The sequence below is a fragment of the Glycine max genome, chromosome 15 (assembly GCF_000004515.6).
Source record: "Glycine max cultivar Williams 82 chromosome 15, Glycine_max_v4.0, whole genome shotgun sequence".
In the NCBI taxonomy this organism is placed as follows: domain Eukaryota; kingdom Viridiplantae; phylum Streptophyta; class Magnoliopsida; order Fabales; family Fabaceae; genus Glycine; species Glycine max.
The window spans coordinates 2,916,896-3,057,795 of record NC_038251.2 but is presented as its reverse complement, the minus strand read 5'-3'; the positions used below and the strand labels follow the sequence as shown (position 1 = coordinate 3,057,795).

The following is a 140,900-nucleotide window of genomic DNA, read 5'->3' as shown; positions in this document are numbered from 1 at the left end:
GGACGAACCTAACCCACCGCCACGTTGACTCTGACCCCTTTCCCTTACCGGATTTTTCAGAAGCCCGTTTCATTTACGGTTACCCACTGGCATAGCAGAAACTAATGGCAACAATGACGGGTAGGGGTAATGGTTTCGGATTGAATCCAATTATAATTGAATCTATATCGAATTGATTTTTTCTGGTTCTAGTTCAAGAAAAAAGGTATATTATTTTATAAAATCAATTCGATTAATTAAATTGATTTTCACTTAAATATATATTTTTTAATTTGAAAAAAAAAATTTGAAAATCAGTTTAAAATTGATTCAATTCTTAAAATCAGTTTAAGACTGATTAAAAATTAATTTAATTTAGAACCAAATTTTTAAAATTAGGTTGATTTTGAATTAGTTTTCAATCGGTTTAATTATTTGAATATAAATTCGAACAAACTAAAACAATTTAAAACTATTTTATTTTGATTTTTTTAGTGAATTAATTTTTGCACACCCCTAATGTGAGATCTCTCTTTATAAAAATGAATTTTGAGGTGTCTGCATTTTTTCAATGACTGTGGGTGAAACTCGGTACTGGAATCGTTGGATTAGGGGTCCTAATTTTGGGGTGGCCCATGGCAGCGGAGCAGTTTTATAACTACAAGCTGTTCGAGGGAGAGGATGCTAAAAGGACGAGCTATGAGCATATAGTGGCTAAAATTGAATTGTTCATGAACGTGACTGAGAAAGGAATCATGATGAGAAAGAAAGTTGGTAATATCAGATATATGATAAGGGGATGCTGCAAAAGATGAAGATGGATTTAAGGATTTAAGGGGTTTCTCTTAGGACCATGGATGAGTTCTTGTTTGTGATGGAGAAAAGAAACCATTTAAAGAGTATTGATTTGGAGTGAGGTGTGTTTGTATAGATTTGTTGAACATTTTAGGAGTTATACCAAAATTAAGGATCTATCGCTACCATCTTACTCGTCCGAGCTAATCACCAAGTCGAATCATCGGCTCTTGTACCAATTGTTGGGAAATTGGATGGGAGTAAATACCGGAGAAATTTACACCAATAAGTCATGAGCAACTACATAAGGAAACTTGACACTACATTTTAACCAAAAATCTTAAGACTCAGGTTTATGGATTTTCTCCTTCTATTTCCAGTAACAAGCACCTCTGACTGAGAAGAAGTATCTTGCACCTTCCTTCTCATCTCTTCATTAAGAGCACTAGTCTTTGTCATTTGTAAAGGAACAATACCATTGGGGGCAACACTAATCATGGAAACCCAAAATGTCTCCCACGAATCAGGTAGAGTTATTAATAGGAACAATCCCAACACATCATCATCAAGATTGATACTTGCGACTGACAATTGATCACAGTGTCCTTGAAATTCACTCAAGTGCTTAGTAAATAGAGTTCCATCCTTGTATTTTAATTCAACAAAGTTCTTCAACATGTGCAATTTGTCACTCCCTGATTTAGAAGCATACAAGGACTTAAGAGTTTGCCACATACTTTCTGCATGTGTCTCATGAGAAATAAATCATTCGTATCAGTTATTATAACATTACTATAATTATCGCTTTGCATCACCAACCATATGCTGCTATGATGCAAAATGACTCCCAGGTTTCAAATTATTATTGCAATTAATTGGGACTCTTAATTTTTTAGAGGTCTCAACATGTTGCAATTTAAAAACCTTTATAAAGTGAGCATGCAAAGCTAAACCCCCAACATTTTTTAGAGGTTAAGTGTGTTTCCTTTCCCAAACATCTCAGATTGCCCATTAACTATTCTGAGAACACAAATTCAATCGAAGTACACCAGATTTCAACTAAACATACAAGAGTTGACCCAAAGAACAGAGAAGTTGAAGTAAATAAATACTGATATGTCAAACTATAATATGCAAGGATTCCGCTAGATAAAATATGGCCTTTGGCTTGCAAATGCTTATACAAAGACGTGTTGCTTCTAGCGTTTAAATACACCACTCATTGGCAGTCAATTTTCTTTTAACAATACTGCAATAGGTGATCAATTGTCGACTTAATTTGGTTTCATAACTTCCTCTTGGGTGCCATCACGCGGAAAATAGTTTGATAAAATATGTAAAAGCAATTAGGAGATCAGCCATCATACACAATGGAATGCACAATCTAAAGACAAAGAGGAGAAACTGAGACTTCGGTGTCACATTTGTGTGCAGAACTGTGCCAGCCTTTCCCAATATTTATTTTTGAACTGTGACACACGAACTATTCTACAGTAACGTCCACCCTGCCTCCACCTGTCTTTGTTATTTACTTTTTCTTTTATTAAAATTTTTAAATAATAAAATAATATTTTTTATTTCATGTCACGGGTGGCGGGGACAGGAACTATTTGGTGGTTTGTCTAATATTTTTGTTTATTTTTAATTTTGCTGTGGAGTACTTGGGCTGATGGGCAAGTTTATTCTAGGGCTCAAGGGTCGTTTTCTATAACTTTGTGGTGAACGCCTTGGGCTTGAAACTAGCCCATTACTGTACATTTACTGCAAACTTTTCTTTGTTTCTTGTCTTGGCCTCTAACAACTCGTTGTTTTAATCAACCACACCTCCAAGTATTGATGCATGATCTCCCTATACCATATATAGGAGGTTTACGGAATTTACACTTTACAAACTTTTGGATTTTTTTTTAATCAACAGGGGCTAAAGGCCCCTGTATTTTTGGAATATTTAGACTTCATGGGAGTATAAGTTTTATTAAAAAAATGTTAAATACTTTTAGATATGACAACTAGCCAATAGAAAAATCTTTTGTACAGGAACACTTTTTTAATCCGTTAAGAGATATTTTTTTACAAGTAAAATTCCCGTTTACAAAAGTTTGTTACAAGTGATCACTGTTAACATTGCATAATAAGCTGCTACATAATTAAGGGAATGAATTAGTTATTTTCAAATAAGTTGTTCAGTTAATTTAAATTGTCTGTCACATTTTGGGTGTAAAACAAAGTAATGAAGTTAATTGAGGGAATGAATGAATTATTTTCAAATAGATAACCAAGGAAAAAAGTATTTAGAATTAGGTTGTGAACTTTTTTTTTTTTCTTTAAAAGTTACTCTCTAGTTAAAGTTAAAATAAAGAGTGTTAAAATTAAGGTAAGTTAAATTTGTTTGATATTTGCTGATTTTTTTTTTTACCTTAGCTACTTTTAGCTAAAGTTGTTTGTTAAATATTTTTACTAAAATTTTGGTTTTATTTAAAATTATATTTTTTAATATATTTACAATGATATAAAGATTGATAAAACCAGTTTAAGATATAAAAATCATGATAATTTTGGGAAATTAATAGAAAATAAACACTTACTAAAGTAAGATAAATAGAAAATTACTTTTTTATCAAAATAATATATTCACTATTTTTTAATTACTAGAGTAGTATATATATATATATATATATATATTAAAAGTCAACTTTTTGAAAGTCGACTTTGATTTTGTGAATGTGGTTTTAACAATTAAACATTACTGCCAAGTATTTTTTAATTATTGTGAATGTGGAGTATATCATACCATACAGATATTTTTATAAAAAATTAATGTCTCTTATCGTGATTCTAATGTATCCTTATGATCGCATTTTAGATCAGAGAAAAATTAAACATACAAAGTTTCTCTTTGGAACAAGAATATGGTGCTGGGGCGCATGGGTTTGCGCACTCAAGTGGTAAAAACGAGGCACACCACAGAGACAGAGGGCTAGAGGGAATGTTTTGCTTTTCTTGGGAAATTCAATGATTTGTGACCCTTAAACAAAGTCAATGGGATCCGATCCCACGAGAAATAGAAACACCAAATCTAGACCCGGCCTCGGACACTGTCACTCTCCACGTTCCTCCAAATCAATTTTAGAATCCCTAATAATACCATCCATCACTGCAGATTGCTATATTCTACTTTTTCTTCGTTTCCTTATCATTCAAATTAATTAAAATATCTATGGCATCTCTATTCCTCGTAGTACAATTTAATTATAACATAGCAAAAGAAAATTCTTAAATATAACGAGCATGAATTGAAATTCAATTAATGCTAGATAGATGGAGAACCTTTAAATAAATGCACTATCAGAGAGAGTTATAATATCTATCGAGAGTTACAAGTACATGACAGCACCAACACCTAAAATTAGCAAGGCAAAGAATAATATTGATGAGGAGGGCTCTAAGAGACCTAACTCACCCCTTGTACCACGTTTATGATGAGTCAGTCACTGTTTGACTCTCTTATTCTTGAGGCCACCGCCAAGAACATCAACAGCATGCGGCATAGGGAACAAAGATTCCAAATCTTTGGACAGATCAAGCACAATTCTTGGTCGACACTCTTTTCTTTTCGTGTCTGGCTTTGATTTTGTCTTCTTGGGTGCACCTGGGCACTCTAGGATCACCGGGATTTTGTGGTCCGAAGATGTTGGAGTCTTCAACCCGTCGTCATCGTTCTCTGATCCCACACGCGAATACGGAATCTCTAGTTTCAAGTTTATAGGAGGACACACCGGTTTTGCTGTAACGATCATGTTGTTGCGTCGTTGCTTTTGCTCTTCTTGGTGATGATCGTCTTTATTATCTCCTTCTTCTTGGTCACGCTGTTGCACCGATAGTTGTTTGAGTCTAATAATCTGGTGATCTTCTTGGATCAAACTTTGGCAGCCTTCCTTGTGTACCAATAAACCCACTTCATGATGATCCGTGTTGTTTATCACTCCTTTCAGATCTTTGTCAGAGAGAAAGACTTTGGAATTCGAAGATACCCCCATGAAGCAAAACGAAGAAGAACCGGATTCAGAGAACATCAAGAACAAAGAATGTTCAAGATAATTAACGTAATAAGGGTGGATATAGGTTTAGATGGAGCGGTGGTTAGAGAGAAGATAAAAAAGATGCATATATGGTGGATGAAATTGGGTGTACCTATTATCAACATAAAGTAATGAAACTTTTTTTGAAAGGACTTTTCTTCTTTAATTTTCTCTCAAGCTAGCTTGTTTGGATTGTAGCAGTGAGAGAGAGAAGAGAAGGAAGGATGTTGAGACTGTAGCGGAGGATCCAATGCAAACAACAAATGCCACTCACAATTCTCTTTCTCTCTCAATATATAACCTGCAGGATGGGCAAAGTGTAGTGGGGGGACTTTTACTCTGCTAGTCAGCGCGTATAAATATAACCATAAATGACCGTTGAATAAGTCTAAATTTTTATAGGTCACTGGTATTATTTTTATATCTTTTTTTATTATTTACATAATAAATATTTTTTTAATTTCTTAACTAATGTCTTAAAGGATACTGATTAATTACATTTATTTTTATAATATTTTTTTCTTGTCAAGTTATAATAATAAACAAAATATTTCATAAAAATATAAATAATAAAATTACAATATACTTACATATTCTAATATCTAGTTATAAGTTACTACATATATGATATAGTGGCATGTGTTTAGATAATATGCCTAAGATCATATTTTATATATTATCATCATTATTATAAACTAAAAATATGATAATTAAGAATTTATATATCATAAGATTATAATATATTAGAATTGATTAGTGACACGTGTTTAAATAATATGTATAACATCATATTTTTTTATATTGTCATTCTTATAAATTAAAAATATGATAAGTTTATTAATTTTTATAATTATTTTAAAATTTTATTTAGAGTAAATTTTAATTAAGTTGATCATGTGAAAAATTGTAGATGATGTAAGAAAATTTAAACTCGAATTTTGTTATATTTAAGAAAATCTAAAAGTCACATTTTATGTGTTTTTTCTTTTCCATTTCCTCTTTAATCAATCAAAAGTATCATTATCTGTGTTTTTTCCCCTTTATTTTACTTGCACCCTAGCTACAACCGCAAGTTTTGTTGCACATTCAAATCAATTTCTCAGGGCCAACAACCTTGTGCCAGGTACTTGAGGGTATGTATTCCTTAATTTCTATTTGTAATAACTAACTAACCTCTATATTTTGACTCATGTAATTGGTAATAAAGGTTGGTGTAAATGTTAATTATACGACTCATATTTCGCAAGTTAGGATGTGAGTTCAAATTTAACTATGAATGTGAAAATTTTATCACTATGTTCTACAAACAATCAGTCCCACTTATACAGTTGTAATTTCACTTTAAATACTCGTCCAAAAGTGAATTTACTAGATTCCCAACAATATGACACAGATTCCAAGTGAGAGTTATAGACCATGCATACAACATGCATCCACAAGATAGGAAAGATTCTGGTAAATATTTACCTCTATCTGAGTAATGAGCTGCCTAGCGGTATACTGTGCAACTACAGTTTTGAGAGTTTCATGTATTATAGAATGTAGAACCCAATCAAAACATATTTCTCACCCAGGGTTCGATAAATTGTTCTTAATTGGTCAGGAACACGGCAGCTAAGGAGTGTAAGTCCAATTTTCACTTACACCAAACATAAATCCATACTAAATGGAAATTGTAGTGCAAATTGTATGTTGTGTCAAAAAAAAAAATATATGGAGATAAAAGAAAAGAAAGAACTATCCATACACCAATAAAGCAAGCATTAACTATCTTTACATAATACTGATAAATTGGTATTAAGTGTTCTATCATAAATCTATAATATCATGGTCATAGATTGTAATTGTTCAAATACAATGGAACTAAGAAAAGTGCAAAACATGGAAGAGGAAAATGATTGAAATATATGAACAACCTCAAAGTTGATCAAGACTTTGAAACACAACTTAAGAAAATGAGGAAATGGTAAGGTATCCGATGAGAGTAATGACTAACACAACACATAGCTCTTATTTAAAGCTAACACTCAATAGCTTATATTGGAATGAGTAATGATTTACATATAATCAGGCCATAGAACTATGCTTATACTAGAATAGAGCACCAATACAACAGCTGCAATGGATTAAAAGAAAATGTGTCGAACATTGAAGAATTGGGATGGAAAACAGGATTTCTAGCTAGGTTCTGTTTACTCTCAGGCAAGCTAACACTACATCAAGAATTGGGTGCCATTGTAGTGGCTCTAAGTCATTCAACTCTATTGCTGAAAAAAAAAAAAAAAAACTCATTGAACTCTTTGACAGGTATCGTGGGTCCTCATGATCAAATTTTTTTTGTTCAAATGTACAACTTTCCCTCAAAATTCAACAATAAAAAAAATTCCCTAAATTTGTAGTATGTCCAAAACATCTGAGAAACTTGTTAAAAAACACGACATTCACACAATTCAGTCAAAAAATCACAAAATCAAATTCAAGCTGAAAAGAGGGAACCCATCCAGAGTTGACATTGAGGAACGAGTCCTTAGAGGACAAACGCAGTTCCTTTAATTTCTAAAGTTTTTTAAAATTTAATTCCTTTATTGATCCTTCTAACAAGTTAGATGAAAGGTCTAATGTCACTAAATATGAGAGAATTACAAGAGTTACTTGCATATCACCAGTCACAAAATTAGCTCCAAGAAGCAGAAAATTAAGAAGAAACCTTCGTTATATGCTTATTGCGATTTTTATTGCCCACCACACTAACCTTTCCAACACATAATCTTGCATGTTACACACCTATATAAGTAATCACATTAATAATTTCTGTGCAAATTATTGCAAGGATTTTTTTTAGTATATTCTTATCTTACATAAACCATCATACGATATTTTTTTGTTATCCAACAATGTATCAAACTGTCTATCAATACAAAATGAATGGCGAATTCTTAGGTGTAGATTAATTTAATATACTAATTAATATATAATATATATCATATATCATACCCTGCAAGCTACGAGTTAAGGCTATAGCACATTCGATGTTGGTATCATAGTATGTATTATTTCTTCAATGCAATGTCTACTGCATTCCTTCATGCTTTCATTGTCTTGAAAAGTGAAACATGACAATACGCGCAGGTCTTATATATCCTAGTATTGTGTTGTTAGACACTTTGGGACAAAGACATTCTACTTCTGCATAGTGAGACACTTAGACACACTATAACAGGACACTTTACATTTGCATATTGTTCATGCAACTAATTTGACTAATTTCTCATTGTCTTTTCTACATTGGCTAATAGATGCAGAAGTTCTATCAATTGAGGAAGAGTCAGCGGAGGTTAGCGGTAGTGGTGTTAGGACACCAAATTCCTCTCTATGAAGGAGTGTTATTTCTTGGAAATAGTAAAGAGCATCTGGACAACGTTGCATTGCCACTGAACCTGACATTTGTGGTGAGATCAAGATTTTCATCTTGGGAAGATTAGTCAAGTATAAATTCTATGGAAACATCAAATGTTTTGTCACTTTGCATGGCAACAAACTAGGAAAACATCTTAATTTTAGCATTTTCACTTGTGAAGGTAGCTGGTACATTTTTGGCTCTATTTTTTTAAATTTTTGTTGCCCATCATCTAGCAGAAAGAACTAGAAAACCATTTGTCTCCAAAATTACCCAACCACATTTTAATGTAACATGTGTTCATTTTGATTCCTTTTCTCCTGTTGGTCCTGCTTATACGCAATTCTAGCTGCTATGACCATGTACTGCCAAGTTTATCCAGCCTAGTATCTCTTACACTTCTCTTTAAATCTAAGCCCATAAAAATAAGGGTGACCATATAGGATATATCTTACATGGTTTGTCTTTTAAAATACGAAAACAACAAAATACAACTGATATTCAGTTCTACAGAACAACAACACCAACTGATATTCAATTCTACAGAACAGCAACAAAATAAAAGAATCCCGATGTTGAAATTAACACTAACAAAATAAAGTAGGGTTCTTACTTATATGTCGATGGCTGTACAGGATGGCGGCACGGCGTGGGAGATACCTTCGACAGCCAGTGAGTGAGTGAGGGAGATAGGCCAGAAGCTTAGTGAGGGAGGGAGGGCAGAGGGTCAGTGAGTGACGGGGGATTGAATGTGTATATTATTTTTTGTGAATAGACGGATTGCAAATCATGATGATTTTACAAAAAAAGTCGTGAAATGTTGCGTTTAACAACAGTTATATAAATAACTATCGTTGAACATAGCATTCCATGACCGTTATATAAATAACCTCATTGAAAGCAATATTTTACAATATTTTTTGTAAAATTATCATGATTTAATTTTTTTTATTTATAAAATTGTTACCGCTTGATATTTTAAGACAATTGTATGGAATCGTTGTCATTTTAGCGTCACAGAATAGATTTTTTTTTAGTAGTGTTCACTACAAAAAGCCATACGCTGTTAACATGCATGCTACTAATTAAATTAGTATTCTCGCGATACATTTGACTTTAATGTTTAACGAGGATATTAATGTGATCTCATAATTCTTGTTTGTTTGTCACTTTATTTTTAATTGCAGGTAATTAATATCTTGGGTTCATCTTACACCGCAAGAAAAAATGGAAAATTTTTCCATAACTTCCACAAAAGGTTCCTAGCTAAGTGAATTGGGAGTGACTTTTGGCGTCGCGTAAATTGGGGTGGGCAGCGCAGCAGACATTCTGTTTGTTGCTGGATGCAAGGGCAGCAGAAAATTTTCCTCACCATTAATTGATCGAGTAATATATATAGTTGGTGTCGAAAGGCTTTGAAAAGAAAACCATATATCCCCCCAACAATATAATTGCATATGTTCACATAGATCTGATTGTGTTTTCAACTTAAGTGCAACTTAAATAATAGCTTTGGTTCTCTTTAATACATATAGCAATCATATATAGGCTAATAGATATATATTATATGAGTCCTACGCCCATATTTTTTTCTGTCAGAGCTTATCGATCAGTCATCTAAATTCCAAAGAAAGGCAAAGCCGTATCATCATATAAAAAACTAATAAATTATTACAATGATTTTTTTTTCTTTTCAGAAATTATATTTGGATAATTTATTTGTATAAACTTTTGTAGAATAAACAAAAATATAAGATAAGATATTTAATATGATAAAGAAATATATAAAGGAAGAAAAAACAATACTATATGTATAATATAAATTTTCTTTTTATCTATAATTTAGTGGGCAGTTTTATAAGTATAGGCTGTATATATTATAGCTATGAGATAGGGGTTAGTTCTTGCTTCAGTTTGGGGCTTCTTCCTAGGGGCTAGATATTATTTCTGTTTGTCGCTTTATATATTCCTTTCTGGGGCACACAAATAAGTATAGCAATGAGATTATTAATGATTGGGCTAATAGGTTCGTGATGTATGAAAAATACTTCTTATAATTATAACGAGATTTAAATATATTAAATACTTCTTATAATATCATTAAAAATATTTAAATTCTCCAACCCTAAATCCACCCTAACTTATTAATCCCTAACTAATAAGTTATATCTTAAATACTTTAGAATGAGCCACTAATTTCATCCTTAAAATACTACTTTCTCTCATAAATAGTTCCTCACTTTCTCAAGCAAAAAAAATATACTGATAATTCACTAAATATTAGAAGTTATAGTAAATAATATCTCAAGTATTGAAAAATCTTTTAAATTAGTTCTAAATGTTAATAAATTATATCAACTTAGAGATTAAACTGACAAATATTCAATACTTTAGAGATCATTTATATAATTTTATTATTTTAAGAACTACTTAAGAAAGAAAGTAATACTTGAGAAATCAAATTGATGGTTTATTTAATATTATAAGTAGAATTTGTATGAGGCCTACAATTCATTTTTACTAGGATCAATCAACATCTCTTTAGCTGATAAAAAAAAATCAATATCTCTTTAGCTGATAAAAAAATAAAAATCAATATCTCTTTAGATATACAACATATTTAGAAACTCAGACTGATCTTTGATGCGATTTTTCACATCATGGCTCAAGCTACAAATAATTGCTTCCACCTTTTTTCTTCATCTCTTTCCTGTCAGGCATGATAAACTGCATCCTCGAATCGTTTCGAAACACATATATAAATTAGTTAATAAAATATTGGATTATATATAGTAAAAAAAGAAGTTATAATTTACATATAAAAAGAAGAAGTTATAACCCAAAAAATGAACTAACAGGTGCAGTTAAGTCTTGAATTCCAAAGTATCAATTCCAGATCAAAATAACTGAATCTTTTCTTTTCCAAGAAAAAAGTTATTATTAGACTTAGCTTTCTTTTATATATTATTGGTTTATTGTTATTAAGCATATATCTCTTTTAGCCTGTTGTGAAATGCAATTAGATCATTATCCTTAAGATTTGCTTTATGATCGTTATAGGACTGCTGTTGTAAGATTTATTTAGATATGTATGATGATTTTTTTTTAAACTTATTAAGTTAAAACTATTTTAACTAATGATACTAAAAAAATTATGAGAGGGCAATACAATTTATCCGTATATTGAAAAAGTTATTACTATATATTTTCAGTTCAAAATATAAAGGGTTGAAGGATGCATCATGCATGGAATTACTGAAAGAGACAGTACTTCATTTCGATCAGAAGGCTAGCAATTAATGATCGATCTCAAGCATGGAATTCAGCTAAATTAAGTAAAAAATTATTTTAAGGATAGTGTTTGCACTGTACCTTTATTAATTATTATAGAGGCATCATATCTTATCATTTGGTGAAAAATATTGACCAAACTAGAGGGTAGCCCGTCAATTATAGTGAAATCCAAGAGCATGCTTTGATTGTATCGTAGTTTAGCAGCAGGTGAAAATATTAATTTCACAAATGAAATGGGTCCTACTGCCGGCCATTTCTCACGTTGCTGATAATTGGGTAGGCAAAGGCAATAGACTAGACGTGTTCGGTTTGGACTTAGGATTCCCAAACTTCACCACCAACCATACGGGAGAAGGTATGAGATTAAGTGAGTTTCGTTCTTTGGGGGGATACTACGTATGAATGTGAAAGAGATAAAGGGAGAACAAGATTTATACAAGAGTTTCTTCCTATATTAATTGCCACCATGTTGTATAATTTGTATTTTATGGAAATGCAAAGACGGTTGTGTTAGTGTAGATGAAAAATAAGGATAGAAAATAGACTAGTCACGATATTTACTTATTATTTACCATATATGTTGTACCCAAGAGAGAGAAAAAGATACTATATCCATCTCGGTAAAAGAAATTGACAAATGGAATATGCAGAAAAGAGGGAGGACCCAATTGGGATTTGCCTGAATTTCACCACACATATATAGCTTCGAATATGATAAAAGTGACGTATCTTGAGGACCACACATTGCATTGGCTACTTTCTCAGTTTCTACATACTCTATTTTGTTTGCTCCAACTGAACTTGCACCGTATACTCTATGATTTATATTTGTCCGTGCAAATGCAACAACTGCGTCCGTTTTTCAATTGTCATCAAGCTTAGACTCTTCAATGTCAAGCCAACCTGATTATGTTCTTTTTCTTCGTATTCCTTGCTTTCCCACCATTTCCATTTTTCTTAAGTAATTTCTTAGATACTTCAGATGTTTGGTGTTTCACAAAACCTCCAATGCTAGCTATCTGTCCGTAGTTGAGGAAATAATAATGAGAGATGAGAGCTAACATGTGATGGTGTTCGAAAAGTAACTTCAAGGAATGCATCTATATATTTAGTTAATATTAATTCACGCCCCGTACGATTTTTAGGTCTGTCAATGAATTTGGGAAAATTATTGATCAAAAACATGCTCCAGATAATCTATGAGTACTATTGTACTACAATTACCAAAGCATACAAATTAAGAAATAGAAAGGCATAATATTGTGGGGTACGAACAGGGGAGAAGAGGGCCAAGAATAAAAAGTAAAGGGAGCATAACACACACTCTCATGGGGCATAATTGCACCTCATGCTCATGCTTAATGATTTTGCTTCCCATCTCAATCATGTCCCCATCCCTAACAATCGTGAACCATCTCTCCTTCCAATTTTCAACCTCTCTCTTTCCTTGATTTCCTCTTCCATTTAACTGATTTTAGTTTGTTAGCAAAATTATTATAAAAATAATTAATTTTTTGGATAATTGTAGTAAGCTTTTAACTAATGAGTCTATTGGGGGTTCAGTTGTTCATCATGTTGGATCCTATTGCATGACACGTCTCTAGAGCATCGGATTCTTCGCTCTTGTCGTATATAGTTTATGAAATTATTGTCACTAAATAAATTTAAACTTAATATATTTTTAGATTTAAAATATGTTTTTTTTATTATTTATTTTAATTTCTATTTAAATTTTATATATTTAAAAACAGAAATTAAATATAAACTAGAACTAAAAGAAATCATATGTTCATTATTTAAACATCAAGGGATCTGATTCAATTGATTGAATGAAATGTATAAATTATTATAAATTTTGTGAATCTTTAATTTTTATTGATAAAAAGTGTTCAACATTTAAATTGTATGAGACTTTATTTTAAAACTTATAACTTACTTTTGTTGTGTGAATTACAAGGAAGTTGTTAGTGGGATTTTGATAAGGTCTTCATCGGAGTGAGTGGTGACAGTCACAATGGTTCAAATCTTCCATTAAAACATTGACAATAAAGTAAGTTTGGGAGAGAAAGGAAGAATAAGAAGTTATCTATGTACTTGCCAATTGAAATTCCTTTATATATAGGAATTTCTTGGCGAGAAAAGTTATTGAGACTACTTGAGTGTCGCATGAGATGCCATATATGACTAAGTGTGTTTGGGTGTTGAATTACTCAAACCTATGATGTGTGTGCCTATTTTATTGTGGTTGGGTTAATATCAGGTTTTGTTGTTAGGTGGTAGGTAGATGCTTCCTTTGCTTCATTACTCAAAGTATGAAGTACTCAATGACAATTGATGACAATTAAATTTGCTTGAGTGATTTAGGGTCGAGATAACCCTGAAATAATTGTCCCCAAGTCAAGATTGATTGAAAAAAATAATGTTGACTTAAAAGTCTAAGAAGTTGAAGTGACCTTTAGAATAATTTTTAAAAATGTAACTTTGAGAATTAAACATTATCACATTTGTTATAAGTTTTAAAAATTATTTTCCGGTAAAGTTAATTTTTGTAACATTATGTTGATTTTCATTCTTATGGAGAGTGGTGGAAATGTTGCATTCTTAGGGAAATTGGAAAGTTATTCTAACTAAATTATAACCTTTTTTTTATTCTTACTTCTTTATCATTTAAATTATGAAAAAATATTAAAACCTAACTAAACCCACTAATTTATTCAAAAACAATTACAACATCCATTAAAATACCATTCCTAAAAACATAATATTGTATATTAAAAAAATTGTTTAATTTAAAAGGATAAAAAAACTGAGCCACATAGGGCATGCAATGCAAGTGATCCCAAGTTTTTGTTTTGGCCGAAATAAATGAGCGATTGAGGCATAGTAAGAGCAGCAGGAGGTGCAGTGCATGTCGTTTTGCATGGCCTCATGATTTGTGGACGAATTTCCTTTGTCGTTTAATGGCAACATTATCGTTTTTTCCCCCATATTTTCTTCACGACTAAACAACAAAACATGTACGAATGGCTTGTCCTTCGTTTGTCCGTAACAGAATTGGATGATTCAATGCTATTGTTATGTACGCATTGCAGACAACGTGCAATTTGGCTAGCCATCCAAATACCCAATATCCAATGCCATTTTATTTTTTTCTCTAAACCAAGGACAGCACCTAACACATTCTCTCTTCCATGATTCATCAGATTTCGGCCTATACCCGTACCCCCTTTTTTTTTTTTGCCAAAGGCACCCCACATGTGGATCCAGTGGGTCGAATCTAGGCCCAAATTGAGAAAGCAGTAGTGGTAAATAGTAACCCTAAAAATGGGCCAAGCTAATAAAAGAAATGTATCAGCGGAGCCACAGATCGAAAGGACACGCGTGACGAACAACATGAATGTCGTTCATAGAACCGGACGTTGTTGAGTTGAGGTAATGTCGTGTGGACGTGAACGAACACTTTCATTTAAAAATCCAAACACCATTGAATGTTCAGGTTTGATTTCGCCGTCCCCTTCCGTCTATCATTTTTTTCTTTACCTTCAGGTTAGTTAATTCCTAACTTCATCTTGTCTCATTTGTTAGAGTTTTAGACAATATATATTAATTTTGCAAATGTGTTGTGATGCTAGCTAGGCTTTATCGAATTTATCATGAGATTGTTGTTTTGTTCAAGATAACTGAATCTATTTGATTACATGTTTGAGTTGTATCCATAGTTCCAGGCTATGATCTGTTTGTGGTCGATATATTTTGAAAATTAAAATTGTTTCATCTTTACACACCTCTCACTGTTCTGAGATGAAATAGATGCTTTGTGCAGTTTTTTTTGAAAGATAATGGCAGACACCGAGGACATTCAACCACTCGTCTGCGATAATGGGACAGGAATGGTTAAGGTAAAAAAAATAAAATACGAGGATGATTTTATTATTTCCAAATTTTGCTTGTAGAAGTGATTTGGATAGTATGTTCTTTTTTGCTTGGCGTACTTTGACACATGCATGTGAAGGGTACCTTTTGATTTGACCTAATTTACTCTGGATTGAAATTTGCAATTTGCAATGTGTAGGCTGGTTTTGCTGGAGATGATGCTCCAAGGGCAGTGTTTCCTAGCATTGTTGGTCGGCCACGTCACACCGGTGTGATGGTTGGGATGGGGCAAAAGGATGCATATGTTGGGGATGAGGCTCAGTCCAAGCGTGGTATACTAACTCTTAAATATCCCATTGAGCATGGTATTGTGAGTAACTGGGATGACATGGAGAAGATCTGGCATCACACTTTCTACAATGAACTCCGTGTGGCACCAGAGGAGCATCCCGTTCTCCTCACTGAAGCACCTCTCAACCCAAAGGCTAATCGTGAGAAAATGACCCAAATTATGTTTGAGACCTTCAACACACCTGCTATGTATGTTGCCATCCAGGCTGTTCTATCACTCTATGCTAGTGGCCGTACTACTGGTTAGTCTTTCTTGTACTGGCTATGATAAACAAGCAATGCTCTGCAAGGTTTAATTTTCCATCGGGAATATGACCAGATATTGAATGTAGAAAAATAAAAGGGTCTATTAAGGACATGTTTGATTCTCTTCTCACTTTTTGGTTTTAAAAAATGTTTTCTACAACAATTTCATTCTATTCAACAATCAATTTCTCACCCCAAAAAAACAAGTGTTTTAAAGACCATAAAACAGAAATAGCTAGAAGATGTTTTTATTTTGTTCAACCTCTCCCTCAATTGCACATTCTGCTCTATGCCTTGCACACCCCTCCACCAGTTTTCTAAGCAACCTAGTTTAGTTGGATTTTGAAAACTAAATACAGTTTTTGAAACTCAATTCCAAAAACTTTGGTTTTCTCCCTACCAATTTATATCTTTTTAATCTGACTTGAAGTAATTGAGCTAGCCTGGTTGAGGTTGTCTAGCTTGGCTGGTTGCCCTTATGCTTGTTACATTAATTTATGTAGGTATTGTTCTGGACTCTGGAGATGGTGTCAGCCACACTGTTCCCATTTATGAAGGGTATGCCCTCCCTCATGCCATCCTCCGTCTTGACTTAGCAGGGCGTGACCTCACTGATGCCCTGATGAAAATCCTTACTGAGCGTGGTTATTCCTTCACTACCACAGCCGAGAGAGAAATTGTAAGGGATATGAAGGAAAAGCTGGCCTATATTGCCCTTGATTATGAGCAAGAACTTGAAACTTCAAAAACTAGTTCTTCTGTTGAGAAGAGTTATGAGCTACCTGATGGACAGGTCATCACCATTGGTGCTGAGCGTTTCCGTTGTCCCGAAGTCCTCTTCCAGCCATCCATGATTGGCATGGAAGCTGTTGGCATTCATGAGACCACATACAATTCAATTATGAAGTGTGATGTTGATATCAGGAAGGACTTGTATGGAAACATAGTTCTCAGTGGTGGTTCTACTATGTTCCCAGGTATTGCTGATAGAATGAGCAAGGAAATCACTGCTTTGGCCCCAAGCAGCATGAAGATCAAGGTGGTTGCTCCACCTGAGAGAAAGTACAGTGTCTGGATTGGTGGCTCTATCTTGGCTTCTCTCAGCACTTTCCAACAGGTAAACATTCTGTGGTGATTCAGTGATTTTAATGACCAAAGTAATTTGTGTTTGTGTTGTCAAAATGATAAATCCAAAATGGTGATGCCTCATGCACTTTAGTATGTCTCTGATTGTCTTTATTTTAGTTCTAGTTCTGATATCTAAATCTCTCAATTTGATAATAGCTGGTTGCTTGAATTTTGTCTCCTTCTCACATTAGTTGAAGTTATAGGACAATTGGGATTTGTGTAACTTCTATGAATATCCAGCAGCATCCTCATGCAAATTTGGGCAAACACCCTAGAATGTTGTTTTGATATGGTTAATTTAGTAGGGATATTGATGATAAGGATCTTATTTTTGGAAATGCAGATGTGGATTGCGAAGGCAGAGTATGATGAGTCTGGTCCTTCAATTGTACACAGGAAATGCTTTTAAATGCAGCAGAATGGCTTGGTGTAGGTACAGCGTCCTCGTTTTGCAATACAGTAGCACCTTGCACCGATTGAAGATTTTTCTTAAAAAATGTTTGTGTTATTAGAACAGTGAACTGAGATAAAGTGGAGTTTGATGGCAGAATTAATTCTTTCATTTGTTTTGTTTTACCATTGTAATTGTTCAGCAGTTGATTTTTAATGATAAATGAAAACCGTTTCAGCTTATTACTTGTTGCTTCCTCATAATTACCACATTCTTCTAATTAAACCAGAGTCACATCCTATAATTTCATATTCAAGTTAATTTGGATTTGAGCGTTCCCAATAAAAGGTCTCATTTTGAAATCTTAGTCACCTTTTTTTGGACTTCTTAGTATCACATCATTCCCAAAATTTTTTACATTTTTTACTTCAATTATTTTGAGATCTTAAATTATTTTTTTAGGTCCTACAAGAATTGGATGTAAATCAATTTTATAGAGAGAGAATAAAAAATTATTTTTATTGAAATAGATGTAATTTTAAAGTTCTTTTACAAGAATTACATCTCAACATCATTTTCCGATAATAAATTTCAGGAAGATCAAATCTTGAAGATAAAATTTGATTCCTTATTATTGGAGATGTCAAACTAGAGGTTGGACTGGGTTATAGGTCATTGATTAAGCCTCTTGTCCAATAGGCTGCTGAGTTGTTTGAAAATACGCAATTGTTGGGCATATTGACAATATACCTGTAAATGTGGTTATCAGGAATAATGCCAGTGATTTATTTTCACTAGAAGAAAACTGAGTTGGGAAAGACATAACGTGGAAACAATTATGTGTTGAATAAGTTGAATGTCTTACACAGCAAAGACCAAATATAATTTAAAAAGGAATGAAGTCTCGTAAGTCATGAACACCAACCTTTGATTTAGCCTGTCTGTGACGAAACGAGGCCAAGTTCGTCGTTGCTTTACCTAGGGCACTTTGTCAGTCAAAAGGTAAGAGCCCTAGCTTCAATTCCGTATTTCTGTTTTCTTCTTCCAAAAATAATTTGCGTGTCCAATATCTAAATTTTACAAAAATAAAATAAAATAAAACTCAATGAATATATCTTCAGAAGTATTAAAAAAAGAACATGCATCTTTTGGTATATAAGTTTTTAATATTTTTTATCTTACGTACTAAGTGCCTAATTAAGATGATAAAAGTAGAAAAAATTACTAAAAAAAATATTTATCATATAAAAAGATAAAAAATGGTTGAGCTTTGAATTTTGATTTTTAAAAGTATCTAAAAATGATTAAGAGGGCGTCTTTTCCTTAACACTTGGTATATTTGAACACTGTCTTAATCAGGTATAATTTTAGAAACAAAATTATAAATTTATAAATGTTTTAAAATATACATAAAAGATTGCATATTCAACCTATAACTATAAGAGAAAAAATTGAACATATAAAAATAATTGACATGTGATACACGACTTTCACTTTTTGCTCTTAACTATCATTTTCATCTTTTAAGGAACTTTGCATTCAAGTTGTCTTTTGGATTTCTAATTCTAGGTTTGGTTGTGCAACTTTAAGAAAGCAAACAAAAGGGGAGTTTGGTGATTTAATTAGTTAGGAAGTATTTAGATTAGAGTTTGTAAAATTAATTTTAAGTGAATTCAGCTGTATCAAATTAATCTGTAATTAGAAGCATTTAAGTAAATTAATCTATATTTAAAATTATTTACCTGAAAAATAATTTTAATATAATAAATATTGTTAAATAATATCAATTAGATTTGTATTCAAATGTGTAACGAATATGTAAGAAAAAATTAAAGTAATAATATAACTTAAATTATAAAATGAATTGCCGATCATATATACTTAATTTTTCTTTATTGGAAAAAATAATAAAATAATATTTTTAATTTAACAATTGAGTATGATTTTAATACAAACTTAAATTTATTTTAAAATTATCAAATATATCAACACAAATTTTAATATACATGACCATATTTAACATATATGTTTTGGATCATCATAATATTAATGTGATCCAGAGTATTTAATATTTATTAGTTTTACTAGAGATTAATCTCTATCAGATATAATTTGTGCATAATTTATTATTAATATATAAATATTTTATTTAAGAAGATCGAATTCAAAGATTAGTTGATTCGACTAGTTATTTGTATAAAAGTTATTTCTCTCACCTAATGAACGGTTAAAGTTGGGATTTTCTCTGGGTTAGGTTAAAAAATCATATTATTTGTTCTCCTTCAAAATATTATTTATCCGAAACGATATTAGCTTTTAATATAAAATATTAATATTAATGCGTTTTATTATTCAGTATTCATCAAAAGAGGAAAAGTGAGGGGGGAATCATGATGTGTAAGTGTATAACCCAGATTTTGTTTTATATCATACAAATTCCAATATTTTTTTTAATCTTTACACACAACTAGCTAATCATCAAATATCATCTAGAGTAAAATTTGTTAAAAATAAAAAATTAAAGATAAAAAATATAATTAAGTCTATTTGTTAACATAATTTTTATTTAACAACAATTAATATAAATATTATAAATTTATATTGGCAATTTGATACCTTATACAAATAGGTTATTTTATTAGTATAAAAAGTGAAAAAGTTAATTGAAATATATCGATGATATAAAGTTTTATATTATCATTAATGATAAAATGGTAATATTGTTAATTTTTTAATAATTATATTTTAGAATAATAAATATCAAAACAATAATATTAACGTAATATATCATATAATTAATATAGATTGGTTCTATTTACATGAATAATTTAATTTTCATTACATAAAATATATACCATCGAAAATAATTTTAACAGTTTAGATTTTTTTAATAATAAAATGTCATTTTTAGTGATATTTTGAAGGACGCTGGTGTGACAAGCACGTTAGAGCTTTTGAATTGGTTGGTTTAGTAGAAAAAAATGGTAGTTGTAAAAAACTAGAGTTTTTCAAGTATAAAACAGTTTTATATTATTATATAATTACAGATCATTATTCATATGATTTTTATACAAATTAATAAATTTGTTATATATAATGAATTATCATTAATGGACGAAAAAATTTCATGCCATAAAATGTATCAGTCTTTTCTCATAAAACTAAACATATAGAACTTCATAATTGTAACAAAGTCCTTCAAAACTGGGTTTCATAAATAATTAAAAAAATCCGCTAAGAACGGGATAATAACTAACATATGCTGTTAAGGTGTTGAATTGAGTTGATCTCGCGGACAGGTAATTCTTTTGAGTGATTGACATTTAAAAATACTAATAGGAGTTTCTTTTAAAATGATTTATGAGTAGTCTATTTTAATTATTCATTGATCAAAATTAATAATTTGACTAATAAATTTAAAGAAAACATAATATTAATCCATCAATAATTAAAATAAATTCAATAAATTATTTTAAAAGAGATTCATATCAATTTATTTATAAAAATAATAAAAAATATCCATGACTCTGTTGTTTTCCACCATTACTTTACTCTTACTACATTAATGCATAAACGAAAAACAAACAAAACATGAGACAAAAGAAACATTCCTATTTTCTGGTAAGTAGACCCATGGCTTTATTTATTTATTATTGTGAACGTTACCCCAATCAGAAATTAAAAAAAAATAAAAATGAAAAGGTTGTGTTGTGTTGGATTTGTGTTTTGAGTTTTCACTGCAGTGGAAAACGAATCAAGCGTTGAATTGGTTTGAATTTGCATCCCAATCCAACCAACGTCGCAATTTCATTCTTTTCATCCAATAATTCAATTCACCAATGGAGCTTTTGAAGCCTTTGCACCCTCACCATGCACCCATTTTGCGAATTCCCTTTCACGCTGTTCCCTCCTCCTCTTCTTCTTCTTCTCAATCTAAGGTTCCCCTTCCTATGATTTCTAAGGTTCATGTAGCTGTTGGGAAATCGCTCGACAAAGCTGTCCCCTTGCTTCGATGGACTTTAAATCACTTCCGGAACGCGGAAATCGTCATTGTTCATGCTTATCAACCTTCTCTCACCATCCCCACTCTATGTAAGCTCATTTCATTCAATTTTGATTCTGAATTTTCATGATCTCCACTTTTTCCCCCCTTTTGCGCTAATTGATTGGATGTATTTGAATTTTGTGCGTTGAACAGTGGGGAAATTGCCAGCATCACAGGCTAGTCCTGCAGTGGTGTCTGCTTTTCGAAAAGCGGAAAGAGAACAAACCGTGAAGCTCTTAGACAAGTATTTGAGCATTTGCCGCGCTGCTAGGGTAAGCATTTTCTTTCCCATGTAAATAACTGAATTTATTTATGATAAAGTTGTAACTTGTATGCTGCTTTTGGTTAGAAAAAAGCCGTTATTAATTGTGTTTTTAGTTTAAATTTTCTTCCCAGGTTAGGGCAAGCGTTATTGTAACTGAAGCTGACCAAGTCCAAAAGGGAATTGTTGATTTGGTTATTAAGCATAATATTGAGAAGCTTGTCATTGGAGCAATACCAGAAAAGTAAATACTGCATTCATTGTCTACTTAACCAGTGTTCTTTTTTAGAATTTCCTTACATTATTCTTTATTCATGGGGATTGTTTCTTCTGTATAAAACTGCCTTGTCAGTCTTGCCTGTAGATTGGATAGAGTTAATTTTATTGGTTTGACTCTCATGTATTTCATATCCCTACCGATTGGAGAATGACTCAACTGGTTCTATTTTCCTTTGATAACTTGAAGGCTACAACCTGCTTCAGTAGTTTCTGTTTTTGTCCCTTTCCTTTCACAGAAGGGATTAATAAATTTTCGACTTACAAAACCATCGTGGAAAATTGCAGTTGCATGAAAGTGAAAAGGAATTCCGGTAAAGCAAATTACACTGCCAAAAATGCTCCTCCATTCTGTGAAGTATGGTTTATCTATAAAGGTAAACACATTTGGACAAGAGAGGCTTCTGAAACACCATGCTATTCATCCTCATGTACTCAACCCGAGATTGCCACCAGAGAAAGCTTGAGATGTAGATCTTTTCAATATGGTAATGAATTATTTGACTCAGAATATCTTCAACCAAATTCAGCAAGAACTACTACTGGTTCTGGAAGTAGAAGTTGGGTTCAGGGGGAAATCATTGAAACTGAAGCCATTTTTTCATCCAGTTGCAGCAGTCATTGTTCCCCCCAAAATTCTTCTCGGGCATATTTAGATACATATTTAGAGGCCATGGAAGAAAGAATTAACAAACAACTTATTGAAACCAAGAGAGAAGCTGAGGCTGTGACAGACGAAGCCTTCGCAGAGCTATTAAAGTGTGAGAAGTTAGAAGTTGAAGCCATGGAGGCTATAAGGAAGGTAAACAAAATCTAGTGATTATAAATCATTTATGACTTCTGAAGCTGATAAGCTTTTGGCCTTTGCCCTTATTGCTCTTGCTAGTCGTGACATGAGGACTTAAATATTTTTCTTATGTATTTAAAAAAATTTGACAAAGCATTACAAAACAAAATCCCTCTGGAAAAATACTGGGATTCTGTGCACATTTTTTAGAGACTAAACATTTTCAGGCCAGAATTGTAGAAGAAGCAACATTTTGAACATTTGCATAAGTTGACAGTAATTGTTGAAAACATTGTTTGGAAATTTCTATGACATCATATTATATGATTTTGCTGTATCCTCAGTCTATCTCCAAATCAGCGAGCAATGATGGATATTGAGTCTATAGTTTAGTTGATTTCTTAATTTCATGGCATCTCTCCCAACTTAAGTTAAATTATATCTCAGGTCAATTTGTTTGAATCTGCCCATGTGCGTGAAGTAAAGCTCAGAAAAGAGGCTGAGGATGCACTGACAGATACAGTACAAGAACAACAAAAGCTCTTGAATGCGAGTGAAGAAATTGCTGGCGAGCTACAAATGACCATGAGAAATATTGCCCTGCTAGATAGTCGTGCTCAGGAAGCACACCGTAGGTGCGATGAAGCTGCAGATGAACTATCACTAATTCAAGAATCCATCTCAACCCTGTGGCAAGAAAGGCAGCAAATCAGGAGACAGAAAATGGAAGCCTTACGTTGGCTTGAGCGTTGGAGAAGTCGTGGGAAAGTTGGAGCAGCTCATTGCAATGGGGTCATTGGGTTTGCTGAAGAATTACCTGAGTTAGCAGAATTTTCATTATCAGATCTTCAAAATGCCACATGTAATTTTTCCAATAGCTTTATAATTGAGCAAGGTGGATACGTTTGTATATACAAGGGAGAAATGTTGGGTAGGACTGTTGCTATAAAAAAGTTCCATCAACATAACATGCAAGGACCATTGGAGTTTCGTCAAGAGGTCAGTTCTTCCCATAATGGTCTTTCTGCCTTTTGAAATTGTTATCTTAAAATATAGGGATGGCTTGAGAGGATTGGAGGTAGAAACCTGATTTTTGAGGCATTTATATTTTAATATATTATGTGTTTTCACCATGTTAATAATGGAGATGTGTTCTATTTTCCTCAATTGTTTTTTTTTTTTTGTGTGTTTGTTAGATTCCACTAATGTTATCCTTTTGTGATCAGGTTCAAGTTCTTGGTAGTCTCCAGCACCCTCATTTAATCACTTTGCTTGGTGTTTGCCCTGAAGCCTGGTCAATTGTATATGAGTACCTCCCCAATGGAACTCTTCAAGACTACCTATTCCGAAAAAGCAACAATTCCCCTTTGACATGGAATACCCGAGCACGAATGATTGCTGAAATCGCTAGTGCACTCTGCTTCCTGCATTCTTTTAGACCTGAATCTATTATCCATGGTGATCTGAAGCCAGAAACTGTACTACTTGATTCTTCACTTGGTTGCAAGATGTGTGGATTTGGGTTCTGCAGGCTGGTGAGTGAGGAGTCTCTCCTCCGTCCTAGTTTCCGCTTGAGCACTGAACCAAAGGGTGCTTTCACATATACAGATCCAGAGTTTCAGAGAACTGGAATACTAACAACCAAGTCTGACATCTACTCCTTCGGGCTCATTATTTTACAACTCCTCACTGGTAGGACTCCAGTGGGATTAGCAGTTTTAGTACGCAATGCAATTTCATGTGGAAAGTTGTCTTCAATTCTTGATTCTTCAGCCGGAGAATGGCCCTCAGCTGTGGCAATGCGATTGGTTGAACTGGGATTGCAATGCTGTCAACAATACCGAAGAGACAGACCAGAGTTAACACCTACACTTGTGAGAGAATTGGAGCAGTTGCATGCTTCAGAAGAGCGACCTGTACCATCTTTTTTCTCATGTCAAATCCTTCTGGTAACCAATTCTTTTTTATAAATAAACAAGTATGTACATAACTTGGTTCAGTAGGTAGGCCCTGGCAGAGTCAAGGAATCACCAAATACAAGTCAGGACCGAAGACCCAAAAATTGCTTTTTGACCCGTTTTTTCTTCTTGCAAGATAGTTATGCATTCTATTTTTTGCTCATGTTTATTTTGGATTCCTTCTTCAGGAAATAATGCATGATCCTCAAGTTGCGGCAGACGGATTTACCTATGAAGGAGATGCCATACGTGAATGGTTGGAAAATGGGCATGATACTTCTCCCATGACTAATTTGAAATTGAGTCACCTGTTTCTTACTCCCAATCACGCACTTCGACTTGCCATCCAAGACTGGCTTTGCAAACCTTGAAGCTTCTTTTATTTATTTGGTTTGGACTGAAGTGCTCTTTTTTATCCTCATTAGGCCAGTTTCGTTTTAGTCCCATTCTTTACTTTTCTTTTCTTGCGTGTGTGGTTGTAACTTGTAAAATTATTTTGTATCCCACAAAACATTGTCAATTTGATTTGATCCCATCTTACTCCATTCGAGTTGACAGGAAAAAAAATATTGTATTTTGGCCACAATTTCCAGCCAAGAGAAAAAGGAGAGCGGAAAGTAATAGACGGTCATCGTCTGTGCACCCGTCATGATTTGACTTCAATATGTTATGGGATTAAACTGATTCTTGTCTCATATTTGAGGGGGCAAAAGAAACAATTTAGCCTTTTTATTTATGTAAATATTCTATTTTCACATTGCGTTTCTTTAGAGTTCTTCAGCTTCACCATTAAGCGATAAATGATATAAGACTGGTGTTTTGCTGTTGCGCTTTACTGAATCGCTTTAGATGCTATAAAAATTGACTGCTTGTATATTCAGAATTTCCACTGGAATTGCGTCCTATAAAAATCACGTCACCAAGCCCATATGATGCAGAAATTACTTCTTGTTGCTTCTAGTAGATATGATGTGCGTTGTGGAATTAGTTCCAAACACTCGCTAAGATAATTGTAGACTTGCTTGCTTCTAATCTCGTAATATATATTAGAAATCTGAGCAAATTGTTTGGATTTATGTTCTATAAACTACTTAAATCTATAGCTCATAATAATAAATACGCTGTCATTGCCCAAAATATGCCATGGTTAGCTAGGTCAAGTAAAACTTAAAAAGAGATAGGATATGATCTTTACATCGGCTGCAGAGGGTAGAACATGAGCTTTATATAGATTCATGCATTCCAATATATACTTAGTTCTAGTTCCACAATTACAAACAATTTGTTCTCTGAGGGAAAATTGTAGGAGGAAATAAAGGTAACCTGCATACATATATACATGTGACATAAAACCTTGATTAGAAAAAATTTCTGCACAAGAAGTGCAACACACCTTGTTGCCTTCATTTTAATGCGTAACATACTTCATGTCGAGAAAGTAGGGAAGAAGTGGCATGCATTTCTGTGGAGTTAAAGGGGTGATCATCTTGGGCTATGAACATCCCAAGTCTAGAATGATCCTCTTGGCTACCATCCAAAAGTGGATTGGACTCCCCTTTCAAGTTCCATAGATGGAATTCCTCCTTGCTAGGTGTCATGTTTTCTCCAGAGCTTGTTTCAGATTTCTGGTGCATTTGAATGTTTCCCTGATCATCCAGGTAGCTTTCAGTTTCTACACTATCATCTAAGGACTTTAAAATTCTACCTTGAGAGCTAGGACTAGCAGATTTAACTGCTGCTGTGTCCAGACAAAGATTTGAGCCAAAGGATTGGTTTTCCTGGTTTTCATTGTCGTTGAAGTCAGCGGTACGTCTGTCAAATGTGGTTGGCGATGATTTTTCCTGCAGAACGCCTTGTGCTTGAGTTGAACGTGGACTGAAACTTCCAAAACCTTGAATTCCTCTGGACAACCTCCGAGCACGGTTTCTTTCTTCCTTAAGGAGAGTTCCTTCTTCCAGCAGTTTCAGTATCTGTTCTGATTTCTTTCTAACAGCTAGACCCCAATTGAACCTGCATGCATATACTCACAAAGGCCTCATCAATCACTATCTAGAATGAGTTTAATTTATTGTCTATTGTTTATGTAAAATTTTTGACAGCATTAGCTAATTACAAATCACTCTATATGTAACTCTTAAGATAATTATTATGAAAATCTTTCCATGCACCAGTTGCAAGAGGAAAAACAATAAGGAAAAAGGAAAAGAGAAAACATACCCACTGTCATCAATATGCTGAAAGCATTTCATCTGGCCAATTACATCTTTGTCACTTTGAAATTCCTCTGCAACACTTTCTGGTCCATGAGTCAACAGGTGCTCCAGCACAATCAGAGAATTGTAAGAGGCCCTCCAATTCTTGTTGTCAAATTTAAGCAGTCTGTTTTGGAATCATTCCATTCATTCATCTTTGATCAGATGATTAACATACAGGTGGCAAGCATCAATAACAATAACATTAACAGCAAAAGTCTTTTGCTACCAAGCGAGGTGGGCTATAAAGGTGACATGCATGCATTCTAAAGAAGGAAAAGGAGCCAGAAAAACCTTTTGTGTAGAATCTCTACAATTCTCAGATAATCATCTAGCTCAAAAGCAGCCCTTGAAATTGATCTAAGTGTTGGGGAATCTGGGGCCCATGAATTTCCTTTTGTAGCTTCTTCTGTCATTCTGCAAATAGTAAAGGCCAAAATAACCATATATTACAAACAGTAGAGGTAGTTTGGCTGAGAAACGCATTAAAGCGTACTTAAGATGTGAAATCTTGTCAGGGAATCTAACTCAGTTAGTTGAACATGTGTTTGAGTTATATTATAAATCCTCTACACTGTCTTCATTTCTCACGGACAAAAAAAAAGGGTGTGAAATCTTATGCGGTTATCATTAAAAAAATAAAAAAAGAACCTTACAGCTCTCCGGGGGTAACATCGGTGAGAGCCAATCTAGCAGTCTTGAATTTTTCCTTGAGGAAGAAAGAAGCTTGCTTTTTAAACTCATGGAACAAAGGTGTGCCCATTTTGTTGCTGTTGTTTTTGTTCAACATGAGTGACATATCTAAACTGAATCAGTTTCTTGGAATTGCCTTGTGTTGGAAGGAATAAGCAAAGATTGACAGTCCATGTCAGGAGAAGAATTCAATGGAAAGTGAATTGTGAATTTAAAATGCGAGCCGTATATGAGTTTGTTGTGGAGAGTTGAAATTTGCAGAAGACTTTTCAGAAACTATTTATGCATTACACAGGTTAAAGTACTAGTTATTAATTTGAAGTTAACTTTATTATTTTTATTTTGTTGTTTCTTACGTAAAAAATAGAAATGAATGAATAATTTAAATAATGATATAAGATTATTTTTAGATTGAAATAGATGATCAGTTAAGAAAATTAAGCATAGCTAAAGATTAAAAGAAGTTTTAAATTATTGAAAGAAATATTTTGAACTGGCTATAAAAAGATGCAAGTAAATTCCCTGTCAATAAGATAAGAAAGAACATTGAAAATATCTTAGAGAGTAAAAATTTCATTCTCAAAATAGAGATTTTTAAAATGTGTATTGTATAATAAAAGAGATTTGTCTGACTAATATTTTAAATACACTTATTAAAGAATTAAAAATAAAAAGGTTTTATTAAAAGTCATGCAGAAAATATAACAATAAAAATGCATTAATGATATTTTTAATTAAATAAAATATATATTTTTAAGTCTTTAATTAGTGTCCTAAGACACTTGTTAGCGGTGGCCGAATTTGCCTAATAAAATCATGGTTTTGAGAAGTCAACATCTTGCCACTTGGTGCAACCTGTGTTTAAGTTTGAACGTTGAATTTTGAAATCGTTTATTGCTAATCCAGATTTATCCTTAAAGATCAAGACCCAGAGACAGACAGAGTTGCATAATTTATATTAAGAAAGCCACACAGCCATCAGGGGCGCACGCAAGCAGAAATTTCAGAATCCGCCTTAGTGGACCATGTGTTATTTGTTCATTCATGAATAAAGGATGGAAGAAATAAGCAGGAAAAAAATAAAAGAAGAAAGAAAAACTGATAACTATAATAAAAAAATAAAAATAGAAACAATAAAAGAGATTTAAAAAGTTTTTTTTTTGGAAGAAAACTGAATATATATTTCGTATTTTCTTTTCCAAAAGTCACGGAACCATTGAAAGCATGCTTAGTGATTTTATTTATTTTTATAAATATGATATTGATACAAAGTTATTGTTATAAAAAACAACGACAAATCCTCACCGGGAACATATAGTGTTAGTTAGCATATATACCGTGGGTGAGTGTGAATTTTTTTCTCAACACGATTTATTTTATATTTAATGTTATATTTAATGGTCAATCGAAATTTAAATCTTATCACTTAATTAAAAAATATAAATTGTTATCACATATGTTAATCAATATTGGTTGCTTAGTAATTTTATATGTGTTTAGTATTTATTCTTTTAGGTACGTTATTATTTAAATGATTATAAGTAATTTTGTATAATTTCCTTTTTCTATATAGTAATTTCATAATCATTATTGAGATCTAGATATTAATATGAAATTCAAAGAAAAAAATAATTAGTTTATAATGAATTTCACACTTCAAAACTTCTTATTTTTACTTTTTTGTTTGGGTATAAAATATTTATTAATTTTGTTAATCATTGATCTCTATCAAATTATCTAATTGATCATTTTTAATGACTATAAATATTATTTATTTCATTCACAAGACTTGAATATAAATATTATTTGAAGGGATAGAGCTTGAAATAATAACTTGCGGATACAATTCTCATTTTCATTAAGGCCACATGTTAGCAGTATTGCTTAAATGGATTTTTATGCAAAACATTATTTGATTCATGTGCAAAGCCACGTTGCTCCAAAGGGGGGTCATGGCCCCTCTCCTTGCCCCCAAAAAATCTTTTAATTCTCTTTATTTTCTGTGTGATTTTTTTATATAAAATAAAAATATCAAAATTTCTGATAAAGGATGAAAAATTGAAAAATCCAACCCAAGGGAGAGGACCATCTTTAAAATCATTCATGTTAGGCATCCCTTTTCTTTTGAGTCCAGGAATTGCATAGAAAGAGGCAACAACTAAAAGACCGAGGCTCATTATCAGCTTGGAATTCAAAATTGATTTCAAAGCCGAAAATGGTTTGAACTTTAAGTGTTCAGACTATGTATTATTAGTCTACACGGAGCAATTTAATTTTGACCGTTGGTTATACCCCTACCAGTAAGTTTTGGAAAATAAATATAGCATACCAGAAGGTCATTTATGCAAGAGAGGTGATACACCTAACAATTCTTATTACTGCTAATCTGTACAATTTCTTTTTTGTGTATTTCTCTTTTCAACATCATTTATTACCCTTCAATTTTCACAATTTTTCTCTTTTAGTTGTGCAAATTATTATACAACTAACATTTTCCTTTATGTGATTTCTACCTGGACAAGTCATTGTCACAGAATTTCATTGGGTCGGTCCATTTAGGAGCATATGAACTTCATCTTCGGGAGCAGAGACATAATTATGCAAGACAGCTTAATACTTGAATTCTTCTCTATTTTGGGCCTTGTGAAGCTGTCCTTTTGGACAACATGAATGTAATCTTTTGTGTGAGCCAAATTACCAATTCCCATTTCTTAAAGGCTCAGTTTGCTCCCACTGATTATTATATTAATTTGGATGTTCATGTTTGCTGACTTATATCTGCATCGTTTTCATTATTCTCTTTTACACAACAAAAAATATGTATAGTCTTCGTTCACCATTTCCCCGGTACTATAGAGAGGATTGTGACACGATGAATTGAATTCGTGACAATATTTTGGGGTCAATATTATGTACTTATGCAGCTTCGTTGAACAAGTCGCACACAATTGACTGTTTGGTGATAAAGTTGCTTTAACAAGACACGTACTGATGAATTCGCTTATAATTCTATTTGCAACTTGTAATCTGATAGCCTTTTTATTTTTCATTTTTTATAAAATTGGAGACGAGACATAAATTAAAGGGTATAGAGAGATTTTTTTAAATAAAAAATCTGAGACTAAGGAAGCTGGTACTGATTCGGCTTACATCATGCACACTAGATATTCCTTTATCCAACCAATTTTTTTAAATGCTTATTCTCCAATCTTGAGTTGGTTGATTAAAACACGCAACCACTCATAAAAAAAGTCTCCTTTATAAATTAGCTTGCTGACTGAGCTTAGCTTTTTAATAACTAAAAATATCTAAAACTATGAATATATCTGTTAATGTACTAACAAATCGTTGTTCTAAAACTTATCCCATAAGTAAGTAAGGTCTCGATATTAAATTTTCTGAATGAAAAGAAAAAAATTATTTATGCATTTCTTAATACTTTTTTTAAAAAGCAGTATTTAATAGTTAATGTAGTATTTATATAAGGGTTTTGTAAACATACATCAACTTTTTAGTTGAAGTATGTTAGCAAGTTATATTAAAAAGTTGAAGTATATTAGCAAGTTATATTATTAATGTAATTTAAGATAATATCTAATTATTATTTTCATTGAATATACAACAAGGTAAAATGTATTTATATAATGGAATATATGACAAGGTAAAATGTTAGAATATTTTTATTGATCGGTCATGTTATATAGGCCTGAGCCATACATTCAATTAGTTTGATTTGAATTATATCGAGGATGTCTATATCTATATAGGTAGATATTCTATAAAAAAAATGGACTAATTAAACCTATCTCTATTGGATAGAAGCCCAAAATAGTGATTTTAATAGGATCATAAATAATGAGAGACATGTAAAATAAGAGGTCCGCCTATGCCTCTTAAATAGAATGGAACAACACATGGATTATTTATGTCAATATATGTATGTTAAATCATACAAATGATATTGAAAATTTAAAAAGGATTGGTCTTTTATGCCGCTTTAAGAAAGGATGACTAATATGCCAACATTGGAAAAATAACTTCTACCTATAATTTAATTCATTTTTTCACTTAATTCTTATACATAGAAAATTAGACTCAATTTTTTTTACTGTTATTTAAAATTATCATCTTTTTTATTAACTATTAGTAATATAGTATTTTATAAATTATATTCAAAAGAAGTTGTTTTATTGCACTCATATAACTATTTGATTAAATTCTTCAATTTGAATGTGAAAAATAAAATAAAAAAAATTCAATAGATATATATCTCTTATTGACGATCCTTTACTTCAATAACTTCTAGGGTTCCTCGAACAATATGTGATCTCACACCGGGTAAATCTTTATTCCTCCCTATCTTACTAAGACTACAAAATGTTATTGTAAATTATGGTCAATACTGAGTAGATAAACAGTAATTTATCCATTGAGCAAATATAGGTTCAATCAAGATTTGTTTCTCCGGAGTACCAAAAGCAAGCATGACATCATCATGGACATAAAGTCAAAGTATGGAACCCCAGAAAGAGGCTAGCCCAACTTAAGTGGGATATGATAGCTTCTTTATGGGACATAAAGGGGGAGACAAGTGTCTATATCGTAAAATTGATTTTTGACAGAATGAAAAAACATATATGATAGAATCGTAATCATAGAATATAACCCTAATCGAAATAAATACATTTGTCTCATATACTATGGGAATGGTGAGAAAAAATATATACTCAGTGATCCAATTAGAATACTTTTTTACATGATAGACCTCAAGAGAAAATTAAAGAATAACAACAATTCGTATAATTTTTTTTACCTTATGTTATATTTAATAAATAAAGTATATAATTGATTTTAGTAATATTATTGAGTAGAATAATTTTCTTTGAGTAATATAAAATATTATATTTATCAAACATAATAAACAAAATGTAAAATATTAAATGTATGACTTTTCATTCGAATCTGTATATAAAGAAAAAAAAAATATCATTAAGTTAAAAGTAATTATTATAAAACTTAATACATAAAATTTTAGAAATACATTAAATATACATAAAAAATTTATTATTATCTATAAAAATTCATAACATAAAATATTACTTATTGAATTTATTAGATATAATATAATTAATTATTATGTATTTATAAAATGTAATAAATATAATATATTTTAAAAAATCAATTACTAAAAAATTAATACCTGTGTGTGTATGACTTTTCATTCGAATCTGTATATAAAGAAAAAAAAATATCATTAAGTTAAAAGTAATTATTATAAAACTTAATACATAAAATTTTAGAAATATATTAAATATACATAACAAATTTATTATTATCTATAAAAATTCATAACATAAAATATTACTTATTGAATTTATTAGATATAATATAATTAATTATTATGTATTTATAAAATGTAATGTGTGCGTGTGCGTGTGAATAATGAATACAAATTGTGCTTAAAAGTCTTTGAAAGATCATTCAAAGTTATCAACACTATTAATTATAAGTAACATAAAATGTTTGACTAATTAATCTAACAAATGGTTTATATTTTTTTTTATCAGTAACAAATGATTAACATAAGTTTGGATATATAGAAAAATACTAACATTTTAAGAAAAAGAAAACATTTTAATGTTGACAAAATTAATCAAACTAATATGTTGAATACAATGAGTGTGATTTACATGTTTACTTTGCTTTGAGAAATAATGTTTGTGCACTAAAAAAACTAGATTGAAAGGTATATATAATAGAAAAAGTAGATGAAATAATATGGTGTGCAAATATATATATATATATATACTTTAGACCTAATAAGTTGTTTTGTTTGGTCACGGGCAGAGCAAGAGCGAGCGAAGACCAGGTTTGCGCGGGTTTGGCGTCGTGAAGCAGTTGGTCTTCTTATATCATATCTCCAAATTAAAGGAAACACACAAACAGAACATAATAACAACCTTTTTCATTCTCACTTTCCTTCCACCTCGTATCGTATTATTATCCTCCTCAGTTCCGCAGCCATAATAATAACATACTCATATAGGTTGACTTTGTACTTTAGTTGTCGCAAAAAGGTTGTTCTTGTTCCCTCTTTTATATCTCTTGCCAGCTTTTTCTGATCAAACTCCCTCACAGCTTCTGTTTTTCATCCGTTAGAGGTGAGACTTTCACTATACGTTGAATCATGAAAGAGAGTTTATTATTTGTTTTAATTTACTCTATTTCTCACGTTACAAGTTTCGTATCTCTATTTTTTTTCTAGATATTGATCAGATGCATGTTTCTGTTAAATATTTTAATTGTTATGAAATCATATGGATATCAGTTTCGGTTTTATTTTATTTGATTGAATTTGATGAACCTGCAGGTTGCAGCCTCTGTGTACGTAAATTCATGTAGTAGACAATTTGAATATTTTGACTGATTTCACGTTTATTTTGTTCATAATTTTCATGTTTTCTCCTTTGTTTGGCATGTGTAATTTTTTCCTAGTGGTATTCATACATATGAATTTGGGGATAATTATCAATATGTATGTGCCAATAGCTAGCTGCAAAAGGATTCTGTTCGTGTGAATATTTGCTAATGAGTTTTGATGATCAAATTATCTTTTATGCTTAAAACTTTATATATGTTGAGTAAGATTTTCAGTTTCTTACTCTCCGTTTCTTTGTTGTATTGTTGCAATACAGTTTTGAAAACATCCCTGCGGCTATTTCTTGTTCATATTCATTCAGGCAAAGATTTGAGAACAAGGTTAGAGAACCTCTTCTCTTAAGCTGTGGTTATTAAGAAAAGTAGAAAAGAATCCAAAACCTAGACTGAGATTCGTGTTCAATGATGCTCTATTTTCTGTAATATAAACTTTTTTTTATTCTTTATATTTTTAATCAAGGTTCCGCAGGACAGGGCCTAGTAGGAGAGATTGATTAACACTCGAGTGGATTCAAAAACTAGAGAACAAGATTACCCGTATTAGTAGTAATGGGAAAGGACTTGGTTTCTTCTGACCAGACTACTGTTCAAATTCAGGACAATAATCCAGGATGCATGTGGGGAATGCTTCAAATTCTTGATTACCATCGTTGGCGCGTAAAAAAGGTGTTCCCTCACAAAAGGAGAAGACATGCCACATGTAAGCAATTTGACAACAAATCATGTTTCTCTCTCTCCATTATTGCTTAAGTTTTGGTTTTTCTATTTATAAATGAAACATTGCATTTGGCTTTATAATATATGGAACAGACTGCTGTTGTATATTTTTTGCCTTATAAGGAATCATTAAAAGGTGTACATAATATAACACATAAGGGAATGTTACATATTACTTCCTTTGTAATTTTAAATTTTTTCAATTAATTATTCTAAACATTTTTCCTTGGTGTCACTGAACTCTTAAAAAGTTAAGGTTCAAGTTCGAAATACTATACCTATAGCTAAAATTCTAGTTAATAAGCCTAAAACAGTAAAAGTTAAGCAAAGTTAACGGAACTTGAAATTTTTACTTGACCCAAACTATAGTAAGTATACTGATAGCAAAAAAAAGAAGCTTAGGAGTAACCTGAGACAGAGTGAAAGGGTTATTTAGTCTATGTAACTAGAGGAGAATTAATTAGAATTTGATACACAAAGTCAAGTAGAAACAAAATCAGATAGACTACTTAAACTGGGACACAAAGGACCTTCTGTGTACATCTGCTACTGCAATAATATGTGATTCTTCTTATTCTTTGAAAGTTTTAAAACTACTATGTCATCAAGTATATATCATTCACTCTGTCTAATTGTTAGTCCGGGTACGTTGAATGAAGGAAACAACTGATGGTAATCTTGTTTAAGAAAGCACTAGAAATTCTGGCTTTGTAGATCACTTGACAGTTTTCTCTCTTGAATGAATCATCATGAAATATTTTGCTTCTGTCAAAGACTTCACATGCTTAGCAAGCTCTTTAACCTTCATGCAGATAAGAGAAAACCCATTTTGTATAACCAACATGAAGATCAACAACATGGAGTTACAGAAGCAGAACCCCTCCTTGTAAGTTTAAAACTTCATGATCTTATTTTTTAAGGTCATGGCCACAAACAATTATAGATTGATCTCCTATTTAACATGGATATATGTGAATATAATATTGTAATTTTCTCTAATATTAATATTAGGTCGGGCAACCTAGCAAAAAATTGCATGCTGCAGGCAAAAGTTCTCCCAAAAATCGCAAAAAGGAACCACGCACTGAGAAAGAGTTTAACAACGAAAACTCCAAAGGCAACAGTAGCATGGACTACTCAAAGAAAAACCAAGCCAGTAGAGAGTATGCACTTCATCTGGAGAAAGATGGCAAGACAACAGAAGCTGCCCTTAACCATAAGCCTATGGAAACAAACAAGCATAATAGAGACATTTCCAATAAATTTGAGAAACATACTGATGTTTTTGAGTTGCTTAGAGTAGAGAAAGATTTATTACTCAAATTTCTACGAGACATAGACTTTGGTGGAAAAAAAGTCCAACAAGCTTCCCACATCAATGCAAGATTGAAAAAATCTGGGTCATTTCCTTTGGCCTCAACTTCACAGATGAGAAACATAAGCTCTAGGTCCTTAAAACACAAGCAAAACGAAATTTGGGCCTTTCCAAAGGGAGAAAAACTGCATGCTGGTACTCAAGAATCAAACATGTTGGTGTCCAGTTCTGTGAAAGATACTTCTTATGAGAAGTCAATGCCTTTAGCGAGTGATCTTGGTGTGGATAGTGCCATGAAACAAAAAGCAATCATTTCTTCAGGGCCTTCTCAGGGATCAAATCACAAAGGGTGGAATCAAGTGGTTCTTCATCAATTCAAAGTTATAAAACAGAAGATAAAATATGTTCTTGTGGAATTCAGAAAAAGCGGTTACCAAACTACTTCTGCTGAAGCCATCCATCGCAGAGCTTCACCTGAATATAGCATCATAAAAAATGAGGAAGAGATCTCACAAAGCTTAGAAGATGGTGTGGTTCAACAATTCAAAAGGAGTAAAAGCTCAAATGAAACTAGAGCTTCTGATTATGATTCCAACAAGCATGATGCTCGCCTCATGCGAAGAACATCCTCTCTGAATGAATCATTGGATAGATATACTCAGTTGTTTGAGAAAAGCTTCAGCAAAGACACTAAGTGGCAAAGCTCAAAGTCTAAAAGCTTAAAATTGACAAACGAGGATAAGAACCACAAGAATGGGCACGCTCCTAGGTTTTCAAGAAGCAACTTGTCTATGCCTAATCTCGAGACTTTAGGCTTCATTCTACAAGATGCACTTTTTGATACAAATGATATAGGGACTACAGTGGAAGCTTATAATCGTGTTCATAGAAAATCAGTGAGTCTTCCTTTGAAGATAGACAAGTCACTTGATCATTTTAAAGAGGCTGAGATTGTGGAAACAGTAGAAGGGAGTAACAGAGATGTTAATCCCAGTCTTTTATCAGATATGATTATGGAGAAAATTGAAGAAATTGATGAAGAAGTTACCTGTGACCAGAAGGAGGAAATGCATGAGCCAGCAGTGGGAGATGGAAGTTTTCCCCAGGAAAAAGAGGAAATGAATAATATGACTACCAATCTTAGCAAGGAGGTGATGGCAACTCTTGGAACTAGCTTTGAGGACAATAAAACTGGAAATGCAGAAGGTAACAAATTCATGTTAATGTACATGGGACTAAGTATTTCTTTGAGATGTCATGATATCATGAAAATAATTTTTTATTCAAAGTAAAAAAAAGAGGAAAAAAATCACTGGATGAAATATTGGAGTCAATTTTCCCCCTCTTAATATTTGTGCTATGACTACAACAGAGATAATTGACTAATTGCTTATTGTTTTGGCCATTATCATTTCAGGCACAGAATTGAATTCACTAGGCTCTACATTGGACGAATTGGAGACTGATTTATCATATAAAGGAAATGTATATCATTCTTTGCCAGACTCTTCATCCGACAGAAATGCTAGTGTGACAGCCGAAGACACAGACAACACTTCCAATTTCAAATATGTGAAAAATGTTCTTGAATTTTCGGGCTTCTTGGGAAATGAGCACACTCAGAAGCGATACACAGTAGACCAGCCACTGAAGCCCTCCATATTCCAAGATTTGGATGCGACTTTGTGCCATGAAATTGAACCCTCTGAAGAGACAATCAGCCACCAGCTTCTTTTTAACTTAGTTAATGAGGTGCTGCTTGAAATATATGGAAGGTCTCCAACTTACTTCCCAAGACCATTCTCATTCAACCCCCGCTTCCATCCAATGCCTAAAGGGAACTATCTTCTGGATGAAGTATGGAATAGTGTTAATTCATACCTGACCTTGAGACCTGAGTTAGATCAGACACTAGAAGATGTCATCGGTCGAGATTTGGCAAAAGGAAAAGGCTGGATGATACTTCAAGAGGAAGAGGAGTATGTAGCACTTGAACTAGAGGAGATGATCATGGATGATTTGTTAGATGAATTCATCTTCTCATGAAGTTTGCTTGGACTACATTGAGGGCTACTTGATTAGTTATGCCATGGTTTTGTTCTGGAAATTCTCCTAGCTGATCTAGGAGTTTTCACAAGAGGAGACAACAAGCTTGGCTCCTAATTTCTTCAGACATAGAAGATGAAGATGTCAAAAGGGATGTACCACAAGCCTATCACTGCTACAGCACGTTAGCAAGGGCATGCTGTCGAATATTGATTCCAGTGTGTTTCAGCTCCATGTCGATTTTTTCATGCTTAATAAGATTCATACGTTTATTAACTTACCTTATAAATGGGATTGTCTAATATGTCAATTGTCATGTAAAGTAGTTGCTCATGGAGTTTTGGTGCACAGCGTGATTGATTTTCCATGTAAATATAACATATATGAGTGAAGATGTTTTTGCTTACACCTTTGAGGTTTCATTTCCTACTGGATTACTGGTAGAGACAGTAATTGACGAAAAATTAATCTTAAATTCAAACCCAATGAAAACAGTTAAAAAAAAACGAAAATAAAAACTGAAAATGCAAATCAAACACATCTTAATATTTTTACGAGTCAACCCTGATCCGATATATGAATATTCATATAAATGTCATTTTTATAAAATAAAAAAAATAGTACTTTAAGTACAAATCAATCATCAATTTTTTTGTTGCCTAACAAAATGTCCATAAAATATGTTCATATATTTTTAATGGAATAATTAGATTGATGTCCCAGGAAATTAGTCATATTTAAACAATGTCATCTTTTTTATTTTAATTTTATACTTCATCAAATTAAGATGAGAATGAGAATTATAATTATTATTAGAAAAGGCCTAGTTGACTGTCAATTAAGAATTTAACGTGTTAATTTAGTCTTTTTAAAGACATTAAATGACACGATTAATGTAACAATATGTATATTAATTGATGATTTATAATTTTAAGAACTATTTTGTGATTTTTTTTAATTTTGGGGATCAATTTCATGGAGCATATATTTTCAAAAACTAAATTTATTGATCATTTGTAATTTTAAGCACCATTTTTAAATTTTGTTAATTTCAGAAACTAATTTCATTTATCATTATAATTTTAAAGACTAAATTAGTTATTTATTCATTTTTAAATTATATGTATATAATTTACAAAATATCATAATATTTTCCAGAATAATGAAGCCCAAGATTAATTTAAGTGAATAATGAAATATTTTAATTTAAAATTAAATAAGTTTATCGTATGAGATTGTTCTCGTTTAATAAAAAAATATCGGATCCTAAGATTATATAATCATTTAAACTTCCCTCCTTGTTGTTCCTTGATAACCTCGTCAACATGCAATATACCCTTGCCTTTGTAAGCTTCAGGCGGCTTACAAGTTCGAACAGTAGCACCTAACGGCTAACTGGTGCACTCTCGTGTGATTATTTTTGGGGTTAGGAAAAGCGCAAGCATGCGAAGTGTGATAGGCATTTTCGCACAACAGAGGTTGGTTCAGTTAATACATCGAACACCTTGTGGCATTGTTTGTTTGAAGCTGTTTTGCACCCAAGCAACACAAAACCACGATTCCCTGTCTCGGAGAATCGAGAAGCTCCCCAAAGGAGAATCCGTTGGCTCCGCTTTCCGCAGTTGGATGAGAGATGGCCTCCCCGTTCATGGCGGTGACATCTTTCACGCCATTAACCGTCTCAGGAAGCTCAACATGAACAAACGCGCCCTTCAGGTCAGTCATTTATATAATGAATGTGAATGTGAATATTTATGCTAAGACCATCTTAGATTTATTGAAAATGATGTAGAGTGAAAAGGGTATTATTGGTTGTTGAATGTTGATAGAGAAAAATGAAAATTTTATCGTTTTGTATTGATTGATAGGTGATGGAATGGGTGATCAGGGAGAGGCCCTACAGGCCTAGGGAACTGGATTACTCTTATCTTGTAGAATTTACAACTAAGCTGCATGGGATTTCACATGGTGAGAAGCTTTTCTCCCGAATTCCCGTTGAGTTTCAGAGTGAGTTGCTCTACAACAACCTAGTGATTGCATGCTTGGATAAGGGTGTCATAAAGCTTTCACTTGAGTACATGAAGAAAATGAGGGAATTGGGGTTTCCCATCTCACACTTGGTTTTCAACCGCCTCATTATTCTGCATTCCTCGCCAGGTCGCAGGAAGATGATACCCAAGTTGCTCACCCAGATGAAGGCTGATAAAGTCACCCCACATGTGTCCACCTACAATATTTTGATGAAAATAGAGGCTAATGAACATAATCTTGAGAATTTGGTGAAGGTCTTCGGTCGTATGAAAGTTGCACAGGTTGAACCGAACGAAATATCTTACTGCATTTTGGCTATTGCTCATGCGGTGGCCAGGTTATATACTGCAACTGAAGCATATGTTGAAGCTGTGGAGAAGTCTATTACAGGGAACAACTGGTCAACATTGGATGTCCTGCTTATGTTGTATGGGTATCTTGGGAACCAAAAGGAGCTGGAAAGAGTTTGGGCCACAATTCAAGAACTCCCCTCCATTAGATCTAAAAGTTACATGTTAGCCATTGAAGCGTTTGGTAGAATTGGACAGCTAAACCGAGCTGAAGAAATTTGGTTAGAAATGAAATCAACAAAAGGATTGAAATCTGTAGAGCAATTCAATTCAATGATGTCTGTATATTGCAAACATGGATTCATTGACAGAGCAGCTAAACTGTACAAAAACATGAAGGCAAGTGGGTGTAAACCAAATGCCATAACTTATCATCAGCTTGCTCTGGGCTGCTTGAAATCTGGTATGGCAGAGCAAGCTTTAAAGACATTAGACTTGGGCTTGCGTTTGACTATTAGCAAGAGGGTTAGAAATTCAACCCCATGGTTGGAGACCACTCTTTCAATTGTTGAGATTTTTGCTGAAAAAGGTGACGTGGGAAATGTCGAGAGATTGTTTGAAGAATTTCATAAAGCTAAGTATTGTAGATATACTTTTGTATATAATACCTTGATTAAGGCTTATGTAAAAGCTAAGATTTATAATCCAAATCTTTTGAAAAGGATGATTCTTGGGGGAGCTAGACCAGATGCTGAAACCTACAGTCTTTTAAAAATTGCAGAACAATTTCAGACCTGATTTTGGTTGATAATTTTCAACATGTGTATCTTGTTGTCTTTCTATTTACTAAATATGTATTGGTTGCGGGACAAGAGTCAATAAGATGCAACAGGTATTAAAGAACATGTATCATCTGAATCTCCGCTGCTTGGCAAAATGTTCTTGGCTTAGAGTAGTAGGGATATACTTATCTGAGAAGGTCAGTAATTAGTTTTTCTCAAATCTTATAGCACATCATGGCTCTTATTATGATAATTCATTCAACTCTATTTCTATCATGGCAAAGTTCTTATTTAGAAAATGTGCCATATATCCCCATGAAATTATGATATCCAATTCGGAAAACTATATTGAATAAGTGAACATAAAGAAAGTGATGGCGTTATTTAACTACACAGTCCATGGACAAGAATTTTAGATCAGCTGTGGGGACATTTTCTATCATGTTGAATTAGGAAGTCATCCTATGCTGGATAAATGAAATGAAAATAGAAGCTATAGAATTCTCCACAATCTTTGTCAAAGGGACTACTGATATAATTAGTACCTTGAATTTTGTTGTGCCCATTTAGCTGCTCCTGCAACTTGAAATCGAAACTGAATACCAAGTGTCATGGGTTCTAGGCAATGCTTCAACTGTATGGCAAAGGATTTCCATAATTTAAGTTGTTTCTTATTTCCAGAACAGAACCAAAATGCGGAGAAATAAGTGCAAATGAGAGTGAGAAAATAGATGCGCTGATTTTATTTATCCATTGACTGTTTTTTTGGGCCTTGGCCTTTTTCCTGTGTTTTTTTTTTTTTTTAATTTCTATGAGAAGTGAGAATGTTTTTGTTATTTAACATACCAGTTTTTGTATTTATTTTTGTAATTTATCAATTTGGTTCCGCAAATGGAAGCAGACATGAGAAGAATAGCTGATTTGCAAAGCATGCAGACATGTCCATCTAAAAATATGCATAAACTTTTAGAGGACTGGCAATGCAGTAAACGCCTGCAAGTGCTGTAGGCTGTAGCAGTATTTGCAATGGAGATGCAGATACCAAGAGAGACGATTTTTTATGATGCATTGAAAGTTGAAACCAGTTAAGGCCACAGCAAACCAATTAACAGAGTAACACAACAACCGCTATCATAAGGACCCATTCACGAGGCTTGCAAGTGCTCTTAAGATGTCCATCCATTTGTTTCTACCTTATAGACTAACCATGAGTTCCTCCGTGACAGATTGTTAAGGAATTTTTTAACATTCCAATCATATCAAGAAAAATATTGTTCCAAAGGCAGCAACATAAAGTACCCGTAAAGAAGGGTCATGTTCAAAGGATGCAATCAGCTAGGACTGCTTGAATAAAGTTCCGGGAAATTTCTCATTTCTTCCCTTAGATGTCCATGTGAAAAACCAGACTATATAATGTTTATTTTGTATTGATATGAAAAAAGCGGAATGAGTGGTAAAAAGTGTGTTATATAGTTAAATCGTTTACCCTTTCCCTAGAATGAACAATTATATTTTGATTTAAAAGAAGAAAAGACAATTTTATTTGTCACTTAACGTGTAGATCAGTTGATGCAGCGTCATTATCAATTTAAATTAACTAAAAGTGTTGAGTATAAATCTTTAGAAATGTAACTGTGTTAAAAACTAAAAGGGAGTGGTTTGTTACTTATAGGAATTTTATTTGACTTAGTTTTAATTGAATGTTCAATATGATGTCTAGATATGAGTGGTCTTGGACAAAAGAAAAAAGAAAAAACTATTTTATAAATCTTTTACCTATCATGTTTTTCGTGTTTATGGTGGAGGCGAAAAAAAATTGTTAACACTGTTCTTTCGAACCAAACATTCGTTGAATGCTTAAAAACTTTGTAGCATTCAGTTCCATTACATGCGTGGTGCAGGCTTAAATATTTGTGAAATTAACAAATGCCTTTGTTAATTAATGCCTAATGGAACAGTAAAATGCTTTATCCAATTTGAAGTACAAACGGTTATTTGGCTTGTCTCAAACACGTGACATAATCTAAGAAAAGTGTTAATGAGTTGATACAAAAAATGAAGGATTCAGAATTAACTTTTATCTCTCCATAGACACAGGTTCGATTCTTTTTTACGTCATTAAAATCCTACTAGGTTGATAGCCCTTCTCAGAGAGATTCTCTAATGCTCAAAGGCTAATTAAGTAGTTGCGAAAGTAACATTAGCCACACACAAAAAAATTCTAAGTAAAGCCTATTCAAGCCTATTTATGTCTATTCTTTTCAGTTTTAAACTTTTTTCAAAAAATCTCTCAACTTTCCTTCTTCCACGACTTTATTTTAGGAGTTTTTATGAAACTTAGTTAGACTCAAACATAACACTTACTGAGGTGAGTCCAGTGTGTTTTATGTTTTAATGCATGCTATAAATCATATTTTATAGAGGCTGAATACAATTAAATCCCCTTAGCTGCATGAATTTTTTTAGTGATGATCTTAAAAGGATAGTTTGGAAATTGTAATAGGCGCGGAAAAAAAATTATAAACTTAAAAATCTTGCTTCAATTAGTTCTGTATGTTTCAAAGGAACCACAAAATGATAGATTGATGTGCCATGTGTTCAACAGTGGAGACTGGAGAGCTTCCTACCTTTCAAGTTTCAACAGATGTCCACTTAATTTCATGATCTATAACTGTAATTGAATTAAGTAACATGAACTTAATTAACCTGTGAGCAAAAAAGGATTAAATTTGAAAACATGTCCATCCAGAACCTTCATCATTCCAAAACCCAAAGACTAAATCGAACTGAACATGCATTAACAAAATTGCAAGGCAAAGCTACTAACATGCAGAAACCGATTGGCCAATACAATTTATCAAATCATAGGTTTTATAGAAAGTTAAATAAATAGAATATCTTAGAAGTAACTGCACCAATATCAAGACGGAACCGGTACAGATGATGACAAAAGAGACTGAGTGTGCAATCCCTTTCCAAAACATGCAAGAAAACCAGCAAGACATCCACTTTCATTCATTCAGGTAAGGTAATTTATAAACTCTGCAGCAGTAGCAATTGCTGCCCCAGTAATGGCATCTATCGCAATCTTGTCTTTCTTGTTGTTGCTGGCTGCAGATACCAGGGCCCCAGTTACTGCACCCCCAATCATGGCATTCTTCTGCAGTACATCCAATCCAAGTTCAAGAAAACAAAAAAAAAGGTTGAGTAAGAATTCAAGTAAAAATAAAATTACAATTGCAAAATAAAAAGCATGGTGCACATCTAAATCCAACAATTTTCACAAATTCATTTTTTAAAAATTATTATATCAAATTATAGTTCCCAAAACTTGACTCTGATTGTCTTTGAATAAACTTCTCAATAAACACTCACAGAAGAACAAAATAAGAGGGTAAAATAAATTAAATTTCTCCCGAGTTCAAGTTAACTTATGTACGAGGTAAAATCAGCTTGTGTATGAGCTAAGCTAAAAAACTAAATGAAATAAATTTTATAAATAACTTGTGATAAGCTAATTTTAACTTACCAAACTTAATTCATTTCACATTCTTATTTTCTTCTCACTGTCTATTGAGAAGTTTATCCAAATTCTAATCGAAGTGAAATGGGTAACAACATGATGCTTGTTAACAACAGCTTAATTTTAAATTTTCAGACACTCAAGCTATACCGAAGTGGGTATTTTTCTAAATTCTAATCCAGTTCACTATTAGACTCACTCAAAGCCAAACATGATGCTTGTTAACAACAAGCTTGAATTTTGTTTATCAGATTTACATGGCATCATGTTGAAGGCAAGTCCAGAGAGAAAAAGTAAGTGTAATTTCCAGCATGGGATCTAAAATGAATCTTAATAAGTCTATTTAAATTGTGAAATTAGATTACTGTATAAAATGCTGGTAGTTGGGCAAACGGTAAGTGTAAGTCCAACCACCCTCTGGAGAGAATTACCCAGTCTCTGGTGCCACGGATCCTCTCTACCCCATATTCCATTCCAACATAAACGCCAGCTATAGTTCCTATAAGCATAAGAAAAGTACATCAAATGGAGCTACATCATTTTCTAAATGAATGAGGCACATCATGCAACACAGTCTTACCCCAATATACACCTTCTTTACACATCTTCTTCAACTGCAACAACACAAAACATACCTCGTGAGCAAGGAACAAAGAATAGCATACACCACGAAATGTCCATTGAATAGGATTCCGAGGTGTCCTTTGGGGGGTCACCCCAGTCATCATCATTTTCCGCTAGGACTAATCCTCTCATCACTATACTTTAAAAGAAGATGCATAATATTGACAGCACTATTGAAAGGTTATGGAGAAGAGAATGTAATTAATCGTTATGTTAAAAAGTGACAACAATATACTAATCTACACAGTGAAATTGAAGTAGTTGTCTACACCTGAAAACATCAATACCACGAATTACAACGTTATATCGCGAACTTACAGTTTTCTCGAAATCACGACTTGAGATATTCCCTGGAACAGACATGTTGAATTAGTCTGACAAAGGCCTTCACAGATGAAAATAAATCAAAACAACAAGGAACATTGAACCGATGCCACCACAGAAGCAAAGTAAAATACGGTACTACAATACAACCTATTTTATGCTTGCACGTTGGTGTATAACCCGAATTTAAACAAGGAAAATAAAAATTTAAAAAAAAAAAAAACGTTATAAAAATCAAAGCTTACCTCTTTAGGCTCCGTAAAAAAAGGAAAATAGCATAAAGAGATAATGGGGTAGAGAATTTTTGAAATGCTTAGTTACCCTTTTGGATAATATGATAAGTATCTTCAGCAGCTGATCGCGTGGCTGCGACCTGAAATTGGAAGTGAAAAAAATAAATAAATAGGGCAATTAATTAAGGAAAGAGAAAGAGAAGAGAAAATAACTTACAGCTCCGATCTTAAGGAAACCATCAACAGTGAGATTGAGAAATGGATTACCCATGTCAATAGCAACGTCGAGCCTTGGAGACTCTGAAAGCCTCACCCAAGGCATCTTTCACGCTCACTCTTCCTTCCTTCCTTAGTTTTCTTCAGTTATCATTTAAATTCACACACATAGGAAAAGGCACAGATAGGGTGGGGATCCATGTGCCAATTCATTGGCTAATACTCACTACTCAGATATCCTTCCGTATTAATTCTTTATATTTTTTTTTCATCACAGCTCGTCTTCAAGATGAGACACTAGGATGAAGTTACCTCTTATTGCAAAAATTGTTTCATATGCAATGTTTAGATGCAAAACTTTTAATTAAATGCAATCAGAAATTTACTATTTATTGTAACAAAATGAGATTTACTATTTAATCATTATTTTTTTAAAGTGTTAATAAATTAATTAATTTAATTCAACAAAAACAAATAAAAATCATACAAACTAAATATCAAAAGATTCAGAAAAACAACTTTTTATTATTGGGTAAATTTAAATTTTAATTCATAGCATACCATGTGAGTTTTAAAGGTAAAGTCTCACGTTTAAAAAATACTAACTTTTTTGTTATTGGATAAAAACAAACTAAATTAATATATTATTAGAAAATTGAGGAAAATAAAATATTAAGGAGATCTTTATCAATGAATTAAAAGTACACCACATCAACAAACTCAACGCCACTTTCAATCCAAAATCTTACTTTTATGGATTTTTCTAACTTTTGCTTAAGTTGTCTATTTTTATTCAATGTGGGCTATACATTTACACTCGAACTCCAACCGTATATTTTGTACATGTATAGATACTCGTTATACTTAGAAAATAACTAATTTCTCATACATTGATGTCAAAGTTCAATCCTTTGAATTACACATAGTTTAATTTAAAAGGATGAAACAAAAGTAAAAGTTGTTATAGACTTACCACTGAAAAGTGATGAATGTGGTTGGGTAAGGATGTTTGGTGTATTATTTTGATCTAAAAATTAGATGAAATAGAGTAAAAATCACGAACCAAGAGACTACATCATACCAAAATTCTATATTTACCAAAATTGACCATCTCTTTATGACCCTCATGTGCTTTGTTTTTTTTATTCCCACATTGAGTAGGTGTTTGTGCATGCTTATGTGGGTACCTTGTACCTTGTAAAGATTTGTTGTTTAGTGATCAGTTGTGCAAAAATCATAATCGGTTATGCTTAAATGGATAGTTGATTATGCTAGCATGCATAATCGATTTTGTTAAATAAAAGTTGTCTTATCTTTTTAAGGAAACATGCACTTTTAATGGGAAAAAATGAACATTGGTTGAATTATCATTTTTTACATTTTTCTTTTATTAGTGACCCATATCTTTAATTTAAACTTTTCATCTGTCTTACACTCTTTTTCAGCTCAATAAAAAAAAAACTTAACTTTTTGTCTTCTTTTCACTTTCATTCATCATTTTTCATCATCACACTTTCATTTGTTTTCGTCATTCTCCACCAAACATCAGCTTAATGCTATTTGCTTAAAAATCATTTGAAACTTCAAAACTCAATATCTTATAGTATTTATATTGATTTTTATTTGAAAAATTACACAAACATCATCTATTGTTTAACTATTACAATAATCTCTCTTATGGGAGAATGTTAGTGTAATACATAAATGGGTGTTGGTATAATGTTCTTAAATAATATAAAAGTAATTATTTTTATTTATACATGAATCTATAGTAATTATAAAAAGGCACAAAATATGCACTTATATTAATAATAATATGTTTAAACTTAATATTTTATTTTGCATGCTTATCTGCCATAAAAAAAAAAATATCTAATTTTTCTCTCAACCTCTTCTTCCCATGATAAACACCATAAATCAAACACCAATCAAATTAAAATTATGTGTAAAATTCTAAAGTGTTTATTAAAATTAAATTCTAAATCTAACTTTTTCCAAGTTGAAAATAAAATTGGTTACTAGATTAAAGGACTCAGATAATTGTTTTGGAAACATAATCTAGTTATTAAAATTCTTATTTGTTGAATTAAAGTCTTGATTTTTTGTAACCAACAAAAGTCTCCAATTTTAAAATCAAATTCTACGATCAACACCCACAGAATCGTAAGTATTAGATAGAAAAAAGTTGGAAAAGAAAATTAGAAGAAGTAGAAGCTTGTTGAAGCTTTGAAGGAGTTTCCTAAAAAGTGTGGCAGTAAACGAAGCAATAGACACCCACAGAGTTGTGACAAAAACGGAGGTCCAACAATCTGTGGTTGAAGAGGTTCCTTTCCAGTTTCCACCCAACTCGAACAGGTAAGACTTTAATTTAAAAGAGTGATAGTAAGTCATAATTTTTTTGGTTGTTAAACTCTAAAGAATAAAGTAAATCAATGACAACACATGACACATGTTACTACGTGAGTTTTATGGGGCAGTGTAAACTCATTGAAGGTGGTGAGTAGGTGGATGGAATAAGTAGCCGTGGGAAACTCAGAATAGGAACATTGGGACATTTTTTAATTAATTAATTAATTAATAATAAAATTAAAATCCTAAAACCACCGATCAGAAGAATGAAAACCATGTCCTGATTCTTGAGAAAGCACATTATGTCTTTTTTTTTATTGTTATAAGGTCTAAAATATTTAGTTTTTTATGAGATCAAATTTAAACAAAAATTATTTTTTTATATATAAAGTCTTAAAATTATATCACGGCGAGAAAAATATAACCCACTATTAATTGTTAATTTTGTTCATAAGGATAATTTTTTAAAAATATTAATTTAAGATAAATTTAATATTTCAACTAAATAAATTAAATTTCTTAATTTTGGTGAATTAGTTATTGAATTTTATAATAAATACCGAATTGAGTATTATATACTCTTTCCATTGTCAAATATAAACAAATTTTTTTTATATATTTTTAAAAATTAATTGAACATCATTTAATTTAACTAATTTATTTATTTATTTTTAAAAATTATTCTTTATTAAAACTTAATATTAAAAATATAAAAGAATCATTTGAAAACACAATCTCAAATGAAAAATACTTAGGTGATAATGTTGCTAAGATCAAAGTAGTTAATAATATAAAAGGGTCATGGAAACACAATCTCAACAAATACGTAATCTTTTTCTTATCGAAATCGGAAAAAGTATCCACTAAACATGACAAATTTATATATTTGACATTTACTATTAATTTACTGATTGAACCAATAACTGGTTAAAAATATTGCATAAATATTAATGGCATTTTCTTTTTTGATATATTTTTAATACTATGTATGGCTAAAACTTATTAAAAAGTGTTAATTTTGACAAATCTTACTTCTAAATAATAAGAAGAAAAAGTCATTAATTATTTTTTAAAAAATGTCAGAAAAATATCACTAGCATTCTCACAGGAAGAAAAAGTCATTAATTATTTTTTTAAAAATGTCAGAAAAATATCACTAGCATTCTCACAGCGGCATTTACCAAACATATACATCACGTTGGTAGATACCCCCGGCTATGTCTTGGCCAAAATAAAACATGTCTCCGAATTTGGGTGATCGACATCATTTACTCTACGAACCATTTGTCATTGAAGTTAACGTCACTCTCTTACCAATTGAATTTTATGAGAGCCACACACACATAAAAAGTAGTACTAGTAGTTACAAAGTTATTCTAGTTACATAGGCAGTCATATATTTAAATATACAATATGTCTATTATTATTTACGGTTGACTTGTGAAGATTTTATTTTTTGAAAGCTCAGGTTTTTTACATTAATGCCTTTTTTCCTTTTCTCTAAAACTCGTTTTAGTTAGATAGTTCATTTGAAATAAAGATATTCGAAATAGACGTAACCATCATGTCAAAAAAGAATCTAAAAAATATAAATCTTTTTTCATATTTTTTATAATCCATTTTAGAAATCTTTTTATTTTGACGGGTGCATAAAATTGGTATTTCATTTATTCACTAAGTCGACTTAGTAATAGTAATTTAGATCATTTGTACAAGATATCAAGTTCAAATCCAATTCTTGTTATTATTATACATAAATAAAAATCTGGTATTTTATTTAGAATCATCATGTATTTTCCCATAATCATTAACATGCTCCAACCAAATAATGTATATTAAATCCCTTTTTTGACCGGAGGGATTCAATTCCTACACTTGTGTTTATAAAAGAATATTTATTGAGAGAAATGAAAGATACCCTTAAATTAATTTCATTATTATTCTGAAAAATTAGTTTCTAGTTCTCTACTAGGAAATACTCAAAATTGAAAAAGAAAAAAAACAAAGAGAAAAGCATATCCCAATCACTTTACCTGCAGATATTGATTTATATTAGAGTAAGTTAAGATTTTTTTATATCATTATTTAACAATTTTTCATTAAATATTTATTTTTAAACCCACTATTATTTTAAAAATTCCTACAAAAAATTGTATTTATAAAATTTTATTTTAATTAACCTTTCAAAAAAATTATATTGATTTAAAATCATTTAATATTTTATTAAAATTTAACATACATGAAGATTTATACTAATATTGTAGTATATATTTAATATATAAAGATAATAATTATTTAATTACATTTTTATTCTTCTTCAAATTTTATAATATCCAAAACACATAATTAGTAGTTATAATTTAGTAATTAAAAGCTATAAAAACTGGCATTTTATATGAAAATAATCAAATGATGTTTATTTATTTTATTATGTACTAAACTAAAGTAGCCTTTAAAAATAAAAAAGAAAGGCAAAGGAAACGCCCTAAAGCATATTCGGTTTATGCGCATTATTATAAAGAGTGATAAGGTTGTTTGGACGGTCACTCGCAGTTGTATTGTTGAACAAGGGTTTCTCTGTCTGCTTCTTCACTTTCTCTCGTTTCAATCGAAACCAAAACAAAATCATGGGCAGAAAATTCTTCGTTGGTGGCAACTGGAAATGCGTATGTTTCAATCACTATCTTCTCCACTTACCTTTCTTTTTTTGTTTCTGTGAATTTGTTTTAATCTCGATGAATGAAATCTCGGTAGTTCTACTCTACATGATCAACTTCGAAAATTGTTCTAATTAACAAGGATTGGCTCTGAAACTATCGAAAGATTGTAGAATCCTTATAACTATCAGATCGAAAGAGTTTAATGTCTGTTTGCGAATTATTTGATGCATGATACTTTTTTTTTTCTCCCGATCTAGCACGTGCATAGCAGTAGTGTCACTCTTCGGACTAAGATCCTTATACTCGTTAGGGATTTGTACGAAGGAAACACGCACTTTGAATATTTTGTGATGATCTTGAAAGTGTTTGTGTTTGTGTGAATGCTTTATATGTAATATGATGATGGCATTTCCTTTTGTTTTTCGTGGATCTGGTTTGGCCATATCGTGGAAACAACTAATTGTTAAATCAACTCGTGTTCTGAAATCCCTAAGTGATTCGTCAGCGTAAAGTGATGCTTTGATTTGATTTTGTTGCAGAATGGGACCACTGAGGAGGTAAAGAAGATTGTTACTACTTTGAATGAGGCTAAAGTCCCTGGAGAAGATGTCGTAGGTGAGACTTAGCTAGCTTCTGATGGGATTGTCTTTTTTTGTGGAAAACATTTTGTACTTATCACACACTCTTGCGATGGTCTATCTGGCTAAGTAAATTGCACTGTTAATATGGATCACTTTTTGGCTTGAGAGTTATAACCACAAAACTACTGAGTACTTAAAAGGTTCTAATTCTCTTTTTTCAAATTCAGAACCACTTTTTTTTTTTTTAATGTAGCAAGGATATGAGACGTAAATTCTTTAGATACCATAGATGGTGTTTCATATGCTTGTACTGTGTACAATTTGCATTTTGCATTTGGACTTAAAAATCTCACTTGTATCATAACCTTTTTTCTAAATATCAATTTTCTGGCTCCCTTTGAACCTATTGCAATTTCTTTACTGGTATCATATATCCATTGTCGGTATTCCTCTTCAAATATTTCTTTTGCAAATAAGTTTATCAAATTATTTTTGTTGTCTCTTGGCGTTGGCAATGACGATGTTTTGAAGCGTGCTAATAAATGTGTTTCACTTTTACAGAAGTTGTTGTGAGCCCTCCTTTTGTGTTCCTTCCTGTTGTAAAAAGTTTGCTGCGCCCTGATTTCCATGTTTCGGCACAAAACTGTTGGGTTCGCAAAGGTGGTGCTTATACCGGTGAGGTTAGGTATGTTGCCTATTTTTTTCTTAAATATTTTTCATTTGTTCATGTGCTCTGCATTTAATTTATTTTGGCCAATGGCTTAGTTATCTTCATGTGACTATGTAATAGAACTGTCTAGCCCCTCCTCCCCTCCCCCGTCTGTGTTGGTGTGATTTATAAAAAGTGAGGCACACATTCTCAAAGCTTTTACCCATCTTTTAATAGCTGTACATTTTGTCTTTTGCATTAACAGTGCTGAAATGCTTGTTAATTTGGGAATTCCTTGGGTTATTATTGGTCACTCTGAACGGAGGCAGCTTTTAAATGAATCAAATGAGGTACAAAGTGTTCAATTGCCCTTGCTTTATATTCTTTTGTTATAAATTCTACTTTGTGAAGTTGCTTATAATGGCAAAAATCATATCATTTACTAAATGTTTTACTTCCTAGTTTGTGGGAGATAAAGTTGCCTATGCACTTCAACAAGGTCTAAAAGTTATTGCATGCATTGGGGAGACTCTCGAACAGCGTGAAGCTGGTACAACAACGGCTGTTGTTTCTGAGCAAACAAAAGCAATTGCAGGTACCTTTTTTCTCCGTATATACAGGTTTAATTTTCTGCGTATTCATTAAGTCGTGTTTTTATCTCAGATTTGGAGGTCTTTGCTGTTCTTGTTTAAAAAAAAAAAATTCCTAATTGCTTTAACAGATTATCATTATCTCATCACTTGCTATTTTGTTAGCAATCTATATTTTCGCTGACCTTAATTGTATTTGCAGCTAAAATATCAAATTGGGACAATGTCGTTTTGGCCTACGAGCCAGTTTGGGCCATTGGAACAGGAAAGGTTGCTACTCCTGCTCAGGCTCAAGAGGTATGCTTGCCTATATTTTGTTAACAGTACAATTGTTTTGGTGAAAACTTGCTTGCCACTATGCTGTTTTTTTTTTGTGTGTGAATTTTATTGTTCTCACATATTCTAGATTGTGTAACTTTATCTGATATCTTTTTGTTCTTTGCTCTTTTGCCCATTTAGACATTTGATACCTCTCATAATAGTGACTTGTAGATTATGTTCTATTGACAATGTTTGTGGGGTGTTTGGCCTAGGTCCATGCTGATTTGAGGAAATGGGTTCATGACAATGTGAGTGCTGAAGTTGCTGCATCTGTAAGAATTATCTATGGAGGTAATCTTGCATCCAATTTACCCTGTATCATTGTATAATGTATCATATGTAGTTTACTTGAGTTGTATGTCAATGAATAAACATGGTAAGTTTCTTATCCAATGAAGCATTCATTAACTGCAGGTTCTGTAAATGGAGGAAACTGCAAAGAATTGGCCGCACAGCCCGATGTTGATGGATTTTTGGTTGGTGGTGCCTCCCTGAAGGTGATTTTTCCCCCCATTATTTTGGCTGTGGTTGGTTTCTTGCTTTGCATTTAAGCAACTGACTTTTTGTACTTGTCTGTAATTAGCCGGAGTTCGTGGACATCATAAATGCTGCCACTGTGAAGAAGAATTGAAATTCGTAGTTAGGAACTGATATAATGCTGCCTTTCAAGCTGCTTCGGAAATTGCTGTTTTTGAGTTTTGGATCTGTGCTTTGTGGCCAATGTTTTGAACTCTGTTTAGTACTGAATAAACACGCTTTCCTTTGAGATCTCATCCATAGGCGATCAATTGGATTTTGATTAAATTTCTGAATGCAAAAATAGTGTAACTACCATAACATTTGGTGGGTAAATAATGTTGAACGCCTAGTTGACTGTACTTAATCGTCACGTTCTTTACTACTGTTTATGCACGTATCACTTAGATCATGTTTAATTTTTGTTGGGATGCATTTTGTACAGTAAAGGTAAAGGATCTAACCCTAGATAGAGATGTGCCAATCACGAGAACTTCAACTTTTGTATCTACAAGCAGTTAAGTTAAATAAATATTTACAGTTTATAGGGTGGCTAGTTTAGGCAAAACCCTGAAATGCACTTGTAACAGTGCTGAAGGCAATGTTTATTCGTAGATATAAATAACATGCAATTGTATTATATTCTCTTAATTTACGTAGTTTAATTATTTATTTGGTCCTATATTTTCAAAAACTTGGTTTTTTATATTTAAAATTTTCTCATTTTAGTCTCTGCACATCATTTTATTCTTAAAATCTCAAGCACACTAACTAGGATTTTATTCTTTTTTTTAAAAAAAAAACATTAGGATTTTATTCTTAACTATGCAAAATGTTTTGTTTAGACTTTGCAGAGGCCATTCATTTTTAGACTTTTTAGGTAATTGTGATTTTTTAATTCTGATTATACGGGGATAATATGCTAAGGTTTGTTTTTCTCTTCTTTATATGGAGTTGTGTGGCTTTAGGGAACTTTTAATATTTTTTGTTAATATAGGTTATTCTTTACCTTATTTATAGTGAGGATAAGATTATTACTATCATTAGTCCTGTATCATTTAGATTCGTTTCAATATTTTTTTAATGTAAAAATAATAATTGTTTTATAACTAAACATGCACTTGTAAAATTTTGGTAAAAAAATGTACTTATAAAATTTAAAATAATTAAGAGGATTGTTAAAAAGAACGATTACAAAGATGTAGAATTTTCTTTCTTTTTGTTTTATAATCTCCTTTGCAATTGATTTCCAAATAACGTATACTACTGGTGTTTGTCTAGAAAAATTTAAGTGAGTAATTCAATTGATGTGAGACTTTATATCTCTTCACTTATGTTTTATTTTAGATAATAAAAATATTTGAAATTCTAATAATTTGTTGAAGTATTTTAATTACCTAAAATTATAGAATTTCAAATTTCATCTAAAAAAGTAGAAAATTGTTTTTTTTTTTTTTCATATGCTCCTCCCTCTCGCTTATCTCTTGTTTTTCTCTCAATCTTTTCTCCCTCCTCTTTTTTCTTGTTCTTTCCTCTTTCTATATCTATCTTTTTTGTCTCCCATCTCTTTTTCTCTCTATAGTCTCTAGATTTGTATCCCAATGTCATTTTTATCCTTAATATTAAGGAAATTTCAAATAAATCCTTAATTTTTTTAAAAAAGTTTCATTTTAAGTCCCTGTAAATGATCCATTTTTCTCATTTTGGTCCATAAGCTTATATTGTTATTATTATTACTTAAGTTTCTGCGCCAGGGATCAAAATAAGAAGAAGAAAAAATATTTTCACATACTTATTTTAGTTTTTCATAGTTTTAGAGACTAAAGTAATGAGGTACAAATTTAATGACTAAATTGATCATTTACTAAAAAAAATTGCTCTATCCAAATTATAAATTTAAAATTTAAGAGATTTGAATTGTTTTATCCAAATAAAAAATTTAGAAAATATAAGAAATTTAGTTAAAAGATGTTTGAATTCTAGGTATTTTAAGATTGTGAGGATAAAGTTTTTGAAAGAAGAGATATTATCAAACAAAGCTTCTGATTTTTTTTTAGGTTGAACTTTATTTAATGTTTAACTGTTAAGTTTAAAAACATATTTTAATGTTTAGAAGTTTTTCAGTTAAAAAAAAATATAAAAAGTATAACTTAAAAGCATAAATTATTTTTTAAAACCATGTACTTCCTCCGTTATTGTTTATTTGTTTCTTAAATTTTTTACGAAAAAATTAAGAAACACAATAAATTTTCTTGAACTTAATAAAAATTTGTAAAGTTTCATATTTTATCCTTTTTCACTTCTACACATTAAATGCTCATGGATAAATTAAGTAAAGATTGGGTAAAAAAAGGGGGTATAAATGACAAAAAAAATGAATATTATCATGAACTTTGAAAATGATAACTAAATAAAAATGTTTTTTCTTCGAAAAAACTTAAAAAATTTAAAAGGAACGGAAGGAGTATTTTTTTTCTTAACAACAAATACCATATGAAGAAAATGAGCAAATTGCTAAAGCGTCTGTACGCACTCCTCCAACACAATGCATATGAAAATTCTTTCGTGTAAGTGCATGTAAGACATTTAAGTTTCAGTGGAAAGAGCTAAAAGTATTTTTATTTTTAATAAAAAAATATCTTCTTCCCCATTTTGTGCATTAAAATTTCGAAGTATATACATTTAAATTCACAAAAATACTATTGAAACAGCTTTATTTTAGTCTCAAGCAATTAATGCTTTGCCAAGGACAGGATGACTTTCTTTTGTTCATTCACAAGTTTTGAGCCCCATGGCCATAGATCATCACTGTTCTTAAAAGCAAAGACTAACTAGATCAGTCAATGGAAAGAAAGAAAGAAAAGGTAAAATGGATTAATTAAAGGTTAGCAACATTCATATATACTTTTTTAGCAACATTCTTAAAGCTTGGCTACCCGCACATGAAGTCTTCAAATTGTAGTCGAGTTGGTTGAGTCATCTACTTATTGCACGGTTCACAATTTCCCATTTTTCAACATATTGTCTCTGCTCAATGCACATTATTTGATGTTGGTTTGGTTCCACTCATCAATTCGAGGTCACTTTACATGTGACCAAAAGTCCATCTCTTCACATTTCACAACCCAAAAGCACACATATCGCACGGTCTAACATTCTAATAATGTTATATAAATAGTCATTTGTATATTGTATATTAAATTGGACCTTCATATCAAATTAAATAAGTACGTTTTCTCTTTAATTAATCATTCACTCAAAAAAGTTTCGTTTACCTTTTTTTTAATTAATGCTTATATTTCATTAGTCAACATTATATTTAATAAAAATATTTATAAATTACTAATGAAATAATTTTTTGTTAATTAAATCAAAACTTTAGAATCGAAGGTTTCAAATTTATATTATTCATTAATTTACTACTAATCATCCATTAATCAAGTTAAACTTTTTTTTATTTAAGTATATGTAAACGCATTCCTCTATTATATGAGATAATTCATAATTATATATAATTAATTTTATCTTTAGAATTACAATAAAAATTTAATCGATAAATAAATAAATTTTGACTAGATAACATAATTGGATGAAAATTCCATTTGTTTTTGTTAACAAATGGTGACTTTTATACCTTAATTTTTATAATTATTCTACATTTTTTTTTTCTTTCAACTTGTATGACTCCGTGCTGTAAGAAAATGACAAGCAAGGAAAGAAAAGTTTGGTCACGCTCGCGCATCGCAGTGGCATTGCAGAGTGCAGACCCATTCAACTTCTCACGTCAAAGTGCACTTTGTTTTGCTTTGTACTTTGCAGTTCCATACTTCCGTGTCACCGGATTGTTTGATTTTCATAAATAGAACAATATTTATATATTTATATACAATAGTGAATTTAATTAAAATATATTATTTGTATAATTTGTTATACTATTATCCAATAATAAATTATCATGTATAATAAATAATTAATTTTCATAATAATTATTTTAAAAGCCACATCTAAAATAATTTTTATTCATTACTAATAAAAAATGATCAAATATAAAATTAATGGTTTAATTTCCTTTTTAAAAATATTTTTTTATTTTATAATTTTATTAGTATAATTAAATAATTAATACTTGGGGTTTGATTAGAATATATTGACACTTGTCTTTGTATTTGAATCTTTATAATTTTTTATGTAAAAAGTTAAAAATATTTACTTTATCTTTATTTGATGTTTATTTACTTTTTCAGGAAAGTGAGAAAATATGATTCTGATGTTTGATATGCAATTAATATGCTTTTCTATGATTCTCATCTTGTAGTTTAAAATTGATTTAATACTTTTGATGAAAACATTTGTTTTCATTAAAGAAAAAGGTAAGTAGAAATGTAATGTATTCAATTTTGAATAACATAGGAATAATTTGTAAGTGGTTGTTTCACATTCTAATATTTTAACGTATAAAACTTTATTATTATACAATAATTTATTACATTTTTAATATAAAACAAGTCTTTAAATAGGTTACGGGTCAAACCAAGTTTATATAAAAGATAAACCCAAACCTAAATAACAAGCTCAAATGGAATTCGACCATGCCTAAGCCTAACCCGGTCCATTTCTAACCTTACTTAGAGCTAAAAGTAATATACCCACATCTACCAATAATATATTAAAATTAGACTTGAGTCATTTTACTTTTCTATCATATTATCTTTTGTATTTGAGTTTAATTTTTATCTATTGCTAGTGTAAAAAAATTATGTTATTAGTTAATTAAAAATCACAAAAAAACTAACAACATGATTTTTAAAATAATTATTATAAAAGTTTATAGTTTTATCACATAAAAAGGTTTAAGATTAGATGGAATAGGGTATAAATTATTAACTTTTTTTTCTACCACTTTTCATCTAATTATAAATTATTTTATATCTATTTTTTTTTACCATTTTTTTGTCAATTTCTCTCTCTCTCATCTGCATAGTTATTGGCCAATGGCCATTATTTTTCTACGGTCAGGAAGTTTTGTTGTGAAAACCAAATGAGCCCATTTCGACCACAGATTTTTACGGAAAATACTTGAAGAAAAAAAAAATCTCCTTGAAGTTGACTTGACTGAAACACAAAGGGCAACAATCTAATTCTACAAACTTGTAGCTGCATTTGTCCATTCGTTGTGTTGCACACCCAAAGCGTGGCCATTCCTTTGCATTTGTCCATTCGTTGTGTTGCACACGATGTGTGGCCATTCCTTCCTCAATCCCACACACACTCTTGGCACACAATATGGGCCCCTGTTTTCCTCTGCACATCTCAATTCCTTATTGTGATTTTTTTTTCATCTGATAGATATCACAATGGTAACACGTGAATGTTTAAATAAGATAAGGATACAAGGATACCCTTTTATTATTATATCTTCCTCTCACATATTATAATTATACAATTAACATGAAATATTAGGTCAATCAGAAAGAATTAATTTTCCACCAAAGTATAGTAAACCAAACAAGAAAACAAAATAGCATATAGCTGTTTTCCCATACGAATGTAAGAGAAAATCAAAAGAAACAAGAAGCATAATAGGCTGCACAAAGTGAAAAACAACATCTCCAAATATGGTAAGTTAGTAAAAAGCTCATTTGAGAAAAACAAAATAAAATGAAAATGAGGGAATAGTTCAATATATATCCAAACTGAATTGGCTAGGCCAAGTCGCAGGTTCTCAAATCTAATCTAGTTGAAAAATCCTGAACATAGAAATGAAACCTTATATTCCGCTTCCAGTGAAACATCGGGTTTTGTCGTGTTGTGTTTTCCTCTATGAAACATTTGCCTCAGTATTTAAGCTGAGTTCTTGTACATGCGCGTGAATGTTGGTAATTAAGTAATAATACATAATAAAAATTAGACAGCTACTTGTATCTGAATTTGCCCCATGTATTCTATCTTAGGTTTGGAAACGGAAAAGGTGGATCTGGCCACATCAAATTTTGTTTCCACCAAAAGCTTACAATTAAAATACTCGCAGCGCTTCTGTTATTGATTGTCGTCCTATGTAATCTGTAATTAAACATGAAGCATTCAACAATATGACTTTTTTTTTATTACTAAAATGTAGCTATGGTTCATGCATATGGTTTCATTTGAAATGTCCACGAAACATTTGCTATTTCTAATATTATGAGTAGATGGCTAAAAATAAAACTTGGAAATGACGAGACAATGTAAAATTAAACATGACACGAGAGGACCCATTTCAGAGAGGGTTACATCCAATTCAAACGCCGAGCATTTTCATCCAACTTGCAATCTCGTTGGGTCCTCTTCATGAATGTTCACGTGATCATGCTTACCCTGTTATCAAACGTAGCAATAGCATGTCCATCCTCTGCGGTTATTAATTAAGTTACGAAACATCTACCTTATTTTTCGGTGTTTTTGCAAGATAAAATAAAAGAGAGATAGACACACAAAAAAAAAAAAACATACATAACGAGTAACATGATAAAAAAATAGTGTAAATATTAGACAAAAATGAAAATAAATATATCAATTAATGGCATGAACAGCTTGAATTTTACACTTTAAAGTTGCAAAATTTAAATTTATTTATATTTTTCCATAAATAATTTTTGTACAACAATTGCTAACCCTAGAAATACTAAAAGAATAAATATAATATATGGATTGACAATGAAATTTTTTATGTTTGTCCATGGCTCGATGTGAATCGTAGAGAAATTTATATAGTGATTAAAAGCTAAAGAAGAATGGTTTGGCATATTAAATAATGGTAGTATTACTCAACAAAATGAAAATCAAGTTTAGTCAAGAGCCATTAATCCTTTGATTACAACATGGTAGGGAATCTATGCTTATTATATTAAGGAGTTTGATGAAACAAACAATCTGAGTTTGGTCTCATTTTTAGCCTGAGGAAGTTAGGATTTGGGAAGAAGAAAATATTGGCCTCTTATTGTTCCCTCGTGCAAGTATCGTACGGTCAACAGTTGAAGTCAATATGGGAAGCATATAGATGGCCGAAACAAGACAAGGAATAAGGTATGGGCCTATAAATAAATAAATAAATAAATAAAAAGGAAAAGGACAGGGAAGACTAGAAGAGGTCACTAACAGACAGGATGCACAATGACATGGAAAATTGGAAGCCAAGGCTAAGAGACCGTGTACCTAATTTTGTTGTTGTTACTTTTTAGTTTGTTTTTCATGACTAAAAAAAGGAATATTCATTAAAAAGAGCAAATTTTCCTAATTGAAAAGAAAAAAAGGAGAAAATATTAAATTGTCAAAAAAGAAAAAATGCAAAGCATTTTGAAAGAAAAAAAAAGTAAAAATGCTAAACCGTCAAGAAAAGGGGGGAAGTTTTAAAGGAAAAATACTCTTAAAAAGAATAATTATTTAATTTTATTTTTAAAATGACTTACTGTTTTGAAAAGAAAATTGCAATAGGATGGATGGGGGACCCCCGCGTCCTTCAAGAGTCTATTTTCTTTTGTGAAATTTGAATCATTATTATTATTTTTTTTGTAAAAATAAACTATGTATTATTAGTGTAAAAATCAATCATAAATTATACCAATAATAGTTGGTTAAGTAATTGAGACTTAGACTCTTTAAAGACTTGGTCAGGATTTTGAATCTTCACTAATATGTATGAAAAAAATTATTGATGGGAGAGGATAATATAGCTATGAGTGCCATCAAATTCTCCAAAAGAGTTTAAAATAAACAAAAATGAGATAAGAAGTAAAGTAGATAAATAGTTATAATATTTTTTAAGTTTTGGATTTGGATGTAGAGTATAATATAGTTTGATGAATTGATCCAGGGTTGTGACAGGACAGGGATGAGTGGTGGAAGTAAAGATTGGAGAAGATAAAACAGGAATAGTTACTTAGGAAGACAAGAGCCTAAAGATAGAGATGTCACTGCTTCATTCGCCACCTTCTTTTCGTTTCTTTTCCTTTATTTATTAATTATTAGTTTACTAGCAAGTAGTAATCTAGTACCATCCATTCTTTTACCCAATACCAAAACAAAACTAAACAGGGTATGGCCTCTGTTCCTCTCTTCTCTCAATAACCAATATAAAAAGTAAAAACACGCACAACCTTCTTTTCTCTCTGTTTTTTGGAGTCAGCTTCACTGCACAGGTTCTTAGCCTTTTCCTTCATCAACCTTCTCTCTTTTCAATCTCAATTCCTTCCTTCCTTCCTTCTTGTTCTTCTTCTTTTTTCCTATTATTCAATTCAACTTTCATGCTTTCTGCAGGATTTATGTGATCGCAACATGGGAGTTTGTTTGAGCGCCCAAATTAAAGCTGAAAGCCCATATAACACTGGTATCTATCTATCCATCTATCTTCCTCTTCAATGCCCCGTTTTCCATTTCACCTAAGTTTCGGTCTTTGTGCTTCCATGCTGATTACTTTTAGTTTTGATTATTCTCACTTTCCTTTTGTTTTGGCCGAGTTGAGTCCTTTCCCCCACCCCTTTATTTAAATGGAAGAAAAATTTATTGGCTAAATTGGAGTTAAGCTTCGTTTCCCTCCTCTTTCAATTGTTTAATTACACTCTGTTTTGTTGCGTATGTTTGCTTGTTTAGTGCACAAATGAATATGAGATGAATTTGGATAACTCTGGTTTCTCAATTTCAATATTTCTTTATCTGAATTAATAATTTTTGTTTTCATCTCCTAGTAGTCTTTAAAGCTTAACCTTAACACTTTGAATGTATCAATGTGATCCATTGCATTGAAGATGCACTTAAGATAGCTCAGTGGATGTTACATTTGATTTGGTATTGATGAAAGTTTAACTGTAATAGATGTGGTTTGGTTTTGCAGGGTTCAATTCAAAGTATGTGAGTACGGATGGAAATGATTTCGGCAGCACAAACGATAAGGTTTCAGCAAACTCAATTCCTCAAACTCCTCGGAGTGAGGGTGAGATCTTGCGGTCATCCAATTTGAAGAGCTTTCCCTTGTCAGAACTTAAGACGGCCACTAGAAATTTCCGTCCAGATAGCGTGTTAGGAGAAGGTGGTTTTGGATCAGTTTTTAAGGGGTGGATCGATGAGAATTCATTGACTGCTACCAAACCTGGCACTGGCATTGTTATTGCTGTTAAAAGACTTAATCAAGATGGCATCCAGGGTCACAGGGAGTGGTTGGTAAGTTTAATCTAATCCTTTCTTCACACTTGATACTAATTAACAAGCAAATGCTTCCTGTGTTACACCATAGTAAGCGCAATTCATGGTTAATGATTCAAGAAACAACCTAGTCTCAAGTTGCCTAATGTGGTCCATGTTCTTCTATGCTACACTTGCATCAATACATTTTAAACCTGTTACATTTTTTATACAGTATTACTTATGGTTGGAACTTGGAAATAGGAAGAGTTTATTTTCAGAGGTTTAGATGTGCTTGCCTAACTGTGTTTCTGTTTTAACTTTTAGGCTGAAGTCAACTATCTTGGACAGCTTTCTCATCCTCATCTAGTGAGATTGATTGGGTTTTGCCTTGAAGATGAACATCGCCTTCTCGTCTACGAATTTATGCCACGTGGAAGCTTGGAAAACCATTTGTTCAGGAGTGAGTTTTCTTCCTCTCCCATCTTCTCACAGTTTTAACTTGGGAAGTCTGTATAACACTGGCAATATGTATTGTTGTAACAGGAGGCTCATATTTTCAACCACTTTCTTGGAGCTTACGTTTGAAGGTAGCTCTTGATGCTGCCAAAGGGCTTGCATTTCTCCACAGTGCAGAAGCAAAAGTGATATATAGAGATTTTAAGACTTCAAATATCTTGCTGGATTCAGTATGTGAACTTTTAATCTTTTAATCTTATAATGAAAGAAAAAAGATCTGATGAATGTAGAAACCATTTGGATAGCAGATCTGAAATGTGTTGACTTGATCACAGAAATATAATGCAAAACTTTCTGATTTTGGGCTGGCAAAGGATGGACCAACAGGTGACAAAAGTCATGTCTCCACCAGGGTAATGGGAACCTACGGATACGCAGCACCTGAATATCTAGCCACAGGTAATGTTGGGTTCATATTTCAGAACCATTTTCCTTTTCTGAGTTTGTTAGTTATTCTAGATTCAGCCTTTGGGATAATGGCTAAAAAAACATTGTTAGTGTAGGTCATCTTACTGCTAAGAGCGATGTCTATAGTTTTGGGGTTGTCCTGCTGGAAATGTTGTCTGGCAAGAGGGCTGTTGACAAGAATAGACCATCTGGACAACACAATTTGGTGGAATGGGCTAAACCTTACCTGGCAAACAAGCGTAAGATATTTCGTGTGTTGGACACCCGGCTCGAAGGACAATATTCAACAGATGATGCCTGTAAGCTAGCCACCCTTGCCTTGCGGTGCCTATCAATAGAATCCAAGTTCAGGCCAAACATGGATGAAGTGGTTACAACATTGGAGCAGCTGCAAGTTCCTAATGTAAATGGAGGCCATCAAAATGGGTCTCGTGTTCGTAGAAGAAGTGCTGATGTGAATAGAGGCTATCAAAATCCTTCTGTTAATGGATCTCGAGTTCGTAGAAGAAGTGCCGATGATATTAGCCCTATGGAGACTCCCACAGCTTATCCCCGGCCTTCTGCATCCCCTCTCTATACTTGATATTGCAAACTTATCATCATGCATCTGTTGCTGGTGATCTCATCCACCAACTCAGTCACCTCAGTAGCTATTAGCCTATTGCACTCTAGTATTGTACATATCTTATTTCACATAATGTATTCAGTATTGCTAGTCCACCAATTAATATTTTCGGAGTTCTGTTTTAAGTGTTTGTAACTACTAAACTAGATGCGAAGGCAGGTACATTATATTTGTATGATAGCTCTGATTAGCTCATTTTTGTTCTTGTTGTCTATATTAGGGTGCTGTGGTTCCCTAGTCTATTTTGTAACACCTAGTTGCCTTATGTGACTTCTACATCAAACATACCAAATAGTAGTACATTTTAAAGGCTTGTGCTGTATTCTATTTTTTTCCATTCTTTCATGCTTCATTTCTTGTGAACACGGACTCAATTCTTGCCATATGTAATTTCAATTTGAAGAGATGGGTCAGCAATGAATATTGAAGCAGTTTGGTTAGAATTAGAAACAATAACTTGTAGCCTGTGGGTAATTATGAAAGAATCACTTGCCAAAGAAGAGAACAAAGAAATAAATATACGCGTTTCCATTTGAAAAAGCATAATCATGGAAACAACTTTTTCTTGAATGTAGTTTAGTCCATGTCATGTTACTTGTGTTTCAGTATAGTAAGGGACGGCATGATCCTGACTTCTCAATCCTCGTCCTGAAATCGAGAATCCTGGCCCACTTAAGAAGATAACGTTGTAGAATGTTTGAATTTTGAGGAATGCTCCGCATGTTTCTGTGTTATTTATTAATGTAGATCTTGAAATTATTGCCAAGCCGTACACAGCCCCCTTTTTTTTCTTGTTTCCACTTGATAACGAAAATGCCAAACTTGGAACTGATTCATTCTGTCTTGATGGGGAATTATGGGAAGCAATCTTGACTTGCTTCCATTCCACAGCGAAGCCACTATGTCTAGAAAAGTTGCTGTGACTACTTACTTAAGAATGGCTCATTCTCCATTTCTAATTAAATCAGTTTTGAAGGTGTCCAATTTGGACTCGTTATCTGCCTTTCTAGGTATCATCCTTTTAAGAATGGCTCATTTATATGTTTGGGCTTTTATTACGAGTAATGTGTAATTTCATTTCCATAATAAATTTTTGTTTCCATTTAGTGCCTTGATTTATTAAATTGTTACAAAGTTTTATCATTAATTAATTTCCTTTTACGTAAAGTTCTTAAATCTTTATTTCCTTCCCAACTAATAGAGGGTTTAGGATAAATATAGGATATGAAGTTATTGAAAATGTTTAGAAGTCAAACCAATTGATGAAATTTATAGAATTTTTTTGTATGGTGTGAGATTAGGATTTTAAAGAACATTTTTTTGTTGTTGGAATTTTATGATTTTAGATTAAATATAATGTTTAATTGTTTACATTGATCGGTTTAGTTCATAAATATTTTGATTAAAAAAATGTCAGAGTTTTAAGCCAAAAAAAAACTACCAGAATGGCTTAAGTGTGACAATTAAAAGTTAGACTTAATTTAAATAAAAATTATTATAAAAACTAAAATTATATATTATTAATAATAAAGGAGCTAATTAACCCTATAAATGGCTGATACATCAAGGAAAAATGAAGCCCAGCTTCCCTCGGTTCATACAGTATTTGGGCTTGAACCTTGATATTAATCTTCATTTCTTTAAATAATATTTTTCCTCAATTCTTTAAATAGTGTTTTTAATAATTATTTTAAAGGCCTTGTCAAAAAAAAAAATCTTTTAAAGGCATTTATCTTATGACTTACGAGTGAAGGACTCTTTTATTTTTTGGTGGGTACGAGTAAATGACTCTTCGTATGAAAAGGAGGAATATTTTGCATACTTATCACTTGTGTATGCACCAAATAGAGTTGTCGGCTTTGACCTATTATGATAAACAATTTAAGAGTGCTAATTATTGGGTTAAGACGACTTGCATTTATTTTTCGTTCGGTTTTACGAAAATTCAGTAATTAGGCATGTAGTGTTAGTTGTCACTCAAAATTCGAATAGTAAATAATTTAATTTAACATGAGCATGAGAAAAAGAAAGTCTCCTTTCTCTATCCTTATAAGATGTTTTTGTTTGACAAAACAAGATATAGAAAAACACCACTAAGTGTCTGAGTCTTAGAGAAAGAGGACTGGGAAGAGATAAGTGAACAAGAAAAGAAAAGAAAAAGGGTAAATTATTTAATAGTAATTTTTTATCAAAAATTATTAATGATTAGTTTGTTAATTTTTTATTAACAGAAGAAATTTGGAATTGCAATCTTTATATTCTTTTCTTTTTTTTAACCACCTCACTAACTTTATATCTTCATAGTCAAATAAAAAATGATAGTATATTAAACGCATTTTACAATACTAGTGAGTAAAATATGAATTACTACTAAGTATCAATTATTAGGACATATAATTAAAAAGTAAAATATTGTTATAATAGAATATTATCTCTAAAAGTGACTAAAACAATTCTAATTTTATATTTGTAGAAATCAATTTTAACTAAGCGAAAAGAAAATCATTAACATGTTCAGAGGGGATTAGTGTAGAAAGTTGATATGAAGAGCATGATATTCAAGTGAGGCAAGGTCTACTATGCGCAAGCAATATTTTTATATACCGGTACACAAAGTAGAAATAATCATAGATGTACTATTTAATAAAATGAACGGTGAACAATAAAAATTATCGAAAATTAGCATGTAATTTCTGAGGTTTTGTTTGAGGTGAGTGTAAGTTTCTAATGTTTGGTTTTCAAATTTAATTTAAAAGCAATTCAGACTTACTTACATGGAAAAGGGTTCAAATAATTTTTATATTAATTTTAAAATTATTTGAACTCACTTCTAAAAATAAATAAGACTTCAATATCAATTTGATTCATGAAAATATTTTATTTTTGGTTTTAATCCTTTGAATGAATTATTTTTTATTTATTTTAATTCCTATAAAAAAATTGATTCAGTGACTATATAAATTGGTGGGAGTCTCATAGACTCCAGACTCTAAGAGTATATTATCACATTTTATTTGTTAACAACATTATTAATACGAAGAATTTATCAATTTTGTGATTAATATTTTATTATATGACTGTAAAGTCTTTCTTTATAATTATAGTCTTTTAATTATATAAAAAGATTAAACTTGAGACTTTTTTACTCGAACCACTGGAGAAAAGTATTATTTTATTAGTTTATTAAAGTTGCAGTGGAATTATAAACAGGGGAGAGGAAGGTAGAATAATTGGTACAACAACACAGGCGGAGACATTATCTAATATCAATATCAATGCATATACGGCTCACTCGTTACGTCTAATCAGAAGGTATGATTCTCTTCACTTTAGTTGTTTTGTACTCGGCCGTTGCAAATCTCTCCCATTCCCCAAAAGCTCGAATAAGTCTCCAGTGAGTGTGCCATCAAAGATCAAACCCAGAAAAAAAAAAATGCCTTGGCTTTATTATTATTGTTATTATATAACGTAATAAAAATCTGGGACCACTAAATATCAGTCAGCAGTGAGCACAGTAATGGATTTTGGTTGACCATATATATGATACGTGGTGTAATGAGTCCATATGCTCCCTTGTCCTTCTCCACGAACCTTAGCTAGCTCTATGACCATCCATGCTACAATAGACTCCTCCATAGCCTTTATAGACCCAAAATGATGGTCCCTCCTACAAAGATAATACTATATAAGTTAGTACAAAAGTACACTTGTGTTGCTGCCTTGAAATCGACACCAAACAGCTTATCTAAGACATTGCATCATCTAATTCAGCTTTTTACAACAGATAGACTGATTCACTATATCATCAATTAAACCCAACGCATAATTCCACCAAAACACCTCTTTGTTCACTTATTTACACTCCTACCATTAGTTCATTCCCAACTTATCATTGTGACTATCTAGTTGGCCTTGATCCGCGCGCAATGGCCACATAACCGAACGTACTAGTTTGTTTTGTTCCCCTACATTAATGAGCACATTAGGGTTTTAAAGTAACTTGTGCATGCAATGCACAGTGATCATAATTAATATATAAACCAAAAAGGTAAAGAATAGCTAGCTACTACCTGAACCCCTATACCCACAAAAAATTACTACTCAACAACAGCAGTGCAGTCTCTTTAAATTTTAATATTCAATTGAAACAGAGAAACAAGCAAATTAATTAGCGCACACCTATAAATTTAATCAATAAGTAGTAAATAGAATAGCAGTGAAGAATTTGGATCAACACATGCAAGTTGCAAAATTACTACAAGCCTGAGCTCAATTTGCTACAACAGCACTTCTACGAATCGTTAACCAATGAAAGACCAAATACAAGGAGACAAAGTGAAAGACAAGGGAGGAGTCATGAGAACATGAAGCAAAATGCATAGCTCTATTGCTAAAAATAAAAGTGCATGTTAGGGTAGGGTGGTAGCTAGGGATAAGAACTTGGTGAAGCTAACTAGGGATGGAGAAGGTAGGAACCCATTAGGGTCGAATAATTTGCATGAAATCTTAAGTTCAAATTTAATTGTTTAGTCTTGGTATTGCATAGTGGGGTCACGAACTTGAAAGAAAGAGCGATTTTTAACAACAATGTCGTACAAGTGGAAGTGCTTGAAGTTGGAGAAGTGTTTGGGGAGGGAGATGAGATGTGAGGAGGTGTCGGAGCGGTGGAACTGGATGAGGTCTGAGTGGTCCGAGTCATGGTAGCGAGTCCAACCGAGTTCGGTGAGTCGCTGTTCGAGTTCGGTGTAGGAACGAATGACCTGGTTGCTTGGGAGATACACCAACACTCTCGGTCTTGCACCTGGTGCGGTTGCTGTACCAGGTTGTCTTGGCTCTTTCTGCTCGAAGGATTCCCTTGTTGGGTTTGTTATGAGCCTCGCCACTCCTTTCTTGTCAAAAACCCACACACCAGACATTGCTGCACTCTCTCTTTCTCTCCAATCTATGATACTTACTATACTACTATACGATATCACTCTGCTCTTGCAAGTGTGTGCCACGTGATTCGCTTCTTCCTTTCACTCCAACCATATATAAGTGACTCTTAAAAAATACTAGTATGGTTACTTACTTAATTTATTATTTTTATTTGATTTTCTAATTATTTTTTGGTGATATGTAACTTTTAAAATTGATTCAATTTGCTTCTTTTGTTTAAATTGAATTAATAGCATTATTAAGAAATGCACACGTTTTGTAACGGTTTGAAATTAATTAATGATAATTTTAAATCATTATAAATGGTAATTTCTTAATATTGTTGATTCAATTTAAACAATAAAATCAAATTGAATTTTTTAAAAAAATTAAAAAATAAAATTGAACCTAAAAAAACTAAAGAATCAAATTAAAATTTAAAAATAAATTAAATGAAAAAACTAATTTAACCAAAATAAAATAATTAAGGCATTCCATAAATAGTCTTTCTCTTGTTTCTTTTCTTTTCAAACATGTATGATCCGTTTGAAAGAGGAGGAAATGGAAGAAAAGAAAATAGAAAGAAAAAAAACATGGATGATAATGTTTTTTCTTTTATTTAATTGGATAAAAAAATAAGAGAAATAATTGACGGACAAAATTTAAAATTTTCTTTCTTTTTATTTTATCTTCAATTTAAGTTTTAAATTTTTTCTTTCCCATCTTTTTTTTTTCCTGTACCAAACATAGGGGTAAAGTAGTGTCGTAGACAACAATAATTCATTAAGTTGGAGTAATCATCTTAAACGAACCATATTTAATTAGTTAACTTTAAATTAAAAACAAAATATTGTCTTGCATACGAAAGAGATATAAAATTGATAAGATAATTAAAAAAATAAACAAACTAACAAGTTCATATATATATCTATGATTTTATTTCAAAAGAAGGCCACAAAGCATGAAGATGAAGCAGTTATACGTCGCTTTACATGTGACGAGATGCCTCAGGACTCCATCATCATAAATGGTAAGGTATTCATGTCAAAACTGTATTTTGTCACTATTATTATTAGTGGGCGCATGCTGAATCAAACTGTAGTTCATTGTTTTGTTTTATTCTTAGCATTTTGGGGCAAACACATTTACTCACGACAAAATTGATGGTTCTCATTTTTTTTTTATATGTCTGGTTTAATTATGTTTATTCGATTTAAGTAGATTTAGTTAAATCGTATTAAAATAACAAATTTATATTAAGTTCTATTATTTGATTGGTTTAGTTATAAATTTAAGTTCAATCCACTACAATTTATTTGTAGTTTGAATTGACATGGTGATTCGTTTAGTTCCGAGTGTGTGTGCCTAGTTTGTTGTTGATTATTAGTTGTGAACTACTATAATGCGTTTCTTTTAGCGTCATATGCCTTTCTAACTAGTAGACATTTTCAATAAATAATACTTGATGACATAAAAAAAAAAATGCTTGAGAGAGACCTATAATCTCATGGCTTCCATGTAGGATCGACTCAGCAGTAATTGAGGTCCAAAATTTGAGAAAAACTCTCTTACCTTAAATGAGAGATTTAGATGTTGGACATTTTTTTTAACATATGTAGTATTTTTGTTTTATAAGAATTAATGAACAATATTTTTTTTAATTGATAGACCTAAATTAAGCTCGAGCTCTAATAGCTTACGTTTTGACCGACCGTGCTTCCATGGGAAACTAAAGTCTTCTTCAAGTTCAAGAGTTAATCAAGTTTAATATATATTCTTCAAGTATGGTTAGATTTAAATGTTTTCTACTCCTTTCTCTTTTTAAATATTATATTTTTACTGTGTTTATTATCAAAATGCTATTTTATCGATTGCACAAAAGAGTTCTTTGTCCAATTTATAATGTAGTGTAATACCATTAGGTTGTTGGATCCACAAGTGTTTATCATTTTTTATAATCAATGGTTAAGCAACGACTTTCATTGTGTAAAAAAAATCTAAATAAATCAGTTTCACTTTTTACTTGGAAAAGTCAAACTCGGTTTCACTCATATTAACATGTTTTTTTCATTCATATTTAACTTTTTTTTTTATTAATATTCGTAATTTAACTTGCTCAACAGTAGAGAAAATCCTATTTGAATCTTGATCTCGTCCACTTCTTTTCACCTTTAAACCTCAAGTTAGATAATAATTAGAATATTTGATAATAATAATTTAAGATTCTAGGTTGTTATTTAACTGTTATAAATTAACACTTTTTTTGTACTAAAAAATTATTCAAAGTACTGTACCATAAAAATTACACTTCGTTGAATAGAGCATTCAACTTTAATAAATGAAAGCACCAATCCTTCTATACGGGATGAAAAGTAAGAATACCATTATAATAGCTTTTTCTTCTTCTTTTATCATCGCTATTAAGTTTGTTGATGTATTCTCACAAACATCAATTCAAGAAGTCGTTGATACGAGTATTTTTAATTTGATCATCTTAAAGTAAAATTTCTGGTTTGAATTTTATGGATAAAAAAATATAATTAAAAAAATAAATTTCACTATCAGTAATGATTCCTAATAAATATTAGTCATTAATAAAATTAATAAATATTTTACAACAATGTCATGATGATAAAAAATAAACTTTAATCATTTGGAAAAACTATAAAATTAATTCTTAATTTAAACCTTAATCAAACTTAAATCTTTTATTTATTTTTAATGATGTATTATGCGAAAATCAAACTTCCATTCTTTCCAATAAACTTAGCTCGTCTTTATATGAGATGTTAATCCTTAAATAAAATTTATTAATATAATATATTTCTATTATAAAGTAAAAGTTTGAAAGAATAAACAGTGAAACATCATACATGACCATTTCATTTTTTTTTCCATTCGAGAGAATTTTTCCCTTTAAATAAAGTGTTACACTTCAAAGCAACTCCAATGCTTGAATTCTTGAAAGAAAAAAAAAAACTCTTAACTCATTTTTATGTACCTTAAAATTTCACATCAGATTTTAAAAATCCAACAAAATCTTACTTCAATGCCAATGTTCTCATTATAGTTCTTAACTTATTTTTATCAGTCTTACAATTAACCTTTCATATTTATATTTATTTTTAATTTCAACGTAAAATATTGATTTCTTTGTATTATAATTTTGAAATAAAATATCAAAATATTTCAATTTAATTTTATTTAGGACAAAAAAATTAAAACTTTTAAAATATATAAAAATTAAATTTAAATAAAAATAATGAAAGAAGATAGAAGATTTTATGATTAATAATGTATTTTAAAATAAATTATAAGAAAATGGCATGCGACGACCTTAGAAAAAAAATACATATTGTAATATCATATATTGAATGACTTGTTTGACACAAAAAAAAAAGGAAAAATAAAGTGAGAGAAATGAGAGGAAATAGAGGGAATTTTGAAATAATATATTTAACGATTTGTTTGGCAAAGAGGAAAAATAAGGTGAGACAAATGATAGAAAATAGAGAGAATTTTTAAAATTGAGGTTGTTTGATAAAAAGAGAGCACGAGGAACTTTTTTTTTTCTTCTAATTTAGTTTTCGTTGAGAAAAAAGCGATAATGGAATTGAAGTTGTGAGAGGTGAGGAGAGAAGGTAGGTTATAACATGACTACCTAAGTAAACATTTTAGTGCGCCTCTTAGTCGCTTAATTTTGTGTTTTCTTCCGACCGATGAAAAACTTTGACTTGTTTTCACCATCGTTTAATCTACGTTGATTAAATACTCCAATTACATGTGAGGATGAATCATCCTTGGTCTTCCCATTGTTTTTTCATTCTTTGTTTTCCTTTTCACAATTGATCATCATTTTCTCTTTTCTTTTTTTCTCTCTAATAATTGGTCCTCTTTTTTTTATATGATTGGTTCTCTTTCAACCGATAATTGAATTTCTTTATCTCATAATCAATTCTCACAACAATATAATTGATTTATTTGTTGTTTTGGTAATTGATTCATTTTATATGATGATCCATTATCTTAATAATATAATTAATTTTATATTGTTTTGTATTGTGATATATTTGATGGAAGGTTGTTTCTCACCTATAAGTGAGAATCAATTTTTATTGTTAAAATCTTTATTATGTGAGTTTGTGTGTTGATGATAATATAATTTTTTTATAGTATTTTTCTCTCTCGTAACAAAATAAAACGAGTAAAAATTTTAATATATTTTTTTCAATTTCACTTTTTTCCTCTCAATATATTCAGGGACAAATCGAAAAGAAACAAGTAGGAGCCTTGGCTTATTCTCTCCCTTGTGATCCCATGAGAAGAAAATGAATAAAAAATAATATTAACATAGGACAATGAATAAGAAAAATAGGATGTTAAATTGATGTTTGCCTAATATTCCCTCCTTCGGCCCATCTATACTAACTCCCATAAGGAATAAGAGATGCTCTTAATTAGTCTTAGGTGGAGAATTCATGTGTACACCTTAACTTTGATACTATATAAAACGAGTACGCTATACTCTTAAATCAAATCAAGTGCAGTAAGAAAATTAAAATATTCTTTCTTAGTATTTTACTATTTTTCTTCTGCCTAGAACACCTTCTTGATATTCTACACGATCTTCAGATTCAGCCATGCATGCCTGACGAGTATTCAGACTCACCGATGCAAGAAGAAAATCAACTAAGCCTTCCATAATTGCTCCATCTGCATCCTTAGCTTCTTTTATTTTTGTTCCCCAGAATTTACGAAATCTAAAAATATATCATGCATTCTTATTTCTAACTAAGCAAAATGCAGTATATATACATAATAATAAGGTTACGAAATAGAGCTGGTGCTGAAGCTTGAAAATTCCAAAGCCTAATTCACAATCATCCCCCCAAGCAAGCAAGCGGATCCTCATAAGCCACTTATCGAAGGTTTAGCATAATTCGTATTGTTTTCATTAATATATATATATATATATATATATATATTATGTCTTTTTCTTTTTCTATATTTTGATTGTCTGCAACTTCTGCTGTTATTACAAATTTGGCAATGGCATGGCGAATGATGGCGACTACCCGCCTACTCCCATTTACATTTGTCAGTGCAATTCACGATTCATGTCATGTGAATGTGATGAAAGGTATATTTGGTTTATAAAAAAAAAATGTGATGCAAGGTTTATTATTTTTTTTACTTTTTCTTTTGAAAACACTTAAGTTGGTTAATTACTTTTACATATGCTTTATTTTTAAAAATTAATGTTTACTTTGTAAATGTTTTTATTGTTGAATTGATGCTTTAAACATTGTCACCACTTCATGTTAATCTTACTAAAATTTCATTCCTCAATTTCCCCATGTTAGGTTATAAGAATAAATGAGAAAGAAAAAGAAAGAAATACAATAGAAAAAGATGAGAAAAGAGTGAATGAGTAAAATTAAAACTGTAGTCTTTTGAATAAAAACACGTGACTTTAATGTTATGTTTTCATTGGAAAGAAAACGAGGAAATAGAAATAATTTGAAATTAGAATTAAAAATTATTTTATTTAAAAAAATAAAAATATTTATTTATTTTCTCATTCAAAAACTTTGATCAAAGAAACAAAAGGTGAAAAATATTTTAAAGCCATAATCTTTGGTTCCAAATGTACGATGTATCCAGGATTTACTGCCAGCGGATGAAGTCAGCTTATTTTCTTGTATTTCCCCCCAAATTGAAGATCGTATCTAATCTTAACCGAATTAAAAATGAGAGTTCGTTTTCTATACAAAATAACATATTATGTAATTCTTATTCTTATATTATAATATATATATATATTATTGTCATTATAATTTGTATTCAAATTATTGATTGTTTTTTTTAATAATAATAAGTAGATTTTTTTGAAGAATAATACTACTAAGTAGATAAAATTAGCTTTTGGAAAGAGGAAAAAAAAAGAAGGCATAACGGGAAACGAAAGGGTATATTAATCATTTTTGCCCTGAACGCTAGCATATGCGTTTTTAAATGATGAAAATATAAAATTTAGTTTTTAAAAGTGTAAAAATTGTGACAAATCTAACCGTTAATAAAATAGCCTACGTGGTACAAAGATACATTTGTCACTGAAATTGTTAATGTGTCTATCTCAAATTGTCAATATAGAAAGATGTTTGTCATTTAATATTATAATATTTTTGTGACTTTTTGTCCGCCCACCGGTAAAAAATACAAAATTTAGTCCCAAAAAATATAAAAAGTGCGACAAATCTATCCGAAAGTTAATAATATATTGTAACTAATTATTATAATTTGAAAAAAATTTACAATGATTACAACAAAAAGATCAAAATAATAATTTAATATTTTTTTTAACTTAACTCATCTCAAATAACAAAGGTGTATATTTAAAATTTTGATTTGGTTGTTAACTAAAATTCAGATCATGGAATTAAGGGGAAAGAAAAAAATTAAATAAGAAAAAGTATAATAAATAATTATTTTTATATTTGCTTTATTAACTTTAAATTAATGATAAAAACTTGTAATTTAAATTGAGTCTAAAATAAAAAATATATTTTTTTTATAAACTCGTAAATGATTTTTTTGTACTCCCATGCCTGATGAAATGTTCAAGTAAAAAAAATGCTTATTGTAAATTAAATTAGATTCATGAATAATTTTTAGAGAAAATTACAATTGTAATGACACTTTTAATTTGTAAAAAACACTTACTTCCTTTGAAATGATTTTCTTTTAAGGTTATAATTTTTTAAATGACTAATCAATAAGAAATATTTGTGTATGATTTAAAAAAAATCAATTTAAAAATCAACAAACTTTTATTATAATTTGTAATTTGATGTCATTGTATATACTAATAGACATTTATATTTTATTATGAAAAAATTATTATAAAATTAATTAAATACATAGTATTTGATTTAACAGAAACAATAATTTTTTTATCATTTTATAATGAAATTTATTTTTCTTTTTTTGTGTATTGATAGCTTAAAAGTAATATAAAAGAAACAAACAGTGTGATATATTTCTTTCAAGATATATTTATCGTACTTGTTAACTAAATTTTATATTTTTATTTTTAAATATTATATAATAAATATAGTCATATGCTCGCAATTAGAAATGTGACAAATTTATCTTATGTGTCATAGGCTATGTTATTAATCGGACAGCAAAAGTGACTATTTGCCCCGTAATACAACCCAATCGCCCAACCGGAGTATGCGCGCAATCGCATAGCAGCACCTGCAATGCAACAACTTTGAAGCAAAACACCTCTCTCTCAACCTCTTTAGCTTCCAATTCAAAGTAGAAACCCTACCAGTTTTGTGCTCTTAGTCGAGACAAAGGTAACAACAGCGTTTCAGCTTCTATAGTGTTGATTCACGATTTCTGATTTCTGGTGTTCTACTCTCAGTAAAATATAGTTTTAGTGTCGAGTAAGGGTTTAGGTTTTTTCGTCTATTTTTTCATTCGCTTTCTAACATCATCTCTTGATTTTCTCCTCTGCTCTTCAGGTTGATCGACGTCCGAACTCGTCATCGTCAAAGCTCAGTTGCTATTCTTCCAGCGCAAGGTACTACATTATAGGTTCTCTTCTTGTTCGGAAAATTTTCTTAAGCTTTGTGAGTGAGTGATGGCATATATATATAACAACGACAAAAGCGTTTTTCGCACTCTGAGTCAGCTACATGTAAAATGGAGAATCTGTTGATGATAGACAAACTGTAAATATCGTTGCGCATAATAATCATCCAGTTTTTTTTGTTTTGTTTTTTATACATATCGTCATGGTTTTAATTTTAATATTCGCTTGTTTGTGTACGTTTGATGACCTTTGCGGGGATCCACTTATTTTGAAAAATAAGCTACTAGTATTTGTTTTTTAATTTAAGTGTTATAAAGCTTGCAACTGATTGTATACATCTTTATGCTGTTAAATGATTTTGTTTACACAATGTAATATTCTGTGTGAAGATGCTGATGTGTTTTAAGAGTATATGGGAAACACCAATTCCTTCGAAGATGGCTGCTTTTGTAAGGAGGGTTGTGCAGGATAGGATACAAACAAAAAGGAACTCGAGGAGGAGAAATATCTAATTACAGCCAGCAGACTATGTGTGTCCCTTTTGCAATCTAGAGGAGGAACCTATGGAGCATTTGATGTTAAGCTGTACATTTTCATCAAGCATCTGGAATAAGTGCTATGCTTGGTTGGGGATACATACTGCCCAACAGATATCCTAAAATGCACCTAAGGCAACATTCATGTGGGATCTTTGGAAAGAAGTTGGCGGTGAAACGGATGGTGGTATGGTGTGCAGTGGTGTGATCTCTATGGTCACAGAGAAATATTCTGCTTTTTAAGGATGGAAACATGGATGGTGAACAGGTATGGGAGATGATTAAAGTCCATTCTTGGTCATGGTTGTCCAGGAAAACGAAGGACTTTAACTTGTCTTTCTATGAATGGTCAACAATCTTTTTTAAATGTTTGTAGGTGGCTCAATGAAAATTCAAGTAGCAGTTCATGGTTACAGTGATATCAAGACCGAGGCAGCAATAGAGCCTTGCACAACGAGGCTTCCTTTTGTTCTCTGTAATGGAAGTTACATGTCAATAGTAATACTGGCTGCATAGTTCATGGTCATAGGACAAATTCTATATTCATGTCCAGCAACTTCATAAAGCATTCTGTTTTGGTATTTAGAGGGAATGACTAAACTGAGATGATATATTGCTACCTGGGTGAAATAATTACGTGATTAGCTTTACAAGATAAATTTCAGAAAGTTGTTGTCTGTTGGTTGGTTGGGATTTTTGGGATATGAAGGAAAGGGAGTGAATTCACAAGGAACATGTTGGGTAGATTCTTGCATAGTCAAAATTTAGGAAACATATAATGTTATTTATCTTAACTTCAGTTGTGCAGGGAGACACCATACAGCATTACTGTTTCTGTTTCTAAATGTTTCCTTCATGTATTTTGGCTCATTAAACTGTGTGGAATGTTCTGTAGGGAACCTTTTGTAACAGGGGTACTTCTTGTACTCTCATTAATATATATCTTTTATTGGCTGATAAAAAAAAAGAAGCTTGCAACTAATCTTAAATCTCTCATTTGCAGATGTCCGGTGGACGAGAACGAGTTCGGGAGTCTGACTTTGAATATTATGAACGTGAATATTATAAAGACTTGAAGAGTGATTACTATAAGCTCAAAATCTCCAAGTCATCGTATAAGTGTCCCTTTTGCCAGGACAAGCGGGAATACTCATTGAATGAGCTTTTGAAGCATGCAGTAAGATTTGAAAGGGACTCACGGAGCATGAAGACAAAGGATTTAGCTAAGCACTCTGCTCTTCAATTGTACATTAAAAAGTATCTTGATGAAAATGATAGGCCAGGAAGTGTTGTCCATGATAAAGCAGGAAGCGTTGTCCTTGATAGACCAGGAAAAGTGGTCCATGATAGATCCGGAAAAGTGGTCATTGATGGATCTGGAAACGTTTACAATGATAGATTTGGGAAAGTTGTGAATGATAGACCAGGAAATGTTGTCATTGTCAATGATAGATCAGAAAAAGTTGGCAAAGATCAACTATTTGTCTGGCCTTGGATGGGCATTGTTGCAAACATTGCCACTGAATTTAAAGACGGAAGGCGTACTGGAGATAGTGGTTCCAAACTAAGGGATGAGTTTACTTTGAAAGGATTTCATCCTTTGAAAGTTCAACCATTATGGAACCGTTATGGACATTCAGGCTTTGCCATTGTAGAATTCTCCAAAGACTGGGAGGGTTTCACCAATGCAATGAACTTTGGAAGAAGTTTTGAGGCAGAACATTGTGGTAAGAGGGATTACAACAAATTAAGAGACCGAGGGGATAGACTGTATGGATGGGTAGCTCGTGATGATGACTACCACTCCAAGAGTATAATTGGTGATCAGCTTCGGAAGACGGGGGATTTGCAATCTGTTTCTGGAAAACAAGCAGAGGAAAAAAGGAAAACATCGCTGCTTGTCTTAGATTTAGCTAAAACCTTGAAAGTGAGAAATGAGACATTGGAGCAGGTTTGCAGCAAATATGATGATATTAGTGTGTCCCTGAACAGAGTTATGGATGAGAAAGAAGCGATGATTGAATCATATAATAATGGTACGCTGAAGTTTGAAGTGGTTTCTTTTTCTTTTTTTTGGCATAGCTTATTGTGTGTTGAAAGGTGAAATAATCTGGTTGTGATTATATCTTTCCATTCCAGATAGCCTATTGTTTGTTTTACTTTTTAGTGAAAATTTTCTAACCTTTTCTTGGTGGCTTACGTTGTGTCTCACCTTGTTCAATTAGAAATAAAAAAGATGCATCAAACTACCCAGAAATATTGGGAGGTGTTTTATAGGGGTCGTGAAAAGGCCAGATTGGAACTGCATGCTCAGAGGAAAGAACTAGAGGGCCGTGAGAAGGATCTACAGAGAAGTCAAGTGAAGAATGAGAATGAGAGGAGAAAACTGTACCTTGAAAGGAAAAATGTAATATTTTTTGGCTGCTTAAATTTTTGGATATCCCAGTTTCTTTGTGTCAGATTGCGACTAATGCTCCATTTATTTAAATTTAAATAATTTGAATAGTGATGAACTTTGTTCTTCATCTCTTTTGTTTGCAGAATGAGATGGCAATAATGGAGCAGAACAAAGCCGATGAGAGAGTGATGCATTTGGCAGAAGAACACAAGGCACAAATTCCATATTCTTCTTTTTACCAATAATTAATTTAATTCCTTTGCGTGTAGTCATATAAGGTTTTTTACTGAGTCATTTTTTTTTGGTTTTAAATGCAGGAAGAAAAGGAGAAAATGCACAAAAAAATTCTTGAACTACAAAATGAACTTGATGCCAAACAAAAATTGGAATTAGGGATTCAACAATTGAAAGGAAATCTTCAAGTAAGGAAACAAATAGGAGAGGATGACGAGGAGGAGAAAAATAAATTGGATGCAATTAAAACAGAACTAGAAGATAAGGAGGAGGAATTAGAAGGACTGGAAGCACTTCAACAAGCTCTTGTTGTCAAGGAGCGTAAAACCAATGACGAGTTGCAAGATGCTCGCAAGGAGTTAATACGTGTATGTGTCTATTCCCAAGCATAAATGTAAATCTGTTTGATATTATTATAACTCTAGGCTTTTAACTGAAAGGTCTTCTCCAAGTAATCATTTTACTAACTGGGATTGAGGGCTTTTATTTGTATAAGTTACCTGGTAAAATTCTGCAGAAACGTAAGGTTTGTCTTGATTTTTTTAATTGACATACAACTTTGTTAGGAGTCCTTGTTGATTATGGAGATAATAGGGATGTAGGAAGAGAAAGAAGAGATATGAGAGTAATGATTCAGAGAGAACAGAGAAAAAATGGTTGCTATCATGAAAGATCAGTAACTGTTTTCTCCTTTCCACAAGGACTAGCCTTCTCAACATCAAAAGGTAAACTCTACATAATCCCCAGCTATTGCTAAAAAGGTCTATTTATCCTCATTACCCCTAACTACTCTAGCTGCTCTAGCATAATGATACTAACTGTCATAACAGTATGATAACAAACTCTTTATTACTCAAACTACAATTAATGGGCCTTATTCCTCCTTTGGTACACTCACAAGGCCTTTGGCTCCTGCTGTGACTGAATCTGATCAACCTTCCTAACAAACTTGTTATATACTAATCGCAGCAGAGTGTTTCGTGTTTACTAGTCTGCTTGTTAACATTAATTGGAATCATATTCAGAATATAACATTGTTGATTTGCTGCAATAACTTGAACTCATTTGTTTTGCATATATTTGCAATGTGCATGCTACACATGCTGTGTTTTAACTCTTGTCTCCATATTTGAGAATTGTAGTTTTTCAATGGTACCATCTTCTGTGAAATAATGTGGTTGCTTGCTTGCCCTTTGAGAAATGGCTATATATTTGTTGGTGTCTAAAGGGAGATGATTTAAATCTACATGGTTTAAAATTTTTGGTAAAAACTGGTAGAATTAGGTCAGGTCTATTGTCTATAAAACTGGTATAATGCTTAAGCTTGTAGCAAATATGCTCTATAGTTCAGGTAGTATGTTGTGTTACTGTTGCTGCGATCTTTTTGTATGTATTTTGTTTAAGTAGTATAATTTCCTTATTCACAGTGGCTGGGGAAGACAAATAGTAGTCGGGCTTTTATTGGTGTCAAAAGAATGGGGGAGCTTGATGGAAAGCCCTTTTTGAGTGCAGCAAAGAGAAAATATTCTGGTGATGAAGTGAATCTGAAAGCAGTGGAGTTGTGTTCACAGTACGAGGCTTATCTTAGAGATCCAAACTGGTTTCCATTTAAAGTTTTAATAGATAGGGAAGGGAAAGCCAAGGTACAATCACTTCCAGAATTACTTGTTCAAATAGAAGTCATCTTTTTTATCCCTGGGGTTTGTTCATATGGTCATTTTAATTGCGGAAATTACCTGATTGCCTCATTATCCAAGCTAGTAATAATAGTATAATACTTTAAAAAGTCATTGCATCATTTCATAATAGTTAAAACCATGGTATGCTGTAGATATTGTTCAAAGATTTGGCAGGGTAAGGTGCTACTCATATTTTGAGCACTTTGTTGGCACTTTTTCCCCTGATGTTTGGTGCATGGATCACGATATAATATATGTTGGATATATTATGCAGGAAGTTTTAGATGAAGAAGATGAAAAACTGAGAACTTTAAAGGATGAGTTTGGTGACGATGTCTTTCAAGCTGTGGTTACAGCTCTGAAGGAGTTGAATGAGTTCAACCCTAGTGGTAGATACCCATTACGGGAGTTATGGCATTCTAAAGAAGGAAGGAAAGCTTCCTTAAAGGAGGGTTGTTCTTATATAATCAAGCAATGGAAAACGTTAAAGCGAAAGAAGTAGGACTGATGCGGAACTTAAATTTTCGGTTCTTATTCCAATGAGGCTAATGTAGTTGTCATCGACATCATGGTGAAATTGATTTAGTTCAACTCTATAGTGCCCCAAAGGTTGGTTATAGACTTATAGTATGTTACATGCAATACTGATATCATATTGTTTTTTCCCTTGTGATCGGGTTCTTTTATTGCCTTAGAACATTTTTGTTTAGAATCTGTTTCAAATTAATATCAGACCTTGCTTGAAATTGAAGTGGCATATTAGATTTATATTTTTAGTTAACATTGTTATTTGTAAATATACTATACTATTCAACAATGTCAGTAAATTGTGGGTTGAATTGAAACTGGCTCTGCTGTAAGTTATTCTCTTATTATGGGTTCGGTGCAGTATACCCATCATTATTGGTCTGTTGCCAGGCTTATTAATCAGTTTGTTAATAGAGATTGTGAGGTTAAAATTTCCCACACATACAGGGAGGGGAATGCAGTGGCGGATTGGTTAGAGCTGATTATGGTCTGTTTTGCTTGGGGACTCCATCTTTTTTTATCACCTTCCATAGGAATGTAAATATTTACTGCGGTTTGATTTTGCGGGCATCATGCTCTAACGCAGAGTTTTGATATAATATATCCTTTACATAAAAAAAAATCCATATTTTTAGAAACAATTTTAATGCTTAATAAATGTCATTACCTCCTTCCCATTTTTTTTTTTGTTGTTTTAGCTTTTTTTCCCTTCAAAATAATTGATATTTTAGTTCAAATATAATATCTACAATTGAATGTAGTATTTCTTAATCTATATGTTAATTTGTTGATAATAATACTTTGATTACGCTTGACGAAAGGTATAAGTACTACAAATTTATTTTTCCAAAATATATCAATACAGCTTGTGTGAAATGATTTTAATCAAAAGGAGTATATACTTTAGAATTGCTGACAATTTTGGTTGGCCTGACTCTATATTTTCTCTCCCGAAATTTCTTCAACTACTGCTGCAACCGGTGTCCAAATTGCATACATCTTTCCGTTAGTTAAGGTGTTTTTCTGAGTACCAAAGCAATGGCTTTAGATTCCATACACTTTTAAACGCGTTAGTAATTTTGATAAGCGTTATATTCAAAGTGAATTGTGAAGAATCATTAGATTAATTCTACAATGAACTTTAGATAATCTATGAAACATTATAAACAATCAAGAATCAACAATATCCGCGATACTAGATTTAGAAAAGTTCAATGATACCTAAGTAGTGTGTTTGGATAGTACACAAAAATTAATTTTACTCCGACACCATGAAAAAGTAAAACTAAAGTTTGCGTCTTTATCATAAAAAATTAATTGATTTTTTTCATTGTGAATATAATCCAAATACGCTAACTAGTTTGAGTTTTTCCCTAATTTCCAAAAGTAAAGCGGTGACCAAAGTTATTTACTGCCTTTCATGGACGGATTATTTTATATTTTAAATACAATAAAATTACGAAAATATCTTCTCATTAATATTCACAATTTTTCATTAAACCCACCAATTTAATACTTAAAACAATAAAAAAACCCTTGTTACAATTTAAAGATAAACACACAATTAAACTCATCGCAAGAAGATCTTTAATCAAATTCAAGCTCTTGGATGTTGACCCGGTATGGAACTTAAAATCCTAGGTTCATTTTAGTGGATCTTAATCATTACCTGATAATTTGGATTTGAACATAATCATAATCATAAAAGATAGTTTATAAGATTAAAATTGTTTCTCTATTATATACATTTTGGTTATTTTAATAATTATGTAAAATATCCAATACACCATTCTCATATTGAATATAGAATATTTCAAATATACACTTTGCAGTAGGTTAAAATATGTTTTTTAAATATATAATATTAAATTCTTATATTTACCAAGACGAAAAATATATTTGATCATTTACACACATCAAATAGTTGATCCAATGATGGATGTTAGATAGGACCCAATAACAATAGTTATGAAATTCTAATATCATCTTATAATTTAAATTTAAACTTAATCTCAAAAATAAGTAATACATAAAAAGAGGATTGTTCCTATTTATATTGCTTTTTTAAAATTATATCATTAATTAATGGGAGATCTCAAACAAACCGTCAGAAATATACTCGATTTCATTCAGGAAAAAAAAAACCCACTTGATTTCTTTCCCTGGCTTTAGTAATAACTAGTTGAATGAATCTCGCTGTTTGAAATTTAATGTGCAGTAGATGGGACGGGATTGGATTATTATTTTGATCATTGAATACTAGCGTCAACTCCACGTCTGAACACATGGACGTGAAAGTTACTAAGCCCGTGTTGGATTCTGCTATTCTCGTCCAAGATGTGAAAATCACAAGTTATAATTCCTAGCTTCTTTATTGGAAGTGGGAATGAGAAGCTTTTGGTGCCAGATGTTTCTTAGAACCATGAGAGTAGCTTTAAGAATTTATGTTTGAAGATAAATCCAAACACGCATTAAATCCTAGACAAGTCTGCAGTCGGGTTTTTCCGACAAACATTATGCACCCCAACGAACGGTAGAGGGAAAAAGTAGAGACAGCAAAAGCATGAACCGGAAGGAAACAAACCAAATACTATTCTCATCTGAGCTTTTACGTAAAGTCAAGCACAATCACAACACGCTTCCTTAGATCCATGATGGAACAATATATTAATAGCAATTACAATAGTATCATTGTATAAAATAAAAAATACTACTATCAATTTGCCGCGGGCTACCCTTTTTTGTTAGCCGCTTCAGCATTTCCTACAGAAATCGGAACGTACAACTTCACACGCGCACCCTCAATTATACATTAAAAATATGAAACCCACCAACGAGAAACCAAAATCAAAGAACTTGTCACAACAAGCTGTCACTCACTCTTTTTTTCTCCAAAAGATCAGGGTCTAAGGGCAAAACTGGAAAGAGAAATAAACTTGTATTTCATTATATTAAGAAAATGAAAAAGAAAGTAAAGGGATGAAGCCAGTGTTCAGACACGGAAGTTCTTTCCAGTGAAAGTTTGAGCAAATTGCCAATTTGGTGGAACAATGTTCCAAGAGGTAGAAGAGCGACGGTCACTGGCGGTAACTCTGAAGGACAAAGCCTGGCCCACCAAAACGGCGTTTGACTGCCAGTTCTGACCCCAGTTTCTGCTCATTGCTATCCACCCGGTTCGTGACCCCTTAACGTAGGCGTGCACGATATCCCCTGCACCCGCCACGTTGCTGATCAAAACCAGGTTAAAGTAACGGAAACCGTTTATTGTGAACCTGATCCCCCCATGCTTCCTACATGCCACCCTGCATGAGTCACTACAATCATGTGACATGTCTTGAAAAAAATACATGTAATTTAAGCATATTCAAATATTAAAGTATATATAATCAGCCTCTTTCTTTTAGATTTAGCATCAGTTATATAATAATGTTATATTTGAATCAGATCATTTGGTATTCAAGTCATTGGACCTTGGACAGATCCATCCAATAAGAACCGAATGATGGGTTGTGGCGTGAAAAAGCTAAACAAGTGAATGAATGTTAAATTTACCTGCGGTAGGCGACAGGGACGATGCCGGCGCGGTATTCGGCGATTTTAAGGAACATGGGCATGGCGAGGTCGAAGTGAGGGCGAGGGGGGTTGCACCAGCCGCCATTGTCGTTTGGAAGAGCGTAATTTGGGGGACAGAAGTTGGTGGCGGTGATGAAGATGGAAGGGCTGCCGGAGTGACACCACTGCTTGTCGTTTGCGCATTTGATCTCAAAGCACGCACCGCAGCTGAGGCCGCTGTTGAAGAGTGCCGTGCTCAACGCTGCAGTGTTCACTCCGTACCCTTGGCTGTACAGGTTCCCGTACCCGCATGCTCCTCCTGAACACAACACAACACAACAATGCCGCACATTAATAAAGTCTCAAGTCTCAGCTTTTGTTTCTACATGTATGTTAGAGAAAATCATAAACGTCAAGCATCATGTTACATAGCACTATACATAACTACATACCCATGGTGCCGGATGCATCGGATCCTCCGTAGAATGTAGCGTGAGCACTTTGCCAGGCGCCGCCCGTGTAAACGCCTGGAATTCGAGCTTCCACCATCCACATTAGGGACATAAGGCACAGCACTGCACTGAACACACCCATTTCCTTATTCTTCTCTGCTTTTTTTTTTTTTATAATTTTTTCGGTTGACAGTGAAGAATAAGCAAAGAGCAAGAGCGCACAGGGCACAGAGACAACTATGGGAATGAGTTGGTGGGGGTGGAGTACTTATGGACATGGCTTTGGGGTGGGGAACCTCTCACTGCGGGGTCACGTGGAATTCTAAAACTCTATCTTTATCATAAATAATCAAATTCCTTACTAAAAAGTGTGATGTGAGTAGGCATGTCAATGGGTGAACCCCCCACACACAGTACCCGTCCCGCACCTTTCTTGATTTTCACGGAAAAACTAAGTTAATTGGGTTAAGGTCGGGTTTAAGTTTTTTCTAAAGATGAGATTATTAATACTTGATTTAAATCCGTTTTAAACTCATTTCGTTAATAATTAATTTATAAAAAATATTATTATTATTATTATATATATATAACACTAAAACATAAAATTATTAGATTGAATTTTATGTTAATGTTAGATTAAATTTTATATTGTGATCTATAATATAAAAATATGTTATGGTTGTTATTTAAAATTATATTTTTTATTTTATGAAAAATTAATTTTTTTTTTTAAATTTTATAAGTATGTCAAGGGTGGGGCGAAAAAAATTGAATCCGTCGTCGGAGGTGGACATGTAATAAATCTACACCACATCGAATTTATAGGACGAAGGGGAAATGAAAAGTAGGACCAGGTGTGAGATAAGCAAAACCCACTCGGACGACCCACCTTGTTACCATGTCCAAATGTGGGGGTATAAATTGGTTTTTATAAAATAAAAAATAATTAAATGCTTTTATGCATAAAGTAAGACTAAATAATAGTCTTTTATCTTGATATTTTTTTTAAAAAAAATTGATTTAATCTTCTATTTTTTTTAATATTCACTTTGGTGACACATCATATATTGTGAAAGATATTACATCAATGCTCCAATATTTTAGTTTAATAACACTTTCAAAAAATATTTTTTTTTTACTTAAAAACTAAATTTAAACAAAAAAAAATCAATATTAAAGAAGAAAATTAGTACTGTATTTGATCCTTATGTGTAATTGTAAAACCAAATAATGTTTCAATTGCACTCTGAGTCCGTAGGTGACACTTCCCAAATTATATTCCCACATATACTTGTGGGCTCCACCGAATATAATAACTACTGTATGTATACATTTTGGTGGTAAAAGGAGGGACATGATCCTGCAACAAAAATGTGAAAAGGACTCTTTGGGGAATTCAACCAAATCTATGAACGCAATACAAGAGGCCGAGGTGAGGGGTGGGCCCTCTCCTCCCCTTAATCATCGGCCTTTAACTTTAAGTGGGCCATCCAGTAGACGTAATTTTTTTTATTAATGAAAAACAGTTCGGAATTCACCGGGATTAAATGTTCAAATTTTAAAAAATATTTACAAAAATATTTATAAATTATTTATCAATAAAATTAAAATTCTTGTATGGATAACAAAAATTAAGTTAACATTCTTGTGAAATATGAATCAATCTTTGTCAATGAATTTAAATCTTTAAACATGATTGAAAATATAAAGTATGTACATGCATATATATTAATTTGAAGTGAATTAACATATGTAATAATTTTAACTAACAATGATATATTTTTAACTCTGAATATGTTTTCAATCTTTACAAATAAATTAATATTTATGATCTGTCACAAAAATTAAATAATTCTTTTATCTTTTATTTATAAAAATGTGTCATGCAAAATTCCTATTTCCATAAAGAAGAGATAAAAAAAGAGTTAATTATTATAAAAGATAATGACTACAAGTGATACATTTTCATCAACAACAAAAAAATAAGACAGTTTATTTCTTAGAAGTGACTAAAAATATTTTTATTCATTTTAGAAAAATTTAATTTTGTTTACAAAAATTATAACCGGGAATAATTTGAATACACATTATAATTAAATTTAACAATCTAATATTAATTATATTAAAATTAATTCTATCAAAATTTAAGATAAACCATCTTTTTGTTGAAAATTTATAAACATACAACTTTTTTTAATGAAATATAAACAGACAAAATTAACTGTTGCTTTAAATTTGGAAAGATAACTTCTTTTATAAATAATTCTAAATCCTTTTACAGTATTTCTTTTGCTCCTTTTTAAGTAACTTTTAAGGTTTTTATGTATAAATTAAGAAATACAATAATTTTTTTGTCCTATTAAAATAGTTAGGAAATTTTTTATTTTATTCTTTTTAAACTGTTACCCTACAATAAATGCATATTAGTTTCTTTTTACATTTTCATTTTCATGGTAAATTTGTAAATTATTTACAATTAGGTAAAAAGTTGATAAAAGAATAATTAATGTTATATTGAACTTTGAAAAGGATAAATAAATAAAAATATTTTTTCACAACACTTAAAAATAAACATAGGGGTATTTTTATTCTTTTTTTATCATACATTTATATATCATTATTGCATAATTTAGTTTATCATATATATTTTATTTTAATCATAGCCTAATTCTTCACGGTTTCTTTAGTTATGATAGGATTTTATAGATAATTGTTTAAGTAATCTATAAGTACACTCTTTTTTGTTAACTTTAATCATAAAGTTTATTTTGTACCAAAACCATCTAATTGCTAGTTACGCATATCTCTTGTTTAATATTTACAATCAGCTAGCTTTGCATGTGAAGAAAACTATTATTAGCTATGCAATAATTTTTTACTTGCATTGGCAGCTATATCTAAATTGGCCAGGAGGTGTTTAAAATAGCCATTTATTTTTTATTATATAATAACTGAAAAAATTGGATAGTTAGTAGCATTGGATACCCCAAGAATCAAAAGATGATTGATGATAAGCAGTTTACTGTTTATCTCCTATATTTCGTTAGTTCATCATTTGATTCCTCCTTTTAGAACATTCTCATGTTGTCAAAATGTATAAAACATATTGAAAAGGAGGAAAATTTTGTACTGAGCAAAACAATCAAATTCAAAGTAAGGCTCAAATGAAATTGAAAAGGCTCCAGTTTGATGAGTTATATAGTAGTAGAAATTGAATTCCATGACTGATGACAGAAACTGATACTATATATAGTAAGGGTTACCCTTTTGGTGTGAAAAGGGAATCCAAGCATTGTCAACAGGGATTTGCATGACGTTCTCTTTTCATTTGGCTAACAGTCAATTGTTTGTTACTAATAATAATTTTGGAGAAAAAACATGCATGCACGTACTTAAATTCAAATTGTATTAGATGATAATCGTGTTTGGTCATGTGGAAATATGATTACGAGTTAGTAATTAACTAAAGGTGGAAACAAATTAATAGTGAGTCACTATGTGTAGCACCACCCCTAGACTATCTAGTGTGGGTGTGGCAACTTGTAGGATTTGGTGTATGCGGGACCAACCCCTAAATTCACGTTGTTGTGATTATGATCCATCCCAATACCAAATTACCAATTCATTTTTTGTTTTAAAAGTGTTTTCTTTCTTTTTAAGCTTAGTTTGTGTATTTTCCCCCTTGCCGAATTGGATTAAACAAACACTCCTAGGAATAGAAAAATAAAACTACGCTTCTCAATGGGAACAAAAGTTACAATTTCTCATAAGAAAAAATCTTATTATATTGCGAGTCCATTTAAAAAAGTTGTGTGTGTGTGTATATATATATATATAAACCAGCCTAAATAACATACTACGGGACACTACTTTTGGATTAATTATACAATTACAATTTACCATTGGTTACAAAATACCATACAGTATTACAGTTTATCATGAATACAAAATATGTTTCGTACTTAAAATAATAATAAAATCCTAACCAAAATTAATTGAACTTTGACCTTATTAGTAATCTGAGATCTTCTCGTTATTCCCTTCTTTTTGTTTGTATTATATTTGTCAATAATACCATGTTATATTTTACTTAATTTAATGTCCCAATGCACGACGGGAATCACTTGGCTAAGTAAATAAATACGCTTTTGGAATGTTTCTCATTGGATGCTATCAATCTCAAGCATTTGAATCCATGATTAATAGTATTTGTTTTAACTTGTTGGGTTTACTTGGGTAACTTGATAACCGTGTAATCACTCCGACTTTTAAGCCAAGTAAGGAAAAACTGTTTCTTCTCGTGTCTCTGATTCCTATCCCGTATGGTTAGTACATGCAGTAGGACAAAACTTTTTGCATATTAAATTGAAGGCAAACTTCGTAGCATAATAATATATTGACCAACATGAGAACACAGGGTTACTTGAATATGGATGTAGTATATGATTTAGACTACAAAGCATGCATACCAATGTAGAGTTGACTGATCTCAGTCTCCTATATATTGACCAAGTTGCAAATACTGAGTTACTTAGTTTATCCATTTCCATATCCCTTATCAATGATCTTGCTTCCATGTGATATTTAATAGTATAACGCTATGAATGCATCCTATTTGTCAAAATTTGAGGCTGGGCTATGAACCAAGGATAATACTACTAGACAGTATTACTTTAAAAGAACTAAATTCCGTCAATTAATGTGTTACCAACCAGTTTTTTAGTTGAGTTCAGTAAATTTCCAACTTTAGTGACACCGGCATATACAAAGATGAGATCAATTTATATTGACACCAAATTCTGTCCCTTTGTTTTACATTCGTTCAAGACTTTTTTTTAATCATTTTGCGTTTTTTTCTCAAACAAAATTTCAGGCGTTCAAGTAAACGATTTATTAACTATGTATTTATTATGGATTATTTTCATCATGTAAAATGCATGAGGTGTCATCTTGTGTGGCACAATGATTTCTTACATCAATTATTTTACAACTCTTCTACATCGGTTTTAAAATAAACGATTTAAAATATCACTGTGAGTACCCCCATTTTGTTTGACCGCCAATCACAGATAAATAGTTTGGTTGATTACCCATTTTAGTATTTTGTTAGGGAAAAAAATCCAAAATGGTTAAAAAAGTCTTCTTAAGGCCACGATTTTTGGTTAAAGCAACCACTTGCCTCTTCTCTACCATTGGTAGAAGGATTTCCCTATCGAGTACCCATTATGGCAATTTGCAAGAACCATGCCTTTGTGGTAATTACTTCCTCTTTCTGTGGGGTTTGTAGTAAGGTTATTGGAATTTTATATTCGGTTGAGGGAGGGCCATAGTGAAAAATACAACAACATAACACCACATTATGGGCTTGTTCTTGCTTTAGTTTACAAGACCCTATGACCTGGTTCTTCTCGAATGATTTCCTGCACTTGGAAAGAATGTACAGTACAGGGGAGGGATAGACAACAGATAGACGGGATCAATACCGGTTTCACAAAAGGGGGAGACAACATTATCAGTCAAATGGACAAACTCATTCATTACACCTTAAACTAAGTAATTAATTAACCTTTTCCTACAGGATAAATGTGTTAGTGTTACGTTTGAATTATAAGTGTATGTTTGATAACCGTTGCAAATGAAAGTTGAAAGTTTTGCAAAAAGTATTTACATTCTTTCTTTTACAAAATGAGTTTTGTAAATTGGTTTGATTTTGGGATTCGTGTACAACAAGTTAGACTGAAAAGCAAACATGAACTAAATTGTTGTATTAATATAAGGTAAAGATTATACTATAATTTTTTTTTTTTTTTTTTTACTTTCGATTTTTTGTTACTCATGTTCTTCCTTTCATTATCTCACCTTCCCCCACTAATGCTATCTAAAAACTAGTTCTATAACTATTTTATAAAATAGTTTTTGAAAACAAAAAATATTAACACAACCAATCACACCCTTCTCTTCAGTTTTATTTGTAGTTTTTTTCTAAAAAGTGTTAAATGGAATATATTTTTTTCTAGCTTTACTTATTGTGTAAATAAACAAAAAAAATATTACTTTTGGCATTTTAATAAAAGAAATAAATTATCGTCAAAAAGTGATACCTCTGTTGATTTTAGATTCGTGTAACTTCACTTTCAGATTTGTGACATGGGGGGACATATATAATGTTGTCATGTCTGACCCCTAGCAACAAACCTTGTTGGTCGTGAGATATAGCCTTCCCCCCAATGTGTTATAACAGAAAATATCAACTAAACTAATGATTGGAGGGTTGGTGCTATAGCAATTCCCATCCAGCAATTATAATTGGGAATTGATTTACATAAATAAATAAATACCTTGGTGATTCAGACTCATCCCCTCTTAATTCCCCTTCAGTTAAGAAACAATTTGTGCCTAGCAGTTAGATGCCCTGTTAACTTCGCCACGATTGTTTGAAAAATGAATTTATATTGAAAAAAATAAGCAAGAAGAAAGGTTGAAAAAGTATTATGAGGAACAATGATGATGCCGTAGAGTAGATGTACGGAATTTGGCATGCATGCAAATGTAGTAATCATATTCATAAAACCTTTCCCAGCATTCAACGTTGGACCATTTTATTGTATCAATGAACCGGGAATTCAGCATGCCCACAAATCAATAGACAACTTCAACTTCACTGAAAAGCTAAGTTTTCTCTCAAGCGAATTGCCATAATTTAAAAGCTTCATGCTCTAATCCCATTGGAGCACCATGTCACATTGTCTCTACCTTTTTCTTTATTTCTCTTTTTGGGGTTCCTAAGATTATGGAGCAACTAACAACTTCCTTCTTTATAGTCTTCTTCGTATGCCTAACTACCATTGTCTAGTATATAAGGTACCAACTACCATACCATCATATTTAACTACTTGTCACAGAATTAGGAATAGAAATTTTAGGTGATAGGAGCAGGAGAAGGCATTTGCCACCTACCCTACAAAGCATCAATGGTCCTATCTTCTTTACAGGACTGACGTATTCACTCAATCCAACCGTGAAAAATTAGGTGGCACATCAGATACACATAAAAAACGTACCCAATTATAACAACTACAAGAGAGTTGAACAACTAATAATTGTTAATTTTGTTTCAGCAAAGCCGTTGAAACAATCATATCACTTCATTTATTCAAGGCATCATGCAGGAACCGTGCAACCTGGCTAATCCATTGGTTTTTTTTTTTTTTATGCACCTTCTCTCTCCAATAAATTCCAAGAATACACTATTTTAAATTTTTTTTTCCAACAATACACTTGTTTTGCATACAGGTAGGAAGTGGGATTTGGTCACCCCGACTTCTGTGCTTGAGTTTTTTTTTTTAATTTAAATAATTAAAAAATATAAATATTATATTATATAAAAATATTTTTAATTGATTTTAAAATTAATTTTTTATTAAATTAATTTTTTAGTTTTGTTTTTAAATTTTTTTTAAAGAGAAATATACAGATAAAGAAAAATGAAAAAAAATTGAATAAAATTATAGTATAATTTATTAGTTACATTGTATATAATTTTGTAATTAAATTTATGTGTCGTTGATATTTTTTTGTTATGTTCGTTAATTAAAAAATAAGAAAATTAGTTAATAGTATTAAAACAAATTTAAAAACATACTGAAAAAATAATTGATACATTTATCTTATACAGTAGACATAAAATTTAAAAGTGTAGTAACTGAGATAATAGTCGAGAATAATGAAACATATTAAAAAATACAATTACAACACAAATGTGACAGAATTAATGATAATCTATGTTATGCAGGATGCATATCTTCTTCTATTTCAATTACTGGTTCGTTAAAAATAGACAAAATTTTTATTGGGCAAAATCATTTTCAATAGTTGAATTGTGCTAACACCTTTAGCACGTCTTCGTCATTTTTTAATTTTATTATTTCATATTCAATTAAATTTTTTAAATACTTAGCATGACCTAGTTGTCAAAAGAACAATTTTCTGACCAATTGTGATTCGTAAATTCTATAAGGGGAACCCCTATAGGTGCAACTTGCTTGATTAAATCCCTGAGTTTGTCCATGTTACATCCCCGAAGGAATGTCAAATCTTATTGGATTTGTTCTAGTAGATGAGTAATCCAAAAATCCACCTTGACGTAGTATATTCCACTTCCCGTTGTAACACATAATTGCATCGTGAGTAGGAGTGATGGTGGATTAAAGCAGATTAAGTATAGCATTAGGTGTTCTATTGATGGTACATAATAATTCTATAGGGGCAACACACGAGTATTGCTCATTGCACATTAACATTAACATTGTGTAAACATCATCATCATTTTTCAATTGTAGAGATTGAAAAAAATATTGTTGACGTGCATCTATGAATGGCTGTGGATAGTAGATCTCATCCACTAACTGACTCTTAGTTAGTTGAAGGGTGTTGTGCATTCTAAGCTTGAGTGTATCAAAGAACAATCAGTCATTAGGAACCCGCATTGGTGTTGGAGTTGGACTTTGAAAATAAACACCAATTTGGCTGTGAGTGATTGATCCATTTAGAAAAATGAAGGTTAATCTTGAGTTAGCAATGATACGACTGCTTGTTTTTTCAAAAAAATGACATAATAATAAGATTGAATTTGGTTTATGAAGGTATGTTGTGTGAAACTGTGCGTTTGTATTAAGTGTGTTTTGTGTTATTTATAGTTGTATGAGCATTTGGTCACGTTGATGTGTATTGGAATCTAATGTTTCTTTTTCCCTAATAACTGATGTAACATATGTTCATTATAATTTTAGAGTGAAAGAAGAGATTATGAGTTATCCATTTCATGTCAGTTTTGCTGGTGAGACATTTAATTTTGTAGAGACTAATGTAAATTGCAGAGCGTTATCAATTTCAATTTGAACTGTGATTTTTTCCATGTAATTAATGCAGCAGACGTCCATGATGATTTTGAGAGTGAAAAAAAAGATTGAGATGTTCATTTCATGTCAGTTTTACTAGTGAGACATTTAATTTTTTAGAGACTAGTGTAGATTTGCAAAGTTATTAGATGTGATTGTTTAAGTATTTTATTGATAATATAGTATAATGTTCTTCTATAAATAAATTGTTAGACAAAAAGTATTATTATTTTTAATTAAATCTAATTACATAAAAAACAAATTATATTTAGTAAAATAATTATATTAAATTTTTTAATTTGTTTTACTAAAATAAATATATTATTAGACAAAATTCAGATTTTTTAAAAAAATATTCACCTAAAAAATATCTTAAGTAAATTAAATAATATAACAAAAATAATTATATTTAATAATATCATTTTCTTATTAAAAAATTAATTTAATAAAAATGTAATTTTAAAACCAATTAAAAATATTTTTATATAATATAATATTTATATTTTTTAATAATTTAAATTAAAACAAAAAAAAAAAAGAAAAACTCAAGCATGGAAGTTGGGGTGGCCAAACCTAACTTCCTACCTGCATGCAAAACAAGTGTATTGTGGGGAAAAAATTTAAAATTGTGTATTTTAAAAATTTATTGGAAAGAGAAGGTGTATATTCAGCAAAAAAAAAAAACCCTAATCCATTAGTGAAGCACCACAATGGAGTTTATGGTCAGACTTCTAAAAACTATTTTTTTTCACTTCATTTATCCTTCTCTTCCCTTAATGTCTTGTTTGGTAGGTAAGAAATTAGGAAAGAAGGGTGGAAGAAAATAATTTGGTGTGTTTAAAGGAAGAAAAATAAAGTAAATAGAAAACATTTACCGTCTACCCTACAATATAGTAAAACTCATTATATTATTTCTTTTATATTTCTACTCATTTTTTCTTTATTTTTCTTCGATCAAAGACCCTTAATTTTCATTTTATTTCTGACTACTTTCTCTCATTTTCTTTATTTGCATTTACCCTATATCTCTCTTCCCTGACAAGGAAGGCCTAAAGTTTTGTTTACTTTTGTAAAAAAGCTACAAAATGATTGGAACCGAAGAATAATATGGCATATGACAATCCTTCTCTTGTTTAGAATGGTACAAGGCACAAAGGACTGAAAGGAGAGAATGTATTTGTATGGGTCCCACCTAAAAATATTTTATGTCCAATTTTGAAAGCAAAGTGGTGGGAGTAAAGTTTTAAGGAGGTATAAAAATAAAGGTTTAAGTATCACTTTGATTCTCAAATTATTTTAAATAATTTAATTTATTTTTTAAATTTTTAGAAGAATTAATTTGTTTCTTAAGTTTTTAAAAATAAATTAAATTGATCGTTAAATTTTTAAAATGAATAAATTTAATTCTTATTTCCAAATTTTTAAGAACTTAAAAAGAGCAAATTAAATCATTTACAATAATTTGAAAACTAAATTTATTTATTTTTAAAAACTTGAAATTCAAATTGAACTTTTTAAAAATTTAAAAACCAAATTAATTCATTTTTAAGAATTTGAATACCAAATTCAACCTTTAAAAAATTTAAGAACTAAATTGAACCATTTAAAATAATTTGATAACCAAATTAATAATCAAACTAAAAATGAAACTATTTTATATCATATTGATAATCAAACCAAATTGTTTATATCATATCTATTTTATCTGGGCAATTATTTTATTTTATTTACATTTTTTCCTTTAACTTATTACACAACCAAATAAGAGTAAAGAAAAAAATTATATATTTTCATTTCATTTTCTCTTTTACCAAAACATAGAATCATTCTATTAGACATTGTTTAACAAAAAGAACTGACCAGAAACAGGATCCAAAGCTAAAAAATCTAAAGCGTGATTTTTTTCCTACAATCAATCCATTTGACAACATTTACTATATTTGAGAAGTATTTTGCTTCTTTAATCAATTACAACTTCCTCTCTGCTCTCTGCTCCAGTAACAAAAGAATAATTGCACATTGTAATTCACGACTAAGAAGGAAAAGCAGTGACAACAATATACTCTTAATGGCAGTCATAACAACCATTATTGCCTATCCAAAAGAAATAATTTCTCTGTAGTATCAAGTATGATCATATACACAGGTAGTTGAATGGTATTTGCATTAAGAAATGTTGCATGTATATCTATCAACTGCAAAGTCGAGAGCATAGCTGTTGTTGAGCCTCCGAAGTGCTAGTATTTGAAAGAGGAAACATGTCACTTCTCCCATTGCTCAGGCATGTTATGTTGAGTTGGTTTCCTATTTGGGTTGACTACAGCAGAAAATATCAATATCAAAACCAACTTAGACATAGGAAAAACATCGTGTAACAATCTCCTTAAATCATCTACAGATTTGGCAACAAAATCATACAATTCCTTTCAACCCAGCCACATAATTTAATTCAACCTGGCCTGTACGGATGCAAAGTACATAATGAAAGAGCACTCACCTCACAATAAAGTTGTTGTGATTTGCAGCTCCATTTTGAGGTAGGGATACAACTTAAGTAATGACACCATGAGCAACGATCATTCAAGTTAGCACTTCGAAGAAGCAAAACCAGCCCAGTAACCAACCTGTCAAAATATATAACTTTCAGATTTGGGGGCCTAGTGTGATAAAGCGAACTACAAAGCACCCCCAACAGAGATAAAATCACAAAGGTAATAATAAGAAAAATAGTAATTCACAGGCCATAAGACTCAATGAATATATTATTGTAGTATGAATTTATAAATCTTGCTGTGGAGGAAAAACATAGGCAATAATATACAAATAACTCAGAGCAAGGAGGATCTGGAACCATCGTGAAACAGAGAAAAACAGGAAAAGCAAAACCCAAGAGAGATTTCCAATACTAATGCATGTCTGGCAAAGCCTCTGTGAAGCCCATAAACAGACACTCAGAAGCTTAAATACCATGCCAACAAATTTCTTTAACATAGTTGTTAGAATCTTAATAATTGTGATTCAAATAGCATAATTTGATACAATTTTGTATCATGTGATGAATTGTAGATGACTTTGAATCTTGTGATACATGGATAAAGCAGTACAATTCCATATAACCAATACAAATAACTTGATTTATCAATTTTTTATTTTATACTATTCTTTCACCAAGTCTCATCAAAGAATTTGAAAAGTAAGATAAGCTTAAATTGTTAAATAGAAAGGAATTGAAGGAGCACTATTGCATGCACTCTATTGATTATTCTGATGTTCTAATACCACCACTTACTCATTATATGCATTCTATTTGGTCGTTCCATTCTCTACTTTCAATCTTTTGAAACATAGGTTTCACACATAATTATGATTTGTTTTGGGGGACTTATGCTTAAGTGGTTTTATCAGTTCTAGTTTAAAATTATTACATCAAACATTACACACCACTTATATAATACTGCTTAAGTAGTATATTTCAATTTTTTTACATTGTGCTTTTGAATCTTGTCATTTGATACACTTTATGCATAGCAATTCAAAAATTAGCTTGGCAATTCACAATTTGAATCCCAATTTGATAACCTTGTTCTTTAGTATTAAATCAGTGTATTTAGGAAACAAGCATCAAAGTCCCAATCTTGTGTAAATACCCTATTGTAGAAAACAATGCAATTAGATCCCTAATAAAAATACAAGGTAATGTTCAAAACAGAAAGGAAGAGAAACAAACAAAAAGAGAACTTACCCGGCAATCAGTAGTATGAAGGATATGACCCACAATGCATACTGATAAGGTTTGTGCTTATATTTCACCGAAGGTGCAGCAGCTGAAGAGTGAGAATTCCTGTGTCTACTACTAACCCATTTGAACTGGGGGCGAATCAGAAAGATAAACCCAAGAAGAAAGCCAGAGACAAATCCTCCAATATGAGCAAAATTGTCCACATGTGGAAGAATTCCAACAGCTAAATTGATTACAACGATGACTATAAGAGTCAGTAACGCTGCAAACTGCAAAACAATACAAACATAAAATGGAAAAGAAATAAATGTCTGTTGCACAAAGGCAGAGCGGATCATTTATTACGAAGCAAGCACTATTGAATTGAACACATTTTTTGATCCATTCACCTTATTGGCATATATTGTCCAATTTATCAAGAGCTCCGATAACATGCCTCCCAGTAAGCCAAATAATGCACCAGAAGCACCAACCGAGATTCCCTCTTGTATGAATAGAGCAGACAGCAAACTGCCTCCAAAACCGGATATCACATACAGAAATCCAATTCGAACTGCCAAAGGACAAGCCAACGTAGAAATTACAATCAGAAACTGAGATAGTTGTGCTAAAGTCTGCTAAGTTTCTTCCAGAACATATATTTATGCAATAAACCCTTAATAATGTGAAAAGTTTTGGTGATGGAAAAGGGAAATGAGTGAATGATGATATAATTGACAATGCAAGGATAATTACCAGAACCGTACCAAATCCAAATTCTTGCTCTAGGCGAATTCCAATGAAAACAAGACTCAACATGTTGGCAAGCAGATGAACAACCCCACCGTGCAACCATATACAAGAGAAAAGGCGCCAAACCTGGTGTCTATGAATCACTTTACCCACTTCAAGAGCACCCATCTTCTCTAATCTAAATAAAAATTAAAAAATGTCAACAACGTATGTACCTACAAAGTATTCATTAGTCATTGCAACAATGTATGACACATGATTTTTAAATTATAATCTCAATGAAAATAAAATTGTGCTTTTAGGTGATGAGAGAAGAAGAACTCACGTGGAGGAAGAAGGACCAAAGAGAGGGTTCTCTTTAAGAGGTTGAAATGAGAATCTTCCGAGAAAAGAGGCAACGCAGGAACCGTAAAAGGAATGCTTAGGACAATCGTTTATATACATCGTGACGATGAAGACGACGATGTTGGCCACCACGAAGGTGGGGACCAGCCATGGGAACCAGCGCTTGAAGAGGCTGAAGTCACGATCGCGCACGGCGGGGGGGCTCGGCGGTGAAGGAGAGAGCCTCCGCCCACAACCGGCGATGGTGTCGCGGCGCGGATGAACCTGCACCTCGACGGTGGCAGAAGATGGGTCCCTCCCCATGATCCCTTTTGGCAAAGATTGAAACTTTGCTAACGCATTGGCATTGCAGTAATTAAGATTTGGGGAAAACGGAATCCAAGTTAGGAAATGTTTGGTTGTTCTTGTTTCTTTGCCTTTCCTTACAGACTCATTTTCTAACCAATGCCACCTACCATTAGCTCTCACTTCGTTATTTCTTCCCAAATTTTTCTTCTTCTTCTTTTTTTTTCAATTATTATTATTGTTATATTTTTTAAAAGAATTATTATTATTCTACGCCTTTGCGAGAGTATAATATAAATTTATTTATATGCAAGTCCTTTTTTTTTTCTTTTTAATTGATGTTGCCGTTGCACTTGCATTGCACTCCAATAATGGGACCTGCTTTTAATGTGACGGTAATATGTTGTATATCTGCATTACAAAAAAATTTGAATCAAAATAAAGTGTGTGTAAATATATGAATGCCATTATTCATTTTTTTCTCTGTTTTATCTCTGTCAAACATAGAGTTAAGATCGGGATTTCATGTTTATTCCAAGATTTGCTGATCATTCGCACCGAAATCTACAATGTAGGATTTGAAGTATTTTAATTCTTGCACGAGGGGGCAGCTATCTAAGTAGTTTTGTCGTCATATAATTAAGATAGTATAAAAAAAAAGGACTAAATTCTTTTTTATTAATAAATATTTAATGTGATTGTTTAATTATTAAAATACATGCAACTTAACTGTTTTGTACGTTTTCTTACTAACAACGTGAGTCTAATCCAATAATAATAATAAAAAATTACGTGACCACTATACTAACGTTTTTTAGTGAATAAAGTAATTGTATACGTTAAAATTCATTTAAAAAATTATCACTTTTAATGGATATTTTTTTTTCATTCTTATGTATCTGGAATCGGATACTTAATTATATGTTTAAAAGATAAACTTACATGTGAAAATTGATGTTTATATATATCCATTGCATTGATGTAAATTTCTCTAATATATATCTTCTGGATTATTTCAACATTATAAAAAATGAGTGACAATATACACATGATGTTTATAGTTACCTTACGGGAAAGGGACTACAAATCTACAATGTTCCATGTACGCATCCTCTCCGTCTTTTACTCCGGCCAGTATTCTAATTTATAAAGCAATTCCTGAATTGTCTTCGAAGCAATACCCATGTTGAATTTAAAATCTACCATTTTAACTTGTTTACGAACATAAAATTTGAACTCGACTTATTCTAATTATTTTTTCTTCCGTTGTTTTGGTTTTAAAAATTATTAAGTTAATATATTTAATGGATATTTTACATTAAAAAATGAAACAAAAGTATGAAGATAAATACATGAATAAAATATGAAATCTATCTATTATTCTCTACATAGAACTATAAATTATTGAGCAGAAGAAATGTATATATTTGTACATTTTTTATGTAGAATAATCAGATTCTGGCATTGTATATGTAAGTATTAAGTATTCCTCGATAATATTTATATCAAATTTTTTTTGTCATTAGCATTCGTATAAATTATTAAGTTTTCTTTTTCTGTTCTTTGTTGTCTTTTACTTCGTATCATATATATAAAAGAAAAAAAAAACTCGAGTAAGTTTTTAAATTATTTGTTTGCTAAACTAATTAATGTCGAAATCATGACTAAAACATTTCTCTTAGAATAATGTTGAAGGATTAGTCAACAAGGCGTTTGTAGTCCAACGGTTAGGATAATTGCCTTCCAAGCAATAGACCCGGGTTCGACTCCCGGCAAACGCAATGATTCTTTTTTATTTTATTTTTTCTACGGAGCAAAAGAGAATTGGGGGCGAAACCAAACCAATCATCGTGAATTGATGTTGTCTCTATTTATTTGTGTGGTCGGGTTCCATTTTCCTTCTTTAGAAAGCGTAACGTAAGAGAAACAAATAACTAAGAATGAAAGTGAAGGTGATGGGGTTCAGCGTGATACCCAAAATCAGAAGCAGCAGCGTTTGCCTGTTCTCCGTTCGAGCCTGCCACGAACTCCCTCATGGACCTTCCTGCATCTACGTTGGCCCCCTCCACACCGCAACCCAAGAGACCCTCGAAGCTCTTTACTCTCAGGCATCATTCTATTATTTTAATTGCCCTTCTACCCATACCATTCATTTATTTCCGTAGCTGCTCTTAATTTTTGCTAATTAAACAGGCTCGTGATGCTTATTACAGTGGAGACCCTTTGATACTTGATGACATGTTTGATAGAGTAGAGGTATCTATCTATTTCTTCATTTCACCACTCAACTTTACCCACTTATATTATTATTAACTCCTCTTATGGAAACAGTTGAAGCTTAAGTGGTATGGTTCTAAGTCTGTTGTCAAGTATCCTCGATGCAGTATCAGGAGGCATTCTACCTATGCTGATGCTGACGTAATTCTCAACTTTTGCTTTCAAACATTAATCAATATTTTCTAACTAATTTGGAGAATTTATGAGGTTAAAATGTTCTTCTGCCTCCTTTTTCTTTTCTCTTGGTCTCTTCACTTGTATATTGAGTGGTGTGGATGTAGGGCAGGAAGATCTGTCTATGGCTATTGCATTAGCAGGCTTATGGTCCCTATTTCTTGCTCTTGGCTGTTCTGCGTGTGTTTGGCCCATATATTACACTGTTAGCACTGCTTATCAGAAAGCATTCGACTCAGGATTATCATACGATAGCCCAGCATCAGTTCTAGGGCTTCTTTTCGTGGTGAATAGCATTATCTTCATGACACTGGGTTTGGCCATTGGCTACCCAGTTGCTTCAGCTTCAGGTAAAAATCATTTTCACATTAAATGACAAGCCCTCTTTCATTTAGTTCAATTCTTGATGGGAGAGTTTTTGATAAGGATTGTATTTTTTTAGTGGTGTTCTCCAATCAGATTTAATGTCTCACCTTGGAAACTTATGCTAATATTTAATGTAAACGTTTGTTTTGCGGATTATTGAGGTGAAACTCCAAAATTCTATTTAGAGAATAGCACGAAAAACACTTAAGACACTGTATGTATGTAAGTTTTGTCCTTTTGGTAACTCAGGAAAAAATATGGAATGGTTCATTTCAACATGTCTTCTACTGCTAATGTATTTATTTATATCATATTAACTGCACATTTTCACAGTTAAGGTGCTTCAAGGTCTGTGGAGGAATGATTTAGCAGCACTAAAGGGTTCTTGTCCAAATTGTGGAGAAGAGGTCAGTCATTAAGTTATATACACAAGCTGTCATATATATAGGTCTCTGGTGTCTTTTCTAACTTGTTGCTTCACTGGGTGGTCCTATTTGTCCTGATAGAGAAGCACATATTTAATGTTAGTTAAACTTCTCTTAAATTCCCTTTCTTTCAGGTATTTGCATTTGTGAGAACGGACAAGGCTAACAACTCTTCCCACAGAGCAGATTGTCATGTGTGTGAATGCTTATTGGAATTTCGCACCAAAGTTGAGGTAATAATATAGGTTCTTTTTACTACTTGCATAAGGCAGTTCATAAGATTAGACTGCTATTTAATTCTCATTTTATGATTAGAGAATAAAAACATGACAGTGTAAAGCAAGAGTTGCAGCTATTCTGCTCTTTGCATGACAGATGATATTATTATTTTGCAGCAATCGGCTTTAAGATTAGGGAGACAATGGGTTTATGGGCGTATTTACCTTGTTCGCAGATCCAGACGCCAAGGAGACCCGTAAATTTTCTTCGCATCTGGGGCTTATATGATTGTGATGAATAGTAGCTATTAAGGAATGTATAAAACCGAATTATGTTCAGTTCTTCTTATTACAAAACAGTTTTGTTAGAACTCAGAAGCCATCTTGTAACAGTTTCATAAAGGAAATAATTGACATGTCAATGGTTGATTTGATGGCAAGTTAGTGTTAACGATTTTATTTTTTGAAGCTGTTATAGATGTTAAATGTAACTTAAGTATTAGCTATGAATGGTTAAATGTAAACCACTGTGCAACATCTGAACGTGTTCAATAGAAGACTGCAAGTACAGTACCGCTGCCAAATTCTTTTCACTCGACTTCAGACAACTATGGCCCAATATCAAATCACAAAATCATTAAAATGTCAATTACGTTCGAAAGTTTAGCATCACTAGAATCAAATTACTTGTCTCCCTTATATGCTTAATTTTTATGCTTTCAATCAAAGAATAACACATCAAGGGAGAGAAGATACAACTAAGAAAGATAATGTTGCTATTTGAAAAAGAGAATTAAACTTTCTTAATATTTTCAAATCAAACTACATCAAGGTGAGAAAACTATTTATGCAAATTGAACTCATTAAACTCGCAGGTTACGAAAATTAAACCCAAAAAAACTCATATTCTAAATATTTTTAATTTTAAATGAGCCTCATTTTAATCCTGCCTAGGGTAGCTTTGCTATTCTTAGCCGGTCCCAAGTCCGGATAAAAGGAGAGGGTTGTGTTAGGCTTTCGACAGCCAACGTTAAACTTTGTCGAATCTCTATGACATGGATCAATTACGTAATAATGTGAATGCTAGGTCGTTGCCCGGAAGCAACGCGCTGTATGGCTCGAGTACAGTGTCAAAAGAGCAAGGGCCGCTGCATCGCCGCCCGGATGTAGTGAAAAGTAAGCAAGGGTTCCCACATTTTCGTGAACGGGTGTGGGTAAAGAAGCTAGTTCATGACAGGAAGATTCGCTTTGGTACATGGAATATAGGCACACTTACTGGAAAATCTATGGAAATAGTGGATGTTATGGTGAGGAGGAAGATCAATTTTATGTGCCTACAAGAAACTAAGTGGACAGGTGAAAAAGCGAAAGAATTAGACAACTCGGGATTTAAGCTGTGGTATACGGGAAAAATCAGATCAAGAAATGGGGTAGGGATTATTGTGGACAAGGAGTGGAAGAAGGATGTCGTGGATGTAAGAAGAGTAGGAGATCGTATCATAGTCTTAAAATTGGTAGTGGGACAGGACACCTTTAATGTTATTAGTGGGTACGCACCTCAGGTTGGGTTAGCAGAACACTTTAAGGTAATATTTTGGGAGGATCTAGAAGGGGTACTTCAGGATATACCCCAATGAGAGAAAGTTTTCCTAGGAGGGGATCTCAATGGACATGTAGGTAGCGTGGCTAGAGGTTTTGAGGGGGTGCATGGGGGTTTTGGCCTAGGAGAGATGAATGGGGAGGGTAAATCCATCTTGGAGTTTTCAGAGGCTTTGGATCTTTCTATAGCCAATACATGGTTTAAGAAAAGAGAGGAACATCTTATCACTTACAAAAGTGGAGGGACATGTTCTCAGATTGATTTCTTCCTTATCAGGAAGTCTGATAGGAAGTATTGCTTGAACTGTAAAGTTATCCCGGGAGAGAGCTTGACTACCCAACATAGAGTTTTGGTTATGGATGTAAGAATTAGAGATAGGGCAAAGAGAAGAAGTCCTCTGGTAGCACCAAGGATCAAATGGTGGCACTTGGAGGGTGAGAAACAATGAATCTTCCAACAAAAGATATGGGAGGGTTGGTGTGGACAATCACAAGGAAGTGCAAATGATATGTGGAACAAGATGTCTCAAAAGATTATTAAAGTGGCTAAAGAGACGTTGGGTGAATCTAGAGGTTTTGGACCTAGGGGTAAAGAATCGTGGTGGTGGAATGAAAATGTTCAGAGCAAAGTTAGAGTAAAAAATGAGTGTTTCAAGGAGTGGTCTAGGTGTAGAAATTCTGAAACTTGGGATAAGTATAAGATAGCTAGAAATGAAACCAAAAAGGCGGTGAGTGAGGCAAGAGCCCAAGCTTTTGACGGACTATACCAAGCTCTAGGAACCAGGGACGGAGAAAGATCTATATATAGGCTTGCTAAGGGTAGAGAGAGGAAGACTAGAGATTTGGATCAAGTAAAGTGTGTTAAGGATGAAGAAGGCAAAGTCTTAGTGCATGAAAAAGATATCAAGGAAAGGTGGAAGACATATTTCCACAACTTATTTAATCATGGATATGGATATGACTCTAGCAGTCTAGACACAAGAGAAGAGGACCGGAACTATAAGTATTATCGTCGGATTCAGAAACAGGAAGTAAAGGAAGCGTTGAAAAGAATGAGTAATGGTAAGGCGGTGGGGCCAGACCACATACCTATTGAAGTGTGGAAAACTCTTGGAGATAGAGGTCTTGAGTGGCTCACCGAACTCTTTAACGAAATTATGAGGTCAAAACGCATGCCGGAGGAATGGAGGAGAAGCACGTTAGTGCCAATCTATAAGAACAAGGGGGATATACAAAATTGTGCAAATTATAGGGGAATCAAGCTCATGAGTCATACCATGAAATTATGGGAAAGAGTGATCGAACGGAGATTAAGAAAGGAGACTCAAGTTACTGAGAATCAATTTGGTTTCATGCCGGGAAGGTCGACCATGGAAGCGATTTATTTATTACGGCGGGTGATGGAGCAATATCGCATGGCCCAACAAGACTTGCACTTGATTTTTATTGACTTGGAGAAAACGTATGATAGAGTGCCTAGAGAGATTTTGTGAAAAGCTCTAGAGAAGAAAGGGGTTAGGGTTGCATATATTCGAGCTATCCAAGATATGTATGATAGGGTATCGACTAGTGTTAGGACACAGGGTGGAGAGTCAGACGATTTTCCCATCACAATTGGTTTACATCAAGGGTCAACCCTTAGCCCCTACCTTTTTACCTTAATTCTGGATGTCCTCACGGAACAAATCCAAGAGATAGCGCCGAGATGCATGCTTTTTGCAGATGACATAGTCCTCCTTGGAGAGTCGAGGGAGGAGTTGAATGAGAGGTTGGAAACTTGGAGACGAGCTCTAGAAACACATGGCTTTCGCCTAAGCAGAAGCAAATCGGAGTATATGGAATGTAAGTTCAACAAAAGAAGGAGGGTTTCTAACTCAGAGGTGAAAATAGGAGACCATATTATCCCTCAAGTCACACGGTTTAAATATCTTGGGTCTGTAATACAGGATGATGGGGAAATTGAAGGGGATGTGAATCATCGCATTCAAGCAGGATGGATGAAATGGAGAAAAGCATCGGGGGTGTTATGTGATGCAAAGGTACCGATCAAGCTAAAGGGAAAGTTTTATCGGACTGCGGTAAGACCGGCGATTTTGTACGGAACAGAATGTTGGGCGGTCAAGAGCCAACATGAGAATAAAGTAGGTGTAGCGGAGATGAGGATGTTGCGGTGGATGTGTGGTAAGACTCGACAGGATAAAATTAGAAATGAAGCTATTAGAGAGAGGGTTGGAGTAGCGCCTACTGTAGAGAAGATGGTGGAAAATAGACTTAGGTGGTTTGGGCATGTAGAGAGAAGACCGGTAGACTCTGTAGTGAGGAGAGTAGACCAGATGGAGAGAAGACAAACAATTCGAGGCAGAGGAAGACCCAAAAAGACTATAAGAGAGGTTATCAAAAAGGATCTCGAAATTAATGGTTTGGATAGAAGTATGGTACTTGATAGAACATTATGGCGGAAGTTGATCCATGTAGCCGACCCCACCTAATGGGATAAGGCGTTGTTGTTGTTGTTTTAAATGAGCCTCATTTTATAAGACTCACAACTACGTAAATCGTGGACTAAACAGTCTATCTCCGTAACACAACTTTCATACCAAGCTCTACCTATTTTTATTTTTATTTTTTATGAAGGGGAGGGGGATCAAGCTCTACCTATAATAATAATAGTTCATATATATAAAATCCTTTTGAAAAATTTACTTAGCCTTTTGAATAAGACCATTTTAAAATTGTTTTTGACTAAAATACTCTTAATTATTTTATCAATTTAAAAATAAATAAATAATAAACGCTCTAATTTATTAAGATAAATTCTATGTCTTTTGTGAGGATTAACAAAGATGACTAAAAATATATTAATTAATTAGGTAAAAAGAGTAAAATGATGTATAAATTATTTATAAATTCAATATTACTATTTTTTTTTTTGGTGTAAATAATGTTAATGAAGATCCAACTTGAATTCTCGTATATTTATTCAAATCTCTATTACCACGGGCACTCTAAGTTATCTTTAGTAAGACTTGCTAGAAATGTATAAGTTTATTTGATTAGAATAAACTTATTTAATGAACGGAATTATTTTAATAACTTGTAAAAAATAAGTTAGCTTAAATAAGTTATTAACCGTTTATGTTTTTTAATTTTATTCTTATTATTTTATTTAAAATTTCATTTTATTCTTTTATTTAATTTAAAAATCTTCTTATCTTTTTTTATATTGTATGGACAAAAAATATCATTTATAAGTTTACGTTCTTACATGAAAATATTGTTTACAAGTTTAAGTTTTTTATATGCACACCTAATACACACGAGAGTCCATTCATTAATTATCATTATTACACCACTTTTTAAGGTTAGAAATTTTTTAAAATTATATCAATTTTATAATTATTTACTAAATTATTCTATAATTTTTTCAAGAACTGTATGACCTATTTTGTTTTCTTGCATGATTTTTATTTTATCAATTTAATTTGTAAAAATAAAATTTTTTCTTTTGTTAACTAAACTTTGCATACAATTGAATATGTGATTTTAAGTTATTCGACATTAATTTTATCAAACATGTCCTATTTAGTATATTTATTATTGAGCCTTTTAAAATTAAAAAAAAATCATATATATAATACGGAGTTATTAGTAATAATAAATTAGAGTGTAACTTGTGATCATAATAATAATATTTAGAGGAAAGTCAAAGCATAATTGTGGCCGTTAAAAATGATCCCTGCTCCCTTTCCTTTCGATTTTGTTGGTTGCTGTCTGTGTCTCCACTCCCTTCCCTGCTATTCGCACGCGCCATAAAAGTAGCGCCAGTCACTGCTTATACGTTCGTTCAACTCGAATCTTGATCCACACTTCCTTCCTTCCTTCCTTCGGATTCTAAACTCAACTCCAACACACTCAAATCCAAACACCAAACAGAACCAAATTCTCTGTTCTCTTCTTTCTCAACATTTCAATGCTCAATTAATCCCTCAAATCTTTCTTCCTTTTTTCTCTTTCTAACGCCCACTCCTTTCTCTCTTAATTATTATTATTATTATCATTCTTTCTTTCTTTTTTCATTCCAAACAAACAATTTGTTTTTTTTTTTCAATTCGATTTGCTTCAGCGTCGAGGAGCCATAGTCGATTTGTTTCCCTTCTGTCTGATCTTCTGAATTAAGGTTCTACAGAGAGATGGGTAGCCCCAAGAAGAATGAAAATAAGGGCTTTTTCGCCGCCATGACTTCCGGCATCTCCATGTTCAGCAGCGCCATGCACCGATCTGTCAACGGGTATTTTTTCTCAAACCAACAAAGTTTCATCTTTAGATTCTCCCTATTCCTATTCTAATTCATGGGTATATTATCATAATTCCTCAGTGTTGTGTCATCATACATCGTATCTACACTTACGTTTAATTCTTAGCTTATAGTTTGAAGTGTCATTGACAGCATCACATGATTATGTAATATTTGTTGGATTTTATAGTTTTAGCACTTGAATTTTACGACCTAGGTTTACCTGTGTGCTTCAACTTGCATTCATGTTGTGTAACAAGCAAGCAACTTGCATTTCCCGTTGACTTTTATAACTGCAATTATTTGTCTGTATGGTATGCTTCACCCGAGATTGTATTCATCTCAAGCACATACATGATCATAGCTTTTGAGGAAGACATAAGATTTTAATTATTACAAAGTATTAGGTACAGCAAAGTCATGTTGTTATTATAGTGTTATAGTCTTTTCAAAATACTAAAATGACTGGAAAAGATTATTTTTCCTCCATATACTTGTTCTTATTTCCAAGCTCTCAACACCATACTGGCATGACTTATTGGGAAGTGTTCCATCAAGGATCTGCTTTCCAAAGTAATATTCGACAGTTTTATACATCAAGGATGTGAGCTACAAGTAATTATTAGAGATAAATGTCTGTTTATGGAAGTGGAATCTCTTGAATCACTGATATTTCTCAAGAAATGAAGAAAGCTTATGGAAATTTTATCCCAAGCTTTTTGGTCCTTGGACATCATTCTATGACACCTCCATCCATTTTGGTTTCATCAGTAAGAAATGTAGTGATTCTGTGGAATGCAAGCTTACACATGTTCTCCTTTGATTCCAGATTGCTGGGATATGAAGGGGTAGAAGTCATAAATCCGGACGGTGGTAAAGAGGATGCAGAGGAGGAAGCTCAAAGAGGAAGATGGAAACCAGAGGTGCATATTTTGCCTGTTTATTTTGTTAATGTTATTTTTGCAGTTCCAACTTTTTTCAGTATCACCTTATTTTTTACTTCCTGGTTAGACATTGAAAATGCTCATGGTTGCCATTCCTATGTCTACCTTAAGTTATCTATTTGTCTTGCTTTTTAGTTTTATTGATTGTTGATCATAAGGATGGCACCCATTTTTTTGGTTTTACTTTATTTTCTATTTTTCTTCTTCAGCACATACCTGATGCATACTTTATTGTGATATTATTTTTTCCTATCTTTGACTTTTGTATACAGGAAAGAGATGGTTACTGGAAGATGATGCACAAATATATTGGCTCAGATGTAACATCAATGGTAACACTACCAGTTATTATTTTTGAACCAATGACTATGCTTCAGAAAATGGCAGAGGTTTGCACAGCTCTATTTTATTTTTTGTGTTTTCTGCTTTGTTAAATTGCTTTATTTGTTTGTATTGGCACTTGATTGAGCTTTGAATTGTTCGAACTAGTTGATGGAGTACTCCTACCTGTTAGATCAGGCAGATGAATGTGAGGACCCATACATGCGGCTGGTGTATGCATGTGAGTTATTTGTTCCCTTTGTATTTCTCTGTCATTTTTTAATTGTTTTGATCAATTGAATTGAATTTTCATCTTAAAGGTAATGGAGGGTGTTGTAAACCTAAAGATAAGAATGAATAGCATTCTATCTAGTTTTGACATGTGATTGAGACTGTACCTGAATTTTTTTCTTTAAAGAAAAGGGTTGTGGTTGAATTGACCCCAAAAATGTTGTGTTAATTCTTGTTCTTCTAATTACATTGAAGTATTTGTTAGCTTTGTGGATGTACTTTCTGATTATTTCATACTATTATAACTTATTTAATCATTGCAGCATCATGGGCTATATCTGTGTACTTCGCATACCAACGAACCTGGAAGCCTTTTAACCCTATCCTTGGAGAGACTTATGAGATGGCTAACCATGGTGGAATTACATTTCTTGCAGAACAGGTACCTTTTAAGTATGTGATTCTCATGAGAACTCTCTCACTCTCCCCACACTTTTTACACCATGTTTCCTTTGTAATTTATGCCGGCATTTGGAAGAACTGTTATGTTCTTCTCATGCTTATTTTCTTGCATTGTTAGGTGAACACTTTTAAGGAAATTTCAATTTCTCTTCTCTGTTATCTTCTCCCTTATATTGGATATCTTATAGATATATTTTTAATGTCAGGTGAGTCACCATCCCCCAATGAGTGCTGGGCATGCTGAGAATGAGCATTTTACATATGATGTGACTTCAAAGTTAAAGACTAAGTTTTTGGGAAATTCTGTTGATGTTTACCCTGTTGGAAGGTGATCAATACATTGCATTTGTTTGGTAGATTACCTTATTATCCTATTCTATTTTTATTGTACTTATTTTTTGTATCCTTCCAACTTCCTATTGCTCCATTCATATGCCACACTCTGCTTGAGAGTTTGCATACCATCTCTTTCCAGAGTTATTTATTCTATATTGAAAAGATAGAGTTGTGAGTATTTTCTAGCTGGGTAGAGACATATAACGGCATTTTAGGCATGCTTTTTCTAATCTAATTACAATGCTTTTCAAGAATCGTGCAAGAAGTTTTCCACTTTTGGTTTTATAAGGAATCTTAATACACTATTGCTATGAGGTGCAGTGTGTATAGTGTTATATAAGTATACAACAGATTTGGTCTTCGCTTCACTTTTTTTGTTCACAGAATTGTCATTTTTCTATCATTTTCTTGCTAGGAATAATTATAGGTTTTGTGATCATTGTTTGCAGAACACGGGTAACCCTCAAGAGGGATGGTGTAGTCATAGATTTGGTTCCCCCTCCAACCAAGGTTAATAATTTGATATTTGGCCGAACATGGATTGATTCACCTGGGGAGATGATAATGACAAACTTGACAACTGGAGACAAAGTTGTACTATACTTTCAACCATGTGGATGGTTTGGGTATGTAACATCATTTTCTTGTATTGTTTTTCAATTAAAACATTTGTGATTGGTTTGTAATAATACTATATTGGATTTATATTAAACTTGTGGACAATTATATCGATATCAGTACAGTTTGACTTCAATGTACAATGAAATTAAAATGTCTTAGGAGTGTCATGGCATTGAATTTTCCTGCATTGCCTGACTATTTGATTTGGTTCTCCAGTAGCAGTAAACTACTCATCTTTTGCTTGTTAAAATTGAATGTCTTTTTAAAGAGAATTGAATGACTTAAATCCTTTCCATTTATGATTTCTATTTCTTTAATCTTTCTCCATTCAAATATTAGATTCTTTAATTAGCTTTTTGCGTGTTTCCTGATATCTTGCAGGGCTGGTCGCTATGAAGTAGATGGATATGTTTATAATTCTGCTGAGGAGCCTAAAATATTGATGACTGGGAAGTGGAATGAGTCAATGAGTTATCAACCTTGCGATTCGGAAGGAGAGCCTCTTCCAGGCACTGAATTGAAAGAGGTGTGTGTGTTTCAAATTTTCAACTATCATTACTTTATTAGTCTATTTTATTTTTTGTAGACCAAATCCTCAAACTTTACGAATATGATTATAAACTTAACATCAGTTGAAGAAACTTCATGACGCGAGGAACAAATATCCAAGTTTATTTTGATGATTTGTGATGCATTTTATTATGTCTTTCTCTGTGTGAAATTGCGAATCAGTTGACAATACACACATTCATAATCCTTTCATTTGAGTGTTACTGGAGAATTCTTTGAATAGCAGTTATAACCGTTGCTATCAAGTATCAAGAATCTAATACTTCAAAATAGGAAGTATTTTTACTTTTATACTTTTTTGCTGATACATCAATTAGTGAAGGCATTAACAAAGTTATTTATAATTGTTATTGGTATTTTATCTGTAATTTTATTCTGCAGGTTTGGCATGTTGCTGATGTTCCAAAGAATGATAAATTCCAGTATACATACTTTGCACATAAAATAAACAGCTTTGACACTGCCCCTAAAAAATTGTTGGCATCAGACTCTCGTTTACGTCCAGATAGATATGCACTTGAGATGGGTGATCTATCCAAATCAGGGGCAGAAAAGAGCAGGTTGCTTACCTTTACTTTCATTCCCCTTTTGCTTGAAAATATGATAGTTAGTGCATTCTAAAAGCAATACAAATATAAAACCGAGTAACAGTTTTGCATGGTCAGTGTTGTCTTCTACAGTTACAATATTTAGTACAACAATTTGCTATTTTGCCTTCTGAGTTTTCCTAGGCATAACTTCACACTAAGATGTTGTGTGTCTTTCCTAACAGTTTGGAGGACAAGCAACGCACTGAAAAGAAAATCCGAGAAGCCAAAGAGCATAAATTTACACCGAGATGGTTTGATTTAACTGAAGAAGTGACATCAACTCCTTGGGGTGATTTGGAGATCTATCAATACAATGGTAAATACACCGAGCATCGGGCTGCTATAGATAACTCAGGCAGCATTGATCATGTTGATAATAAAGAAATTGAATTCAATCCATGGCAGTATGGCAATTTGTCCACCGAATGAGTGGTTTTGATGTGTTTTTGGTTTTTGGATGCCACAGTTAGTTGATGTAACTTCTTTTATTGATACATGGAAGATATTTGTTTCTAGCTAACGGTTGGCCAGTGTACATTATAGCTGCAGTTCATTATTATGCCTTATCCAATGTTTTTTTTCCACTGTTTTTTTGCCAAGAGTAGCATGCAAAATACTCAATATTTTACCGTGTATAAAAACATTTGCCCTACAGCCCCTACCTATCCGTTCAAACCTTTGGAAAGAACAATATAAGATCTAAACAAAGAACATGTATGTTGTGTATGTATTTTATAAAACCTTGGTAGGCATTGTAAAGGTCTGAGAAAATCTGGGCTTGTTTTGTTATGCTTGGAAAAGGATAAAGTTGAGAATGAGAAAGATGGTTTGGTTTCTCAACATGGAAGAATAATGTTATTTGCTTTATATATATATAAACAAAAAAGAATAATGCTATTTGTATAATAAATTCTACAAATAATGAAAGATAAAGAGAAAAGTATGAAATGTAATGAGTGATACTGATATGATGGAGATGTTATAAGTATATTTTTTTTCCTTTTTTTAGGAGATTTTTTAATGAGAGGAAAACGAAAATCATCATGAAATTATTCAAAACTTGTTATTGCAATGCCTAATAAAAAAAATTGTTATTGTAAACATTTTGCAGTTTCTTCAATTTAAATTTTTTGAAGGAATTTCAAACATATAAACAAATAAAGATCGAGGGGGAAAGGTGTTTGTTATTATTATTATTTAAAAAAACTAAAAAATCTCAAGTAATTTTTATTTTGTTTTATGACTTTAATGATTTGTATTCAGACTATGAAAATAATATAATTTTAGTTTTGCTTATATTTTTTAAGAAATAAAACAAAATGAAAAAAGTGACGTTTTTTATAATTAAAATTAAAAACAAAAGATTTTTCATAATTAAACACAACAAACTCGTATTGTTAATCGTGGCTTCGGTTTATAATGTAAAAAACAACACATATGAGTGGCTCGGGGTAGATGGGACTTCAAATTCAATGCTAAGAATAAGTATTTGTGTCTGTCTGCTGTGCTGCAATTAGAATCATACCATCTGCCGTGCTGCTCACACTCCTCATCTCTCTTGTTCACCTTTATTTCTGGTTTACCAACCTCATCTCTCATATATGAACATTTCTCTATTACACTGATCAATTATCACCGATCCACATAATATAACATATAATTCAAATCATATATTACAATAAATAAATAAAACTCCATGTAGCTGCCATAATGCCAGGTTGGGCTTGGGTGTTGTACAGCCGCATAATCCTTTTCCAATCATTTAATGTCTTAGCATAATACATATATTGAATGCAAGATATAGATGAATTTAATTACGATCTATTACAAGGCTTCACCAAGTTTATTCATTCAATATCAAGTTTGAATTTGAATATATAACATCGAATGCAAGTATTTAGATGTTTAAATGAGTTGAATATTTAAAATTCACACATTTCGAGAAGGAAATTCTTGCGTGACTAACTTGCTAACAAGGGCTCTTAGGATGATATGACTTTCATAGTTTGAGTGAGATGTCCTTCATGGTTATCTCACATGTTATTTGTCGTTGCTAGCTATAGACACTAACTTTAGTCGTTCGTCTTAGCTTTATGTTTTTGTTTTGTTTTTCTCTGTATTTCTTAATGAAAAAAAAAATGGAATGCAAATATTTAGATATCTAAATGAGTTGAATGCTTGTCAAGTTTGATATTTTAAAAAAAGTTGGTCAAGTTTGATTTATTTGCTTAAACAAGATAAAGTAAAAGCTTCATCTCTACTTATTTAAAATATGAATCTTGAATCATCTTATTCAAATTATTTATATTTTTATTATTTTTCTTCAGATAGATTTGTGCTATAAAACAAATTTCTTCAGATAAAAGCTCAACTCTACAATTTATCCCTGCCTCGATAAATGTCTGGCAGATTTTTCTTATAATAATTTCTTTGGGGACATAATTTGATTATGTTTTTGGATCACCTGTTTTAAACGTGGGCATGCCCCCCGTAGACATGACGGCTAATAATTTAGCCCAATATATTAGGTGTTATTTTCTTGGTGTTGGGTTAAGTCTCTGCCACCAAATTTTATTTTCCCTATTAGATGTTGATTTGGCTTTTAAATAATTTTATTACATTTAGTTTTTATTTACTTCTTTTTAAAAGTTTAGGTTTATTATTAGAATTTTTACAACTTTAAATGATAAAAGGTGTTATATATAATTACAGTTGATAATTAAAAAAATAGATAGAATATTAACAAAAATTTCAAAACAAATCATCGATTTGGAGAAAGATTAATGTTGTTGTGTAAAAATAACATTGATTTTTGAAAAATCTAATGTTGCTTATCTAAAAAATATCAATTATTTTTAAAAGTCAATGTTGTGTTTTACTGATAACATCAATTTTAAAAAAATATATATGTTGGTGAGCATAAAACAATATTAATTTTTCAAAAAATATGATGTTGCATAATTTAATTTAATATCGGGTTTTCAAAAATTGATATTAATGTTAGTAATTTCAACATCAATTAACAATTGATGTTGAAAAACCTTAATAACCGATGTTAAAAGTCTATTTTTTAGTTGTGTAACAATGTTTAATTTAATTTTTTAAACTCCCCGTCTAAAATAGAAACTGGATTAAATATAATCTGAAAAAAAACCCTTCAAAATTAAGAAGCTTAATTCTTATATAAAGAAAAGTAAATTTAAAAGGAAAAAAATTGAAATAACATAAAAAAATTACATATCTTAACATCTCTTTCCCTTTCCTCTCTTCAACAAATGACACTGATGAATTAAAATGTAAAAATAATGAAATGGAATTCTTTTGAATTTCTAAATATTTTTAAAATGTGAAAATAGTTGAAATATTTTTTTAAAAACCTTTCTTTTTAATTTTAATTATAATATACTTTTTTTAAGTAAAAAAAAAAAGTCAAACATAACTATATAAATGTAAGTATCTATAAGGGTTGTGTGCATGTGACCACCAGCACCTAATATTTGCACCATAATTATAAGAATTTATTTTTTATGCATCATAAAAAATTTCTAATGTATAAAAATATTTACTCAATTAATCAATAAAAACTGTGTTAGACATAGCTTTTAAAATCGCTATGGTTAAAATCAACTCATTTATTATATATAAAATTTCGTGATTAAATGACATATGCTATTTACTAATTATAATACGGATAAAATTATAATTTTCACCTTCTAATTATAAATTTAATATAACTTTCAGTTGCATTTCTTTACCTTATTACTTAAAAGTTCAAGTATTTTTCATGTCAACAATTCCCTTCAACTTTTTATCAACTCACAGTAGTTGTTTATATAAGTTATTTTTTCTTTACGCTATTTTATTTCCTAATTTAACAAAAATTCCTTAAATGACATCATTTTGGAAGTTCTTTTTACTGATTCTACACTTTCTTTATATTTCAGTATCAAACTATCATCTAAATCTTTCAAATGGACAATACTAAAAACTTCCATACTTACTTACAAATTGTTGCTATTTAGCCACATATCCTTATTCTCCACTTTAAGCATCTAATAATCACCGTAAAACTATCATCAAATGTCGTACCATTGTCTCTATGCCACCGATAATCATTTTCATTGGAATTAAATTAGGGAAAATTTTGACTAAGAAATAATAAAACAATTAAATAAAAAATAGAGAATTAAATAAAACATGTTAAATTTAGAAAATTAATTAAATAAAAATCTAAAATTTCAAATACAAACCCAAATTAAATTTATAAAATAAAAATCATAATCATAATAAATAATACATGTACTAATTATATGTAAGATTTTTACAATATTATGAAATCACAAACTATCATACACAATAATTTAATAGATTTTTATAATAATTACTTAATAAAAAATTAGTTTTAATTAGTTCACATTGTAAAAACTAACAAAAACTTTTACAATGTATGCATGTTAAAATCAATTATAATTTTACCTATAATATAACCTTATTTAAAAAATACTAGTCTAATCACTTTCTTTGGACGATCCCCACCCACCATATGCAATATTTTTTTAAAAAAAGTTTTATTGTGCATGATCATTGATTCATTGATCAAGACGTAATGAAGTGACAAACACAAATGAAATTCAAATTAAATGAATACTCTTTCAAACTCTTGATTAATTATAGCGGGAGGGAGTAAAAGATGAAAATGTAAGGAGCGAGCGTCTTTCGCGATCGTGCGGACCAGAAGCAACCACAGGATCCAAACGTGTGCCACGTGTCGAAATCTGGTGGCGCATTAACCCATCCAATTGCGTGGAACCGGTCTTTAGGTGCCTTATGATCCACCTACTATATCCGGTGCCCTTCCCTGCAATCACCGATAGCTCCGGTGACACTGGCACACGGTCAATGTTATAAACTCTTGGGGTTTAAGCCATATCTTTGGTGGTTTTCACAGGGTTTTACTTTTAGCGATTCACAACACATTATCATAATCCGTTTGAGATTCACAATTCAGATTTTAGATTTCAGATTTCAGATTCAGAATGAGAGAATAACACAATTTCCAAAATGGGCACCCTCTCAAACCAACATTTCCTGCATAATTGAGATTTTTTTTTCTTCTCTGGGGTGGAATCATTTTTGCTCTGAATTCTCTCTCACAAATTCCCCATCTCGAAATTCCGAAAATTTGCCGAAATTTCCATTCTCTGGGAGTAAAAGTTTCGTCTTTGAACGAGAATCCGTGCCAAGAGGTGATAGTTGTTGAGCTTTTATGGCTCGTGTCTCGAAAATATGCAAGTTTTTTTTTTTCCCTTTCGAACTATATTGAGTTTATCCCTGGGGTTTGACACTTTGACGTACGATTTTGGTGATTCCGGAAGATAAAGTTGGAAATTTGACGTATGAAATTATGTGGGGACTGTGTTGTGGTTCTGAGACACGAATTTTCAGTTCCTAACGACCAGAGTTTCCTCTGATATTTCCTCTATTCATGACTTGTTTTTATGTCGTGTTTCCCTTTCATTAATTCGAGCTTGTGATGATTTGATCTCTTTTTGAGCTGCACGTGATGGATTTTGGTTGTTGAATTGGTTGTTTTCTGACGTCGATCTTCTTCCGTGATTTTAGATCTCCTTTGATCTGAATTTAGTTTAGTTCTCTTCTCGTGAACATGTCTGGAATCTAGCCTCGTTTTGGAATCCCTTTCTTTGTGTGTGCTCTCGTCTAACTTCTATGTCTCAATTTTTTTTTCTACCTTTGCTTTTTCATTTCACGTTCGGACTTTCCAAAAATTGATGCTTTGTGGGATTTATTTTTGCAAGTTGTATCTTACTCCCAGCTTACTGATTGTATCTTCATCTGAATCTATTTTTATTGTTTACTTCTCTGTGCAAAGGTATTGGTTTTTTTAGTTTTAGGCACCTATTTTCCCATTTGGTAAAATGATTATATATATATAACTAATCAATGGCCTTTATCGTCAAGATACTAAGATACAGAAGATTGAATTTACAAGTTGGAAAATACACTTTTTTTCTTCTAAAATATTGATAGGTTCCCGGCTTCCATTGGTTTGATATAATTATTAAAAACTTTGGGATGGAAAGATGTATGTAAGTCTTTTTTTCAAAAAAAATTACGGTGATATTTGCTTTCAGTGTAGCAATGTCTGAATTTAGTCCCTGTTTCAAACACATGACAATAGAGACATCAGACTCTGTTGAGCCTTTATTTAAGCAAATCTTATTTTCCATCTAGTTATTGTGATGCCCCTACTAGATAACCTCACGCCCAAGCATGGCTGTAGAGGAAGATTGGATTAGTAGAATTTATTGTCTCTATCAGGCAATATGCTTTGTCATTCACAACTTTAGTAGCTTAAAACATTTGTTTATATAAGTTCAATTTAATGTATTTGAACCATCACTAATGAGCATTTACTTTACTGCCAGGCTTTCCAATTGAGACCAGTGGGGTAAAAAACATCCAGAATTCAAGTTTATTTATGATTATTGGATTGCTGATGTTCCATGTTTGATCAATCCTTATATTGGCATGGTTCCTGAGATATGGTGTTGCAGAAGAGGTTAGACTATAGCTTTTATGGCTATCATGTGCCAACCAAGCGCCGAGCTACTCGATCAGCTAAGGTAAATAAGTTTACTTCTCATTTGGGGCTAATTAATAGTATTATCTATTTAGTTACTTGAGTATTAAACCAATCCTTGTATTATTTTTTTAATATTTCCTAGAGGAGGGCTACATTTCAAAGAAGGTTGGAAGACAATCAAATGTGTGCATTTGACTTATTGGCCACCATAGCTGACAATTTGTTGCAAGAGAAACAGAATCCAACCATATCCAGTGATAGATCATCGGAAAAGGATAGGGATGGATTTTCTAAAGTGGAATGCCAGGATGCAAATAAACCATTCAAAACTGAGCTTTCTGATGAAGCAAGTTGTGACAGAAAATGTCAGCATGAATTTGTTAGAGAAGGATGCCCAGATGCAAATAAACCATTCAAAGCTGAGCTTTCAGATGAAGGAAGTAGTGACAGAAAGTGTTTCTCTAATATTTCTTCACAATTATACAATCAAAATTGCTGTTTGAAGGAACTCCTGCAACATGAAATTGATGGTCATTCATGCATTGCTTCTATAGTAACAAGTTCCAGTTGCTCAGAGAAGATTGTTGCTGAGAGACTGGTGGATGGAAAAGGCCACAATGGAGTGGAAAATTTAGCGAGCAAAGTTGAATTAGGTTCCTCTGGATGTCTAGAGAGTAGTGGTTGCAAGTTAGATGGTGATGTTAGTAAAGTAAAAGATGGTAAGGTTGGGAAGGTTCCAATTGATACTGGGACTGGGATGTGCTGTTTTGAGGATCCCTTGGATGAAAAACCTCCTGCACTGATCAGTTCATGTGGCAATGCCAAGATGTCTGGGTATGATGACAGCAAGCCTCAGAGCTCATTGTCCAAAGGTTGTGACAATGTACTAGTAGATAGTAGAGATGATGACGAAAACTTTTCTGGGTATGCTCACCCTAGTACCAAAATAAATTCCTTTAAGCAAATTACTTGTATAGATGATAGAAAAATAAAGAAAACATTGGATTCTAAATATCATAAAGTTTCTCAAGAATCCAAGCACGATATACTATCTAACAGTGGTGAGTTCAGGCTTATCATATGAAATTACTGGCTTTCTTGTTTCTTCACTTATTATGCTTCTTTGCTTGTTCACTAATCTGTTTGTCAATTGAAAACATGTTAGTTTTGGATGGAAATTTGAAGTCAGTTTACAGCAGTAGGAAGAACTATTATAAAAGCCAAAGATCTCAAATGTGTATTCCTTTCAAAAAGAGGAAGCTTTTTAACTGCAGCAGCTCTGATACAAATTCTAACGGATATATCAGAAGTGATGACACTTGTTATTCACCCAAGAATGACACGAACCAAAGTGTTTCTTGTTCATCTTCTGGTATGAGCAAAGGTTTTACTCTAAATGACTTCCTTCTATTCAAATTGATTTTATTGACCACCTGATTGAATGGTTTCAGGAACCAGTTGCTAAATAAATTTAAAATCTTTGATGCAGATCATGGAACATCATCCTTGGGACACTCTGCATTACGATCTAGAGATTCTCATGGTATGGGAAGATTGAGGGAGTGATTCTTTATGTACTCTTTGATTTGACTGATGTCTTCAAAGGGGTTCTTACATGAAGATGTCTTTCTTTTAACCAGTGAAGCTTAGGATCAAATCATTCAGAGTGCCTGAGCTTTTTATCGAGATTCCAGAAACTGCAACCGTCGGGTCCCTGAAGGTATGATAAAATCCTATTCTGCCATACACACAAAAATCCTCTACCATATTCAGATGTTAATGATGAGTGGCATCTGCTTCTGTATGTGTGTTCTTGGCATGCTGCATCATTTGGTGTGATCATTATTGCATTTTTCACATAAGTTGGGCTGCAGCTCTTACAACAATTTGCTCTGCAGAGGACAGTGATGGAGGCAGTGACTGCTGTACTTGGAGGTGGATTGCGCGTGGGTGTGATTCTCCATGGAAAGAAGGTTAGAGATGACAGTAAAACTCTACTTCAGACTGGAATTTCTCATGATAACCACCTGGATGCTTTGGGCTTTGCCTTGGAGCCTAATTGTTCACAAAACCGATCATCTGCATGTGCTACAACAGATTCTCTCTGCGTTCCTGGTGCAGATATGCATCAGCCTTTAATAGGGTAATGCTTGACTTCCAATTGAGTGCGTTAATGCATTACTTGGATTTCACTGCCTCTGCCTTTTTGTTGACATTTCCTTTTTCCTTGGAGATGTTTTGTTTTTATGGAAATGTTGCAAATATTAATTTCCTCACATTAACTCCATCCGTTAATAAACGACTTTCCTTTCTCTCTCTCTCTGTCCCTCCTTGTTTCTTCATCAAAACTGATGGCCCACTTCACTTTATATGAATTATGTGAGTGAGTTGCAGAATATATAAATCTAACTTAGTAACTCATTTAGTCATTTTCATACTGCATTAAATGCCTTTTTTCTATAATTGGCATTCCAGTTTTTATCTAAAAAAGATCATTGATATTCAGGTATCCTTCAAGTCGTGCTGCAATTCATCAGAGGATTCAGGGCTTTTCTAACATGTTAGCTGAGCATCAAGCAACCGGTTTAGGTAACCTTGTTGAAAGTGATCATGACTCAGCACCTTCTCCAATCAACACATCAGGTGAAAAAAATTTGACAGATTCAAAAGAACTTATTACTGTTCCTGAAATGGGTATGGAGGCACTAGCTGTACTACCTGTGCATCAGAAGTCAAAGCGAACTGAGATCGCACCACGCCGAATTCGTAGGCCCTTTTCTGTTGCTGAAGTGGAAGCATTGGTTCAAGCAGTTGAGAAACTTGGAACTGGAAGGTAAGATTTACTTTTTGCCTTTGTTTGACCCAACTTAACGACTTAGAGTCATTGTATTGAGTCAGTTGCGTGCATGGCTCCAAAAGTACGTGTGTAAGACCTTGTCCTTAGATTTTGGCTTTCCATCGTGTTTTTGCCTTACTTGAGTACCTGGGAGATTTATTTATTTTGCATTTCCTTTTGACAATCCCTTTATATGGTTTCCTTTTGGCTGTGGAAATCAGGTGGCGTGATGTTAAACTTCATGCTTTTGATAATGCAAAGCATCGGACATACGTCGATTTGAAGGTAAAAACCTTTTGTGACCCTTATACATAGGCATAGTATTGGATTTTATTCTTGCTCAAATGAATTGTTGAAGAGAAGAGGACGTGGCTGTCACACCTCACGTTGTTGAGTGGCACGCTTTCTTCTTCAATTCATCATCCATTAACTTCAATTTAAAACCAATTAGTAGTTGTTTCAAGACAATTGCTTGCATATTGGGTAAACTATTTATTGCTTCATTAACGATCTCTTGCTTTGGTTCCAATATTAACCAGCCAGTCACGACACCCAAAAATTTGATCTATGAAAATTTAATTATCATACTTTATATTTTTTTTTTCTTAACACTCCGGTTCATACGGGAAAATGAACTCTGATTAATTTGGAGTTCAGTCGAGAAGTAAGTAAAGTCTGACAAAGAATCATTTTCGTCAAGGATTGAATTCGAGCACTACCCGAAGGATTCAATTTTAATTTCAGCACACTAATCTATTGTATCCAATCACTTGATTTATCATACTTTACATATCTTGTTTTTTCAAAGTAAGATAGTGATGGGAACCAAAAGAAAAGAAAAAGGTCACTTTCATTAGTATGACCCCTAATTTAGTATAGAAAAAAGGTATGAGCATATGATTTGGGTATGGAATAGTGCAGGATAAATGGAAAACACTGGTGCACACAGCAAGAATATCACCTCAGCAAAGGAGGGGAGAGCCTGTTCCCCAAGAACTTTTGGACAGGGTCCTAACTGCCCACGCATATTGGTCCCAGCAGCAGACTAAGCAACAGCTCAAGCACCACTCTACAAAACCTTGCCTTCTCCTTTAATAAGGACTTGACACCACCACGTGCCTTTGTTAAAAGTGTCATTTATCATTTTTTCTTCTTCCTGTATTTATGACAAAGTGTGTTTATCACTTTGATTTTTAGTACAATGTCACACTTTATCTATCATGTAAAATTAGAACAAGGTGATGCCTATAGAGAATTTGCGTCATAGGTTTTCACTCCAAAGTCAAGGTTCGGTGTGTAACTGGAGTGGAGGGGCACGTGTTGATGATAGAAGTTTATCAGCAAATTGAATTATGGACCCACAGCAGCTAATAATGTTAATCAGTGTAGCTAGAGCTTATCCATGAATAAAAAAGAGCTAATATTATTCTAAATGAATAATAGTACACATAATACAAGTTATAACCACTATTTACATGGTTTACTTATATATATATATATTGAAACAAAACCAAATTATTACTTTTATTGAAAATTTTAGTGACTTTTCATTTTAAAAATTATATAATTAACTAATTATATGATTTTTGGCTATTAATTATTCTACCATGTTACACTAATCCATAAAGTAGTTGAGATATAAAAGATTTTTCGTTTTTTTTTTCTTAGCTCAGTTGCATTTTTAGTTCTTTTAATTTGGCCATGTCTCAATTTTTTTGACCAATTAAGCTCTTTATTTAAAAATCAAGTAAATTCGTCCTTCTATTAGTTTTTCTATATCTTCAAATTCTGATTTTATATAAAAATGTTTGGATTTCTTTTTTTTGGTGAATTTGATGTTTTAGTTGGTGAGTTTTGAGTAAGGAACATTTTAATTTGTAAAGATTTTGATTATAAAAAAAAATTCGGGGTTTAGAGAAGAAAATGAACACATCAAATTGATTTAATTTCAAAATAAAGTGTGTCGCATGGTCCCCTCCACCAAAATTAACATTGACGACAGCTCTTTGGGGAATCTGGGTTCTTCTGGCTATGCCGATATTCTGTGACAACCTTGGGCAGTAGTTGTTGGGTTTTGCTGGTTTTTAAAGCATTACCAACATTAACACGAAACTCCATGCAATTTATTATGGTTTAAGTTTGACTCGGGAAATGGGTTATAGGAGAGTGATTTTGTGAATTCAACTCTCTTTCAGCCCTACTGTTGCTATCTTCTAGAGTTCTAGTTCTGATTATCATCATCTTCATGGCACCATTATCAAGTGTAACAAATCCTTCACGGTGAAGCAGTGACAAATTATCTTCCTGTAGTGGTTCATCCTTTTCTTAGTTAAGAATTACACGGACTTCTTGCCTAGCTCAGATGAGGGATTTGCTTCTTGGTCATGCTCTTAGCATTTATTCTTTAAGATTGTATTTTTGTTTCTTCAGTTTTTTGTACTTCCCACTGATAAAAAATAAATAAATAGAAGAACTTAATTAATTGATTCAAACAAAAACCTAAGAAGACTAAAATTACACGTAGTCTAAATCACGGTGACAAAAAAAAAGAATTATTATACCTTTTGAATGATAAATAAAGAGATTTTAGTGTGTGGAAGTCGAGTTCAAAAATAATTAAAGTTTTGTTAGCAAGTCAGAGCATCATTTAGAATTGATTGATTTTATTTACCAAAATAACATAATATAAACAGGAGGGAATAATTTTTGTTTTAAATTAGTGATTAAAAAAAAGTAATTTTGATATAGTTTTGACCAAAATTTCGTTGAAATGAATAATTACAAAATATTAATTTATTCATTTTTTTTTATTTTAGTGTATACATTAACAAATAAGATAATTCAACAATTCTAATTGTTGATGATATAATTTATTGAAAACAACATAGATAAAAAAAAAATTGTTACAAAGAGTTTAGATCAGGGGAAGGGCAACAACCACCACCAACCTCATCGTGAATTTATAGTATAATTACATATCCATCTTCAACTTTATAAGAGCCAAAGATCAGCTAGGTAAGTAAACTGCTGTTGACACATAGAAAATGCAAATGATACATAAGTTACATGGCAATAAATTTTATTTATTAATATTTAATTGTTCTGAATGGACAAATGAAAGATAAATAAATAAAGAATCTCCATCTCACGCCATCACCAAATATATTTAACGTGAGTTCAACGTGAAAGCAAGATTATCTTTTTTGGGTCTAGTAACGAAGAGTTAACAAATAGCCTAAATCCCATTTGATGTACTCAAAGGCCCATAAGGGTGGACTGAACATTCAACTATATTTTGTAAGAGTAACTTCGAAAAAAAAAAGGCTGAAACTACATTGACTTCTCTATTCATTGTCCCTGATGCTGAATATAGAAGCCTCGATATGAATTGATCAAGTAATATTTACTTGATAAAAAAAAGTAATGAAAATGTGAAGAACAAATTTATTTGAGGATTTACTTGATTGAAACTAATTTGTAGTCACAAAAATACCTGGAGGAGGGTGTGAAAATTTCATGTAACCAGATGTAAGAGCATACTACAAAAGGAAAATATTTATTTCTTTTTAGCATTAAAAACAAAGGAGGACGAATGCTCCTTTTAAAGACCAGAATGAATGGAGGAGGGTTAATAAATAGAGAAATGAACATATACATGATTATTAAAGCTAAAGATTAACAAATATTATCCGCATTTTCACCAACGAATGATACATTGGGTTGTAACACTTGGATACTAATGCAACCCATACTACATAAGGAAAGGTGTTATCATAATATATTTCCTTTTTTGCGTGCCACAATGATGACAAACTTATCAACAAATGAAAATAAATACTCATTCAACGACCACCAACCACCAATAAATACTTAGGTACCATGGTACCCAGGGAGTGCTCCATCATATTTTCATATGCCAAACACGCAAGTTATTGGGTGGCTTGAAACTAATGCAAACAAAAGCTTTTAGGCTCTTTTTGGTTCTTTGTTCGTAATTACTAAACGGGAAGGGTATTAACATCTAGGGTAATGAACTTTGTTATGTGATCTACATAATTTTGTAAGCTTTTAAGGTACTACTGGTACCAACTCGTTGATAATGTATATTTTTTATGTGCAAAGTGTCAAGTGCAATTTTCTTATAAGCAGAGCAAATGTTTTATTGATAACAGGATAAAATTAAACCCACACAACTCGATCACAAACACACACAGCTTGAGAAAAATGAAGGACAAAATGAGAAAAAATCAAACCCAAAGTTATAAATCATTCTCCCTTGAAGCAGGAGCTACCCAGAGTAGCTTCACCACAAAATCGATTTTGTGTGACACAATTATGTTTACTGGAATATCCACACATGTTGGTCAATCATTTTTTCACGTTTGACAAGTGAAGATGCACATTTGAGGATGAAAAACGCATAACCAAACACGCTCTTATTTTATCATTAGTTTATAGACATCATTTGTTAAAGTTATGTTACAGAATTTATTTCACCTTACATGTTAATATTTTCTTACAATTTTGTTTAAACACCTATAAGTTATAAAAAATATAAAAAAATGTTTAATAATTAATATTGTTATTGATATTTTAATATTTAATTTTATAAGTATATATAAGATTTTATATTTAATAAGATAAGATGTATTGTTAGAGACAATACATGTTTTATTATTTAAATTGTTTTCCCATATTCCGTGAGGGATCCTCTCCTGCACACTCTCACCACGGATCTAGTCCAATTATAGACCCTTGGATTAAATCAAGGATTGAGATTAAAAAACTAATACTTGCACATTTTTATAAGAAAACTAGGAATTATATTTTCGATAGACTGTATTACGAATCAGTTTTTTTTTTTTCTTTTCTCTCAGTTTCTCTACAGCATATGCTTTGATGAACTGAACTCTGTTGAACTCCAAACTCCATACAAGTGCAAGTACAATTGGGTAATGTTGGAAGCAAACACGAGTTAGGAAATTATGATTCTCCAGAATCAATTTTAAGTTATTTTTCTGCAAAAATATTTCTTGTTGCGCTATAAAAACAAGCGAGAAAAAGAGTATATGTGTTGAGCTACCAAAGAAATAATAACCCTAAAGAAATTAGAGCAGGACTTAATTGAAAAAGAAATGAATTATTGATTATGTCATAAAAACAAGGGGATAAAAATCCAACTTTTTCCCGCGGTGGAAAAATTTTAATTACTTATTTTACATAAATTTTTAATTTTTAAGTAACGTATTAAGATATTTTACACAATTTTTATGAATCATAATTAATTTTGGCAGAATCATGTTTTTTAGGATATAAAAAAAGTCTCTCCTTAATCCTCTTGATTTCCTGGATTATTTTTTTTATAATAGACTTGCGGGTCCTTGTCTATAGCCTCTATAATTGTAACGGGTCGTTTTCAGCGAAGAGTGGGAGTGGGAGTGGGATACACATCAAAAGAGAGGAGTTTAATGGCACTTGTTTGGAAAATAATTTTCCAGATACACATTCCTTTCCTAACCACACAAGAACCTCCTACAGCTGCTGGCTGCTTCCTTTGGTACTCCTTAGTCAATTTTTTGTTTTCATTCATTTCTATGGCATACGTCAAGATCAAAACATTTAATTAACTTGCTCCTTGTAGATAGATGGATAGAAGAGCAGTCTCCAGCATCAATACTGATCAAGAGTGTCCTTTGGACGACACTGATTCCTCCTCCGCTCTCTTTAGCTACATAAAGCAAATGCTCATGGAAGACGACACCCAGGAGAGTTACAGTATTTTCCATGATTCCTTGGCCCTCCAACACACTGAGAGATCATTTTATCAAGTTATCACTCACAACTACCCTCCTTCATCTTCCTCCCCCCATCATCAGAGTCCTGAGCAAAGTCTCTCCGTTTCCTCAAGTGATTCTAGTAGTAGCTGCAGCACTAACAGTACTAGCAGCTCCGCCGACTCTCCCTTCAGAAGCCTTCCCCCTCTACTTCCACACTCTACTTTTCCTATTCCTCATAACTTTTTTTTCCACTCAAATTCAACCCAATCTTCAATCAGTACTACACTTGGATTCTTCGACAATCCCCTCGCTGAAATTTCTGATTCAGCATTTCTACAACAATTTGAGAGAGGTGTAGACCAAGGTACCCGTTTCCTTCCTCTACACACTACTCCATTCAATATTAATGTTGACCCGAACAACACAGCCTTTTCCTCTTCTTTCACAAAGACAAAAACTCCACCTCCGCAGATGCTAATTAAGACAGAAGCAGAAGGAGAGCCTTTTCTGGCAGGAAGGAAACAAAGGCAGCGGGAAGAGTATGAAGCAGATGGAAGAAGCAGGAAGCAATCGGCACCATACATGGATGACAGTGAGCTATCCGAATTGTTTGATAAAGTACTATTAGGCACTGGCTTAGGAAAAGGGGTACCTCCTGACACAACCCATGAAACAATATTAACGAACATGTTTGGTGGAGATGCTAGCAAAAGTGATGAGGAAGTTGTGGATCTTGGGACACTGTTGATGCTATGTGCACAGGCTGTTGCTTCCGGTAGTAGTCCTTCATTTGCTAAGCAGTTAGTGATGCAGATTAAGCAGCATTCTTCTCCAATAGGGGATGAGACTCAGAGGCTAGCACATTACTTTGGAAATGCCCTTGAAGCACGTTTGGATGGAACGGGTTACCAGTTTTATAGTGTTCTTCTATCCTCCAAAAGAACTTCTGCCAAAGACATGGTAAAAGCTTACCGTGTATATCTTTCAATATGCCCATTTGAAAAGCTAGCAGTCATTTTTGCCAACAATTCAATTTGCAACTTAAGTGAGGATGCAAAAACAATTCACATCATAGACTTTGGCATCCGCTATGGCTTCAAATGGCCTGCACTTATCAGCCGTCTATCAAGACGCCCTGGTGGGCCACCCAAACTTCGGATCACGGGGATAGATGTGCCACAACCTGGTTTAAGACCACAAGAGAGGGTGCTCGAAACAGGGCGCAGACTTGCAAATTATTGCAAGCGTTTCAATCTTCCATTTGAGTTCCATGCTATTGCACAGAGATGGGACACCATCAGAGTTGAGGACCTCAAGATAGAGACAGACGAATTTGTGGCTGTGAACTGCTTGTTTCAGTTTGAGCATCTACTTGACGAGACCGTGGTGTTGAATAATCCCAGGGATGCTGTTCTGAAGTTGATTAAGAAAGCTAATCCTGACATATTTGTGCATGGCATTGTCAATGGATCATATGATGTACCGTTCTTTGTTTCACGTTTCCGTGAGGCTCTCTATCATTACTCTGCATTGTTTAACATGCTTGACACCAACGTTGGTCGTGAAGACCCCATAAGGTTGATGTATGAGAAGGAGTTGTTTGGACGGGAGATAATGAACATCATAGCTTGTGAAGGTTGTGAGAGGGTTGAGAGGCCTCAGACATACAAGCAATGGCAGCTTCGGAACATGAGAAATGGGTTTAGGCCGCTTCCTCTGGATCAACGAATCATTGACAAATTAAAGGGTAGGTTGAGAGATGATGCGTACAACAATAATTTCTTGCTTGAGGTGGATGGCAACTGGGTGCTACAAGGTTGGAAGGGACGAATTCTATATGCTTCCTCTTGTTGGGTACCGGCATAGCATAGGCCTCCAACATTATTTATTCCAAATTACAAAAATCTTGTCCTACACACAACTATTAGTACGTCTCCTTCAATCTCACTAGCTCATGTTTGTTGTTTTATATGATAAGGAAAAACAAAAGTTATGTTAGTGTCTTTCAATGTGTAGTTTGTTCAGTACTTACATATCTAACAATTCAACATATTTAATTGACAGCCGTAAACTTAATGTCAGTACATTATTAACAGTTGACTAAATTAGACAAAAAAACAAATAATGAACTTATATATCTAAATTAGACACTACTTTTTCCTGGATGTGATTTTGACTAACATATCCTTAGCAGTGTTGGTTCTCCACATCCACGACATAGGCAACCGCTTGAAAAAGGAATATATGCAGAAGTAGACGTCAGAGCATTAAATCTTATCTTTGATTTAACTGATGTTAAAGAATCAGTCATTCTGTCTAGAGAAAAAAGCTCAACCTTTCAATCTACGAAGATGGAAATGCTTAGCTTCATTCCTTTTTTATCTAAGAAAATGAAAAATACAGTACAATGTTGAACCTAAACTAAGGATTTCATGAAATCACTGTTAACCATGATGAATAAGTTAATGATTTTAGTCTAGTCTATAGTTAAAAAAAAAAGAAGATTAAATGACAAAAAATATTGAAGGGAATGAATTCTAAAAGTGATATTAGAAGGGATAAACTATAATTTGATTATCATAGTACACGTTCATGTAAGTTTTCTCTATTTTTTGGTCAAGAAAAACTGAAAGAGGGTCCAACGGCCAAAACAACTAACGCCTAAAAACAGTTCTAGCATCATCCTCTATGGTCTTCATGCGCTGATCTAAAGATAAGCCAAACTTGGCAAGTGAATTAATTAGCTAACACCTCTTCAAACATGGGAGTATGGGACCACAAAACAACAGAAGCTCTACTAGCATCAAGATTAAGTATGACACGAACAAGTTGGAAACATTGGTGTAAATGCAGACAGCCGACATACAGTATTTATGAGATGAATTGCCACTTGAGAATCACTCTCCACCTCAAGATTTTGGAACCCTCTTGATAAAGCTAACTCCACTATCAAATAGATTGCCCAGAATTCTGCTATGAGTTATGAACACGGAGCATTCTCACAATTGAGCAGAGAAGTTGTTATGATCCTAGAGTTCGAGGCCTAGGATTCCTCCAGAAAGAGAGATTAAGGAGAGGAAATTTCTGATTATCATTGCTTCCCCGTTAGAATTACATTGCTTCCATATTTATAGATGTTCTGCTACAATTCTAGAAGATAAAATTCTAACAGATTTTGGCATTGTATGCCTTGGAGGAAATTCAACTTGCACTGCTAACGGGGGACAACCCATAACGGCCAGGAATCTCTATCAGATTCTAATTCTAGAATGTTGCTGCACCACTGCCAGCTCAGCTTCACCGTGCCACATAATCCTCAAGGTATCGAGGCCTATAAATTTTCCTTTTTTGTCCTTTTTTCTTCTCCTTCGTTTGGTTCTGCATTTTGCTCTGTTTCTTCTTCTTCATTTACTTCTGCATTTTGTTCTGTGCTCTGGTCCCTGTACATAACAGAAGGCAGAAATAAATTGCCCATTACTATCCCTGATGATAACACCAGCTGACGCTATATTTTGCTGATAGGAACATGCTCCATCAGAATTCACTTCAGCAAAAATTGCCTTGGGGGGGAGACCAGACCACATATTTGCTGATACCACATGCAACTTTTCCCTTTAATCAAGTGCTTACAATTCTTCCTACCTATTACATATATGATATATAGTATTAAACCTAAATACTATCTTTTATGCAAGTGAGCTATGAAGTATAAGAAGGAACCGATTCCAATGACATCTTCTAGCTAGAAACCGATTCCAAATAGAAACTGTTCGGGATAATATCTATATTGCAAATGCTTTTAGAGTGTGTTTCTAAACTTTCTCAAGTTTAAAATTAATCCTCGTTTCTTAAACAAAATCCTGAAGCAAATGAACTGAAATTCCTGGTAAATCAGTTTGGAGAATATACAGATCCATGTTGATAAGTGAGAGTCCTAACTTGATGGAAATATAAAATAAGCTCCAATCAGCATAGGTGGCTGGATAAATAAGCTTCCCACGACCTTAGAGTCAATCCCCAGGTGCGCCTAATCCAAATGTCATTTCTTCACTGAATGTTTTCCTACTTAGTAATTTATTGCCAGGAAATTGCATTAACTCCACAATTAATCACTCCATACGCCAAGCAAATCCAACCCCATTATATAAAGGTAAATGCTAACCAATATACTTGGGACATTAGAAAAGTACTGATTAAAAAATTAATTTTTTTTATTAAAATGCACAAAATTATGTTACTTAAGACTTTCTTTATATTATCTTATGATTTTTATAATAAATAATTTTTTCTTATAATTTCTTAATCAATATTATAAGAAAAGTAATTAAGAAGACCCTTGTATAGCTTGTGCACTTAATTCAAATACCCGAGCATAACATGTGTAGGTGTGTGCATGAATGTGTTTTGCATCCCGCATCAATGTGACGCATTTGTCTTTGAAAACTCTCCGAAATTTCAAACATCAGATTCAGGACGAGGACATATAGAAAATTACATGTCTGTTCTGATTTGAAATGAAGACTGACTTGTTTGCTTGTCAGGGTTTACCGTTTGTTTTCGTACGGATTAAGAAAGTTTGAAGGCTTGGCAACCAAGTAATACGAACAATCCGGTAGCCTGTACAACTGTTCGATCAACTCTTTATAGTTTATCCTACACATGTTTACTTGAAATTAATATGAGTTTATTAGCGAAGAATGTTGACTATGAGATTTCAATATTTATTTTCATATATTATGTCACTGTATATTTTGCGCACGTCTCTGTTTTTGTGGAACCAGGTGCTGCTTTCACTGTTTTAAAACCCTGTAATTAAAATGCCTTTTTCAGAAACTTTTAAAATAGTTAATTATATTGAGATATATCGCTTTCTTTTTCCCAATTAAATATTACACTCACATTTTTAAGGACCAAAGTAACTTGTAAAACACATATCAGGACTTGGATTCCTTTCCGATATTGATAATGACATATACTTCATAAGACACGTTATATGACCCGATTAGGGTACATTCGGTATAAGCATAATGAAAATTATCATCCTTCCGTATGAGGATAAATGGAATATAGCCACATTTGATTGATACAAACATTCAGGTGGGACTGAATATAGGAGTATAATACAGTACTGTATATTCCATTAACAGCTTTAGTTTAGACAGGGATCTTATTAAAGGCTCACAACATGTTCCTCCAAATTATATTATGACTACCCTTTAGTAGAATATATTACTGTAAGAAAGGAATCATTCAATCATAGGAAAAATACTTCGCTTTGAAAATAAATATAATACCACTAATATTATATATATGTATATATTTATAGGAATTGAACTTAAGAAATAAAGAATTTATAAAACTCGCATACGTACGTTACTCAACGAATAGAACTACCGTGCACCATGCCTATAACAGTATAACTACATTTTTTAATTTAGGATGTTTTTGGTGCTAAGGTCACTCTATCCAAACATTAATTTTAAAACTCTTAACACTGTATTTAATTTTGTAGAGAAAAGAATAAAAAAAAATCAATCTTTTGGTTGCAATTTAGAAAAGGCAAAGAAAGAAAAGAAGTCACGATAACCAACTTAAAAAACTTTTATTTCACCCCAACAAGGAAAACTAAAGAGAAAATAATTTTTTATTAAAATTTATAAAATTTCTTAATTGTTACTTTTCTTTTATATTAACACTAGTTATTTGTAAAATGGATTTATAATTATTTTTTATCTAAATAAATAAGTATAGAAAAAAATATTTTTTACTTTTCTCTATTTTCAAACTAACCAAAATAATATGTAAAATTTATTCATTTTCTCTTTATTTTCTCCCTTTCCAACTTTTATCTTTCCTTTCCTTTCTTTTCTTTTTTTTTTTCCTTTTTATATTCAAACGGTGTGTAGGAAAATGTTTCCATTTACACTTGTGTTTATAAAAATATTTGACCATTCTTTTAAATATGATTAAATCTGGATGAAAAAAGTGTTAGTGCAAATGAAACTAGGTAAAATCTTTTAAATAACACATTGAGTTAAGTAATTTTCTCTATTTACAATCAAACCAAATAATTTGTAAAATTTATTCATTTTCTCTATTTTTAGTTTATATCATTCCTTTTCTTTTCTTTTGTTTATATTTTTATATTCAAACAACGTGTAAGAAAATGTTTCCATATACACTCATGTTTAGAAGAATATTTGACCATTGTATTAAATGTGATCAAACGTGGATGAAAAAAGTGTTGGTAGGAGTAAAATTAATTTGAATATTTTAAATAAGGTATCAACTATTAATTTGAATATTTTAAATAAGATATCAACTTCAATTATCCTAATCAAGATAGTTAGTAAATGACTAAGTTCTTTAAGCATGATGACAGAGGTTTGTTTGATTTCCTAATTGTAAGTATGAAAAAAAACTCTATTAGGAGAGTTAAAACTCACTTTATTGATATCTACATCTAGAAAGTTAACCCTATGACATTTGACTATAAAGATATCTTCCTTCCAAAAAATAAATAATTATTATAAATGAAAAAATGAAACCTCATTAAAATGACCTCTCATATTTTCTAACAAAAATTATTTATCAACATAACTTATGCATACTTCATATTTATAACATGACAAAATAAATTATTAGATGTGATTTTAATAAAAAGTAATTGATGTTTTAACTACTTATTTTTATTCTAAAAGTAAAATCATTGATGTTTTTTTTAAACTATTGATATTTTACAAATTTTTAAAATTTAATTAATTACTTTCTTTAACATATATACTAAATGAGGGTATTTAGAAAAACTATGTAATTTATGGTTAGGATTAAACATTTCTTAAAATGTGTACATCAATATTAAACATTAATAGTTGTGGTCCGTAGGGAGTAACTTTTGTGTAATTTATTGAATTAAAAATCTATATTAATTTTATTATATTTTTTCTTTTTAACTGATTTTATAAATTAATCTATTTAATTTTAAATTAAATTTGTAAATCTTTTTCACCTGAAGACACACTTAAAAAAACATTTTAAAAGGTTTATTTAGTTTTATAAAAAATTGTGATCTTCACGTACTTTTTTAATTTATTTTAATATTTTAATAAATTCTATATAATAGTTTCTTAACTTATTTTAATAAAGTATACAATTAAATCTTTAAAATAAAAATTCATTAAATTAAATTAATTAGATAAATAAGTTGGTTGCGAAATTGCTATTTCATGTTATGTCCTGCGAACAGAAAGTTGACACTTGTCAGCTGACATTTTGATATAAGTTTTGTTCCCTTGTTTTAATTCCTTATGATTTAGATAGACCAAAGTCAAAGACAAAATAAGACGACTCCAAATTTATCGGTGGCAGAAGATGTCCGACGGATTTAATTTTGTCCTTTAAAAAAAAAAAATAAAAATAATAAGAGTTTATTAATAGTGATAGGATATTTACATTATCTTATTTATCAGTTATTATATATTATACAAATATTAATTTTTACAATAATGATTTTAAAAAATGTATTTATAATAATTTTTCATTAATATAATAAAAATATTCAAATTAACTATCTGCGAAAATTAAAATTAAAACATTTTTCCTTATCTTGTTACTCTTCCCATTTTATCGTATTTTTCCTTTTAGTTACTAAAACATTAATTAAAATATATAATCGCTTGTTACTTTTCGCAATTGTCGGTAGCCGGTGAAAGTAAACATATTTTACTCCATTAAATACAATTGTTTTATACTTTATTGTCGTTCAACATATAATATTTTAAAGGGATTGTCGGGATTTTAACTACTCATTCTTTTATAGTTTGATTTGTTGAACTAAATTTTATATATTAAAGAAATGTTAGAATATCATTTTAAAAAATGTAACAAGTGGACAAGAAGGAAACTGTACAGTTCTTAATTTTTTTTATAAAACTATTTAATTAAAGAGTTATTCGGATATATTAAGAAAAGTTAGTTGTATTATATTATGAGAAAAAAATTATGTCATGATAATGTAACATTCAATTCCAAAATAATTTTGTTAATTTTTATAATATTTTTTAAAAAAATTCTTGTATTAATAAAAAAGAAAAGACCTATTTTCTCATTGATTAAAAAAAAAGACTAGAAGACCAAAAAAACCTCTTTATCACCATATACAACATCATTATTAATCTCTTATGTTATATTATGGACTAAAATATTTTTTTCATCACTATAAATATTAAAAAATTTGAAATCTATTCTTACAAATTTTTTGATATATTTTTCAACCTTATAAAATTGAAATATGTTATTTTTTTACACTGACTCTAATTTTAACAAATTTGAATCTACATTTAAAAAAATTAAATTATAAATTAAAATATATTTTTCGTCCCTATAAATATCAAAATGTTCACAATGTTAAGTTTTGAGTTCTTTTTTCGTCCTCAAACAATTAAAATCTGTTACTTTTTTGTCCAAACATAAATTCGGATATTGAACTTAAATGTTCGGAATCTGTTGTTGTTAAATTTTGAGTCCTTTTTTCGTCCTCAAAAAATTAAAATCTATTACTTTTTTGTCCAAACATAAATTTGGGTATCTGAACTTATGTGTCACTATTTTATTGGTTGATCACTATGTGAATAAGTGGTTTTTAGGGTTGAAGAACATGTAAAAAATTGCTCACAAATTTGTAAATCTTTCTTTTTTAACCTCTTTCTTTATCTTCTCTGTCAATCATGCTAATCACGAAGAGAGGGGTGAATTAGGATACCTGAACTTACTTTCAAACTAAAAAATAACATTTTAATTTTTTGAGAAGGAAAAGAAGACTAAAAAATTTGTAAGGATGGATTTTGAACATTTTGATGTTTATAGAGGCGAAAAATATATTTTAATCTATAATTTAATTTTAACAAATTTCATATAAGCTCGGATACGTTCAAATTTGACTCAAAATAAAAAATAATACATTTCAATTTTTTTTTAAAAAAAACATACCAAAATTTTTTTAATAACATATTCTTTAAATTTTCTATATTTATATTTATAGGAAGGCAAAAATTTATTTTAGCCCATATCACATTTCCCGTACATATATTTGATTTGCAAATATTGAACTAAACCTATTTTTGTTTTAATCTTTTATAACCTCAATTTATTTGTTTTACAATCCATTATGATAGGATTCAACTTTTAAAATATGAGCACATTTTGAAAATTAAAAAACTATTAAAATATTTTTAAATTTACAAACGAAATTATTTTTACTTAAGAGCCATTCCTTTTTTTAAAAAAATTTAAGAACCATTCTTTGTTTAACCTTATATATGTAGAATTTTTTAAAAACATAGTAATTGAATCTGAATAGATTTAATTTCAAAATGAAATGAAACCAATTTTTCAATAACTAATTTCAATTCATTTAGTATCACAAAATTTGAAACCGATTCAATTTTATGAATAAAATCTATTTCACATAGCAAAGACGGGCTTGACTTTGAAGTAAGGTTTCTTGGCTAAAAAGTTACACAACAGTGATTTATTCCAGTTTAAAAATCTTTATTATGTTAATCTTCCAACAGTTTCAGCGAGAAGAAGATCAAGGATCTATTTAAATAAATAATTTAATTAAATATTTATTTAATATTTTTATACAAATATTTATATCATAGATAAAAACAAATTTATAAAAAATAAAATATAAAAAGGCTTCTTAATAAACTAAAATAATTATAAAATCATAGTAAATTTTTTTGATAAATATAAATAAACTGAGTCGTATTATTTATTCCATATAAATACTAATATTGTTCTCATGCTCAGAGTCTCATTTCCATTCCTTCGACGAAGATTCGCGTATAACAAAATGAACGTGAATGATAGTAATAAAATACTGATTAAATAATAATTTTTTTTCATGAATACGCAGAATGTCAATAAAATTATATTCCAAAGATTAAAATTAAAATTAAAATTTTTAAAAGTAAAAAAAGTGAGATAAATTTATTCATCCTTAACTTCTGTTTATTAATGAAAGAATTTATGTGATATTTTCATAAATGAATTTGCCATCCTCCTAAGCATTTATAGATAAAAATAATTATTTATCTAAAATATAATTTAATCTTTATCTTTATTTTTTTAATCATTACAAATATAACATGTATATATTTAAAAAAATAAAATAAATAAAGATAAGTTAAAATAATCATTAATTAATAAATATAATTAATCTTGAAATTCCTAATATGATAATATCTTATATAAAATATGAGATTTAAATAAAAATATATAACTAATACGTTAATTCTTATAAAGAAATATAATCCAATTTGATTTTATTACTTTCTATTATTGTTATAATAAAAATTTCAGAATAATAAATAAATTATATTTATTAATTAATATTATGTTTATAACAAAAAAAAGATAAAAATTAAATTATATTATGAATAAATAATTATTTTTAATTTTTGAATATATAAAATGTGAACAAATTTACCCATATTTTATATATTTAAAAATAAAAATGAATATTTAGGTGCGGAATAAGCCGAAGCTCTATCCCTATATAAGTCTCAACACAACACGACTAGACCAATTACTATGCGACCTTTTATCTCGTATCTCAGTTTCAATCCATTCTCTCTTCCCTTTCTTTCTCGACTTCCCTCAAACACTTTACTTGCAACGCTCAGTCCTAGTCAACACTTGGTTTTTGGTTTGGCTTCAATCCCTCTCTTTCAGGTCTTTCTGTCTTTTCTTTTCTTATCTTTTACTATTTTCCATGGCCGCAGTTCGATTTACGTGTTAGTTTTCTCTTTTCTCCATACACACTAGTTTTGTTTCATAATTCCTTTGCCGCTATGGATCCAAACTTTATCATAAGCGGCAACGACTTTGATGAATCAAAACAGTGGGATCTCAATGGACACTACACCAACCTTCTCAATGATCCTCTTTCCGATGTTGGCCCACTTGGTTTTTCTCACAATTCAATCTTAAACTCTGAACCCTTTGTTTCATCCTCTGCTTCCGCCGCCGCCGCCTCCTCCTCCACGGCGACGGTGGCGGATCCTTCACCTGAAGAAGACACTGATTTCTCTGAAACCTTCAAGTTCATAAGTCAAATTCTCTTGGAAGAAAACTTCGAACAGAAACCGTGTATGTGTTATGACCCTCTGACCCTGCAACACACTGAGAAATCATTCTATGAGGCTTTGGAATTGGAACCATCACTGCTTCTTTCCCCTAATCAGCACCCGCTTGAGAGCCCTGATGGGAATTCTTCTAATTCCACTACTGATTCTGCCAATTCTCATGATTTGAAGCCTTCTTCACCCAATACACCTGCTTCTGATGCTTTGCATTCCTCTTCCCACGCGCCCTCTTTGGTTGTTCCTCCCCATGCTTTGACTAAAATTAATGATGGAACCGTGGATTTGGATTCTTCTGTAACCAAGCTCTTGGCTGAAAATATTTTCAGTGATGCAGACTCTATGTTGCAGTTTAAAAGAGGGTTGGAGGAGGCTAGTAAGTTTCTTCCTCAGGGGCCTCAGCTTTTCACTGGGTTGGAGAGCCCCACGGTGTCTTCAGAGCCAAAGGGAAGAGGTGTAGCTCTGAAGATGGAGAATTCATTTGGGGTGAAGAAT

General features: G+C 31.9%; 16 protein-coding genes, 1 non-coding gene and 1 pseudogene across 30 annotated transcripts; 13 read left to right on the top strand and 5 right to left on the bottom strand.

The window, feature by feature from the left end:
- Positions 1 to 14,796: 14,796 nt before the first annotated feature.
- LOC100815472 (actin) lies at positions 14,797 to 17,775 on the top strand. 2 transcript variants are annotated; one of them, XM_006597212.4, is made up of 5 exons: positions 14,797 to 15,040; positions 15,368 to 15,443; positions 15,617 to 16,010; positions 16,518 to 17,131; positions 17,486 to 17,775. In XM_006597212.4, the coding sequence occupies exons 2-5, from the start codon at positions 15,384 to 15,386 to the stop codon at positions 17,549 to 17,551; spliced, it is 1,134 nt and encodes a 377-aa protein (XP_006597275.1). In that variant the 5' UTR covers positions 14,797 to 15,040; positions 15,368 to 15,383; the 3' UTR covers positions 17,552 to 17,775. The 2 variants fall into 2 exon arrangements, with proteins under 2 accessions (XP_006597275.1, XP_006597274.1); XM_006597211.4 differs by having other exon boundaries at positions 14,799 to 15,090.
- A 3,433-nt stretch (positions 17,776 to 21,208) lies between these two features.
- Positions 21,209 to 25,524, top strand: LOC100784632 (U-box domain-containing protein 33). 2 transcript variants are annotated; one of them, XM_003546975.5, is made up of 7 exons: positions 21,209 to 21,625; positions 21,732 to 21,850; positions 21,975 to 22,084; positions 22,405 to 22,918; positions 23,351 to 23,902; positions 24,130 to 24,852; positions 25,050 to 25,524. In XM_003546975.5, exons 1-7 carry the CDS (start codon positions 21,373 to 21,375, stop codon positions 25,230 to 25,232), a joined length of 2,454 nt encoding a protein of 817 aa, XP_003547023.2. In that variant the 5' UTR covers positions 21,209 to 21,372; the 3' UTR covers positions 25,233 to 25,524. The 2 variants fall into 2 exon arrangements, with proteins under 2 accessions (XP_003547023.2, XP_014623515.1); XM_014768029.3 differs by having other exon boundaries at positions 21,957 to 22,084.
- Positions 25,525 to 26,065: 541 nt separating this feature from the next.
- On the bottom strand, positions 26,066 to 27,983 carry LOC100812797 (ENTH domain-containing protein). 2 transcript variants are annotated; one of them, NM_001255959.3, is made up of 4 exons: positions 27,770 to 27,983; positions 27,408 to 27,530; positions 27,079 to 27,240; positions 26,066 to 26,871 (listed from the first exon to the last, which is right to left on the bottom strand). In NM_001255959.3, exons 1-4 carry the CDS (start codon positions 27,910 to 27,912, stop codon positions 26,265 to 26,267), a joined length of 1,035 nt encoding a protein of 344 aa, NP_001242888.2. In that variant the 5' UTR covers positions 27,913 to 27,983; the 3' UTR covers positions 26,066 to 26,264. The 2 variants fall into 2 exon arrangements, with proteins under 2 accessions (NP_001242888.2, XP_006597059.1); XM_006596996.4 differs by having other exon boundaries at positions 27,765 to 27,778.
- Positions 27,984 to 33,634: 5,651 nt separating this feature from the next.
- LOC100784103 (protein TRM32) lies at positions 33,635 to 38,728 on the top strand. 3 transcript variants are annotated; one of them, XM_014768366.2, is made up of 6 exons: positions 33,635 to 33,967; positions 34,502 to 34,565; positions 34,842 to 34,944; positions 35,774 to 35,847; positions 35,973 to 37,482; positions 37,694 to 38,728. In XM_014768366.2, the coding sequence occupies exons 3-6, from the start codon at positions 34,860 to 34,862 to the stop codon at positions 38,320 to 38,322; spliced, it is 2,298 nt and encodes a 765-aa protein (XP_014623852.2). In that variant the 5' UTR covers positions 33,635 to 33,967; positions 34,502 to 34,565; positions 34,842 to 34,859; the 3' UTR covers positions 38,323 to 38,728. The 3 variants fall into 3 exon arrangements, with proteins under 3 accessions (XP_014623852.2, XP_006597273.3, XP_006597272.3); XM_006597210.3 differs by having other exon boundaries at positions 34,714 to 34,944; XM_006597209.3 differs by having other exon boundaries at positions 34,705 to 34,944.
- An 892-nt stretch (positions 38,729 to 39,620) lies between these two features.
- On the top strand, positions 39,621 to 42,885 carry LOC100783568 (pentatricopeptide repeat-containing protein At1g07590, mitochondrial). The gene is made up of 2 exons (XM_003546973.5): positions 39,621 to 40,038; positions 40,191 to 42,885. Exons 1-2 carry the CDS (start codon positions 39,766 to 39,768, stop codon positions 41,439 to 41,441), a joined length of 1,524 nt encoding a protein of 507 aa, XP_003547021.1. The 5' UTR covers positions 39,621 to 39,765; the 3' UTR covers positions 41,442 to 42,885.
- A 1,380-nt stretch (positions 42,886 to 44,265) lies between these two features.
- On the bottom strand, positions 44,266 to 46,678 carry LOC100499736 (uncharacterized). Of its 3 annotated transcripts, none has more exons than NM_001248382.2 (6): positions 46,347 to 46,527; positions 46,218 to 46,269; positions 45,891 to 45,922; positions 45,529 to 45,562; positions 45,380 to 45,447; positions 44,266 to 44,585 (listed from the first exon to the last, which is right to left on the bottom strand). In NM_001248382.2, exons 1-6 carry the CDS (start codon positions 46,449 to 46,451, stop codon positions 44,445 to 44,447), a joined length of 432 nt encoding a protein of 143 aa, NP_001235311.1. In that variant the 5' UTR covers positions 46,452 to 46,527; the 3' UTR covers positions 44,266 to 44,444. The 3 variants fall into 3 exon arrangements, with proteins under 3 accessions (NP_001235311.1, XP_006596957.1, XP_040865343.1); XM_006596894.3 differs by having other exon boundaries at positions 44,279 to 44,585; positions 45,314 to 45,447; positions 46,347 to 46,678; XM_041009409.1 differs by lacking the exon at positions 46,347 to 46,527 and having other exon boundaries at positions 44,279 to 44,585; positions 45,314 to 45,447; positions 45,891 to 45,957; positions 46,142 to 46,269.
- A 4,527-nt stretch (positions 46,679 to 51,205) lies between these two features.
- On the top strand, positions 51,206 to 54,458 carry LOC100796274 (putative triosephosphate isomerase). The gene is made up of 9 exons (NM_001354841.1): positions 51,206 to 51,360; positions 51,894 to 51,969; positions 52,497 to 52,620; positions 52,850 to 52,934; positions 53,047 to 53,179; positions 53,377 to 53,471; positions 53,708 to 53,786; positions 53,910 to 53,992; positions 54,079 to 54,458. Exons 1-9 carry the CDS (start codon positions 51,322 to 51,324, stop codon positions 54,124 to 54,126), a joined length of 762 nt encoding a protein of 253 aa, NP_001341770.1. The 5' UTR covers positions 51,206 to 51,321; the 3' UTR covers positions 54,127 to 54,458.
- Positions 54,459 to 62,031: 7,573 nt separating this feature from the next.
- LOC100798404 (protein kinase APK1A, chloroplastic-like) lies at positions 62,032 to 65,038 on the top strand. 2 transcript variants are annotated; one of them, XM_041009457.1, is made up of 7 exons: positions 62,032 to 62,185; positions 62,304 to 62,373; positions 62,878 to 63,203; positions 63,492 to 63,627; positions 63,711 to 63,853; positions 63,998 to 64,082; positions 64,187 to 65,025. In XM_041009457.1, the coding sequence occupies exons 2-7, from the start codon at positions 62,322 to 62,324 to the stop codon at positions 64,672 to 64,674; spliced, it is 1,230 nt and encodes a 409-aa protein (XP_040865391.1). In that variant the 5' UTR covers positions 62,032 to 62,185; positions 62,304 to 62,321; the 3' UTR covers positions 64,675 to 65,025.
- Positions 65,039 to 69,242: 4,204 nt separating this feature from the next.
- On the bottom strand, positions 69,243 to 69,632 carry LOC100783038 (flowering-promoting factor 1). The gene has a single exon (XM_006597208.4). The coding sequence runs from the start codon at positions 69,630 to 69,632 to the stop codon at positions 69,243 to 69,245; it is 390 nt and encodes a 129-aa protein (XP_006597271.2).
- Positions 69,633 to 76,817: 7,185 nt separating this feature from the next.
- On the top strand, positions 76,818 to 82,928 carry LOC100782495 (factor of DNA methylation 4). Its single transcript, XM_006597207.3, has 8 exons — positions 76,818 to 76,997; positions 77,166 to 77,224; positions 78,776 to 79,808; positions 79,998 to 80,179; positions 80,314 to 80,382; positions 80,488 to 80,772; positions 81,832 to 82,047; positions 82,358 to 82,928. The coding sequence occupies exons 3-8, from the start codon at positions 78,776 to 78,778 to the stop codon at positions 82,583 to 82,585; spliced, it is 2,013 nt and encodes a 670-aa protein (XP_006597270.1). The 5' UTR covers positions 76,818 to 76,997; positions 77,166 to 77,224; the 3' UTR covers positions 82,586 to 82,928.
- A 2,258-nt stretch (positions 82,929 to 85,186) lies between these two features.
- LOC100791522 (expansin-A4) lies at positions 85,187 to 86,987 on the bottom strand. Of its 2 annotated transcripts, none has more exons than XM_041009868.1 (3): positions 86,616 to 86,987; positions 86,164 to 86,482; positions 85,187 to 85,925 (listed from the first exon to the last, which is right to left on the bottom strand). In XM_041009868.1, exons 1-3 carry the CDS (start codon positions 86,755 to 86,757, stop codon positions 85,604 to 85,606), a joined length of 783 nt encoding a protein of 260 aa, XP_040865802.1. In that variant the 5' UTR covers positions 86,758 to 86,987; the 3' UTR covers positions 85,187 to 85,603. The 2 variants fall into 2 exon arrangements, with proteins under 2 accessions (XP_040865802.1, XP_003547326.1); XM_003547278.5 differs by having other exon boundaries at positions 85,187 to 85,913; positions 86,616 to 86,971.
- Positions 86,988 to 97,545: 10,558 nt separating this feature from the next.
- On the bottom strand, positions 97,546 to 100,830 carry LOC100781964 (RHOMBOID-like protein 1). The gene is made up of 6 exons (XM_003546970.5): positions 100,309 to 100,830; positions 99,998 to 100,161; positions 99,641 to 99,804; positions 99,255 to 99,520; positions 98,010 to 98,136; positions 97,546 to 97,829 (listed from the first exon to the last, which is right to left on the bottom strand). Exons 1-6 carry the CDS (start codon positions 100,629 to 100,631, stop codon positions 97,704 to 97,706), a joined length of 1,170 nt encoding a protein of 389 aa, XP_003547018.1. The 5' UTR covers positions 100,632 to 100,830; the 3' UTR covers positions 97,546 to 97,703.
- Positions 100,831 to 102,322: 1,492 nt separating this feature from the next.
- Positions 102,323 to 102,394, top strand: TRNAG-UCC (transfer RNA glycine (anticodon UCC)). The gene has a single exon. It is a non-coding gene; the product is annotated as a tRNA-Gly (tRNA).
- LOC100781413 (PGR5-like protein 1B, chloroplastic) lies at positions 102,384 to 104,513 on the top strand. Its single transcript, XM_003546969.5, has 7 exons — positions 102,384 to 102,721; positions 102,807 to 102,869; positions 102,945 to 103,031; positions 103,177 to 103,414; positions 103,764 to 103,837; positions 103,990 to 104,088; positions 104,251 to 104,513. The coding sequence occupies exons 1-7, from the start codon at positions 102,554 to 102,556 to the stop codon at positions 104,332 to 104,334; spliced, it is 813 nt and encodes a 270-aa protein (XP_003547017.1). The 5' UTR covers positions 102,384 to 102,553; the 3' UTR covers positions 104,335 to 104,513.
- Positions 104,514 to 109,399: 4,886 nt separating this feature from the next.
- On the top strand, positions 109,400 to 114,594 carry LOC100779808 (oxysterol-binding protein-related protein 3C). Its single transcript, XM_003547258.5, has 10 exons — positions 109,400 to 109,960; positions 110,796 to 110,889; positions 111,183 to 111,299; positions 111,400 to 111,472; positions 111,786 to 111,904; positions 112,131 to 112,252; positions 112,710 to 112,886; positions 113,263 to 113,407; positions 113,833 to 114,011; positions 114,224 to 114,594. The coding sequence occupies exons 1-10, from the start codon at positions 109,863 to 109,865 to the stop codon at positions 114,468 to 114,470; spliced, it is 1,371 nt and encodes a 456-aa protein (XP_003547306.1). The 5' UTR covers positions 109,400 to 109,862; the 3' UTR covers positions 114,471 to 114,594.
- Positions 114,595 to 118,940: 4,346 nt separating this feature from the next.
- On the top strand, positions 118,941 to 124,914 carry LOC100780881 (telomere repeat-binding protein 2). Of its 4 annotated transcripts, none has more exons than XM_014768334.2 (10): positions 118,941 to 119,287; positions 120,488 to 120,685; positions 120,788 to 121,706; positions 121,811 to 122,029; positions 122,135 to 122,188; positions 122,286 to 122,365; positions 122,544 to 122,788; positions 123,152 to 123,478; positions 123,703 to 123,766; positions 124,398 to 124,914. In XM_014768334.2, the coding sequence occupies exons 2-10, from the start codon at positions 120,605 to 120,607 to the stop codon at positions 124,494 to 124,496; spliced, it is 2,088 nt and encodes a 695-aa protein (XP_014623820.1). In that variant the 5' UTR covers positions 118,941 to 119,287; positions 120,488 to 120,604; the 3' UTR covers positions 124,497 to 124,914. The 4 variants fall into 4 exon arrangements, with proteins under 4 accessions (XP_014623820.1, XP_040865780.1, XP_006597267.1 ...); XM_041009846.1 differs by having other exon boundaries at positions 118,943 to 119,287; positions 121,811 to 122,017; positions 124,398 to 124,896; XM_006597204.3 differs by having other exon boundaries at positions 118,947 to 119,287; positions 124,403 to 124,914.
- A 3,992-nt stretch (positions 124,915 to 128,906) lies between these two features.
- Positions 128,907 to 131,267, top strand: LOC100780343 (scarecrow-like protein 14). 2 transcript variants are annotated; one of them, XM_041009848.1, is made up of 3 exons: positions 128,966 to 129,038; positions 129,123 to 129,622; positions 129,730 to 131,267. In XM_041009848.1, exon 3 carries the CDS (start codon positions 129,730 to 129,732, stop codon positions 131,122 to 131,124), a length of 1,395 nt encoding a protein of 464 aa, XP_040865782.1. In that variant the 5' UTR covers positions 128,966 to 129,038; positions 129,123 to 129,622; the 3' UTR covers positions 131,125 to 131,267. The 2 variants fall into 2 exon arrangements, with proteins under 2 accessions (XP_040865781.1, XP_040865782.1); XM_041009847.1 differs by having other exon boundaries at positions 128,907 to 129,038; positions 129,123 to 131,267.
- An 8,699-nt stretch (positions 131,268 to 139,966) lies between these two features.
- The window catches only part of LOC100779806 (uncharacterized), an 18,158-nt pseudogene continuing 17,224 nt past the window's right edge, over positions 139,967 to 140,900 (top strand).

Bases quoted from the DNA above. Each gene is read 5' to 3' on its own strand.
- LOC100815472 (XM_006597212.4), top strand. From the start codon at position 15,384: ATGGCAGACACCGAGGACATTCAACCACTCGTCTGCGATAATGGGACA. The intron at 15,444-15,616 runs GTAAAAAAAATA...TGCAATGTGTAG, and splicing joins ATGGGACAGGAATGGTTAAG to GCTGGTTTTGCTGGAGATGA. The intron at 17,132-17,485 runs GTAAACATTCTG...TTGGAAATGCAG, and splicing joins CTCTCAGCACTTTCCAACAG to ATGTGGATTGCGAAGGCAGA.
- LOC100784632 (XM_014768029.3), top strand. From the start codon at position 21,373: ATGGAGCTTTTGAAGCCTTTGCACCCTCACCATGCACCCATTTTGCGA. The intron at 22,919-23,350 runs GTAAACAAAATC...ATTATATCTCAG, and splicing joins CCATGGAGGCTATAAGGAAG to GTCAATTTGTTTGAATCTGC. The intron at 23,903-24,129 runs GTCAGTTCTTCC...TTTTGTGATCAG, and splicing joins CATTGGAGTTTCGTCAAGAG to GTTCAAGTTCTTGGTAGTCT.
- LOC100812797 (NM_001255959.3), bottom strand. From the start codon at position 27,912: ATGTCACTCATGTTGAACAAAAACAACAGCAACAAAATGGGCACACCT. The intron at 27,531-27,769 runs GTAAGGTTCTTT...TACTATTTGCAG, and splicing joins GATGTTACCCCCGGAGAGCT to AATGACAGAAGAAGCTACAA. The intron at 27,241-27,407 runs GTTTTTCTGGCT...ATTCCAAAACAG, and splicing joins GTAGAGATTCTACACAAAAG to ACTGCTTAAATTTGACAACA.
- LOC100784103 (XM_006597210.3), top strand. From the start codon at position 34,794: ATGGGAAAGGACTTGGTTTCTTCTGACCAGACTACTGTTCAAATTCAG. The intron at 34,945-35,773 runs GTAAGCAATTTG...ACCTTCATGCAG, and splicing joins AAGGAGAAGACATGCCACAT to ATAAGAGAAAACCCATTTTG. The intron at 35,848-35,972 runs GTAAGTTTAAAA...TATTAATATTAG, and splicing joins CAGAAGCAGAACCCCTCCTT to GTCGGGCAACCTAGCAAAAA.
- LOC100783568 (XM_003546973.5), top strand. From the start codon at position 39,766: ATGCGAAGTGTGATAGGCATTTTCGCACAACAGAGGTTGGTTCAGTTA. The intron at 40,039-40,190 runs GTCAGTCATTTA...ATTGATTGATAG, and splicing joins TGAACAAACGCGCCCTTCAG to GTGATGGAATGGGTGATCAG.
- LOC100499736 (XM_006596894.3), bottom strand. From the start codon at position 46,451: ATGCCTTGGGTGAGGCTTTCAGAGTCTCCAAGGCTCGACGTTGCTATT. The intron at 46,270-46,346 runs GTAAGTTATTTT...TTCCAATTTCAG, and splicing joins GTTTCCTTAAGATCGGAGCT to GTCGCAGCCACGCGATCAGC. The intron at 44,586-45,313 runs GTAATCTAATTT...GATGTACTGCAG, and splicing joins AACTACCAGCATTTTATACA to AAGAATGCCATGATTGGGGG.
- LOC100796274 (NM_001354841.1), top strand. From the start codon at position 51,322: ATGGGCAGAAAATTCTTCGTTGGTGGCAACTGGAAATGC. The intron at 52,935-53,046 runs GTACAAAGTGTT...TTTACTTCCTAG, and splicing joins TTTTAAATGAATCAAATGAG to TTTGTGGGAGATAAAGTTGC. The intron at 53,993-54,078 runs GTGATTTTTCCC...GTCTGTAATTAG, and splicing joins TTGGTGGTGCCTCCCTGAAG to CCGGAGTTCGTGGACATCAT.
- LOC100798404 (XM_041009457.1), top strand. From the start codon at position 62,322: ATGGGAGTTTGTTTGAGCGCCCAAATTAAAGCTGAAAGCCCATATAAC. The intron at 62,374-62,877 runs GTATCTATCTAT...TTGGTTTTGCAG, and splicing joins TGAAAGCCCATATAACACTG to GGTTCAATTCAAAGTATGTG. The intron at 63,628-63,710 runs GTGAGTTTTCTT...TTGTTGTAACAG, and splicing joins GGAAAACCATTTGTTCAGGA to GAGGCTCATATTTTCAACCA.
- LOC100783038 (XM_006597208.4), bottom strand. From the start codon at position 69,632: ATGTCTGGTGTGTGGGTTTTTGACAAGAAAGGAGTGGCGAGGCTCATA.
- LOC100782495 (XM_006597207.3), top strand. From the start codon at position 78,776: ATGTCCGGTGGACGAGAACGAGTTCGGGAGTCTGACTTTGAATATTAT. The intron at 79,809-79,997 runs GTACGCTGAAGT...TTGTTCAATTAG, and splicing joins GATTGAATCATATAATAATG to AAATAAAAAAGATGCATCAA. The intron at 82,048-82,357 runs GTACAATCACTT...TATATTATGCAG, and splicing joins ATAGGGAAGGGAAAGCCAAG to GAAGTTTTAGATGAAGAAGA.
- LOC100791522 (XM_041009868.1), bottom strand. From the start codon at position 86,757: ATGGGTGTGTTCAGTGCAGTGCTGTGCCTTATGTCCCTAATGTGGATG. The intron at 86,483-86,615 runs GTATGTAGTTAT...TGTTGTGTTCAG, and splicing joins CGATGCATCCGGCACCATGG to GAGGAGCATGCGGGTACGGG. The intron at 85,926-86,163 runs GTAAATTTAACA...ACATGATTGTAG, and splicing joins GTCCCTGTCGCCTACCGCAG to TGACTCATGCAGGGTGGCAT.
- LOC100781964 (XM_003546970.5), bottom strand. From the start codon at position 100,631: ATGGGGAGGGACCCATCTTCTGCCACCGTCGAGGTGCAGGTTCATCCG. The intron at 99,521-99,640 runs GTGAATGGATCA...ATTGTTTTGCAG, and splicing joins GGACAATATATGCCAATAAG to TTTGCAGCGTTACTGACTCT. The intron at 98,137-99,254 runs GTAAGTTCTCTT...ATATTTTGACAG, and splicing joins TTCATACTACTGATTGCCGG to GTTGGTTACTGGGCTGGTTT.
- LOC100781413 (XM_003546969.5), top strand. From the start codon at position 102,554: ATGAAAGTGAAGGTGATGGGGTTCAGCGTGATACCCAAAATCAGAAGC. The intron at 102,722-102,806 runs GCATCATTCTAT...CTAATTAAACAG, and splicing joins TCGAAGCTCTTTACTCTCAG to GCTCGTGATGCTTATTACAG. The intron at 104,089-104,250 runs GTAATAATATAG...ATTATTTTGCAG, and splicing joins AATTTCGCACCAAAGTTGAG to CAATCGGCTTTAAGATTAGG.
- LOC100779808 (XM_003547258.5), top strand. From the start codon at position 109,863: ATGGGTAGCCCCAAGAAGAATGAAAATAAGGGCTTTTTCGCCGCCATG. The intron at 111,905-112,130 runs GTACCTTTTAAG...TTTTAATGTCAG, and splicing joins TTACATTTCTTGCAGAACAG to GTGAGTCACCATCCCCCAAT. The intron at 114,012-114,223 runs GTTGCTTACCTT...CTTTCCTAACAG, and splicing joins TCAGGGGCAGAAAAGAGCAG to TTTGGAGGACAAGCAACGCA.
- LOC100780881 (XM_006597204.3), top strand. From the start codon at position 120,605: ATGGTGTTGCAGAAGAGGTTAGACTATAGCTTTTATGGCTATCATGTG. The intron at 122,366-122,543 runs GTATGATAAAAT...TTTGCTCTGCAG, and splicing joins CAACCGTCGGGTCCCTGAAG to AGGACAGTGATGGAGGCAGT. The intron at 123,479-123,702 runs GTAAGATTTACT...TGTGGAAATCAG, and splicing joins GAGAAACTTGGAACTGGAAG to GTGGCGTGATGTTAAACTTC.
- LOC100780343 (XM_041009847.1), top strand. From the start codon at position 129,127: ATGGATAGAAGAGCAGTCTCCAGCATCAATACTGATCAAGAGTGTCCT.